Source organism: Ornithodoros turicata, unplaced genomic scaffold, assembly GCF_037126465.1.
Source record: "Ornithodoros turicata isolate Travis unplaced genomic scaffold, ASM3712646v1 Chromosome137, whole genome shotgun sequence".
NCBI lineage: Eukaryota > Metazoa > Arthropoda > Arachnida > Ixodida > Argasidae > Ornithodoros > Ornithodoros turicata.
Window position 1 is genome coordinate 182948 of NW_026999313.1, and position 144179 is coordinate 327126.

The following is a 144179-nucleotide window of genomic DNA, read 5'->3' on the forward strand; positions in this document are numbered from 1 at the left end:
CATATAAAAAAATCTCGGGGTTCTTTTTTTTTTTTTCGTATTCAACAGATTTTGTGTGTGTGTGTGTGTGTGTGGGAGGGGTGCTATATTTGTTTCTTGCGCTCCTGTTTTAATTATTTTTATTTCCAATTTTATCTGGTCTGGTTGGGCTTCAATGTGCAAGCAATATGCTGTTGCACAGACTTTTGCAAGGTTGCCACAGTCTTTTCGTCTGTAGCATAACAGGCGTATTGCAACGCTGGGTGGTTAAGTTTATGGCATTGTTTGCGGTGTGCACTGTGCCGGAGACGGAAATTGGGGATTAGCGCATCGTAGGGTTCTTCACCTGTTCATGGACTTCCTGAATTGCTCCAGACGCTTTAGTTCTTTCTTGTATTTTCATCCTTCCTTCATCATCTTCACATAATGTTCCACGTGCAATGGGGTAGGGAACCACATCACCGCGATGAAACACCCCATCCCATCATCATCATTTATTGTTGTTGTTGGGGATTAGCCATGTAGGATCTAGGATTTTCCCGAGGGGGGGGGGGGTCTGGTATGGACAAGTGCCACGTGCATGCTGGGATTTGTCCACTGAACCCAAAGTTCAAGCCTAGAATTGAGAGTTACATCCCATTTCGCCTAATCCGGATTATCGGATTAAAGAGGCGGGAGGGGTGACAGGCGTTAGGCGGAATGGAACTGCCATGCAATCTCATTAGGCGAAATGGGACTGCCGGCAAGTGGGCGTTACTTACACGCCCCGCCCCGATGACAACGTCTGCAAGAAATGAATGAGCTCGTCCGACAACAAACTTACGTTGTCCTAAACAAGGACACTTTACATTTGCAAATGAAGGTGTGTGCGATACCACTAATAATAAAATGATTTATATTGAGTAAAACTTTTTCGTTGATTCATTAATGAATGGATGAGTGGATACGTTCCCCTGCAGACTGGACACGGAAATGCACTCCTAAAACTGAAGTTCACCGCATAGCACACTCTCAGCCAACCATCATCTCGAATGATATCGTTATCTGCCCTGATTTGTTGAAAACGGGAGGCGTACGCCTTTTGTGACACTTATGCTGTTCATAATTGTCACAGAAAAGGCGTACGCGTCCCATTTTCAACAAATCAGGGTTGATAACGATATCATTCGAGATGATGGTTGGCTAGGAGCTTGCTATGCGGTGAAGTTCATTTTTAAGAGTGTGGACCCGCTACTACTATATGCAAGATCCCTAGCGCGGTCGCAGGTCTTTCGTGCAACTCAGGGAATTGGACTTGGAATGGAAAAGAGAGCAGACTTCTGCTCACTTGAAAAAAAGAAAGAGAAAGAAAGCTCCACTCGTGAAAAGAATGGAGGGAACACGAAGGCATGGCGAAGGGCAACCCAGGAAGGCGGACGACGAACGATACAGAATGGTATGGCACCACAGAATGAACGCGATTGCCCAACGCAGCCATATGCATTTGTATAAAATGGCTCAACTTCTTCGGAAGGACCAGCAGATAAATGAGAACAGCAGGCAATGCTTACATTCCTGCCACATCCCTCCACGTAGGAGGAGGGCCTACTGCGTCATCAATGAAAATCTGCAGATGTTTGAACTACAACTTCAGAATGGCTAACGGTACATCATGTCATACCTCAATGCAGTGGGACATCTAATGCATATTGAATACAGCTGCAGATTTTGAAAAAAAAAAATTGAAGTGCTGAAAAGAAAGCTGCTTTTTAATTTTTAGAAAAATTGCAAATAAAAACGATATTTTCACTCTTGCACGGGTTATATTTTTGAGCAAACACATTAGGGAGCAAATCGGGGTGAGTATAAATTATTAATACATACCTCATTGCTTTGGCACACAGATACGAAATATAACAGGTTTAGCTGGTTTACGTCAACCCCACGATTAACACGACCTTGAATAGAACTAGCAAAGGGATAAAGTTCTTATGCGTAATTAACTTTGATTTCCCCTTATAGAATAACGAATTTCTCACATTGGCTTTTCAGTCTCGAACTCGAAAAATGCATCAATTCAAGGCCATGCTTCAATAAAACCAACAAGGTTGTAAAGTTACGTGAAAATGCGAATATGACCCCAGCAAACCAGATACATCCAGCAAATATCCGTAAGATATCTCGCAGGGGACGTTTGGATATCCAGTGGAGTTTGCCACAGATCCGTTTTACATCCATGCGATATCCCTGCGACTAGCATTTCTGCCATGTTTGTAGATCCACTGAAAGTCCCTGCGACGTCTGTCACGTATATTTGGATATATACGGGAGATTACGAATATCGTACATATTTTGCTTTTAACAACTTTGTGCATCAGATATTTAGTGTTTGTAGAGTTCGTAGAGACCACTGCAACTGTGTTCCAGCAAATAATATTTATTGTGTGTTTTAACCCATTTGATACTATTTGGAACAAAAACATTACCTTAGCGTAACAGGATTCATCACAGTACAGCAACACCCTGGAACACGCCAGCATAAGTGCCGAACCCTGCCCGCCTCACATGGACCACTTGGAAAAACCCGCAGTAACCTCTATTTGCGAGCTGGATGGAACATATACTGAAATACAAATCGTTACACCCACGTTCGTTAGGGGTAGCGTGGCGTAAACCATTTGTAACGGTGACGAGGATGTATCTTCGCAATTCCTGTGTTTCTGCATCAACCCGCAGTATACCCAACAACATTTCTGACATCCCTTCCTATCAACTACTGTGTTTTTAATTCAGGTTACCGTCTCTATAAGGACAAACAAATATTTCCTGGATCTCCCATAGACATCCCTAGGATCTCTAGGTTGCTTCTCATGGGACATTCAAACATCCAGAGCGCGATATCCTTCCAACATACCAGGGACATCTGTTGTGTACTAGAGTAAGCCCAAAACGCAATGAAATTGTGCGATATCCCATAGATATCCTATGGATGTCGAGATATTCAGGACGTTCGCGACCTTGTAGGGATGTCCCATGGATATTAATGGTTTGCTGGGACGCCTTTGGCAGCACGCCGGGGGCCGCCTTCTTTCCTCACGTGACACGCATCAGTATTCAGTAGGCGAAATGGGATTGTCTGCAGCATACATTAGGCCAAATGGGATCCCCTGCAGTTCGAGGTCGGTGTACCTGCTAAGGGATGGTGAGATAATCCGCTAAAAGGCATTAGACAAAATGGGAATAGGCGAAGTGGGAAGACATGGAATTGAGAGGGGGGTCCGGACCCCTGGACCCCCCACCCCCACCCCCTGGATCCGTACCTGTAATTAGCGGTGATGGCCAAGTCTAGGTAATACTTTTTGTCGTGCGAGCTCAAGCCCTGCGCGGATGAGCTTTTTGACATCCGCATCCTACCCGCAAAATCCGCGTCTCCCACGGCACGCAGCGATAGTTCAGTTTCTGGGCTCGATATATCTAGCGAATTTTCAGAACAGCACAGAAAGAAATCTAACAAAAACAGCTGTCACCGAACTTCATCCACAAGGGCGACTTCCTCTCTCTTGTTCTGACAATGAAAACACCGGAGTGGCATAGCGAGCGAGGGCAGGTCCCGAGTGTCCATGATGCCACCAAAGAATACACGACAGCAAGCACAGATTTAGCTGCCACGAAAGAATACACGGCACTAAGTACAGCAACACATTTTGTATCAAATGGAATAGGTAGACTTTGTTGCAAGTGGAACCATGGGCGTTCCCAGGATGTTTTCCAACCCCCCACCCCTTTTACCACCTCTTTTTTCGGGAGGCGGACGTTGGGGACTGTGCGGGTGCTTAGAGGTTCCTATTATGACAACTGAGAATTATCATGACGACCTATGACTAAATTCCGCACTTTTTCACAAGCGACCTTGGAGCTTCGGGAGGGCACGCCCCCCCCCCCTGCCCCCTCTTTGTACGCCCATGAGCGGAACGGAAGACGGGCGCCGAAAGCGCACCTAGATCCAGGACGCCAGATATCTCTCCCAGACGCGCAAGTGGCTTGCGTTCACATTGTGCTCTGTGTTCGGTACGTAGTGTGAAGAAAATTGATGGCGCAATCTCGCGGTTTATCCGCACCCGATCCGCTCCTGATCAGGCGCCATCTGCGTCCGATCTGCAGATCACAACAAGCGTCCATATTTCATTCGAACCCACCCGCCAGTTTCTTGCGGATATCCGCGGAAATGCGCTTCCATCCGCGGATAGTGCAGGGGTTTAGCTGTGAGTCTCACTGGAACCTACTACAGCATGGACGAGGGACCACCACCACAAGATTCCGTCGCTTCCAGTAGTTCCGCCATGTAAAGGACGTTCTCGTATGTTCGTCTTTTCCTGCTACGTTATAATTTATTAGTCTTTTCGTGGTTAATATTCTTGCTGAATTGTTCAGCATTTAAATGTGTCAATTAAAGGGAAATTTGATCAACTCAACATCTATTTACGAGCCAAATATTCATACTTGTGAATTTGAAACTCCACAGCGCTCAACTGGAGCCATGTTCCTTTGGTACGGATGATACTAGAAAAATCGGAAATAGAATGAATTGAAACAGGAGCCCAAGAAACATATACACAGTGCCTTACCGAATACGTGCAACGTGGGTCACTGTGGCCGTAATGACCCCTACTACAAAAAGATTATTTTCTCTTTTATACGGAAAAACACCGTCGAGATTCTTTCTATAAAACTGCATTGTTTTGAGTCAGACATCTCTTCCGGCCTCTTCATTACGTGTTTTACGCTCGATTGTAGCAAATTTTGGAAAAAGCGCGTACTTCCCCTATTTTTCCTGCAATGACTACGAAAGTGACGTGTCTTGCGATTTTTCCTGTTGAAGTATTCCATGAGAACTTGGAAGGAAAAAATATTCATTAAAATTTAATGGCTTGATTTTCAAAAAAAGGAAAAAAAAAACAATCGCTGAATAGGGTAAAATTGCGAAATTTTCGGCCTGTGTGTACCAACACCGATTACAGCATGACAGCCGATCTGCGACGCTGTCTAGGGCATGGTTTCCTCAATACGCAAAAGAAAACCGCACACTTCTAGGTGCATTCTATTAGCCGCAGGTGCCGTTCACACCAGGCACGGTTTTGGCCAGCCCTGCGAGCTTTGCTCATGTCTAGCACTTGCCACATTGATATCTGGGAAGAAACGTTTCGTGGTATGTCGTTTTGCACTATTAGGGACTGCTAAAAAATTATTTTTCGAAAAAATTCGCGATAGTTCTTTTAGGGCCGAGCAGGTCCGCAGGATTGTTTCGCGTGGAATCGCCCAGAGAGATACAGGCGGGCACCTGCTCACGTGACATATGACGTTCGCCGTGAGGCGGAGCCCGTGTGACTCTAACTACAGCCGAAAAGAGTCTCCCTGTAGCTTCGGCCCCAGACATGACGCTCAAAAATGGAAGAACAGCAACCACGAGGGGCCTTCACAAGCACCACGGAAAATCTGGGAGGATAAAATGTGCGTGCGTGTGTGTCATCTCCTGTGCATACCCCATCATTATGGCCGCTACAAGCGTTGACTGGAAAACATGTTCACAAATGTTTTGGAAATGCATACGATATAGTTACCTTTGAAAAATTATATTTATTTAATATGGCAACTTGACGGCATTATTAAATATGGCAACTTCATTTTCTTCTGTGTTACGAATACAGAGCGGCGTTTTTGAAAAATAATGTATATTTTGATTGAATTGGACGGTTTTGCTGTGAAACGTAACTAGCCTTGTAGATTGGTAATCTTTCATGTGTAAATGAGCACTCCGTAGACTGGGGTAGACGTTAGAGTCATTAAATAGATCCTGAGTAACTGAAAAGTGATATTATTTATCAAAATGACTCGGAAAAGTGCCATATGTCTGATAGAGGCGGAGAGTTTCGGTTTCGCTATGCCGATTCATATACCCTCCAAAATGGTACTGCTCGCACTAAAAATACCTTCACGTTATAGCATATCCCTCCTTACTAACCCACAGGGTTTTGGCAAGATCCCTGTAAATACCAAGAAAGAGTGGGAAAATCGGGTGATAGGCTTGACTCAGGTGCCTTGCAGGAAACCTGGCAGTCGTTTTTATCGTTTCACTCGGGTGCCTTGGCCAGGAAAATGTTTCCACGGGAAAAATACTGCTTCTTCTTCTGACAATAAGTGTGGAAAAGTTATTATAGGTGACCTAGTGTTATGTAAAAAATAATAATAATAATAACAGCTCGATAACACCGTGACAAAAGCCTGCCCCACGGGTTGGGTCGTTTCGGTATATAATTGATGGATGAACAACTTTACTAACCGGCGCCACTTCCGCCAGGATTCTCCGGATAATGGTGGATAACTAAAATGAAATAAAATAAAATAAAGAGAGAAGCAACAACAATAAGTATCGTCGTATGCATGTGATTAAGTGTCCCGTAAAACAATATTTGTAAATTCCAATACGTATTTTACTTATAGGATGACGTTAGGTTACCTCTGGTATTGCCGAGTTGCATGACAAGTTTTTATCACGTGTGCCAGGTTCAAAGACCGCTATCATTGAAAATGCACAAGATTGTCCTGTCTGAAAATGGTTGTTTGTGAACGTACTCCGTTCAACTAATGCAGTTGTTTAGCAAGGATGATCTACTTTCCGTCACAAGTATAATAATTGTCAACTGTCAACTGTATATATGTTCCTGTACCACTTTCATATTTTTGTAACCTGAAGAAGTGCAGTCTCGTGCACGAAAGACTTGTTACCATGTGTAAATAAATAAGTTGCTCCTGCCGTTTAATATCACTCTTTGCATAATAATTGCATAAAATAGACATTGTTGTTCGAGGTTGAAGAACCTGTCTTGGAAGGGGGAAATGTTCTGTTTCAGTAAATACTCATTGCGGGAAGCTGCAGACATTTGCAGGCGTGCAAAAAAGAAAAAGAGGCTCGTGTGGGTACGAATGGGTTTACATATTCATATTCGGTACCACCGCAACGCGAAAATCATCCTGTATTCCGATGCTTGTTCTGCTGGTTTGTGTTCCAAAGAAAGGGATATGTAAGTATATATATATAAGTATATATATGTAAGTAAGAAAGGATATGCCAGCGGATAAAATCAGGGTGTGGGAGCGAACCGAAAACCAGAACCGAAAACCGAAAAAGAAACGCTATTTTGGTGCAAACCGGAACGGAATCGAATCCGTATAAGTACGTTTTTTTTTTTTCGCTCAGGAGAGAAGCCGAAAAATTTATTTAAGGCTCTCGGTCCAAGCAAAAACTTCGCCGGTTTGGTCTACGAATATGCGAATGAAACTGACGTCGTGTGTTCTGAAGTCATGTCATGGATACTTTACGAAGGTTACGGTTGCGGTGGAATGTATGTCGGTATACTATGACCCTTAGGCTCCCTTTGTAACGTTTTATCGTTCGTGCACAAAGACGTAGAGGTACATGTGGCCGGTTGTGACTCTCTACAAATGCGCCGTAGTGTTTGTTTTAATTTCATCCGCCCAAACTCTCCTAAAATAAACAGCACCCAAGGGGGCTGCATAACGGTTTCTCTATCGTAATGTCGCGTAACTCGTCCCTTGTTTGAGAACTGCGAAGTTGAATACATTTACATATCCGCGAGGGCAAGCGCGTGCGAAGTGACGCCTCTTTTGTGGACAGGACACGAAGCATAAAAACGGAGCCGTCGAGCGCGTTTGTGAGTGAAGGTGTTCCTCGATTTGCGTCGTATTCGTGAGGTGGTGCCTGCTGTCTCGGAAGCAGCAACAGACATTCGGATGGGACGCGATCGCACCAATCCAGCAAGACTTTACGTATGACATCACGACAAACAAGTCCGTCTGTGTCATGCGCTTCGAGAACGGAGAAAGCCTATTCGAACAGACCTACAGGAGCCAGGAGCTACCAATTTCACAGCTGCCTATTCATATTAAATACCACGTATGCGGAAGAAACGGGTTTACAGTTTGCAACATTGATTTATTTGGGGGGGGGGGAATGAACATGCCCACCAGGAGCGGAACTGGTTAAAACTGGTATGAACCGTTATTCTTTTGCTCCGGAGCAAAACCGGTACCGGACCGTTTATGATAGAACCGGAACGAAAACCGGAAAGAAAAACGTTTAGATTCGACACCCTGGATAAAATCGCGCAAAAACTGAAGTGCCCTCGGCGGCTTGACCGCGAGATGTCCGTTTGGTGCGGGTTTTGTTGGCGTTTGACGTGCGATGTGTTTGCCTGATTCTTTCAGAGAATGGCGTTCATGTTACTTTCTACGACCTTCTTCGAGTTCGCGCGGTGACACGAGGAATCTTGGCTTTGAGAGGCTTTCAGACAGTGTTAGTGGTACGTGTCGTTGTCTGCTTGCTACGAGATTCAGTTGTATTTCTGCGGCCAGTACTCCCAATGGAAAGATGTCCTCTGTTGCGAATCACGACCAAAGGTAACGGCCACATCCACTCACGTTAAGACATTATTTTTTGTTCACTGCATCTCTTCTGTCACCAAAGAATACGTCTTAGTACGGATAAAATAATGGCATTATTTGAGAACTGATTCGCATGAACTTATATTGCCTCAGGAATATTGTGGTTTCATTTGGGTTTAATGCTAATAGACGGCTTTTCTTTGCTTTGAGGTATCATGTCCTTGTGTGAGTGAATCAATCAATGGCGTAGCCACGGGGGCTCGGGCGCCCCCTACTTGCCGCGGACCGACCCACGCAAATCGTTGCAGATCCGAGACATGCGTCTAGCCGCAGATTTATTCCGCTCTCCAATTGGATGCCAATGCGCAGGCGCACTATGCGTCATCGAGCAGACGATTCTCTCCTCTCCCGGTCTCTTTTCCTCCCTTCTACGTTGAAGAGGCCCATGCCTCCACGCGTGTTTCTGGTGTATTTTACCTGACGGTGCCCTAACGACAATTCCTGATGAGAGTTACTCATAACGCTATCGACTGATAACCGGTGAAATGATATAGCCGAAATGTATCGGGGTTAACCATATGATAGAGTGTGATCTGTTGATTTTGTTTGCTGGTAAGAAGCCATGAGGGTTGATAATGAGCGATAAAGGAAATCTTTTTACCCTGTAACGGCTGACAAGATCATTGGTGCAAAAGATGTGCCGATCGTGACTGTCAACCTGTGTGCGCAAAGTGAGGGAGGACAATATATCTGCTCTGCGTACCGCACAACCATTCTTACTTTTCGGCACACAGCCTAAATGTGGTCCTCCACGCAGGTCCTCGCATTGCGCCACACGGAGTGCCGAAATGTGCTCCCCCGCGCTGAAGGAAAGGAACGAGTAACGTCAGTAACGAGTTACCAATTTTTGTAACTGATTCCGTTACTGCTACCATTTCTTAAAAAGTAACTGAATCGTTACTTCGTTACCAAAAAAAGTAACCGTTACCAAGTAACGAGTTACTTGTAACGAGTTAGGCACAACTCTGCCCGAAAACCAGAAAGAAAGACCAACAGTGTAGTTTTTCGACCGTATTTTTCTGTGTATAAGCGCCGTTATACATTGAAAGAAGTTCTCTGAAGAAGTCCGTCTCTAATGTCATCATATGCGCGTCATCATCCTGCGCAGGACTTCTTCAGAGAACTTTTTTTTATATATAACGGAGCTTGTACACAGAAAAATGCGGTACTTTTATCAGTGCGAGTTATATGCGAGAAATATTTTTCTGTAAAATCGCTTTTCAGGTGTAACTGCGCAGGAGTTCCACACTTTGCCGAGAATCGCTACGGCTTGGTATTTTGCTCGGGACTGAGATTTATTATGTTCATCAAGCAGTGCCCATTTTGGACAATTGCACTCGGTCACTCAGTGGAATATGCTCCTTCTGCAGCGCGCATCTCAGGTGAACACAAACAACGCGCTTCTTCCGCCTTGTGAAATGTAGTCTCCAAAGAGTTCAGTTACAGAATCAATTCGAAGCTGTCCGCCTATTTGATAGAGCACCATTTGGTCGAACGGCCCCGAAAAAATGGCCCCGGAAAATTTGGTGACGGAACAAATGGTCTCGGAAAAAATTGCGCCGATGGGTTAGAGCGGAAAAAACGGTCCCATGCGGCGTGGTTTGCGACGTTCAGACCCCTCCCGAAATCGTACCTTTGGTAGCGCATCTGGAAGAGAGAAACGAGTAGTAAACCCTTCTTTCCTATGCAAATTTCTTCCTGAACCCCTCCAGAAATTTTTCTGGCTACGCTACTGCCGTGCCCGGTTTGAATACCTTCGCAGAAAAAGCGCTACATATGGTGCGTCATAGCAGTATTCAAGCGAGAGTTGAAAAGCTTTTAATGCGGCAAACGAATCAGTTGTTCAATAAATATATTAGGCACAGAGCTTACCAATCTGTACCGAGCGAAATATTGAACACCGTAAGGATTCAATATTTATTTGTATTTTACTTTTTGTCACATTTATATCTTATTTGCTTGAAAATTTGTTTCTTCATTTCAGTACTTTTATTAATATTTTTAGTTCAGTTACCTTTTTCTCCTCTGTCGCATTCAGCATTTAATTAATATTGCGCATATGTGCAAAGAAAATACAGTATCTAGGTCACTACTAGTCTTCCCTCCTGGTTTTTGGGCCATATGAATATTTTGGCCTCCTGGACGGTAGCACCCCGATTCGTCCAAATGTTTATTTCGTCCAAGTATTCACAACGTCCAAGTACTTAGCACGTCCGAAAAAAATTGGACATAGTGGGCATTGGACGAACTGAACAAAAGGGGGGAAAACTTGACCAACCCGTCCAAATAACCGTACCGTCCAAACGCTTGTTTCGTCCGAAAAGGGAGGGGGATCTCCGAATGCGAGTGAACAATTGCTTCGTTTACGATTGAAGGTAGGATTTAACCATTCACACCGAAAGATGCCATGCCGTACACCAAGTAAAACGAAAAACAAATGCTCAGCCTGCTCTGTTTATTTATTTTTATTTTTTTTATTTTTTCATTCCAACAACTGACGTATTAGTTGAAGGTAAGATTTAAGCATTCCCACTGAAAGATGTTATACACCGGGGGGGGGGGGGGGATATAGGTTTATTGCGAAACAAAACAAACAAAAAACCATGTAAAGGAGAGGGGAATGGTTAGCCTGGCTCCAGCAGCCGACTTGCTATTCCCGCTTCGAAAAAGGAAAAATAAAAAGAAGAAAAAGAAAGACAAAACGAAAAGAACGAAAGAAAAGGCGCAGTCACAGGCCCAGCGCGAGCCCTGTGTCAGTAAGGAAGCGTATGAGTTCCCTTCCGACGCGCCACTGAATGGGGCGTCGCAGAGGGCCCAGTAGCGTTGCCAGCGTGACCTCCCTCAGCCCTAGAGCAGCTAGCCGCTGCATCAGAGTGGCACGGGGAGCGGCGAACAGGCGACAGTGGAGGAGTAGGTGGGAAGTGTTGCCCTCGGTAGAGCAGGCTGCACATGTAGGGGTGTCAAGCGTGCTGAGTTGGAAGAGCCGTGCTGGCGTTCGAGCCACGCTTAACCGCAGACGGTGGATAACGGACGCCTCCCTCCTCGTGATGTTTGGGGGAGGGACAGTGGCGTATCTAGGGTGTGGCAGCTGTGGACAGGTGCCATGGGCGCCAGGTGAACAGGGGCGCCATTATGTGGTCGGGTGTGAATGTGCCAGATCTGCACTCAACCTGGCACATTCATAAATGATCTAAAGCACCCGCCGTTTGAGAGGTTGTAGTGTGAAACCTAGTGCGGACCACACGAAAACGCAACCCCAAGGACATCATGTTAACCACCAGATAGCTAAACTGGGCGCGTGACGTACTTGACGGGAACGGGGCACCGTGAGCAAACCGAATCAGTGAGCTCAGTGAGCGACTGTCACGGCCGAGACCAAAGCAGCCTAAACAAAAGGGAGATACCAGTACCATGTACGGTTACTCGAGACGCGACAGCAGCATTTGAGGATATTTAGGTAGCAAGCCGATCGCAGCAGTGGGACTTTGAGAGAGATATCTCAGCAAGAAAATCGAAACGACGAAAAGAGGAGTTCGTATCGAGTGGACCAACAAGAGGGTCGACCTGAACCCGTGTGTCGGGGTGGGGCAGGTGTAAAGTGACGTGACTTCCTGGAGATGAGAATGTCTTCCCGAACCTTCGGGTTGCGGTCCAGATAATGCTTACAATCACGGTTTCAATTGCCAGCTGTGAGCGGTCATTTAGCAAGCTAAAGCTGATACTTTCGTATTTAAGAGCATCAATGGGCCAGGACAGGCTTTCCGACCTTGCTGTCCTAAGTGTTGAACGAGAAGAACCGGAAAAATCGGTTTCAGTGACATTATCGAGAAATTTGCAGCAGCAAAAACCAGAAAGGCTATCATGTGACGTTAGTGGGCCATCTGCATAATTCTGTGGATTTCATTAAAGTATTTACAAGACATGACCAACTGTGTCCTCGATATGTGCCTGAACAGCGGCGCAGACTCACTGGTTGCCATGGGCGCAGGTAGCTCTAGATACGCCACTGGGGAGGGACGTATTGCATTTTTGGGTCGATGGAGTGCAGAAATGTATTGGGCGAGATGCCACGTCCTATGAAATCTTGGACACAGCGAGAGCGCAAGCGACGTATTTGGAGCAGGCAGGCAGACATTGAAAGCGGGATGCTGAGACTCAAGGCAGCCGGGGTATGGGCACGTTTCGCAGCAATGTCAGCACGGGTATTTCCGGGCAACCCGACGTGACTGGGGACCCACTGGAGCCGTACGCTGTGGCCGGAAGCCAGGAGCTCGTTGTATCTGGCGATTGCAAGCGTGCGGAGATCGCAAATAGCACTGCTCCGGTACGATGCCAAGGTCTCCAATGCTGACTTGCTGTCCGTGAAGATGGACCACGAGTCGGCCTGTGAACCGGATATGGCATTGAGCGCTTCATAGATGGCTGTCAGTTCCGCTTCGGTGGATGAAGTTTCATGCGGCAGCTTGAAAGTCTGCGTAGTGTCGCTGTGAGGTATGTAGAAAGCTGCAGACGACGCGCCGTACACAACCGAGCCATCTGTGAAAATTGCTTTACGCTGACCGTGGACCGAGTTCAAATTGTCAAGAGCAAACTGGGGGCGCTGCGAGGACAGGAGTGTCGTTTTTGCGGGACATGTCGGGAATATGCAGGTCCGTCGGAGGCAGCTCGAGGGTCCACAAAGGTGGAGCGTATAGCACGCGACGGAGGGGGCGGAAGAGACTGTGCCAGTCTGCAAACAGCAGCCCCGAAAGCTGAGCTTTCATACAGTTGGTGAATGTCCCGTAGGTAGTGGGCAGCATGTCGTGTGCGGTACCGCGCACAAGAGCGCAGGGTCTCCATGTCGCGTAGGACTCGGGCTGGCGTCTCCTTCGCCTCAGCCAAGACCAGGAAGGTGTCGGTCGTCTTGGGGACACCAAGGCACACTCGAAGGCTTCGCGCCTGGTTGTTCAAAAGTTCGCGCTCTGTTGTTGAACTTAGACCGTGCAATACCGGTAAGCTGTAACGCAGGAGCCCTAGGGCGAGTGAGGTATGCACCTGGCGAAGGTCAGAGTATGATGGGCCCCAGGACGAACCACAGATGCGGCGGAGGACGTTCACGATGGTAGTCGCCGCGGTAGACAGGGCCTTGACGTGCTTGGACCAAGTCAGCTCCCTGTCAATGGTTATGCCCAGGTATTTGTGATGACGTACGAAGGCGAGCTGTTGGCCGTCAACGCGGAGGGGGAGTTTGTGGAAGGATCGGCGGGTGAATGCCATGGCAACAGTCTTGGTAGGTGAGATAGAAAGACCACGGTCGGAGAGGTAAGACACGATAGTGTCTAAAGCACCTTGCAACCGACGCTGGATTACATCCCGACGGGTGGAGGAGGCCCAGATGCAGAGGTCGTCGGCGTATATTGTGACGTTGACATGTTCACTTAATTGGGCAGGTAAAGTGGCCATGATGACGTTGAACAGCAGTGGGCTCAACACACTCCCTTGCGGGACACCTCGCAGAACTCTGTAGTGTGCGGTGTCCCTTTCAGAGGTACGCACAAACAAGGTGCGATCAACGAGGAAGTCCCGAATCCATGCGAGTGAGCGGCCCCCAATACCAGCCTCTTGGAGCGTCGCAATGACAGTGCTGTGCACCACGCTGTCATATGCTTCCCAGTAAACCACCGATGTCCCATGGACGTCCTGAAAAGATCCCGAAGTCCTGATCCGCGAAAAATGTCCCAATGATGTAAATAATACGTCATTCGAAACGTCCTAGCGTTGTCTAGCCAGGATGCATTTTAATGATATCGCTGGGACTTCGAAATGGCGTCCCGATCGGATGTTGATTTAGAAGTAGAATACAAACATACTTTCGATGCTCATTATATTTTTGTATCCTTATGATAACGTTCAACAGCGTGCAGCAAGAAACTAAAACAGTGACACTATTTTTTATCCGTGTTACCGAAGTGGCAACACACAAAAATTATTCATCTGAATTTACAAAGAAACTCCCGACATGGTCCGAGCTTAGCAGATGTACCACAGTATCTAGCTTCTGTTTCCTTTTACTGTAGTGCTAATAAAGGTAGTTGGGAAGGCCGAGAAGACCTCGATATCTCTTGCAATATCTCCATGTAGAACGGAACACACACAACTACATCTCCAGATGTGCTTCCCTGCCGGAACGAGAAGACATAACATCATTGAATTGTCGCTACAATTCCAACGAGATCCAAAGACAAATCAGACAGTCAATTCGTTATTTATGTAGCCGTCAGGTACAAGTTCCTCACTGACAGAATCAGGGTTTTTGAAGAGAAGCTATACCTTCGCGACATCATGTTCCACTATGTTGTGTGGCGAAGACCGTACCCACGGAATAAAGAAGCAATTCAATGAATTGGCTTAATGGATATAAATGCTAAACGCTGATCTCCACTTGATTTAATGTAATCCAACATGTTTTGTACACACTGCACCAGTTCAAAGAATGCGAAACCAATTGAAGGAGTTGGCCTAGAGTATCAATAAAACAACAACTTTATTTCTAAGGTTAATAATGAGGAGTTTCGTCGCTAGTGTGGATACCCGAGCCCACTGGCATAAAATGCGATGAAATGTGCCCCTTCACCATAAGGATCGAAGTCCTGACGTGTCTAAAAAGACCAAAAAACCTCTCATCACAGAGTGTTGATGGGCTGGATTTCACCAGGGGCCAAGCAATTTTCATAGAGATAGAAAGGGTGAAATTCCAACTGACTAAGGATCTGAGAGAGCGCGGTTCGGGAAGGTTGGTAACATGGACAAATAAGAAGAATGTGCCCAGGTCCCCTACGGCACCGTAGTGACATCATCGCTCAGAATAGATCAGATATGCATTGAGATTCCAACTGAGCACTGCACATGCCACTTGAGGTGGCGGTTGATACCGGGGCGTCTTTTAGCCATCCAGTGATGGTTTAACCCCATCAGAGTGACATCGCGGTGTTTCGCGATGGGTTCCCGCGTCTAATATCGTGGCCTGCAGCGGCGATATCGGGATGCTGTTTCTTGTTACGAATTTCGCTTCCATCCCCCTACGCGTGCACCTTGCGGCTTGTGAGAAATGCTGGCGGTTGTCCAGATATTTGAAAATTCTAGACAACCGTCGGTGCTTCTGACACCTTCAAAGTCTTGTAAGTCCCGCCCGGACTGTTGGATCGAGACCAAAATTCAGGTCCGAACGGGCCTGGATTAGCTGTGTGATCGCGCAAATCACACAGGAACTGATCTGTAGTGGTTTCGAACACGTAGGCGGAGACGCGTTAGTAAAATTCGTTTTTCCGAACTTCAGTGCCCTTGTTGGAAAGAAGTTCGCCTCGGACATGGTTCATACTTGGAGAATCCACTGTTCTCGACGCGGAGCACGTGATAAAATTCACCGCGTCTCTCTAAATTTAGCAGTTCTCGAGTTAGAGGATTCCGCGTTCACACTCCTCCCAATACATGGGACCAGCGGCTTCCCCGCCCCCCCAAAAAAAAGCCTTCCCGTTGCTGCCACATGGTCATGTTTGCCTTCGTTAGGAAGGTCTCAATGTGCTCTTTCCAACAGCGTTTGTCCCGCAGGCGCGCGATGTTCCGTTCTCCCGATATCGGCTTAAGAGCATGAGGAGCTGCGAGGCTGGCTAGAGCCACCCTGAAACGCTTCCCACTTTTCGGTGTCGTAAGTCGATTACCCAATGTCCGATTTAGTCGAAATTTTGTGTGCGCGTGCTCTGATCCCTGCTCTACAACTTTCCAATTGAGACCAGCCGTCGATTTCCAGTGGTTAAGACATCATTCTCGAAATTCCTGACACCGACCACCGTTCACCGATTTTTGTCCCTGTCTTCAGGCATGAAGCCCACGGCGGATCCGACTGTCTTCAGGCTTGAAGCCCACGGCGGATCCGACTTCCTTTTAATGGGCACACGCACTCGACATGGGAAACGCGTAGAAACTTGCCGCATCTTTCTATCCCTCTCGGTTCTCGAGTTAGAACACCGTGGCAACGGCGGTTCTCTGATACATGGGCCTGTGGCATTTTTTTCGATATCGGGTTCTTGCTGGCGTAGGAAGGTGATGTGTTTTTGAAGAGGAAAACGTCCTCTTTCCGATAGCGTTGATCCCGTCTTCGCGCGACTTTCCGTTCCCTTGCTACATCCCGAGGAGCGCCTGGCGCTGGGGCATGGCCTGGCGGGCAGGTGGCCTTCCTGCCGTTTCTGCGCTGCGGGCGGCGTCCATTTCGCTTGCAAGCTTCGTTGCGTTCGCATGCCTTTTTCTGGCTCCCGTTGTCTCGCGTTCCGTCGTTGCTCTGGTGCCCTGGACTGCTGTGAATGTGTTTTTATGCCCTACTAGTGTTGCCTGGGGGTGCTTTTATGTGTGCACCCTGGAAGATAGGTCCAGAAGCCTTGCGATTTCTTAGATTAAAGGTTAGTTCTATGTTTGTACGATTCGTGCAACTTTTGTTTGGTATCATTCCTAGCGTGTGGGTTCTATTACTTTATGCTAGCAGTGTGATTATTACCCTTTTGATTCCTATTACCCTATGCTTTATCTTTCAGCTAAGTGTACTCGTGACCCTACCAGCACTTTTCAAGGTGAAGATGCAACATCGTCAGTGGCCCCGTTACTGATGTCTAATCTATGAATTTCAGATACTTTCGACGTATTCATTGCGGTGAACAACGCGGTTGGGACAGCACACTCACGACGTGGGAAGGTCACAGAAATATTGAAAGACATCAGGTAAGTTACGCTAAAGTGCGTTTCAGAGCTCTTCAGTGACTTGTATTTACTGCGAAACAGATTGGGCATACGCTTCACCCGTGCAACTTCGTCATGTGCTCCACGGCAGCACAAGCCTTTACGGCTGTGCCACTGTATGTAAAAAATGCTGAGTGATTTTAATAAAGAATTTGCAGGGAAGTACAATGTGTCGCACCTTGTTGACTCTTTTACAGATGTGTGGAAACGTCGTAGCGGATGAATGTGAATTATGGATCTCCAAGTGGCGTCCCCCGCGTCATTTTCAAGATTTTACCCGTTTTGAAGGGATGTAGTGAATGTGCGAGGCATTCACGTTCCTACTACGTGGTTATCCATCGGACGGTCGCCGATGACGGACTTTGCCGTTTTTTCATGGCAATAGGGCTGTTGATAGGGAGAGTGCTAGGCTACTGCAGACTGCAACCATAGGCGCTGTGTCTAAAGGTATGCGTATACGTCGATGCGTACTTCACAGTGACATTTTGCTGTAGCAGTGTTTTTGAAATTACATTTCTTGCAGGTTAAGCTCACATGACGCGGCAGGGAAGGGAGTCCGTGGCGAAAAGTGAATATAGCCGAAGTTGGATAGCGTTAATTTTTGCGCACGAAAGGCAAGCTGGACACATCGCAAATCTCCAATTGTACGAAACACAGTGCAGCATGGTCGTCGGTTATGCCAGTGCTTCAACATATGTTTCAGCGTCGCACTTCGGACATTGCGGGCATATACCTTTAAGTTTTTCCCCTTGTGGACCGATGCTGTGTGTGTTCATGGACATCATGTTTTCAAAGACATGTAAGTTCTCAATAATAATGCGAAAAAAATGCTGGTCATGTTACGCTGTGATATAATACCTGGTGAGGTAATACGATGCTATGACGCTCAGTTTCATACGAAATAAAGTGTTTGATCTAATGTTGCTTGTTTGTGCCACTGATACGCACTGCTGTGCGGTGTTGATGTAAGGTTCAGAGAACGCCAGTAAGCCTGGCTAAGGCACGGGAAAAAGGTCCACTAGAGGTCCGTAAAAGGTCGTCATTGACGTACTATGGACTTCCTTGGGACGTGCGCGGATGTTATTTTGGCAGTTCTGAGTACGTCCCAAGTATGTCAAAATTATGTTTCAGGATGTCCTCAGGATGTCTTCATCGTCCTGAGGGTAACATCATGTAGACGTCCTTGGGACATCGGTGGTTTACTGGGTTTTTTGACGTCGAGGAAGACCGCTGCTGTGAGCTTCCCTTCCGATCGCGCTTGTTGTACACTAGAGACAATGTCGATGACGTTGTCTATCGCCGACCTGCCTTGACGGAAGCCGGCCATGACTTCAGGGAAGAAGTTCGAGGCTTCGAGAAACCAGTTCAGGCGAGATTGGACCATCCGCTCCATGACTTTCCCTGCGCAGCTTGTAAGTGCGATTGGCCGAAAAGAGTCGGTATTGTGAGGGGACTGGCCAGGTTTAAGGATAGGCACGATCCTCGCGGACTTCAAGTGCGGGGGGATGGAACTGGCCTTCCAAATTTCGTTGAAGAGGTCCAGAAGGAGCTGGCGGCCACAGAGCGGGAGATACCGCACTGCTTTGTAGGTGACTCCGTCAGGACCCGGCGACGTGTGCACAGGCGAGAGCCCTATAGCAGATTCGAGCTCGGTAAGCGAAAATGGGACATCCAATGACGGATCTGCGGAGGACTCAAGGGCTACAGGGATGTCAAGGGAAGACGCGAGAGGAGCGGCAGGTGTCGATGTCAGGCAGGCACAGTACTGCTCTGCAACCTCGACTTCAGAGCACCCAGTGGCAAGCGATAGTGAGCGGAAAGGATGCCTTTGGAAAACGGGAGTGGTGAGCCCTTTGAGCACCGACCAAATTCGAGACATGGGTGTTCTTGGAGACAGTGATGTCGCGAAGCTCCTCCAACGGTCGCGTGTCAGCTTGCACAGATGCCTATGAATCACCTTCTGTAGCCGCCTCGCTTCACTTTTGTCGAGTGGGAGATGTGTGCGTCGGGCGCGTCGCTCGGCGCGGTGGCGGATAGCGCGCAGCCTCTCATACTCCGCGTCGACGGACGTGAACTTGGCGGGTATGCGGTGCACCTGGGTCGCAGCGCGTGCCGCATTAGCAACCACATCGCAGAAGTCAGGGGCATTTTGGGGCCTCCAGTCTAAAAGAGAAGATTCGAGCATGCATCTGTAGGACTGCCAATCCGTTCTTTTAGCAGTGTGGTTATACACCGGGTAAAACGAGAAACAAATGCTCAGCCTTCTCCGTTTAGTTTTTTTTTTTTTTTTCATTTGAACAACGAACTTATTAGTTAGCATGGCCCAGCAAGTGGGACATGCGCTGCAGGTATGCCTTGATGACATGAGTAAACTGCTCTGTTACGTCTGTGAAGGGTGCTTCGTTTCCCAGCATCATTTCCCCTGAGCTGTATTTTCCGTACGCCCATGAAAAGGAAGAGCGAGCCTCTTGTATCGTCGCGTTGTTCGCCACGAAATTGCCTCGTCTCCTGCTTGGCGAAGCCCCGTTCAACAGAAGCCGAATGCGTACCTGCAAATGACGGTAAGAAGCATGAATACAAAGAGAGCAAGCGAGGAAGTATATATGCTATATTCTATTAATTATCATGATGATGTTCCCTGATTATGCGAATTTGTTGCTTACCTGGTTGTGCTTTACATTGTGTATGGTTGACTCAAATTCGACGAGGAACTTCGAAAACGTCATGTGGAGTTGGCTCTTGAATTTCATGCGCAGCTAATTATGCCACCCTTCGGCGTGATTGTTTGTGCGGAGATCGCCCTCATCCGCAAACTAATTCCAGAGATGAACGTTGGTAAGCCACTGCCGCCCGAAGTAGTCTACGTAAAGGCAAAGGGCCACAAGTTTCCTTCCAGATCCCTAGATGTTTCCAAGAAAGATCACTGACATTGGGAAACGCGGTACTTATCGAGAACACAGTTATAGAAAACAACACATCGTCAACTGGACGGTCACTGTAGGTCAGCGGTCCTGTGAGTCGGTTTGCGTTTTCTGTGATTCCCCGTTTGATCGATAATCCATTTGCATTCATGAATACAGTCACCTGCCATTCGCCCAGTGTCAAAATGGCCTGTGCTTTCATGAATGCAGCCAGGCAGTCGCCTGCCGAAAGGAGCAGAGCCTTTGGGAATTCCCCCATTTGGACGAAATGGGCTATTGGACGATACGGGTATTGGACGCGCTGGGCAAGTTTCTCCTCGCCTGTTCATTTCGTCCAAGTGTCCAGTACGTCAGATTTTTTTCGGACGAATTAAATATTTGAACGATGTGAGTACTTGGACGAAATAAACGCTTCTCATTTGACCCAAATGCTCAAAAGGCCCAAATTTTTTTTCGGGTCTTATGAACATTTGGACATTCTGATCACTTTGGCCTTATGCACACTTGGGCCATATGAGGTGATACCGTACTGCATAGAGGGTTTTTCAGTAACTGTGTGAAATGAAAAAAAGAGATGAAAGTACGCTACGGAAAAGCATGCGTTTTTCTGCGTTTTTTGTTTGTTTTTGTTTTGGTAAGCAAGTATGTTTCAAAACAACTAGTATTGATACGGGCAGCACAGCGTGGCGATGGCAATGATTTAATGGACAGAATGAGAATGCGCGTGACATGAGTCGTCGTCGTCACAATACCCCCCTCCCCTGAAGTCGTGACCTCCTGGACACGATGGTCAATGTAGATGAGCGAGGATGTCAGGTCGTGGACGTGGATGTCAGTGGACGAAAGATGAGGTGACGCTGTGCTGCCCACAGTAGCCCGGTGCATCCGGTGCGCTTGCCATGCTTGCCCTGCCATGCTACTGTCCTGGACGTCGTTCATCTACGGGTCTGGGGATCGTCTGGTCAGGTCCGTCGTCGTCGTCTAGTCTATCGCGTCGTCTGGGGAGGGCTGGGGCGTCGACGACCATCACAGCAACGTTGGGGTCAGAGCAATAGTACAGGAAGGGGGTCACCGGTGATGTGCGATAGATGTTCTTGTGGAGGATGTTTGAGGAGAAGCGAGCCAGCACCTCCACCAAATGATACAGGCAGCACAGCGTGGCGATGGCAATAATTTAATGGATAGAACGAGAATGCGCGTGACATTAGTCGTCGTCGTCAAAGTATGTTTCAACCAACAGCCCCTTTGTGTTTTATGTATGCTATGCGATCAACGACATTTATTCGTAGAGAGCTTTTGTCATATACTACAAGTGATTTTATCAAATTTTACTGTTTTTTTATTTTTCTTGACTGGAACTACGAAATTTGCCAAGACGGTGTGACGTAGCATGTCAGAAAGACATGTCAGATTTACCCCATTCCATTACGAAGTACATTCCCTGCTACAATGGTATTGAAGTTGGTAATACAATAATAGCTACAATGGTAATTTGCCTGTCCGGTTACGAAATCCGCGAGTCTCCTTTTCTGTCTGGCGATTTCGTTCAGCGATTACCATTGTATCAGGGTATAGTCGGGAATGTATCTTCTAATAGAATGAGATAAATGTGAGATGCGCCTTCGGTCTATGAAAAAAAAACAAAAAAAACGTTACATTCACTTACAGACTTCTGAGTTAATTTGACGCAGTTGAATTAATTAGACAAATTCGATAAAACAAATTCTATGTAGCGAACGTTCCCTACAGATACATATTTTGCCTGCATACTTTCCCCAGCGTTCCATCTGTTTCTGACATGATTACTAAGACATCCTGTAAATTGGCTTTTATAGTTCCCCTTTGTTGCGAAATGTTCATCAGCTGCAGCCAACTGCCGTGCTTGCGTAGCAAAGCCGTGTCTTGGACCTTGGATAGCCGAAGTAAAAGTTTTCAAACGTGCCGGTTCAGCCTCGACGGTATCCACGTTGAAGTTGCGTACCTCACATCGTGAGAACGCGCGTCAACACAAGAACCACGCGTACAAATAAGAGGTCTTATTCGTGCTTCTTTCCCGCTCCCAGTCTCGTTTTTCCCTCTCTGGTTGTATGATATCAATTCGGTGCTTTCTAGGCATTCTACCTCTTATAAGTATAGTTTAGCACCTACAGAGAAAACAAAGTGAAATGGACACCGCTATGAGGTCCACATATACCGTATTTTCACGCGTATTAGCCGCACCGCAGATAAGCCGCAGGACTCGTTTTTAGATACATTTTGAAAATGTTTTTGCAGATAAGCAGCACTCGCAGATAAGCCGCGGGTAATACGACGCGACTGCTTTGTGCCCTAAACCAGTGATGCACAAACAAAATCAATAGAGACGCTCAACGCTCGTCGACGCCGTACTCCCTGCCAGCTGCCCTATTCCCGTACTGGTCCGCGACGTCGACGACTTTTAGTTTGAAGCCGCTGTCGTAGATGTGCTTCCGCGTTGGAGCCATGCCTCACCTCTTAACTGCCGTGCCCGTGTCCACGAATGCTGCTGCTCTGGTCAAATGAGAACTCACGCTTAGCTGACCACGTTTCATCTCGATGTCAGGTGTATTGAACACGACCTACTCTATAGAAACATACTCTATAGAAACACTCTTATAGAGTAGGTCGTGGTATTGAACCCTTCCTGTGGGTCTGCCGACAAAGGAGACCCCAGGGAAGGCCATAAACCCTGTGGTCCACATTCCGGTGTCGGCATAATGTATAACAAATGAGGTCAGTTCTAGCGTTCTACTAAGATCGGATTGTGCCCTTGTTGTGTGTTTTTCGTGGATTGAGGAGTTAGTGGTATTCCAGGAGACATTATTAATCACTAGCTGTCACCCCTTTTGTTAAAGCTGCGTGGGGGAATGTATTCGGAAGGTCAGTCCACTCGAATATGGACCCGCCCGTTCGTGCACTGGCAGGGCGGTCCTGCTCCTAAAAACATGGGGCAATGTCGGCCCTTTCGTTTAATCCGGGGTATGGGGAAAATACCAGGAAAAAATAGCCATCAGATAAGCCGCACCCGCGGATAAGCCGCAGAGCGTCCGCGGAGAAAAAAAATCACGCATAAGCCGCGGCTAATACGCGTGAAAATACGGTATTTTGGGTATTTGGGAAAACATGTCATTTTCGAAAAGTGCGGCAGCAGTGCACGCGGCTGCCGCCGGCCAAAAATGGGCCAAATGCCGCCGCTGACACAGACTGCATCGGCGCCATGACCGGCGCTTACCTCTATGCAAGAGTGCAAACGGAATGAACGCAGCCTGTAAGTTTTCATTTTCTAAAAAAAATTGTGGGTTACTTCTGGATTACGTCGGCGTAAAAGTTTGCCCTTTAGCCACGCGACTTCTGAAAATTTCACAGCTGTGAAAGCAGACATATATTGCATAAAGATATGTATGTGGTCATTCTCTGACGTTCCTTAAAATGCAGAAGAAACGACTCAAATTAATCTTAATTTATTTTATTTATTTCAGCCGTTTCTAATTTATAGCAGCCATTAAATCATCTGGCGGCGGGCGGCGGCACAGCGTGGCTTCCGTGTTTTATGGCCGCAGCATGGCACACATCTATCCAATCCAAGCCGTGTTCTTGGAACTTTGTGATTGTGCGGGAACGTTCGTTGTTGTCTACTTGTGCAAAAAAAGGTGTAGTATGTGTCATTCTTGATGCACGTCGTGTCATTAACTAAAATCCACAGCTTAGATATGTTCAGAATCTAATCTGACTGTACCCAAAGCCAAGACAACCTTGTTTGTGTGACTTTGACGTAGCGCCTGTTGTTTCATTGGCGTGGTTCTTGTCAAGAACAATCTTGTGGGGCAAAAGCTAGTTTAGCCCAATGCTATAGCCACTAATTTACGGGTAGTGTTACTTTGAAGAAATGTTCGTTCTGTCGCCTGGACAGAATCACTAAAATAACGTTTTCGTGTCGTTTCAGTTGCGTTCTTCCGCTCTCGTGTTGTGCACCGAAGTCTAGTTCTTTTATTCCTGATTCTGCGGAAAGTGGACATGTGGCACCACGTTTTCGGGGTCTATTTATACGATGCAACTTTGGATGCAGCTTCGTTCCAGCAGTGGTTGCGCGAAATTGATGTTTCATAGAGTAGGCACCATTCACACGGTGAGCAACTTGCCGCATCCTAGTGTTCAGCGAACTCTTGGATTGGCGAGAGAAAAATGTCATTATCCGATCATCATGTTTTGTGTAGCGAAAAGGCTGCTGTTATGACTTATAATGCATACAACGGTGGAGGGCCCCCACGCACATATACAGGGCACGGAAGTGAAGGACGTTCGGACATACAGATATCAGGTTGTGTGGTTTGCGAACGAACAAAATGATGTGAGGGAACACGAAGACGGGGTTACGAGGAAAGTAAGGAGGAACGCGTTGGTTATGAAAAGCAGAGCGCTCTGGATTTAGTCTGGGCAAGACGTAATGCGAATGGTATGGAAGGCAGTAATCGTACCAGGCACGACCTTTGGGAATGCAGTCTTAAGCATAAATGTGGGCATCTTACATTAATTTTTGACTCGACAAAGGGGTGTAGGGTGAATAGCACTTGGAGTGCACGGGACAACACCCAATGAGGGGGTCGCTGGCGATGTGGGCTGGTCGACGTTTGAAAGCAGAGGAGCAGTAAGTGAAATACAATATGAAAATCGAGTTTGAACATTAAAGGGGCACTAAAATGCGAAAACAACTTGTTCTCAAATGAAAGTCCATGTTTCAGTTAGTACAAATCAAACAAAATTAGTTCACACAACGCTACCATTTAGAAGAAAAATGCAATGAAAACAGAGCCGTCTTTGGTGGCAATGAATGGGATCCCAAGGAGGCAAAGATTGTCATCGTCCAATGAGACAGAAGGAGAGGCACACCTATCGTGCGTGTGTGGATTGGGAATGGGTCCAACTGTAGTGTGCCTTATATGTGCGGCATGATGCCCACTGCTGCATTTTTTGATAATGATTCACTGAATTGTATAGAACAACAGTTCTCGCAAATGTTCCAATGACAACACTTATCTTCACGTCCTTCAGACAGAGACGCCAGTCCGCTTTGCAACGCACACTGTTTTCCAACCAGACTGCTCCATGGCGTGACGCACATGTTTGACTAGAAACACTGTTGCACGAGCTGAAGCGTCATGCACTGCTTAGTGCTTGCAAGCAAGAAAGAGACCGGTATAATGAATATTGTAGCTTCAAAATGGAATCAAAGTTTTGAATTATGATGACTACTACGAAATTAACATGTGTGTTACATAATTTGAAGTAATTTGTTTTTGCATTTTAGTGTCCCTGTAAAGTGCCACTATGGACTAAATCGTGTTTCTTCAGAAACCTACACAGGTTATGTTACTGAAATCTTCTTGTCTCGCTTTACATTCCTGCAAAATATTTTGGCTCTATTTGACGCGAAAGCCAGAAAAAATTTTTGTTTTTGAGGACAGTGACGTCATGTTAGGCTTTGACGGAGTGCCTGGCTCTCACCTGGCAACGTTGTTGCCCTTCGCGTCCTCCGGGGGCTCACTTTTTTAACTCCATTAGCGGAGCCCCACGTGACACGTCATCTGACTGCTCCGACCTTGGAGAAAACACAAAGAAATCAGAAGACATCTCTCCAATCTTCCCCTCTTTCTATCAGTGTCACGTGACTTCTCCACCATGTGACCCTCCCTGTACGCCGGCGTCATTGCTAGGAGACGAATACCCTCTCCAGAACATGACATCATTGCAATTTGTGGGCTTATGATTACGTCACCCACTCCACGCGTCATCGAAACTTGTGGGGGCTCAGCAGGTCTTCAAAACTTGACAGAAATGCACAGGGTTCGTAAACAGGATTGAAATTTTGCGTATAGAGTCCTTAAAGCACCTTCTTTTCATGGACTAAATAATATAACGCTGTTTTCCGAGTCTGGAGTGGCAAGGTATAACAACTGGCGCAAGGAAGGGACTGTCATATATATGCCTCCAAAATATTCACACCTGGTTGTGGAAGAGACCCAGAATGCTTACAGCAAGCGACCTCACATGTACCAAAGTAGAAAGAAAGAAGGGTACGAACGAAAACCAGTTAGCGAAGTTGAGACGAGAAGATGGCGGGAAGACACATGCAGGGGAAGCCAGTAGCGAAAATGCAGACTGAGAGAAATACGGAGATCGCCAGAACGGAGCTGTTTGACAGTTCGTACAGGAGCACTCTATTGTTCGATGCGAGAATGCGTATGTTAAAGACCAAAACCTATTACGCAAAATTCCAACGGGTATGTTGACACGTTATGTAGTTGGTGCACGGAGGGGTAGGGGAGGCGGCGGATCATGTCATATTGCGATGTAGGCCGTCCGGCGCCAAAAGTGAGCGTCAACCTTTAGGTAGAATTTGATACCTAAGCTAGTGGGCCTACTTTTACAATTTCATGTGCACAACATAGTAATGTAGATATGAGAATTGGCCAGAGCACACAAGCGGCTGCGTAGTAGTCGTACAGATGTTCGAACTAAACAACTGATCTGTAAATAGCAAATATCTTATCGTGTTTTTTATCCAAATATTTTTGGATGTCGCACTGACCACTTGTCTCCTTCAGTGTTCAACTAGGTGCAGTTCAAACGTACGTGGTGTGGAGCATCACTGAAAATTGTTCGGCTGGAACAATTCAGCACAGCATTGGTCTGTCATCTGCATGCTGTGCAGCTTCTGCATCTGAAGAGGTTTGCGAGGAAGAAGTTAATCATGAAGCTATCAGGTAAGTGGAAAGGCATGCCTCGTGTTCTCTTTCTACAAGCATTATTGTAAAGTGCTGGCTCCCTCAGCAAGCTCAACGTATTTAGGAAAGGTTTGGCTACTCTGCAAGATAGCAAACTGCTGTATGACAGCAGTTACTGCATGGGGTATGATCATAATGCGAATAGTTGTCTTTTCATGCTGTATGGACTACATTATGTTCCCCGATGAAAATATATTTTTTTCTTTGCAGTAATTATGCATTTGTATCTCTGACATAGTTTTGTCAACAAAAAGTCCGCAACTGCAGCATTCTCATCAAAACCCATATACTTTAGGATACAGTGGGCAGCTATAACATGTCGCTCCAGCTTCGAGCGGACACGAAGCAGAGGTGCAAGTTGCATTTTGTGCACACGACCTTTGTGAGTGATTGACACTCTTGACACCGAAGCTTTTTGGTGTCGTAGCTGGGCCAGTGCACGACAGCGTCGTTCGCAACATGAATGTTGGTCATCTTGACTGGTTAAAGCACGGAACTTCCTTTTGGTTTCTTTGCTCGGCCTTCCGCGCTTGCAAATTTTCGAGTTGACGAACGACAGCGCTTCAACGATTGACATTTTGAACTCGTAAAGTGAACGTACATCCTTCTCGAGCACATGCCAGTCTTGTGCTGGTACAGGAGCCATGAGACAATGCATACAAAGTCGAGCATGTGGAAGAAGACCCTGAGGTACTACTTCTTAGAACGTATTCGCATCCTGTACAGTGTGACCAGCGAGTCCAAAAGGTCCACTACCCCCTCCCATGAACTTGTATGTGGACACTGACGCAGGACAGGTGACAAGGATTTTCTTATTTGTTTTCTTCTTCTTGTCCCATTTTTCAACAAGTGAGTTTGGAAAGGCATCAACAAAGGGGCTGAGCAGGTGCACAGACCTGTTATCCATCCACTTCATGAGCTTGAGTTCCACATTGCCAGCATATGGAGTTTTTTCCTGTAGCATTCCTCGACCTTTCCTTTTAATTTCTTTGTCAGTGCTCAATGTGACTCCAGGTACTCTGTTTGAACGTCGAGCAGCTCGTGCTTTAGAGCAGTTTCGGGGGTTCTAACTCTTGCCCAGCAAAGTTCTCAGACCTGTTTCTTCTGCATTGTAGTTTCTCTCCACTGTGGCTTGTTTGACAGCGTAGACTGCACCACTTCAGAGCCTGCATAATCATCTGACTCATCTGCACTCCATTGCTCGTGTGAGGGCTGAATTGCTGAAAATACAACGTAAATAATGATCACAATGATAATGATATTGCAGTTATATTCCACCAAGAAAGTGGGCATCAAGTTTAAACTGAACAAAGGTCTCACTTGTACTCGCGAATAATCAACTTCAGGAGTACTCACCTGACTGACGACGTCCTTTGCCTTCTTCATCATTACTGGATCCTTGCAGCATCTCGTCATCGCTTTCCGAAGGCAGAACGATGACGTGAGCTGTGTTTTTCTTGTAGAAGAAACTGGAGTGCATCTACAGAAGTTACCAAAGAAAAAGGACATATCTCACTCGAAGCCCTGGGATCCCACTGTATACTGAGGGATACACGTGAAAATTGCCGCCTGACCAAAGCCCAGATGCACAATACGCACAACTCGTGTTACACTCACTTAGAATTTCCAAGCATGGAAAAAAAAAGAGGTCAACTCAGGGGAGAAAATGCAATGCTTACCGTCATACAATCTGTGTTGTCATTAGCAAGAAGAGGAGGCCCCACACTGGGTAACGTGCTCCTACTGTGTGCAGATGAGGTGGTAGCGTCCTCTTTTGATATGATCGTGAAGCGCTATCCCCAGTGAGCAAATTTTTGCTAAATACGAACAAATAGAAGGCTGAAATACTTTGGAAAGCAATTTTATTTTCCATGTATCTTTCAGGATACGGTTGGCCATAGAAGGTTAACATTTTTCTCTGTGCTCCCCCATTACATGTATGAGTGCAACCAATGGTCTACCAGGCAAAGTGATGTCAAACACACATCCTAGAAACATACCCCTACTGTAATCTCCGCTGTACCCCTGGTCTCAGTGGTTTATGTAGAATCACAAGCAAGTGGGTCACTATTACAGCTGTGTCACGACAGCTTAAAATATTGTTACTCACATGTCATTGCAGCTGAAATAGGAAGGGCCATGGTGTAGCGAAAGTTCCCTACAGATACATATTTTGCCTGCATATTTCCCCCAGCGTTCCATCCGTTTCTGACGTGATTACTAAGACATCCTGTAAATTGGCTTTTATAGTTCCCTTTTTGTTGCGAAATGTTCATCAGCAGCAGCCAACTGCCGTGCTTGCGTAGCAAAGCCGTGTCTTGGACCTTGGATAGCCGAAGCAAAAGTTTTCAAACGTGCCGGTTTAGTCTCGACGGTATCCACGTTGAGGTTGCGTACCTCACATCGTGAGAACGCGCGTCAACACAAGAACCACGCGCACAAATAAGATGTCTTATTCGTGCTTCTTTCCCGCTCCTAGTCTCGTTTTTTTCCTCTCTGGTTGTATGATTCGGTGCTTTCTAGGCATTCTACCAGTTATAAGTATAGTTTAGCACCTACAGAGAAAAGAAAGTGAAACGGACACCGCTATGATGTCCACAGATATTTTGGGTATTTGGGAAAACATGTCATTTTCGAAAAGCGCGGCAGCAGTGCACGCGGCTGCCGCCGGCCAAAAATGGGCCAAACGCCGCCGCTGACACAGACAGCATCGGCGTCATGATCGGCGCACACCTCTATGTAAAGTGCAAACGGAAAGAACGCAGCCTGAAGGTTTTAATTTTCTAAAGGATATTGTCCGTTACTTCTGGATTACGTCGGCGTAAAAATTTGCCGTTTAGCCACGCGACTTCTGAAAATTTCACAGCTGTGAAAGCAGACATATATTGCATAAAGATATGTATGTGGTCATTCTCTGACATTCCTTAAAATGCAGAATCAACGATTCAAATAAATCTGAATTTATTTTATTTATTTCAGCCGTTTCTAATTTATAGCGCCGTTAAATCATCTGGCGGCGGCACAGCGTAGTTTCCGTGTTTTATGGCTGGCAGCGTGGCACACATCTATCCATTCCAAGCTGTGTTCTTGGAAGTTTTTGTGATTGTGCGGGTACGTTCGTTGCTGTCTGCTTGTGCAAAAAAAGGTGTAGTATGTGTCATTCTTGATGCACGTGGTGTTATTAACTAATATCCTCGACTTAGATATGTTCAAAATCTAATCTGGCTGTACCCAAAGACAAGACAACCTTGTTTGTGTGACTTTGACGCAGCGCCTGTTGTTTCATTGGTTGTGTCATTTCAGTCCTTGTCAAGAACAATCTTGTGGGGAAAAGCTAGTTTAGCCCAAAGCTATAGCCACTAATTTACGGGTAGTGTTACTCTGAAGAAATGTTCGTTCTGTCGCCTGCACAGAATCGCTAAATTACGTTTTCGTGTCGTTTCAGTTGCTTTTTTCCGCTCTCGTGTTCTGCACCGAGGTCTAGTTCTTTTATTCCTGATTCTGCGGCAAGTGGACATGTGTCACCAAGTTTGCGGGGTCTATGTATACGATGCAACTTTGGATGCAGCTTCGTTCCAGCAGTGGTTGCGCGAAACTGATGTTTCAGAGAGTAGGCACCATTCACACGGTGAGCAACTCGCCTCATCCTAGTGTTGAGCGAACTCTTGAGATGGCGAAAGAAAAATGTCATTATCCGATCATCATGTTTTGTGTAGCGAAAAGGCTGCTGTTATGACTTCTAATGCATACAGCGGTGGAGGGCCCCCACGCACACATACAGGACATGGAAGTGAAGGATATCATACAGATATCAGGGTGTGTGGTTTGCGAATGAACAAAATGATGTGAGGGAACACGAAGACGAGGTTGCGCGGAAAGTAAGGAGGAACACGTTAGTTATGAAAAGCAGAGCGTTCTGGATTATTAGTCTGGGCAAGACGCAATACGAATGGTATGGAAGGCAGTAATGGTACCAGGCACGACCTTTGGGAGTGCAGTCTTAAGCATAAATGTGGGCATATAACATTAAATTTAGACTCAACAAAGGGGTGTAGGGCAAATAGAACTTGGAGTGCACGGGGCAACACCCAATGAGGCTTGCGATATGGGCTGGTCGACGTTTGAAAGCAGAGGAGCAGTAAGTGAAATACAATATGAAAATCGAGTTTGGACATTAAAGGGGCACTAAAATGCGAAAACAACTTGTTCTCAAATGAAAGTTCATGTTTCAGTTAGTACAAATCAAACAAAATTAGTTCACACAACGCTACCATTTAGAAGAAAAACGCAATGAAAACAGAGCCGTCTTTGGTGGCAATGAATGGGATCCCAAGGAGGCAAAGATTGTCATCGTCCAATGAGACAGAAAGAGAGGCACACCTATCGTGCGTGTGTGGATTTGGAATGGGTCCAACTGTAGTGTGCCTTATATGTGCGGCATGATGCCCACTGCTGCATTTTTTGATAACGATTCACTGAATTGTATAGCACAATAGTTCTCGCAAATGTTCCGCAGACAACACTTATTTTCACGCCCTTCAGACAGAGGCGCCAGTCCGCTTTGCAACGCCCACTATGTTTTTCACCCAGACTGCTGCATGGCGTGGCGCACATGTTTGACTAAAAACACTGTTGCACGAGCTGAAGTGTCCTGCACTGCTTAGTGCTTGCAAGCAAGAAAGAGACCGGTATAATTATTATTGTAGCTTCAAAACGGAATCAAAGTTTTGATTTATGATAACTACTACGAAATTAACATAGTGTGTTACATAATTTGAAGTACAGTAAAACCTCCAAAGTCGGACACCTCCCTACTGTGGACAAGATTTCATTGCACGGGCAGGCTCCCATTGAAACTACATGGGGACGAAATTCTCTATGTCGGACACCTCCCTATCCCGGAAGTAGGACAGGGTTTTCCCTGCTAAGTCGGACAAAACCCTGGCCAAATTACCTCAATCTCGGCCCATCTTTGCACCAAAAAGACCCAAAATGAGCCAGTGGCCTTGACTTTTGCTCCTTTTTTTCCCCTATACTGGTCTCAGCATTTTGTTGCTTTAGTTTTTAGAGTCCAAAAACAAGTGCTGTCAGTCTACATTGTAATTCTTTGTGTGAGCACTTATCTTCGGTTTGTCTATAGCCTTTGAATGCGCACTGCACGAAAGCAATGAAAAGCGGGCTGACGCTTCAGAGACAAGTCCTCGCTACTCGAAAAGCTTCAGAGGTAATGCCATTGAGTGGAATCTGAACGGAATTGAATCTGCTAAAATCAGTAATAATTATCAGTGAAGAGTGGGTAGAGGTACCACTACCACCAGGTACCACTAAGCACCATAAATTGAAGAAGGGGGACATTTCTGGCAACACAGCTGTGACCTTTTCCATTTTTTGTTTCCGTCATATTCTGTAACTCGGACACCTCTATAAGTAGGACACGCTTCGGCTGCACCGCGGGTGTCCAACATAGGAAAGTTTCACTGTAATTTGTTTTTGCATTTTAGTGTCCCTGTAAAGTGCCACTATGGACTAAATCTTGTTTCTTCAGAAACCTACAGAGGTTATGTTACTGAAATCTTCTTGTATCACTTTACATTCCTGCAAAATGTTTTGGCTCTACGTGACGCGAAAGCCAGAAAAACTTAATTTTTATTTTTGAGGACTGTGACGTCATGTTAGGCTTTGACAGAGTGCCCAGCTCTCGCCTGGCAACGTTGTTGCCCTTCGCGTCCTCTGGGGGGCTCACTTTTTGAACTCCATTAGTGGAGCCCCACGTGACACGTCATCTGATTGCTCCTACCTTGGAGAAAACACGAAGGATTGAGAAGACATCTCTCCCAAATTCCCCTCTTTCTGTCAGTGTCACGTGACTTCTCCACCATGTGACCGTCCCCGGACGCTGGCGCCGTTGCTAGGAGACGAATGCCCTCTCCGGAACATGACATCATTGCAATTTGTGGGCTTATGATTACGTCACCCGCTCCACGCGTCATTGAAACTTGTGGAGGCTCAGCAGGTCTTCAAAACTTGACAGAAATGCACGGTGTTCATAAACAGGACTGAAATTTCGCGTATAGAGTCCTTGAAGCACCTCCTTTTCATGGACTAAATAATATAACGCTGTTTTCCGAGTCTAGAGTGGCACGTTAAGGTATAACAACTAGGCAAGGAAAAGATTGTCATATATATGCCTCCGAAATATTGACACCTGGTTGTGGAAGAGACCAAGAATGCTTACAGCAAGAGACCTCACATGTACCAAAGTAGAAAGAAAGAAGGGTACGAACGAAAACCAGTTAGCAAAGTTGAGACGAGAAGATGGCGAGAACACATGGGCAAGGAAAGCCAGTAGTGAAAATGCAGACGGAGAGAAAGAATGAATGGTTTGATGCAAGAATACGTATGTTGAAGACCAAAACCTATTACGCAAAATTCCAACGGGGATGTTGACTCGTTATGTAGTTGGTGCACGGAGGGGTAGGGGAGGTGGCGGATCATGTCATATTGCGATGTAGGCCGTCCGGCGCCAAAAGTGAGCGTCAACTTTTAGGTAGAATTTGATACCTAAGCTAGTAGGCCTACTTTTACAATTTCATGTGCACAACAGAGTAATGTAGATATGAGAATTGGCCAGAGCACACCAGCGACCGCATAGTAGTCGTACCTCGACAGGTGTTTGAACTAAACAACTGATCTGTAAATAGCAGATATCTTATCTTGTTTTTTATCCAAATATTTTCGGATGATGCACTGACCACTTTTCTCCTTCAGTGTTCAACTGGGTGCAGTTCAAACGTACTTGGTGTGGAGCATCACTGAAAATTGTTCAGCTGGAACAGTTCAGCACAGCATTGGTCTGTCATCTGCGTGTTGTGCAACTTCTACATCTGAAGAGGTTTGCGAGGAAGAAGTTAATCAAGAAGCTATCAGGTAAGTGGAAAGGCATGCCTCGTGTTCTCTTTCTACAACCATTATTGTAAAGTGTTGCATCCCTCAGCAAGCTCAACGTATTTAGGAAAGGTTTGGCTTCTCTGCAAGATAGCAACCTGCTGTATGACAGCAGTTACTGCATGGGGTATGATCAAAATGCGAATAGTTGTCTTTTCATGCTCTATGGACTACATTATGTCCCCAGATGAAAATATATTTTTTTTCTTTGCAGTAACTATGCATTTGTATCTCTGACATAGTTTTGTCAAAAATCTGCAACTGCAGCATTCTCATCAAAACCCATATACTTTAGGATACAGTGGGCAGCTATAACATGTCGCACCAGCTTCGATCAGACACGAAGCAGAGGTGCAAGTTGCGTTTTGTGCACACAACCTTTGTGAGTGAATGGCGTAGCTGGGCCAGTGCGCGACACCGTCGTTCGCAACATCAATGTTGGTCATCCTAACTGGTTGAAGCACGGAACTTTCTTTTGGTTTCTTTGCTCGGCCTTCCGCGCTTGCAATTTTTCGAGTTGACGAACGACAGCGCTTCAACGATTGAGATTTTGAACTCGTAAAGTGAAAGTACGTCCTTCTCGAGCACATGGCAGTCTTGTGCTGGTATAGGAGCCATGAGACAATGCATACAAAGTCGAGCATGTGGAAGAAGACCCTGAGGTACTACTACTTAGAACGTATTCGCATCCTGTGCAGTGCGACTAGCCAGTCCAAAAGGTCCACTCCCCTCCTCCCATGAACTTGTATGTGGACACTGCCGCAGGACAGGTAACAAGGATTTTCTGATCTGCTTTCTTGTCCCATTTTTCAACAAGTGAGTTTGGAAACGCATCAACAAAGGTGCTGAGCTGTTATCCATCTACTTCATGAGCTTGAGCTCCACATTGCCAGCGTATCGAGTTTTTTCCTGTAGCATTCCTCGACGTTTCTTTTTAATTCCTTTGTCAGTGCTCAATGTGACTCCAGGTACTCTGTTTGAATGTAGAGCAGCTTGTGCTTTAGAGCAGTTTCGAGGGGTTCTAACTCTTGCCCAGCAAAGTTCTCGGACCTGTTTCTTCTGCGTTGTAGTTTCTCTCCACTGTGGCTTGTTTGACAGCGTAGACTGCACCACTTCAGAGCCTGCATATTCATCTGACTCATCTGTACTCCACTGCTCGTCTGAGGGCTGAATTGCTGAAAATACGACTTAAATAATGATGACAATGATGATGATATTGCAGTTATATTCCACCAAGAAAGTGGGCATCAGGTTTAAACTCCTTTGACCGTGATATCCGTGCCTGTAATTCACGGAGGTACGGTTTCATGAAGTGAAGACTGCTGGTCGTTGTGATTTGTGATTACATTTGACATTTGTGATTACATTTACTTTGACCGTGATATCCGCGCGTGTATTTTACGGAAGCACGCGTTCATGAAATCAAGCGTTTGACGACTTTTTTGCGCTGTTCATAGTTGCACAAAGAGATGCGATGTCGTTGCGGAACTTGTGCTATTTGCTCGCGCGAAAGTGTAGCAGAGTGCAGTGCAGTAAGAATAACTATGCAGGCAAGGACAAAGAAACAGGCTGGAAGCGTATAAAACGGTTTATTGGGAGTCAAATACGGAGATTCCGTAAAGTTTGTGTCATCTCTCAAAACATCTTTACTTATAGTCCAGATACAAAGGACCACAATCACATGGCATCCTTTGCTCTTGATATGTATAGTGAGACAGCCAAAAACAGATGAGCACTGTTGTACGATGACCGCCTGCTGAGTGCTCCTGGAACACTTTTATTTATAAACCCCTCAATACCTCCAGTCTTTCAACCTAGTACCTGCATATACTTGTTGAGGAAGATATCATAGGTATTATTCCAGGCATCCTCGCACTCACCCTTCAATGAGCTCGATATTTCTCATTGTAGCTCTTGTTGTATTAAGTATGCTGTTAAACACCAGCATCATCATCAAAACTACAACAGGATATGCCTCATCCATCAGCTGCGTTCCAACTGGACATAACAAAGTACGATTTCTACGCAACATCAAACTTTAGCAGATAGTAGTCAGTCTCAAAAGTGAATTTGTTTCAGAAGCCTGTGCAGGCAACATCCTGCAGCCCCCAGCATCCTCTCTAATATGATTAAGCTCTTATTTGGTTTATTCACATGACATCACTCGCATAGGAGTGCACAGAGTCGCTATTGCATTTGTTGTTATAATAGGTCCTCGATGTGAAGACCTACACGTTTAAGTAATTTTCGTGACACCCATGTTGGGTGTTTTCCAAATATCATATGGCAGCAAACAAAAAGCCAAACCTCAAGGAACCTACACCACTTCACCTTTTTGTAGCTAGCACCCTCTTGGGGGTGAAGTCAGGGAAAGAACCTTAATCAAAACTGAGGACTACTTCAGGATGCTTCTGCCAACTTTCAAAGCAGTAGACTGTTTTCATGGCTAAATTTTGAAAACAGATAAAATCTGGCCCAGTTTGCATAAACTATTATGTACATTAAATTTATTATTTTTGTATGGCCTATATGTCACACCTGGAACATGCATGATTTCATACTTAGGCTCTTTCCTGTTGCGAGAGGAGCATTAATGCCTACAGATTAAAGCTTGTGTCATCACTAACTCAGTTACTTGGCTCTGATGGATGCTACGTGGTTGCAAACATTAATTTTCGCCAGCGATCATCACGCAGGTGACCTTCACCATAAAAAATTACCCGTTAGACTGATGACCACCAAACCTGTGATGCGGATGGGACCCCCTTGCTTGATCTGACATGAATTTGGCCAGCAACTTTTTAGGATTATTCATGTACAGTGAACTCCCCTTAACACGAACTTGAGGGGACCTGAGAAATCTGTTCGGCTTATCAGAAGTTCGGCTTAAGAGAAGTGTCCAATATATCATGCCTATAATGCTTAAATTGCTAATAGTTAATATCAAAAGACTTACATTAACAGACAAGAGAAAACCAGCGATTTATTTCAATGGCACAACCTTAAAAAGACTGAGATGTTTTTGTCCATCAGTTGTTGGCTAGCTAAACCATTCCGTAAGTTTTCGCCGCCTCTGTCCAGCAAGATGTTGTCCAGTGACAAAAGATGACATCTGTCCAATCTGGCTCAAATATCGCTCAGACCCCTCACGCTCCTGGAAAAACTGGAGCAGCACACTGAGAGCACTCTCAGCTGCATCGCAAGTCACTGGTGCAACTTCAACATCACAGTCTTCATCCTCATCAACTTCAGTGTTTGAGGGTTCATCAGTGTGTAGCACCTCTTCAATGATGGCATCCATAGTGTCATGCCTGCAGGTAGCAACATCTTCGTCCAGAGTGATGTAGGATTCGATGTCCACAGAGACACCTGCATTGCGGAGGTTAGAAAGCAGGCCGCTATCCTCTTGCATTCCTTCAGTCTTCAACAAGATTCTGCGCAGGCATGCCGTGCTCAAGAAACCCTGCATGACGGAATGAGTTCGCAATGGTGGTTTCTGTCACCATATCCCAGGCACGTGCCAGAAGATGGAGCGCACTTAGCAGGTTGACTTGATAGTCTTTCTCAGTCTCCATGCACAACAGCATGCGTTGGAGGAGCGATCGCCGATAATGTCGCTTCAGGCTGCTAATTACGCCCTGATCCATCGGCTGAAGCTTTGCTGTCGTGTTTGGCGGCAAAAACTCGAGCCGGATGGCCGAGAGTCCAGCGACATCACCATGGCCCGGGCAATTGTCCACAAGAAAAAGAACTTTCCTCTTCTCTCGCACAAAGCGACGATCCATGCCCCGCAACCACTGCTCAAACAGTGCCTGAGTCATCCATGACTTGGAATTCGCCGTATAGTCCACAGGCAGTGTCTTCACGTGTTTAAAGCAGCGTGGAGACTTGGCCTTGCCTATCACCAACAACTTCAGTTTGTCAGTCCCACTCATGTTCGCACCAACAAGCACTGTAATGCGCACCTTGCTGTGCTTACCTCCTGTGCACGTATCTCCGACAAAAGTCAGCGTCTTGTCAGGAAGCAGTTGATAGTACAGCTCGAAGCAGAGTTAACTGGAACGCCGCTTCGACCGGCGGAGCAAGAGGGGAGCCACCCTGGCGGCCTTTAGCAGAAATAAAGGGAGAGGGCGTTTCGACATTTCCATTCCAGTTGGAGGGGCGTTCGCTGTGGTGTGCCGAACAGTGCCCAATCAAGCTGGCGTTATCAGCGCTGCGCCTATTTGTGTTTTGGGCGATTGTGTCTGAGATAATGCGAAGAATCGATGTCATGGCAGGCGCCTAGAAACAGGTTGGCGCATGGGCACGCGTCATCCGAAACGCTCATTGTGTGATCGAATGAAATGAATAACTTCTCTCTTTCGGAAAAATTACTGTACTCAGAATAGAGGATGCGAAGAGGCTGGAAATAATTAACGATGGTAATCGCGAAACCATCGTAATGAGTTTTTAAATAATACAAAAAATGCTTTCATGGTATAGCATCTCGCGTTTCTCGGGAGTTTCTCGGAAGAACAGCCAATTAGTGCACTCAAATATTTGTCTGCATGCTGGCACACAGTTCATGGAGTCACCGTGAAGGTTTTCTATTATTGGTGTAGTGAATGACAGAGCTAGACAAATTCACCATGACCTTTGTCCTTACTTCAGTTTTCGTCGGCAGAGGTTCGTTCCTACCTCGACTGCACGTTCCCCAAATTTGCCTCTCCCACCTTTCGTAAATATCATTTAGATTTTTTTTCCCAATATCAATCCTTTTTCTGAAAAATTTCCTCATCTGGATCACTTCACCTGAATTTTAATTTTGGAAGTTTAGGAGAAGTGAGAGACGACTGGTTCGCACGTGCTAACCTGGCGCGCGCCATCGGGATATCGTCGATTCTTCGCAATCCCTCAGACACGGTCGCCCAAAACAAACGAGCGCAGCGTTGATAACGCCAGCCTGCTTGCGCAATCTTCGGCACGCCACAGCGAACACCCCTCCGACTAGAATGGAAATGTCGAGACCTCCTCGCCCTTTATTTCTACTAGACGCCACCAGGGTGGCTCCCCCCTTGCTCCGCTGGTCGAAGCGGCGTTCCAGTTAACTCTGCTTCGAGCTGTACAACGCGGTTTCGTCCGCGTTGTACACGTCTGCGGGGTCGTACTCTTCAAGCAACTGTCGCAACCTAGAAGACCGCCAGTCCTGGCAAACAGAACCCCAACAACGGAACGGAAAACCAGACCGTGACGCTTTCGGAAGCGGTCCATCCATCCATCGCTGCACGAGAACTCGATGTCCAAACGCGTGGCGATTTCCTCAGCTTTGGCACGTAGTACAGGTCCGTTGACAGGCAAATTTGCACTGCGTGCACGCTGGATCCACGTGACGAGGACGTCTTCTAGGTCCCTGTGTGCAGCTGTCCGCATCCTTTTTCGCTTCGGTCCGAAGCCTCCGTTGTTGAAAGACTCCAATATCCGAGTTTTGTCTTTCACAATTCCCGAAAGCGTGCTCTTGGGAATGCCAAACTTTTTCGCAATCTCTGTCTTCGAGAGCTTACCAGAATTCACCTCCGACAGTATTGCCACCTTCGTTTCAAGAGGAATCGACTGGCACGCCCGTTTCGACATTGCTGCGCTAGCGTGGCGAAGAAAACGTCGATGCCCCACGCAAAGAGAGACGCACGTGCAACAGGTTCGCTTGTCAACATGGACGGCGAGAAGAGAAAGCAGAGAAAGTCGTGGTCGGAGCATTCGGGATGTCGTGCTGTGATTGGCCGGCGCCCCTCGAGCTGCATGGAGAATCCACCAATTGTGCTTTCCTTACTCTCTCCCGCTCCTCATCCGGGGGTCAAAGGGGTGAGTGCGCTTAGAACAGCGCTGACGCCGGGCGGAATGCAGAAGCTTTTCGGAGCTGACGCGGCCTAGGGTTCGCGCTAACCGAAGCGGCAGACTGAAGCGGTTCGTCTTAAGCGAATTTTTTTTACATGGGTGTCTATGGGGAATCAACCAAATACTTCCGTTTTGTTCCGCATATACGGAAATTCGGCTTAAGCGGGTTCAGCTTAACGAGAGTCCACTGTACTACCTATGAAGTGTACCCGAATTCGCTGGAATAGTGAAAGAGTTTCTTCCAGCATGCATTGCATGCATCACTCTAAATCTACATAGGCATGCATAATGTAAAACCCCGAGAGTAGGGAACACGAAAGGACAGACACAAACATGAAGTCTCAAACACAGCTGAAAATTTTACTTCACATACAAGAATTATATACAACCAGAGGGAAGGGAACAACCAGTTGAGGACAAAAAGGGTCAGTTCGGGGGAACAAGAAGTCTGCTCAAGGCCGGACCGAGGATTACGGATGGGTTGCTGACACAGTTCCCACAAGAGGTTTTGCATAGGGTCTCTCTCAAAAGTCTTCTGTGGGGGTCCAATTCAGAAGCCTTTACAATTGTTTCATCCCATAGAGGAAAGCAATCTGAGCATTCTTCCAAATGCTTGACAATTTCGCAGTTTGAGACTTTATTTTTTACTTTTAATGAATGCTCTCTCAAACGATCATTTAAGCAACGCTTTGTCTGGCCAGTATAACAGAAACCACAAGCTAGGGGGATCTGATAAACAACATTTGAACAACAGGGGACGAATTTGTTCCGGTGATTCTTACAGGTAACTTCAGGTTTCGCGAAAGGCGTTAGGCGATCAAGACGGAAGTTGCTCTTGAAAACAAGGCTGACTTGAAATTTCTTCGCGACGGCCAACAAGTTGTGAGACACTTTGTGGAAGTAAGGTAATACAACACGTTTGGAAACGGAAGGCTTAGTTTCAGGCGAACGAGGAAGCAAGGTAGTATTTAACAAAACATTTAAAGAACCAAGTAACATGTGTTGGGGGTAACCAGCATCATTCAAACGGAGAAGCTGACTCTCCGCAGAGAGAAGAATCTGATGACAACAAGATTTTTTTACCGCATTCGATAGAATACCTGTGATCAAACCCCGTTTACAGTTTTGGAGTGGCAACTTGAAGCGGGCAAAATGGGTTTAGCTTGAGATTTGCCGTAAGCCCAGCAAAGAACGGGTTGTAACAAAAGTCTAATATCAAGAAACTGAAGCACACCAACAGTGGGGAACTCAATAGTGAACACAAGCTCTGGGGCCGCGGACAAAATTACATTCTTACATCGAGCAATAACACTTTCATTAGTAGAAACGAAAACCAGGTCATCTACGAACCTTCTTACAACGACGTCATTTGAAGACAGAGAGGATATAAAGGATAATACAACATTGTCAATTACACTCAAGTAAATCTCTGAAAGAACAGGCGCGATATATCCTCCTTTATCCTCTATATCCTCTCTGTCTTCAAATGGCGTCGTTGTAAGAAGGTTTGTAGATGACCTGGTTTTCGTTTCTACTAATGAATGTGTTATTGCTCAATGTAAGAATGTAATTTTGTCCGCGGCCCCAGAGCTTTTAACATTTAACCAATTTAAATGCATCAAGCAGAGAAATAGTCAGTCACCCGCCACACGTGTACTGTCACAGGCACTCGGTAGTATACAGCAGTCATAGTGAATCTACAGACACAAATTTTTTGGACTATGAACATCATCCTGTGACCCTTCTAGGCTACCCTTGCTTTCATAACACAACCAGATGACTTGCAAAATGTAAGCGCCATATGTAGGCCAAATATGCGTGCCTCCGATAGTCATGACCTTTTTCGAAGTAAACATCCAAAATGTAAAAGGAGAATGCAATTCATCTTATGTGTAAATCTACTCCATATTATCTAAAATGTAAAAGCCTATAAGTGCACCTGTTGAGCTGTCTTGAACACGCATTAGGGCATTATGATTTTTGGAAACTGACGACTTGTTATCTAGCAAACTTGTGCATTTTGATAGAACATAGTCTCCAAGCATAGATCGTCTACAAATGTTCCTGTGGAGGTTGTTCCTGCAGCAAGTTTTCAAACACAATCTTCTACCAGTTGTGCAAGGCACTCTTGTCACCAGAGCATTGTTGTACCACATTGCCCCCTCGATGGATGCCACATTGTAATGTCTTGGAAATTGTAGCAGGCTTCGCGTATATGCACAAACTGTGCCAGGCTGGAGCGCAGTCAACAGAAGGTAGCCTGTTGCAACCTTTGGACTGAGTCTGGCCAACAGAAAATATAGGCAGATGCCCTCAGTGCTGTGTGTGGCACTATTTAGGAGTACAATGTTGACAGTATCAAGATGTACTGTTTACCTACAAGCCCCACTGTCTGTAGGCGTAGCGTAATGGGTTAGCTCCCATGTGACGCCAATTCTTGTATGCGCCATTTTGTAGCTGCACAAGTAGCATTTCCAGAGTAATTGGAGTCTATTCCTCAATAAGGTCTACTGAAAAAGCCGTAGATCTCAACATGGTGGCCTTCTACATCAGCATGTTGTTGCTGCCAAATGCTGTATGCCTCAGTGGCAGTGAGATATGGTAAACTTTAGCAAAGCACTGACTGTTTGCAACTCGCTACAGCAATAACCAATCCAGGAACATATGTGGAATATAACTCAGAACAGACATGTCCATGCTCAGACCATAGCTCCTTTATAGGTAGCCCCTGAATTCAGAAACCGATAGACAGTATTCAAGTACTGCAAACAGTTGTCAGCATCCTCATGCACCTATAGACCAGGGTATCCACTTTGTAGTAATTAGAGATGGAAGCATCACACTTCAATCAAAACTAAGACACACAAATGATGTGTTGCTAATGGTACATTTAGCTGTACATCATCACTAATAATCAACACCACCCCAATTTTTTGCAAAAGCTCCCTGTGCTTGGGACTTTATATAAACCACTGCCCATAATGCATTAAACTTCAATAGAAATTAACTACAATTTGTTCCACAGGTGTTAGCTTTGAAACAAACACTACTTAAGTTAGACAAATGGAAATCTTGCTAAGTTTTACAGCAACAAGAGCATAATAGGTGTGCAGGTGAACTGGCTTCATGGCTTGTGAAGCTTGTCCTGCTCGAGCATTACTGCAACAACGTGCCCAACCAGTGAGGTAGCTGGTGGTGCAGTCATATGATTTTGAGACCTAACAGGAATATAGGAAGCTCTCACTTCTGACGTTACATTGGACATAAAGGTTTTTCACAGGCTTCTGCCTTGCTATCATATTGCACGTTGAAAGCAAATACCATGTGTTTTGGAGAGATACATCCAGATCGCGAGATTTTTGCAAGCCATCCATTGCATTTTCCATGCAAGCAGACACAAAGCAAAAAGGAAGAAGAGAAGACAAAACGAAAACATACTTAAAATGGAAATCAGTTTATAATCCAGATGCTATTGCCAAAAAATTTTTTTTTTGCGGGAATTTGCCAAAAAGTCACTGAAATCAGTGCAAATTGCAGACAAGTGTTGTGACAACGTGCATCGAATAAGGGGTGTCGAGCAGTGGTTAAGTGTTAAGTGCCGCAGCAGCGTTGCTGAGAGTTGCAAGTTCGCCAATATGGCAAGCTCAGGAGCCGAAGAAAGACAGTCAGCCTCCACTCAATAATGATCTGTTCTATGAGGGGTCTGTATGAAAACGTAGCAGGAGGCACCTCATTTCCTTTTGTTTTGGTCAAGGAATTTGCTTAAAATAGTCAGCGAACACCCGGAAAAATCTGAGAATTTGAAGGCTGCAATTTGGTTGACACCCTGTGAGTTATCTTGTAGAACAACCTTAAGTGATGGCATGGAGGGAATTGCCTCAGGACGAGAGCCGCCGATATTTCGAATAGAGACTGTTCTTCTTTTGGGCACAGTCTCTGTCCGAAATATCGGCAGCTCTCGTCCTGAGGCAATTGCCTCCATACTTGCTGCACACTGTCGAGAAGCACGGGGTTTTCGCTGTACAAGCGCAGTTAATTTCAGGCTGCACCACTCGCTCTTCCCGTGGTGTCTGCGGTCCCAAAAAATCGTGGTTGTGTCATGGACAGCCTTCAAACACTCCGTTTCGGACTCCCTACTGGTTCGCTGGATTTCTACCCGCTTAAATGATGGCAGTGAGCTAGCAAATATCCCTACTGGAAGGGGAACCTTGAGCTTGAGGAAGACAGAAAGGACGACACACCCAGAATGCTCAAAGTATGCGCTCAAAGCCTTCATGTTGTGTTGGCTTTCGTTTGTTCCTCAAGCTCAAGGTTCCCCTCTTGGACTGAGGTTTATGGCTTAAAATGAAAAACAAACTGATTTCTACTTTAAGAATGTGACAGCCGTACTACTGAACCACTGTTCCACAACAGCTGCTGTTGTGGAACCAGTGGTGGTACAAGAATAGGATGCTGCACAGTCAGTGCTGGTGGATTAGCCTGCAGCTGCCAGGGCGGAAGCATGATGACTTGTGGCTGCACCAATGGCACTGTACTGGGCAGTATTCCATTCCCTGTAGCACTGACATACCCTGTATTTGTGAGCAGCAAGTGTGTCAATACAGGTGCCACACCCACAACTGGGTCAGTGACACATGACGTTGACACCCTTGCTGCTGGCTGCACAGCGATGGTAGTTGCTTGGGTCCCACCTGTCGTTCTTGTCGCCAAAGGGGCAGAGGTAGGTGACAACGCCTGTTGCCTCTGCTCAACCTGTGTAGACGAGCGAGTCAGAGGTGCTCGGGCCCTGGCTTCTGCACGAGCTGTGCGAGCAGCACGCACCCTTGGGATGGGTCCTACACCAGGCAGCGTCCCCTGGCGTGGGATGGTGGGTGTTCCAGGTTGATCCTGTCCAGTTGACGCTGCTGGTGCTGCAGGCCGTGCTGTTCCCTGCTGTGGTGTGGGGGGAGGTGGTGCAGCAGCAGTGGCAGTATCTGTTTGTTGAGCTGTGTGAGCTCGCACTGCAGAGGGCTGTGCTGGAACTCTGGCTCGTGTGCTGGCAGCACTGGCCCCTGAGATGCGTCCTGGCAGGGCCTCATGAGGTGGGACGCGGGGTGTTCCAGGTTGTCCTTGGTGTGGCAGCACCTGTCGTGTCAGTGGCACTGTCAGCGGCACAGTCAGTGGCACACCCCAATGAATTCGATGAATATTTTTCATAATTTCCAGCAATAAATAAAAGTATGGATATAGGAGAACACCAAAAAAACAAAATATATCACCTTGATTTAATGATATGCTAATTACACCAACCACACATTCATGTTGGTTGGGCGTAATCACGAGCAAATAACTTATTTATTGGTATGAAAAATCTTAAAGCAGTTCCTTTCTTTTGACAAACAGAGGTACACATTGCATTTCTCACACCTTGTACGAGTTCTTCCCTTGCAAACTTCCAGTCTGCAGAACCGTGCACTCGGTATGTCATCGGCCACAGGTCAGTGGTCAAATCCGTCCAAGCGCTTGTCTACGCATGGTACTTTTGCAGGCTTGTAAGGGCTTGGGACGTTTTCATTGTCCTGCAAGTGCAGCCTTTTTTTCTTGGGAACAGCTGTCAGGGCTTCTCCGATGCTCAGCTTGAAATTGAGGAGGCTCAAGAACTTCATGCTGTTTTGCCTGCTGTCATTTCTGTACGTCAGCCAGGCACTGACAATAGCCAAGTCTAACAGGTGCAGGGCAACCTTCAGTGTCCATTTTCTTGTTTTGAGTGAAATTCTGTAGTACTCAATTAGTTGATCACATATATCCACTCCACCCATGCAACTATTGTAGCTGCGCACAACAGCAGGTGATGGAACATCAATGTACTTTTTTTCAATCTTGCTCCATCGCTGAACATTATCGGTGGGCTGGCCTCCAATACATGTTGAAGCAAGTGTCACGCACTTGCTATCCCTCCATTTTACAATCGCAATCTTTCCATCAGAGCTACAATATTCTTCAAATTCGCCCTGTTTGTACTGATTGTCGCTCCTGAACTTTGCATTTTTTATCCTGTTCGTCATGATCGTCCCTGTGCCTTCCAATCCTATTTCTGTGAATTTTTCAAGGAGTGGCAGTGTGGTGAAGTACCTATCGAAAAAACAAAGGAGCCACGGGGAATAGAGTTGACAAGTCTCAAAACGACGTTTGGGCCGAGCCCAAGTGATGTGTCGGCCATGGAGTCGTCTTGCCCTGGTAAATCTCAAAATCCATCACCAAACCGTCTGAAGTAGTAATCACAAAGTTCTTAAGGCCAACAGGACGTGGCTTTCCACGAACATATTGACGAAGGCTAGTCCTTCCTGTAAATGGAATCATTTGCTCGTCCACTGAGTAGCAGGATGCTGACCGCTCTAATCTGAGGCACTGGCTTCTCACAGCATCAATCATTGGTTGAACCTTCCACAGCTTGTTAGTATTAGACTCTGGAGGACCTTGTACTGTATCCACAAAGTGTAGGTTCGTCCTCAAAACTTTGAACTCTTCACGTGGCATTACATTACTGATTATTTCAAAATGCAACCCATTCTGCCAATACATGTGGATCTGGGGGAACGGGATACAACCTGTTTAACCTTTGCAGGGGTTACATTTAGTATTTTTCCATTTTTTGCATGGCTGTACATCGCTGTTTTTTCTGCGGCATTTTCGAAAAATTGTTCATCAAAGTAGTCCATTAGGTACTGCAGCGGAGTCCTCACTGGTGGAACATAGTCAGTTCTATTGAAGTTGGGCACATCCTTTGCTTGAAAGGAGGATCTCTTCCAGATTGATGGACGTCTGGCAGGAGTTCCCTCCGGTTGACACAACGTTGGCGTCACGGACTGACCAGGTGTAGACGCCGAGGGATTGCTAGAGTTTCCTGACTTGTTGAGATTGTCATCATCTTCCTCAGTTTCACTATCGCTCCTCACAGAAGGCTTCGTGGATGGATCTTCTGGCTGGTAGTCACTATCATGATCACTTATGTCGCACTCAGAATCAGAGCCATCCAAAATCTTCAGTATTTCTTCCATGTCGGCATCGTTTTCAGGGTCAAAGTGTCCTGAAAACAGGAAATAAAAAAGGCAGTAAATAGAGGTGAAAAACTACACAGTGTACCGAGAAAAAATATACTACTGGTAACAAATCATCAGTGAATATTACAGTTCTCATTTCCGCAACTTTCTGTGCAAAAAACATTTGGAAGACCAAAGCTAGAAGATAAACTGGAAAGCACACTGCAGCCGTTCTCAAGCCTAATGAACACAATTGTGTTGGTAGTTATTTGACAACCGCTCAAATGTTTTTGTCACGTCACAGATACCGGGATTGTATCTCAAAATATTGCAATAGTATTCAGATACACGTATTTGGACTTTTTCGGGAAATTACACAACATATATTCCATCAAAATTACTACTTACGTTTTCCGAGTCGGCCGCATTCAGTAATCTCTGGAAAGCGCCATTTTCGAAGAACACTTGGGAGGCTCTGGTGGTCAAAATGTGAAGAAAACGAGAAGCATTTTGCAAGAAAATATCTAAAGATTGTTTTGTTTTCGTTTTCGTTTTCGTTTTCGTTGTTCGGAAATGATCGCGCGCGTACAGGCACGCGAAGTTTGAACCCACACTATTGTGTTGGTATGGCTTCAAAGGGGTCGAGGAAGGTGGTCCGGCTGCCACAACAGCACCTGCATGTGGAGCTCTAGCAGCTCGTGAAGCAGGAAGATGTCCTCGGCCATGTACTTTCGGCTTGTCAAAGACTGCTCCACCCGCTTCACTAAGCAACTCCAGCAGGTCCTCAAAAGGATCTCGTTGGCTTCTGCGTAGGTCCCTGCGCCAGAGCTGCTCAGCAAGATAGCCATTAAGGTAGTCTCGGCGAACACCACCAGTATGGAGGGCACGCTTGAGACCATGCCACGTGGACTCGATCGTCTGTGTGTGCACCTGTCTGTTGTTAGGCGTGACGAAGTTGTGCCTATGGTTCACAACATGATGCGCATATAGGGCTGCCTACCTCTGGCCCTCCACAGCTGAGGGCTTTCACCCAGAGATGGAAGCCTGGCATACGCTGCCCAGCCATCAGTTATAATGGTTGTGCCGCGTTGCACATGCCGCTGGATGATTGGGATAAGGGTGGCACGGTCACGCTTGTTCCTAGGGCAAACCACAAGACGGAGTCTTCCACCACGTGGTTTGCCTCCAGGCCCAATCTCACGTTCAACCATCCCGAGCACCCAGCGACCTTTTGTGACACGGCCAACATTATATTGCCTCCGGCCAACCAGCGTCTCATCGATTTCTACAATTTTGCCCGGTCCGCCAATTTTCCCTTCTGCAGCCAACCTTGTTTGCACGGCGAGAAAAACGCCCCTACGCAGCTGTCTGAGCCACCTAGACACAGTACGGCCAGGTGTCCGAACACTGTCTCTAGATGATTCAGACGCCAACACATGGATTCTCGTAACATTGCGTGCGAAAAGATACATAATGGTCAGGGCCCGGTCCAGCGCCAACTGGGCGCCACTAAAGATAGTACCAGTTGTCAACCGTTCGGACCAATAATGCCCGTTGTTTCTACATACCCGAAACGAAGGAACACCGCCTCTCATCCTAAGTCGTGTCGGTCCTCCGCACATGTCACAACGTTTCCCCTGCCGGATCAAGCCTACCTCCTGAGGCCATGTGACAGACAGGACAAGTGAAAGGGACAGCATGAGTCATTATTTTGTAAGGCCTGCATCACTGGATATCGAAACCGATACTTCAGCCATTGCGCTCCCCTGACCCATCGCCACTGCTATCAGGCTGCTCACGTATTCGATGGGACCTGTTTCCGCCGGGTGGAGTCTGTCGCTTTTCAGTGTGTGTATGAAATATGCGCCAAGATTTATATTCGCAACGGTACAAAGGGGTAGAAAGCGTATCGCTTTAAGCCACAAAATTGTTTCCACAAAGTATCAACCACATATGGCTGCTTCCAGTCATCATGCCCTGTTTTGCACTGAGTCTGTCGCTTTTCAGTGTGTGTATCTAAGGTGTGCCAAGATTTATATTCGCAACGGCACACCGTGGTAGACAGCGTATCGCGTTCACTAAAAGCCACAAAATTGTTTCAACAAAGTCTCAACCACATATATGGCTGCTTCCAATCATCATGTCCTGTTTTGCACTGAGTCTGTCACTTTTCAATGTGTTTATCAGATGCGTGCCAAGATTTATCGCAACGGCATACAGCGGTAGAAAACGTATTGGTATCGCTTACACCCACAAGGCAGGGTTTTACGCAGGAGCAGAGTGTATATACATACACACGGAAATGAGTAGAATGAAATGAAAGATGACTCCTGATTGGCACTCAACACGATTCATTCATGATTTCCAACAGTGCTTTTGGTTTATTTACCTGTAGGCAGTTTTGGTTATTGTTGCTATATACAGTGTCGACTTATTGTGCTTGCATTATCTGCCTTGCCATCAATCATGTTACCTGTACATAAAGCAAAAACCCACAATCACTGACACTTCGTTCCTGCCTACTTATTGTCGAGCGGTCAGAGAGCTCATGAATATTACAATACAAACAAGGCGAAAAAGTCGCCACAACACGTCATACGCTTTCTGTGAAAGCGTTCACCCGTAAAGTAAATTACACGCGCCGATATCGTGGTTAAAAAAAAAAGAGAGAAATCACAACGACCAGCAGTCTTCACTTCATGAAACTGTACTTCCGTGAATTACAGGCACGGATATCACGGTCAAAGGGGAAAAGTCATCACAAGTCACAGCAGTTTTCACATCAGCAGTCATCGCAATGACATCGCATCTCTTTGTGTAACTATGAACAACGCGAAAAAGTCGTCAAACGCTTGATTTCATGAACGCGTGCTTCCGTAAAATACACGCGCGGATATCACGGTCAAAGAAAAAAAAAATGTAATCACAAATCACAACGACCAGCAGTTTTCACTTCGTGAAACCGTACCCTCGTGAATTACGGGTACGGATATCACGGTCAAAGGGGAAAAGTCACCACAAGTCACAGCAGTCCGTAAATTAGTAAATTACGCGCACGGTCAAAACGATCCAGATAAACAATCGATCTCTCCGATGGCGACACCAAGCAGGCGCACGCGATCTTAACAGGTAAATCAACCACGATCCTTCGTTCAACACCACGCTCGCCTACAGCGCCACCGCGACTTCTCTTGGCATTGCATATCATCCCCCAGCGCCACCACACTTCCGGAAGTGAAGTGTCCAAAGCCCCGCGCGACACTTCGCCCACTACATCGTATTCCTCCTCTAGCCGCCGCCGGAACGCCCGCTCCCCATGTCGCGCTCTCATTGGCTCATTTTGGAGCTATGCTCCCGCATACATGTATGAATGCAACCAATGGTCTACCAGGCAATGTGATGTCAAACACACATCCTAGAAACATACCCCTAGTTTAATCTCCACTGTACCCCTGGTCCCAGTGGTTTATGTAGAATCACAAGCAAGTGGGTCACTATTACAGCTGTGTCACGTCAGCTTAACATATTGTTACTGACATGTCATTACAGCTGAAATAGGAAGAGCCATGATGTACAGGTAAAAAATGAGGCTGTGCGAGAACTTGAAATTTCGAGTTCGAATCGAGCCGATCTCATACTCGACTCTAACTGGACTCAATAAATGATGACTTGTGAACTTTCGAGTACTCGATATCGTTTCACGCTCGTGTTAGACCCACAATCAAATCCATCACATATAACCTGTCACAATGATTACACCATTTGGAAATATACATTCGGCACAGCCGTGAACGCTGTCATCATGGCTGCCATAATTCTGCCACCTTGTTTTCACTATTAGCTTCAGCTTACCTCGACTTGGCTACAGTCTGAGTAGTGGCTATGAATGGCAAATCAGCTTCAACTGGCTATAGAGGCACCGCGCGCGTGAAAGCGTGTCTGATTTGGGGAGGAGAGCATTTCGTAGTTTCGTTTCTTCGGCAGAAACGGAGGCGTCTTTTAAGGTTCTACTAGTGTGTAAAACTCAGAGATGTCTGGCAAGAGTGAAGAATGTGCATCTGCACAACAACCGAAGAGGGTTAGAAGCCTTGTGTAGGACCACTTCACGAAAATTTCCGGTATGAAGGCTTCCTGCAACGTGACCACCAGCAACACTTCAAAGACGCCGACAAGTTCAACAATGACCCTTGTGCGGCATTTATATGCCAACCCATTAGCAATAGCAGAATATAGGATGAAAGAGGACAGCATCCTCAGTCCTCTTCGGGAAATAGTGTGACCACAAGAAGATAATGTCTTAGCACTTTCCTTACTGTGCCCATAGAGTGTCGATCATCTGTCATTGATTTGGATGAGTGGTCACACTTGTTGGATACTACATACACTACAGAATTACAGAATGAGCTTCGTTTTTACTTTTATCTTTTCTTTGTGTTAGTGATTTATGAAGAAGGGTGAATGTTTTTTCCTGTTGGTACATAGTAATGGAAAAGGTAACCAGAGGTAGAAAACAGGACGAGAGTAGTAGAAGCAGATGCACAGACGCTGGACTAGCAACACGTTTAATGACGAACAGTAAAGGAACACCGAAGCGCCACGCCTGCACAGTGTGGTACAGCCACGTGAATGATGAGACACGTGATAATTCAGCACTCCTGGTAACGTATCTCAAGGAACAGCACTCCGAAATCTCTTTTTCCGTAAGCGATAAAGACGGGACACTGACACAGCAGTCAAGACCATGTTTTTTTCATCTGAAAGGCTTCCAGCAGTTCACGTTCACATTCAGAAGCTCCCCTACCAATAATCGTCACACCATCAAATGACGAATAGCAACCGCACGCCCTACAATGCATAGGCAAGCTGGCGCCAGCACCAGACCTGATCGAATATTCGTGTTCCTGGAGTCTTATGTTTATTCAGCATCCGATCTGACCAATATACACCTCACCACATGGCAAGGGTATGCTGTAGAAGACATTCGAAGCACATTCTATGAATCTAACTGAGCGTTTGATGTTACAAGAACCATTCAATTCTGCACTCCACATTATTTATGAAGCTGGCTCTGTGCCAAGGAGTCAGTGTGGAGATTTTATCTTGGTTGCGGCCTCACGCGATGTTATTGTATGGGGTTGTTCAAAGCAACAATCACCGAAGGTTGTGACAAGGTGCTAGCCTAACAGGATCTGGAATTGCAACACTTGTTGGGCCTCCGGCACTGCTCCGAGCTCCCCTCTAGGCACCAAGCCTGAGCAAGGAACTCTGAAATTTCCTGTGGGTGCAAGGCGGCAGACTCCTCCGGTTGCGGTAGGAGGGATGTCCTTCCTGGTTGTTCCCGAGGGTCTTCCACCGCCACTGGGCCACCCCCTCGTTGGATGCCAGGGGATGCGTCTCTGGTAGGTCTGGGGAGCCCTGCAGATCGGAAGGGGACTCCTCCAGGCTATCAAAAATTACCTCCTATTGACCTGCTATGAATTGCTGCAGCAGATTGGATATGCTCAGCAGCTCCTGGTTAACATGTACCGGACCCTCCTCCGTTGCAGACATACGTGCTTTGGTGTCCCTGGTGGGCGAAGCCATCACTGATACCGCTTATTAAAGGAGCAGTGTGAGACTGAAACACTGAAAACACCTTCTTAAAAAACAATAATATCATCCGTAGAAGCTAGTAGCCCGGAATAGAATTCCAATGCTTTCGTGCGCAAGCCTCGGACATTTTGATAGTAGAAAGACAAATCACCCAACTTGTGGGAGTCTTGTTTCAGCCTTTTGAGGTCACTTCATCGTTGATCACAGGAGTAGGTTTATTGTTGGTGGGATCATGGAGTATGGAACTATTATTCAGCCTGTGTCGAAACTCATGAAAAATACAGCCATCTGGCCATAATTTTTCGTCATTGATAAGATGGAACTGAGCAGCGGGAATTTTGTGGTAGAAAGACGAATATGAAGGATACTTTAATTTCAGTTTCAAGCGTGTATAGTTGACACCCAGTTCTGTATCTTCAAGCAAAGCTCTGATATCACCAGCAGTTGTTTCAGGTGCTAGCCTTGACACAAACAATGCTTTTGAATCATCATAAAAACGTGGAGCAGAGGACACAGCACAGTTCTTTGCTTTCCCCGTTGAGCACAGCGTGGTACACAGGGATACACACACATGATGCACAGCGATATATACATTATTTACATTTTCTGCACACTCATGTGGTTATCCGCCAGCCCGTCCGCGGCTGCCTTGGCTGCCTGAACGTGTGCTGGTCCTGTCTCGTGCACTCTCCGAAACACAACGAAACCGCCACACGTCGGACACACTGGTAGGCACTCCCTTTCAGTAGTGTCCATGTCCCTGCCCTCCTTAGCCCAGTCTATTAGGAGGATGCCCTTAATTACGGGTTCTGGCACCCCTCCCTCAGCTGCCACGGGCTGGGAGGTCCAGGGCACATTCCATGAGAGCACTACCACCTTGTCATTGTTTACTGGGATGGCCAATGTGGCCACATCCCGCTGGTGTATCCTTCTTTGGCGCTTGGGTACTGGGAGACTTTGGCTAGGGTGCCATCTCTTGTTTCTTCTCTGCGCCTTCCACGCCTGGCCTCTGGATTGGGACGCCATCTGAAAAAGCCGAACGTTTAGTGGGTCACGAAAAAATTCAACACATCCCAATGACACACCAGAAGAAAAACACAATTAAGAAATTCAAAGTAATGCAAACAATTCTGCATTATTGTTTCACTTATATATAAATGAAACATGTGTGCAAAGTTTTTATCATCAAACATCTTGTGTAACTATACAGCTTGTATATATGGGTAAGATCATGAGGCCACTCACCCCATTTCGGACATCATACACCACACTGTCTTTAACCTGGGAGGCACACTTTCCTTTCACAAAACTTTTGCCGCCGATTAGATAGGCAGGCATCACTTTGTTTCCACCCACGCTACCACCACCACTGCTTGCTTGCTTCGGGCAGTTCGTCGTTAACCTCTCTAGTGTCAACATGTTAGGTCGAGGAAAGGGTGTCAAGGCCTAGGGAAAGAGCAAGACCTGGTCCAGTAGAGCAGGGCTCCCGTTCCCTGTCGATCGTATTCATCGTCTCCTGTGCAAGGGATTCTTGTTCGAAATCTTCTAAACTCCAAACACATGGCTGACTAAGTCTGACCCCTTGAGTGTCCCTTGAATAATTATCAGTACTGACTCATAACAGGGAACAAATCCTGCTGTGTGATGTGATGTGATGTGATGTGAAGTGTGTCTTGTCCCCGTGATTTTTGCGACACCTGAACCTGCAGTTTGTTTTATGTTACCTATATCGTGAGGACGCTACCACAAAGGGGGAATTTCCTTGTCATCGGCAATTTCGTGCTCGTGAAGCCAGTGCATGGAGCTCTCCTTGGTTTGCGAAAGCACATCCAACTTCATCAGGTTCGTGATGGTTGCAGAAAATGGAGAAACATGTTTGTGACATCTGCGTTCTTTTGGGTATTCGCACTATTTTTGTGTGTCATGTGATATTGTGCTCTCTACACTAAGAGGGCGCTGTCGCACTTCCGGAAGTGCAGTTCCAGTGTTTCTGCTTCCTCGACTAACATTGCTGATTTGTCTTCAGGAAATCGGGAATAAAAATTAATTTTCATACGTTTCACAGGATGTTATGCTTTTATTTTCATTGTATTCTTCTCCTTATTTTTTGTTCTTTCAGGTAAAAGCATTTGTTTTTGTTGGTTTTGGTTTGGTTGCTGGTTTGATTGTTTGGTTGCACATCTTCTTTTAACTATACAGCTTGTAGATGCAAATATGTTCCAAAAGCTAGGATTTGTCACGATAAAAAATACACAACAGAAGAACAGGTTTCCTTAGACGTTTTGCCCTTCATGCAGAAGATGTCATCATTAAGGAACAGAGTGAGGAAGAACGGCAAAGAGGGACTATTTAGGTACGTCCGTGTAAAGGTGGCTGTGGTCGGCATTGCAGTCCGAAGAATCGCTGCATATGCACCAGGATTCCATAGCATGTATATGCATCTCTCAGTGGAATCTCTATAACCCGAACTCGAAGGGACAAGCTGAATTTGTTCCGTTTACCAGGTGTTCCATTTACTGAGAGAGTGTTTTGGTGCTACTAGGTGCTTCCTCTCACTGCTGTTATATGCAGGGGTGGAAGTGCTGCGCCATTTGCGCCATTCTGCGCCCCGCTGCTTTTCATGCGCCAACTTGAGACGCAACATCAAAGTTGCGCCAAACTGCCCCCGAGGTCCGTACCACTCTGGTAACACTGACAAAAGCCAAAAGGCATCCATATCCGCCCCACAATCAACCCGTCCACGAAGCTCTCTTCATATCCAACAAAATCTAAAGCCAGCCAATCAGAGACAATTTGGTTTGACTTCAGGTCGGTTAGGCCGCCGATCAGGCTCGTTAGGCTTATCCTTGATGGGGTGCGCGGCAGCGGCACTTGCCGCTTTTGCGGTTCCTTTTGCCTTTGTCATCTTTTAGGTGGTGCAGGCACGCTGTGCAATGGTGAGCAAAAATAACGATAGGCAGAAGTCACTGCTGACTTGTTTTTTTCTTCTTCTTGTCTTTTGTTAGAATCACGGGACGGGGGCCCATGTACTTTTCAGAAAGAAACACGAAATTCAACGATGACATCTTCAAACGGACTGACTCAAATGGTGACCTCATTTCGTTGTGGTGCCAGCCTAGTGTAAACCGATGTTTACTGCACTTCATGCACTGTGGCCATATCGTGCACGCTGGTGGTTCAGCTGTCACGCGTTATGCAGCATCAAAGAAACACGTGGACAGAGCAAAGAATCACAGACACGAGAGTGGTGTTCTTCAAGTGCCGAAACAAGGAGCTGAACGCTTTTGAGGCCAGAGCTAACGTACAGGAAAGTTACTTTAAAAGCAGACAGTATTTTCGTACTTTAGGTGATTGCGAACTCCGCCCCTTACACATGGGGAGACGTCGCAACGGAGATTTTCCCAGCCAGGTTTCCCCATTCAGTGCGGAAGGAAGAAACTTTCGTACGTTGTTTCCCAAACTACTACAAGGCGTACAAAGAACGCCTGGAACGAGGAGAAAGAGAAACATAACAGAGAACGCGGACTGCTGAGGCTGTCCAAAATGTCCATTGAATGTCCAGTCACTGGTCAGCCAAGGTGGCAAGTCAAAGGACATGGTGAAGGTGGAGAGTGCAAGCGTTCTACTGAAGGACGCAAACGCACTACCAAACGCAAACCAAAGTTTCTCCAACGCATTCAAGAGATTGAGAGTAACCCGCGGAACAAGAAAAGGAGGGGATTAGACGAACGTTATCCTCTCAGCGCTGCACAAGGAACATGATGAAACTATGGATAATTGTACCAATGTAAGCACTGCACATGGCACTCCTCAGTCAACACTAAAAGTACAATGTTCGTCTGATTGTGTATTTTGTCTGCATTCCTGCAGTGCTGAAAGTTTCATTCTGTACTAGTTCTCACCAGGTGTTTGGGTACGTTTCAACTAATCAAGCCGGCTGGTCAACAAAATATGCACTAGTTTTCATCAGTATGTGTATGTTTTAACTAGTCGTGCTAGCTAGTCTATAAAATTTTGTACACTGATATTTTTATGTTTACATTAAGAAAATAGTTCACTTCTCATGATTCATGGTATATCTGGCAGTATATGACAATGTGCGGATCTGAAATCTTCAAGGAATCAATCTGCGTACCAGACGTTTCTGCTCCAATTTCCGGCATATGTGCTCCAAAATGTGATTTTTCCTGCTCCATATCTGCTCCAGAAGCAGATTTTTGCTGCTCCAATTGTAGCTCCAAAAGTTCTGACACCACTTCCACCCCTGTATATGTCCAAAAGCTGTGAATATTGTTACAGAACTGTCCAGCGACAAATGAACTGTGAAAAGCTATTATTGCTATTATATTATTAAGTTATTGACAAAAACGAAATTATACTCTCCCAGTACATCTATGTGCATACAATATTTATTGGAACATAAATTATCTAGCAGGAAAAAAAAACATGTCCAGCCTAGCTTGTGACATTTGTTTGAGATGCTTTCTCTGGATGGCCTTGTCCATGTGCGAAAGGTCGTGCCGAAATCCTTCAGAGCCTTGTCGTTAGCCACAAAAGTATGCAGAGTTGCTGCCGCTTGTGGTGGGTAACCACTTGCTGAGGAGTCTGCTCAAAGGAAGATTCTCACTTCGGGCTCTTCGATTCCACGACACCAGACACTTTTGCATTTCTTCATGGTTTGCCAGTCGTAGCCTCTTCTGCTGCGACACAAATCTTGAGTTGCTGAATGCGTCACACAGCTTTTGTTCGTCATTGATCTTCCGAGCGAGTGTACTTTTTGGGACCACGTATTTCATTGCCAATGCAATCTTCGTGTATCTCCCACTGTTGAAGTAATTGATGATGTCAACTTTCTTCGCAAGTCACAAAGTGTTGTGAGCACGTTTAGGTGTCACCATCATGAATGCCAGCGAACCCTACAAACCATGCACCATATGCATTCAGATCGGAACCGGAAGCCGATAGTGCGCATGGCAGCTGCACTGGAAAAATTGGAGAGCACTCACGAAGCTGTTCCAGTTCCGTTTATCCGAAGTTCCACAAATTTTTGTTCCGATTAACGGGAAAATTTTTACACTGCATAAATAGGAAAACAGCCACATCAAACACTTTTGTTACATTTAAGTGGCAATTTTGTTTGGCTGATTTCCGTTTATCGAAATTCTACTGTATGGGTAATATAATGTGGCCACTCACCTCAATTTGGATATCATTCACCACACTGTCTTTAAACTGGGAGTCACACCTTGCTTTCAGAAAAGTCTTGCCTCTGATTAGGCAAACAGACATCACTCGGTTTCCACCCATGTTACCACCACCACCACCACCGCCACCACTCTTTGCTTGCTTCGGACAGTTTGTCGTTAACCTCTCTAGTGTCAGCATGCTAGGTCGAGGTAAGGGTGTCAAGGCCAAGGGAGAGAGCAAGACCCTGTCCAGCAGAGCAGGACTCCAGCATCCTGTCCATCTGATTCATCGTATCCTGCGCGAGGGAATCCTGTCCGAAATTTCTAGACTACAAACTCATGGCCGACTATAGTCTGATTCTTAGAAAGATTTCATTCCCTGAGGAAATCGTCCAGGGAATCCAATTTGTCGAAGCTATAAAACACCCGATACTTCATCCTATTGTCTAATGTCTGGCACCCGGAGTTGCCAGTGTTTCATTTTTCTACACCATTGGGCGCAGGCGACCACAGATCGCAACACTGCCTGGCCGAGAGCCATGAGCTACGGCTAGCTACGGCTAGCTAAGAGATATAAATCACACATACGTAGCATAAATGACTCCTGTAAGTAATCATAAAACTTGAAGAAGGAGGAACCAGAGACACGGAGGAGATTAAGACGGACACAACAATTCTCAAACACAGCAAAGATTTTATTGACAACAACCCACTATATATTCAAAAACCTCCGCAGGGGAGGAAGAGGAATGAGAGAGGGTTGTCTAACACAATTGCCTCGTGGTGCTATCTCTACAGATTCACAAAGCATTCTTCGCCAGGTCAGTCTTTCCTTACGCAAAACAGAGGTTTCCGCGAAGAGGGCTTCACAGCCATCATAAAACACATAACTCTCGTGCAGCACAGCAGTCCTTCCTGTTCCCTCATAATAGATGACATTCACTAAGAAGACTGGCATCCAGTGTCAAAGACATCAATTATTTTCATGTCATTGAGTGGGTGAAAGGGTTGTCCCTTGCAGAAAGGTTCTTTTGACTCTCACTATTGTTGCACTATTGTCTCATGTTGCTGATTATTTTTATTTGATGCAGATTTTTTTATTAAAAATCTAAAAGTGCTACTTAGATGCAGATTTCACAGGTGGGTTATACCACCTGGCACAATTTTTGCAAGATATTTCATAACTCTAATTTGTGTACTCGGTTAACATCAATTAATTAACTTCTTAGTTAGTGTTTTTCTGGGAAAACAGCAGTCCTGTATTTATGACATAATTCCATTCCATAATTCAGAACCCTTGGATCAGGCATGTGCTTTGAATTCCTCTACTCCCAACTTTCACTGCGAATGGTACCGAAACATAAAGGAGAATCAGCTCTCAAAGAGTGCTGAAGGTGCACCAACCACCTACATTTGGCCCCAGGAAACCAACCACAACACACAGCTGTTCTCTGGCAAAGGATTGATCTCTGCCATTGGCTATAGATAAATGTCTCAGTGGCAGCATAGCAAGATGTTCGACAGACAAGCAACTCTAGACCAGAGGCTATGACTATGAGGATGGATGTGTCCATCCTTGTCGTCTTCCAGAGCCGTTCCTTCTCTGGTTTCAGTGTTACTTCTGTGATTTGAGGGAGTAAAAATTTGAAGCACGTGACAGTTTTAAAATTTTTAAGACATGGAGTGGGTTAAAGGGAATTGTGTACAATTCTGCTAATTCAGTTTTTTCAAAAACCCTTGCTGAAAAAATTCATTAACTGATTTCACTCAGTTATTCGAATTAGAATCACTGAATATTTCACACAAAATATCTGCCATACCATACAACCCTCTTGTAAAACCCACATCTAGGTAGCTCATATAACCTTTATAAAAAAATCTGTCTAATAAAAGAAATGCACCCTGTATACCACAGGAATGAGTAGCTACATAAACATAATAGTAACACAGAAAGAAATGCAGAGGGAAGTTGTCAACTGAACGGGCATGTACGTCCTTTACATAGATCACATGAACGGGCATGTACATCATTTACATCACAGTGCCGTAAGAGTGACCATTATCGGTTATGCTGTTTGGCTGTTCACTGTCACGGTCCAACAACAGCTGTTCCAGGGCATGCTGTTGGTGCGCTGTTGGCCTCTTGTATGAAGCCATGGCTGTTATCTGTGATTTTGTTGAGAAGAAACCCCTGCTGAATATTCTTGACTCTGCCTGCTGCTGCTTGTTATGTGGTAAAATAACATGGCCAAAAGACATGTCATATCGTGCTGTAATTCTGTCCAGGCTATCAATTAAGGTCCGCATTTTCTTTGCATCCTCAGAATTCATGGCTCCCACTACAGATATTGCACGGTGAAAACTGGTCCTTAATTTGAGTTTCAAGTTGTGTACATCATCATCGTTCTGTTCGTTATTTGCACTTTGTCGAGACTGAATGCACTCTAGAAGACGTTGTGGATCATCGATAGTTGTGGGCCCCTCTGTAGTAGATGGGCTGCTCATGGTAGGTGAACCGCAAGGGGGACATGATTCTGTTCCTATTTCAGCTGATGCTCCTTGCAGCTTCATTACAGCATGGATGTGCTTGCACACTGTAACATTAACTTTGTTATCTCTGCAGTTGCAGCCGCATGCATGAACACATGCCCGGCCTTTCAATAAATATATATTCCCCCCCCTCCCCCATGCCCGGCACTCCCTACAGCGCTGTTCACAGCTCTCACAAACGGGTGTTCCGAACAGTATAGTACGGCCCTGAAATTGACTGGGACTTTACTTTCCATGACCCTGGTCCAAGATCTGCTTCACTGTCTTCTGGTATTGTGTCTGCCTCAAGGTGCCTCTTGTGGATAACTGAATTACGGTGGTCAGTTCTCCCCCAGTGGGGTGCTGTGTAGCGATCATATAGCTGGTCTTTTGGGAGGTCTTCCAGCATGCTGAGAAGCTTGTCAACTCCCTTGTTTGCTCGGCCATGGAAGTACTTTGACTTAAGCAAGCCATGTATTCTATTCGCATGTTGATGTTGATTCCGAGCTGGTTACGATAGCACTCTGCCGACATTTCTGCTCTTCCAGCATATTGCGATGAAAAGTACCTGACAAAATCTTCCAGTCCTGGTTCTCGCACTAATCGTTCCATCAAGCAGTTGAGCAAGAGATGGAACTTTTCTTTTTCACAGGCTGCAAGTACAGTTTGAAGCAAGTCATATACATGTCTTCTCTTTTTTAGATCTCTGATCTTCTGCAGATGTTTTCTCAAATTTTCCTTGACGTGCCAGATGCAGAGAAGGTCGTTAGGCACTGGTCCCATCACTGCAGTTCAGGCATTGAAACATGTTGGTGCATCATCCTTCATAAAAGTTGTACACTAGACTGAACCAGCCCTTTCCTTAAACTGAGTGAAGAATTGCCGCATTGTATGAGGGTCCTGCTAGTTCGATACAAGGTATGCACATGGGACACCTTTTCCTTGTTCATCCACATTCATTACACACAACTGTGGTGACATAGAAGTCAAACCCTGTGAGCCCATGTGTAGAATCAATGCAGATTATGTTGCTCCCAAATTTCGTAAGCATATCTTCTTGTGGGGTGACATGTAGGATAGGAAGAAGTCTTTTATATCTCCACTAACTTCTGTACTGTCTTTGCCTTGTTGTTCGAAAGCAACGATGGGGACCTTGGCTGCCCTCAGAGTTGCTTGACCCACATTTCCGCACTGAAAAAGGTCGTCGTCGTGCTGCCTTTCACTATGGTTAATCTTAAATTTGTCACAGATATTTTGGAGGTCCTTCAATGACGTTAGCTTCAACCTCGATTCCCCTACAGTTGCATTCCGAACCTTTTTTAGTATCACAACTTTTGGAATGCCCTGCGCTGGCTGTCCCGCCAGTGCTTCTTTCTCAGTGGCACTTAGCTGAAGGCGACCAAGCTCCGGCTCATTCCCATAATATTCACTTTGGTAGACTACATCCACTTCACTTCCCTTTGCTGTAGCTTCCATGTAGGCAGGGCAGAAATGGATGCTTTTCCAGGATCGCTTCGCTTTGCTGTTGCTCGACTCGTGTGCATACTTGAATGATGACATTTGAAGTATGTTTTAACAGTGCTGTTCTTCATATTTTGTATATTACACCGCAGTACAAATCTGGACTTGCTTTGTCGCTCCTCTTCCTCTTTCCACGTTGTGAACTCCGTCCCGCCAAGAATTGCAGTTATTGTGGTTTGATTTATGTTTGAGTGAGTGGCACTAAAAGAACAATTTATACAATCATCACAATTAAGGAAGCATTTCATTTACATTGAATTGTTATAATTAAGTCTGGGACCCTATTCTCGTCAAAGTAAGGGACTTCTCCGTCTCTCTTACTTTCAACTTTCAACATGGCCCAGGATTGGTGTCAAAGTAAGTGAGCGCTCTTATTTTTTTACAAGAATAGGGGCCCTGCTCAGTTTTTAGTGGTACTGTGCTCTTTCATGGTACTTAATTAGGGTTGCCACCTTTTGTAGCGAAAAATACCGGCTGAGGGAGAGGAGGTGGAATAGGAGGAAAGGTTCACGGGAAAGAGATGGGGTGAGGGGTGGGAGAGCACACACAGAAAACGAGAGAGAGAGAGCTCAAGGCAATACGAGGAAATGTGTTCCTGTGGGTAGTAGTAATAATAATAATGAGTAACTAAGGAAACAACTGGTGACTGCGCAGGGTTGGGCCGATGCTCCAGATTTATTCAAGCTGTAGTGCGGAATGTTGAAGGAAAAAGCACGGAAAAGCCCTTATGAAGGGTCATGAGCCACAAATACTGGCAAAAGGCTGCCGGTATCACCCTCCTACTGGCAACCGGCCGTGCCGGTATAATACCGGCCTGGTAACAACCCTATACTTAATAGACATCCTCGAGGCTGGCAGTGCCTACATGGAAGGTGTCATGCTTTCTGTCTGTGCAGCAAATTTCTAGCTTGACAACAACACAAAATGCTACTTCTTGCTGCGTTACACTGAGTTTGTAATCAGATGTGTATGTGCAGGTTTGTGATGCAGGATTTACTCAAACAGGTTGCCTACATTTCTCTAGCACATGCCTAATCCTATCCTTTGTAAGTAACGCATCATGTTGCCCTGACCTTTAAGACAAGGATATGAAAAATGTTGTGAACATCTTGACTAGCTTCCAATCTCAAGTACACCTGACAGACAAGAAATATTATATATATATATATATATATATTTATATATTGTATATACTACTAGATAAAATAAAGAGGCAGACACAAAGTTGCAGGAAGTCGGAGAAGGGGGCAGCTGTTTATTTACAGGTGAAAAGTTAAGGGGATAGTTGACATTGCAGCCGACGCTCCGTCTTTGTCAGCACTGAAGGATAACAAAATTTGTAAACAAGATTTGTTATGCCTCAATCCTGACGAAGGCGGCGCTTCTGCCGCAACGTCGACTATCCCCTTAACTTTTCACCTGTAAATAAACAGCTGCCCCCTTTTCCGACTTCCTGCAACTTTGTGTCTGCGTCTTTATTTTATCTAGTAGTATTTAATTTTGTGGCTGCCTGACTCTCTTTTTCCAGCATATATATTGTATATACATATTATCCTCCTGCGACCCATGCTCCATATTCCTGAATAGTTTATGTGAGATACATTTTTTCGCATCAGAAGAACTGCATTTGTCACAAAAATGGCACCCTTTTTTTTTCGTAACCTCCACTGCGGGATATCACATGTACAGTATACTGTACATCGGGTCTTGAACTGAAGAATCATGGGGAAAGAACAACAGAAAAGGAGGATTTATTTCAGTGTTGAATGGGTGAAAAGGTGAAGAAAATGTTACTATCAATGAGTGGAAGTCAAGAAAGCAATTTCTTCCGATGACAAGGCACAGGAACACACCACAAGTGCGACAGTGAACCGTGCAGCTAGCACTACAACCCGGCTTCCTGCAGCGGGCAAAAGAACCGGCACTGATATCAGCCACCTCTGGCATGTGCCCAGCATTCCTACGCCTTTCTGCCATCGGGGGAAGAGCACCAGCTTGTTTCTTTGCTGGTGGCTCAGCAGCATCTTAAGGAGGGCTTTGCTTTTCCCATAGTGTGTCCCCTGTGAGAAGGGCCCTACCGACGTTCATCTTGTAGTCAAAAGATTGTAGGATGTCTTTCTGTGGTGCATTACCAGCAACCTTCTCCTCCCGGTACTGGAACCCTGAGTTGGCCAACGCTAAGTCAACCAGGTGAAAGGTGAAGCACACAGTCCACTTTGACGTCCGCGACCTCAGAGGGAAGTAACTAAGGAGACGGTCTGAAAGGTCGGCTCCCCTCATGTTGGTGTTGTACCTGGCAATGATGGCTGGACGTTGTGGGAACCTTCGTTCACCACGACCGGAACCCCAGACTCGCTCGCATCAACCGCGCATGGGAAGAACCACAAAAAGGAGGTTTACTCACAACAGACCTGATTTATTCCCTGCCATGTTGCAGGCCACGCTCCCAAAGAACACACACCTCTCCAGCATCAAACCCACCCCCTTAAATACCGGCGTACCAGTACAGCCAGCGCCCCTACTGGGGCTACAATGTCGGGTAACCACTAGTGCCCCCCACATCTCCCCCTCCTCAAGTTCGTTACACAAAAGTTCAGAGGTCCTCGTCGGAGGGAAATTCCATGAGCAATTCTTCCTCGAAGATCGGAGGCGGGGCCCCGGGTGGTTCAGGTGGCTGGCGAAGCGTCTCACGCAGGAGCTCGCGGAGCGCCTCGGGCCGCATGCGACGAAGAACGCTTATAGCCGCCTCTGGGTTGATAGCGCTAGAGGAGGACTCCGCCGCCCGTGTTCGATGCAGATGTCCCCGCTGGTGAGTGGCCCGGTGAATTTCAGGAACACGGCAAAGCGGGCACAGCACTTGTTGTTCTTCGGCCGAGAGGGGCAGAAGTGGGTCCGAGGGATGCCTCTCAGTCATGGTCAGTCCACGGAACGGCGGCAGAGCAGTGGCCGGGTCTGATGTCCGAAGGGGGCGATGCTGAGAAGACCACCTGGAGTGGCTAGCCCACGAGACGGGATAACCATTATGGACGACAGTCCATGTCGAAGCCGATCTCATCCGGGGTCGAGGAACCGCAGCGGGAGGAACCGGGGACCGGGAGCGGGAATATCCAGGCGGCCTTGGTGGACGAACCGTCCTCCCTGGTCCTCGTCGACTAGAGACTGGAAGAAACGAAAATAGGCAGTAGTGAAAGGGAAGCCCCCCACCACGAGCGCTGGGTCAGCACTCTCTCCTACGTACGAGCGAAGGACCGCGTAACGGAAGTTCGAAAAAAATCACACTGGACCATGAGCACCTGGATGTGGTGACCGAAACCCAGTACTGACAGATACATACCGGTTGAAACCCGGATGGTCCACATCAGCAGGTTGGGGCCTGCAGTACCCTCCCTACAATGACTAACCTTTGCGCAAAACAATGGTGTCGGATACTCGGGGAAACGGCGACATCCAGGAACCGAGACATTGCCTTAAACCAGTTGAAAGCCGGCTTCTTCCCAAGCGTACCAGGGCGTCACATGAAACCGTAACACGTCTGGGCTATCTCTTGTAAATCCTAAGAGATAAGCGTACTCCAGGTTGCGGGCGGTGTCAAATTCGTCCGAGATACCGTTGCGCCGGGTAGAGCGCAACGTCACCTTATCAGCCTGATATCCGCGTAATCCAAGAATGCGGTATATCAGGAAACAACAGCGTGCAAGATCATGTCTAGAGCGGCGAACCGCCTAACATCAAGACGCGCTGTCCCTAGCGTGCCATGCATGGTTACACCGCTATCGGGTTAGAATTGTCAGGCTACGGCCTGCAGGTTCCAGAGTGTGACAATTATGCGGATGAGGGCACTGCCAAAGTACCTCAAACCTCGTCAACGGCCCTGCAAGGTCCGGATGGCTGTCCGCTGGTGTCCGCGGACGGGGAGCGAGCAGAGTGCGTCGGGTACCGAACACATCAAAGATTGCAACAGTAGGTCTACAAACAATTCAAACCTAACAATTTCCAAAAACAAGCCAAATCCTAATTAGGTAAAAAGCCGGAAGAAATTCAACATACCGTGGCTCCCATGCTGGTGACCGAACGAGAGGGCTCCGGAATACTGGGCGTAACCCGTACATTCTGCCAACACGAGTAACGAGGCTAGTGAAAACACTAGAATTTAGATAAGATAACGGGGCGACTCCGCTGCACCAAGCAGGATGAGCCAACTGCCCCCCCCCCCCGAGACAACAGCACGAGGCTGCTTCCGTCTCGAAAAGACTGAAAATACAAAAAAGCAATGGAAAATACGACCAGCGGTGACTCTAGTGCACCGTGCAAAATTAGCACACCGCTACGGAAGCAAGAGCGCGAAGCTCCTTCCCGCTTCCAAAAAAAAGAGCTAAATCACAAAATTACAAACAGGCATTCATACTCGTATTAGCAGAAAACGGGGAAGGCCCCTACGTTGGGCGCCAAATTGTGGGAACCTTCGTTCACCACGACCGGAACCCCAGACTCGCTCGCATCAACCGCGCATGGGAAGAACCACAAAAAGGAGGTTTACTCACAACAGACCTGATTTATTCCCTGCCATGTTGCAGGCCACGCTCCCAAAGAACACACACCTCTCCAGCATCAAACCCACCCCCTTAAATACCGGCGTACCAGTACAGCCAGCGCCCCTACTGGGGCTACAATGTCGGGTAACCACTAGCGCCCCCCACAACGTGACCCTTCAATGTGTTTGTTGTCCTTCTTTGACCATCGTTGACAGGTATCACTTGGGCTGGTGGAGTCCACAGTGGATACCATATTTACAGCCCTGTTATCTATCCACTTTATGAGGCACATGGGTGTGTCACTACTAACCACCTGAACGTGAGTCCCACTGCCTTCCTCATTCAGTTTCTTGTCGGTGGGCAGCTTCGTCTTCAGTGCTCCAGGCACACGGTTCCTCATCACTGTGCCTGTGCCACCAAAACCTCTTTCAAGTAGCGCTTTGAGAAGTGAAAGCGTTGTGAAGTGCCGGGCAAAGTACAGCACGTGTCCTGGAGCGAGGTTCTTTGTCAGCCTCAGGACGGCTTGTCCTCCAATGCCAACGCCCATGTTTTCTTCTGCTTCCGAGGCGTACGTCGTCTTGCCCTGATACACGTGAAAATCTATCATTTTCCGAGACGGTGTGGCCAAAACGAAAAGTTTGATCCCAACAGGGTTTGGCGCGTATTGCCGGAACGCAACCCTGCCTGCAAAGGGGACCATCTGTTCATCGATGCTCAGGAACCTCGTTCTTGGCTGCTTCAGAAAGAAAAAAAGAAGCCATGAAAGAAACAAGTACAGTCGACCCCCGTTTATCCGGACTTCATTTATCCGGATCCCGCGGTAACCGGACGAAAGGCACGGGAACGGATTTTCCTCCATGTATTTTGTTCTCGTTTATCCGGACTTCAGCTTCCGGACTCGGACAAGAATTCCAGGGAACGAAAGTCGAAAATTCTTGTAATCCAGCTTCAGTTATCCAGACTACTGTAAGTAAGAGGAGACGCTGACCCCGCTTCGTCACCCTTTTCGCTGTTTTCGGGTTATTCCCGTCACACGTCAGGGACCTACATTCCTCCGTAGGGGACACAATCGTGCACGATGACCCCCTTTTCTATTTGTGTGCTTTGGGTTACATTTGACCAGTTGAGTCATTTGGAAATATGTCGAGCAACTGTCCGGTTCTAGAGGGGAAAACTCCAACCCGAGGGCCTGCTGCTTACGGCCCGTTGGCCGATGAAGACATTCCCCTAGCTGAGCTGCGATCCCTGATGCAGAGGCTCACTGCTACTGCCGTAGATGATGCTGCGGTTTCTGACTACGTTGACGTTGATAAGGATGATGACGCGTGTCCAGCTATGACTGTTGACGGTGTGATTGCTGCTGTTGCCTCCGATCATGTGCAGCAAGACGGTGCCAATGACGCCAGTGAGAAACAAGACTCGGACATTGACACTTTGCGACCGCACTGACATTCTTAGAGCAGCGCAACAGCGTGGCTCAACTCTATGAAATTAGCAAAAGTCTGCAGCAATCGAGTGCCTACACTACTATGTAACAGCTGTCATTGACGAGGTTTCTGTGTTTTAATTAAACCTTGCTCTGTAGAACGTTTCTATTCGGTCGTTTCATTTATCCGGATGCCCCGGTATCCGGACGATTTCGCCGGGAACGGCACCGTCCGGATAAACGGGGGTCGACTGTACTTGTTTCTTTAATGGCTTTTTTTCCCCCTTCATTATAATTCACTGGCTTGCACTGTGGCATTGAGTAGTGCTCAGTCACCCTCCCAGGTGTATATCGCTCGCTGCGCGACCCCTGGTTTGCCAATTCGAAACGATGCGCAGCTACGCAGAGCTGACGAGCCGCAAACACGGTGAAACACGTGTCCTCTGGTGCTGTCGCATCGTTCCATGAATATATATATATATATAAGTTCAAAAAAAGACACGGAAACAGATTTTAGGGAAGTTACAAACACTAGTTTATTACATAGGGAGACCTTAAAAAGTAAAATGGGCAAGGGGTCGACGTTTTGACAGTGCCCCTGTCCTTTTACCTCGACTTATATAATAAAAGTAAAATAATAAGACGTGGACTACACATTACAGGATCATGACGACACCAGGATATGTATAGCTAAACAAATAAATATGGTCAAGTTGACAACCATAATCAGCAAAACTGCTTAGGATGCTGTGATTCGTGAGCAAGAGACTGACTATGAACCTAAGTAACTTTTTATCAGTGGAAGTGTGAACGTGCTTTGTGGTAGCTGCGGGGAAGAAATATGGGAAAAACAAATATTTTGATGTCACCAAACTAGTGTAAGTGCTGTATGGAAAACATAGCAGTCATGTCTGATGCCTTACATTTACATGCGCTATCATGCATTATCATCTTCTCCAGAGTAGCAGACACCTAAACATTAAATTGACTGACCTAACCATGTCAAGACCACAGTCAAGGTAGACTGTACCGGAGTTATAGGAACGATTTTGTTTTCTCTTTTACGCGCAGAAATACATTTGCAATATACAAAGCAATGCTTATGGATCCCAGTACTATGAAGAGAGAACAAGAGTGAAAGCATTCAGAGCAACCACTAAACGTGAACAGATTGAAGTACTCACCTTCTTTTGACTGGAAGTGAAGGTGCTTTTCCTGCGGCTGAAGCCCATGTGTTCAAGAATTTGCGCTTTTACGCTGAAGCTGGTGTCTGGACACCTGTCGCATGCGCAAACGTGACGGCTCGTTTCAGATTTTAGCCGGAAGTCTCGGTATAGCCAGAAAACGACATTTATGTGAAACATCCGTGGAGTTGGCTGACAAGCACGAAAACCAGGTCCACTATTTTGGGGGACGTGGGGATCACCACAAACTTTTATATTTTTCACGTGGATATTGATAAAAATTCGTACGGATGGTGGTTGTGCCTTCAGAACACGACCATGACACTCGCTGATCCCCCTATGAGGCCGCTGTCCGTGGCCCGATGTGGGGAAAAACAGTTTTGCGCTCAACATCCCCGCTAGGGGTGCCACGTGCGCACCCCACGAGCGAACAGGAGACGGCTGCTGTAATCTCGGCAATGTTTATTAGCATCGTTTTGTGCGTACATTTACGCATTCTTTTCGTGTATCCTGATGCGAAAGACGTGTTGCGTGCTTAACACAAGTTAGTTTTACCTTACGCAAAATACATGAATTCTTGTGCCTAGAGCCGCCTGGCTTGGGACAGTGCTTGTACAGGATGTGCGGCATCCCAGCAGCCCTAGTTGATGAACATCGTTGTTAAAACATTCATCGCTTAACACTGTGCTTCAACCGATGATACTGCGAAGTCTACCTCAAGGTCAATGATTGATGCGATTGTGTGTTTTGTGGTGCAAAAGCATCGCAGCCATAAAGCGCCACAACCGAGGTAGTAATTGATGTACACAGCTCTATTGTCATGCGTGATCATGCTTGTCTGTGCACATTGGTATGGCAGCGAGCCTCCAACATGTATGCGTGGGCCCGTAGTTACTTGACTTTGCGAATGAGTATATTAGCTGTCATTTGACTGTCACTGGTGCACAGCATGCATTGTTAGTAGGTTTTAATTCAAAGTTTTACAAAGAACCCAGCGCACACAACCGAACAGGCGCTTCTTTTTATGCTATTTAATTTTGTCTGCTGGCTATCTGGCAGCAGTCTCACCACATCTGCTTTGCTTCTTCATTACAATCACATTGTGCATACACTCGACACCTTCAGGACCCTTCGCGATAATGGTCTCTTCTTAATGACGCGTCGTGGGGCTTGCTGCTTGCTATTTTCTTTGCACTCATGTGAGATGCATGGCCTCATGAACTTGGTCACAATCAACGTTGCCAGCTGTGTGGCGTGGCTGCTGTCCTTTACGCAGTGGAACAGAGGATGTGATGTGACATGCAGAAGCACAAGTCTGGAAACAGAAGGGGCAGGCATTGTACATGACATTTCAGACAAACAGTGTATATTGTAGTGTAACAGTGTATATTGTACCCTCAAGAAGTTCTTCAGTGGGTGTGGATGGTGCATTAGATGGGGAAGCAGCTTCTGAACAGCCTGCTGCATGGGTCACAACGAAGGCAACAAACACACCTGTTGGATAACTTAGGCCACCACGGCCAACATTAAAAATGAGTCCGGTCATCAAAGACAGTCAGCGTTCACTTGGTAGACCTTGCAGGCGTCCATAGCATGCTATCTTTTCTTTTACCACCCTAACTAGGTTACCCACAGAGAAGGGCTAGGGTAGCAGTTTTGAGATTCTGCTTTGGTGTCACTGGAAAATAAATCGGGCTTAGTACATAGTGTTCGTAATATCCAAACAGTAATGCATACCATAACTTTCTAAAGGCAGCAGATACTGTTTGTAGTTGTTGGGCACTGCCACATTGATAGCTGCTTCAGAAGGTGTAATCTGTCCCTGTTGAATAACAATTTCAGATCAGATATCTTTACCCTGTTGCAGGCATTAGGTTCAGAAATGAGCGCAGGGATGACTAAGGTTCTGCCCTGTCTCCCTCTTCCTTTTGGAGAACATTGGCCATCACTGGTGAAGAATGCCTTTCCCCCCTTAAGATTACTTATGGCCTTCGTTGCTTATGCGCCAAGAAAAACTGAATCATCATCAACCTTAAGATTACCATTTGGGTAACCCTGAATTATCCCCGTTGCCAGCACTATGCGCAACACAGCCACAGATGGCCTTGCATCCGTTCGATTGTTACCACTGTTCAATTGATGTAGTGTTGAGAACTGTGACTCAACAGCATCACTAGAGAATTTGCAAGTCAGTACATACTGGAATCGTCCATCAAGAAAGTGGCGTGTGCACATCACGGTTGACATTGTAGTAACTCTAAGGTCCTCATTGGTATTGTCCCAGAGGAAGGCAAGCTTTGCTGGTGCTGCTGCTTTCGCTGTGAGAAAGTATTCCAGGAAGTCTTCCTCCAGCCATTTCAGTCTATGAATGAGGTTACATATCTGTTAACAGCTACATGCTCCTAATATCTGTACTATAATGACTTGTAAAAGCTCACCTTTCATCATCAGCTGAGTAGAAGGGCATTCGTGCAGAATCCCGTGTGCAGACGTACCTTGTGCAGTTCTTGATGCTATCAAGATTTTTTTTTCTCTTTCTTTTTTTTTGATTGCGTGTTAGCGCCGTGAAGCAACTGTGGCTATGAGCGGCATACAGATGTGGACGGACGAAGAGAGGACATCAGGAAGGGGTGGGGGACAGGGGGATTAGTATGCGACCTGGGCCGACTTCAGGGGGAACTGTGCCGACATTCGTCTGGAAAGTCTTCGGAAAACCCAGGGAAAACCTCAGACAGCACAGCCGGTGGTAGGATTCGAACCCACCACCTCCCAGTCTTCAGCACGACCTTGGTTACCACCAACGAGCGGACGCCTTAGCCCACTCGGCCATGCCGATCAAGAAGTGTAAGCCAAGTGTATATCATCTCCATGAACTGGATAGTGGGAGACAGTCATCAAATCCATGAATCCCCAACTCCTTCCCATGGCCTTTAAAATAATAACTTGCTTCGACATGCATAGTGGTTTGGTGCACTACACCAGCACAAACCACTCAATGGATGATGTGCGACTAACCAGGATTTCACACGGCAGCAACACGCACCCAAGTCAGAAATGAAAACTACCATATCAACACGTGGAGTGGCGTCTGCTGTGGGGGTTACTTGTGGCACTGCGACCTTGCTGCGGCCAGTAAGAGAAACATTTTCCCCGGTGCTGGAGAGAGGCGCAAGTGTCGTGGTTGTCTTCTTATAGAGTAGGTCGTGCTTCAGAATCAACCCTGCAAAATATCAATGATATCTTAAAACTTTCCTCTTGATGCACTTTCCTCGGTGCAAACCAGGATATGGCACATTCATTATAGACCAAAAGTCAGCCAATGTAGTAGACCCTTGTTGAATGCTTTTGATGGCTTGGATAGCCCTGAGGTTCACTCCAAATGCTCTGCTTTCTTGTTTCCATGGTTATGACTACTGATCTATCATTGTGCTGCATTTCTCCCAGTTCAGGGTTATCTTCACAGCTAATCCAAGCATGGTTCCTGGAACTTGGGACATTCCTGGTTTCGAACATTTTGTACACCACATCTTAATGTGTACCGAGTCAAAAGTTGCGACTGCACAAAGCAGGTACTCGTCAGGTTCTACTATTCCTGAAGGTTGAGCTCTTAGCCGGTTAACATCATTTTATGTCAGTGGCAGACACGGAAGTCGACAAGACTTGCGCTACTGCGGTGCACGTGCACTCGTGTTTAGCATCTGGCGACACAAAAGATGGCTCCAACTGTACTTTGGGCTGTACGACCTGTAGTTGTGGATGACACATACAGTAGCACAGGAACGTAATCCAAGGTACTTGACCTACACCTCAACTCAGACTCCGCTGTAGATATCTTGTTTTGAAGAGACTCGACTTAATGAAGGGTGTGCTCATCACGGTTATTTTTGCTTCGTGTCATATGCCCCCCATATTTCTGTGATGGCTTATTGTTTAAAAACCCATTCAATAGATATTATGACTCACAGCAACACACGTGACAACGTACCGACGGGTTGCCAAAAGAATGCCACAGTGCATTAACGAACAATGTTTGGGTGTTCAGGCACCTGCTGGTTTGACCAACATTAACACTGCCCCCGTGGAGGGGATCTTGTACACAACTCCTTTGCTGCATTCCAGAAATATTTGCTTGCATCTCGACCCTAGGACGAACATTTAAAATGTGAACTAATTAATTTTAGTCTGATTAATTAACCTCTCAAAATTAAAAAAAAAAAAGATCAGGAGATTAGAACACTCGATTCAGCGCACTATTCTGCAGTTTTCATTTGCCAATGACACACCACGGTTGTTTAGACCCTGGTGCATGTTAACCTGGACATCCTGGGTATGAAGGATTGAGACATACACTGGCATAACGTAACATAAGAACAAGTTGACAGTGGCGTTTCGACGCCCATGCAGGCCTCATCATCAGACGAAGAGCAAACAGTAAGCTATCCGGAACTTGTTTTTATATCTTCATTATTCCCTCGTAACACTCAGGAAGAGGCCCCTTGTGGCTGTTCCACAGCCTTGTTATCCTCAGCATTAATGTGCCAAGGTTCGAGGAGTTTCCTCATCCCCCATCTGTGCTTGTGTATAAATGTTGTTGAGTTGTGGAAGTTGAAGGTGCCTGTTTTTGGTACACACTCCACTTGTTCTCTTTGGCAGCTATCACCTGGTGGCTTTGGTATCTGTTGTTGGTGCTCCTTGAGTAGGGGTGCCTTCTTTCTTCTTTCCTTGTTCTTTGTCTAATGATGATGCCTGCATGGGCATCGAAACGTCATAGTAAACTTGTTCTTATGTTATGTTAAGCCAGTGTATATGTCAGTCCTTCATCATGTCCCCTGGCTTTTGCTCGATCTTCACATCCTGTATGTAGCAGTATAACAGTAATGGATTACTACCCATTTAGGGTAATCTAACTCCTGTGATTGCAACTGTTGGTTTTTTATGGTGACTCATCACATGGTCAAATCCATAGTAGAGCCCAAGTAAAAGCAGCTTTACCATTTAAGGTGTTGCTTATGGATTTGAAGCATGTGATGCACTCCAGCTACTTTGAAGCTGTTGTACATACCAGCATAGATTGAGAAGTTACCCGTGAAAAAGTTACGGGTAAAAGTTAGTAAGAGGCGATAGTGTGCTCTTTCCCCCTTTCACAGTGGGGATGAAGGAAATACGCGTCTCCGAAGATGCGCAATGAACAAAATAAAGAAAAAAAACTGTGTTCCTTCACGCATTTTATGCAGACGATCTAGTGAACTGATTTTTGTTCTGAAGACAGCTGCAATATCAGGTGACCGAAAGGAACAGATGTTCTCATTGGGACAACTTTATAGCTGTTATAATTAAAAAGTTATTTATTGAAAGTTAATTAAGACATTCTCTTAGGAGTTTGCTAATGCCGTCCTAAAGAGTGCCCTTCAGCATATGCAATAGTGCAATTGACTTCATCTCGGAAAAAGTGATATCTACATATTTTAAAAATATGTTCACACTTTGCTTGGACACCCTGTATTCCTCATACCAGCACCTTGCAGGCGCATTTCTTGAACAGCGTTGTGGAAAATGAAACAAAACAAACTGTTTTGCCTGGCTCAACTTGAGAAGAAGCCTATAAATTCTCTACGTGATTTGCTTTTTGCAATGTGACGGCCTGCAATTGGCAGTTACAGATTTACTCGTATAATAAAAATAGTTATAATAAGACACCTACAGGTTGTTCTTGAGGCCAATAGGCTGGCGCACGACTGCCATTCGAGCCAAGCGTCACAATTTGGACATGCTAAGTGTTGTCTTGTGTGAATAGATCTTCAATATTCTCCCAGGGACAATAAAAAAAAAAGACCGAAAATGACGAGGCTGCTTTTTCATAGGTTTGCCCTGAAATATTATTGTATTCAAAGAAAAAACCTGCAAACTTTTTGCCACCGCCACCATCCATGAAGGAGGCACACAAAATTGGCAGTGTAAGAGTAACAACGTATTGTAATAAGCGGTTAGTCTGGTTTTTTTTTGGCTTTTCTCAGGAAACAACAGAAAAGGAGAGCACGTTTTTCCTGTATATTTGTTGTGTGTAGGTGTCATCCCGTGTCAGCAACACTAGTGAAGCTAATGAAGATCACTTCCGTACATTCCAACATGCTCACTGTTTAGTCGTACATCTTCTTTATTTTGTACTTAAGGATTTTTCCCTTTGTTTTCATTTTTTTAAAATTTCTGAGCAATGCACACACAACATGCACACAATGTATGCTCGTGTATTGTGTCCACAATGAAATTCACCTTTCACATTCGTCTGCTGTGCTGTAATTCTGATCTTCATTGATGATTCTGGTCACTCGAAAAAGAAAAAAGAAGCAAAGAGCACCCCCCCCCCCCATCCCCCCCCAAAAAAGAAGATTGTAAATGGCATGCATTTTTACCTGAAGGGGGTCCTGATTCAGCGTTCCTGTGAGGACATATTTGTACCCCAGGCACCAAAGTGCTGTCACTAGTGCTACGACGCTGCGAAGTGTCACTCTCAAGGCGGTGCAAGTCTGTCTGCTCAAAAAGCTTGCCTGCTGCTGTGGAGGGAGACTCTTCCAGCCATGTGATACTTTCTTTTATGACCTGAAAGATATTTTATCAGGAAAAGCTTATTATTTGCACACACAGAAAAAGGATGATTTGGCAGCAGCCTTCTTTGCACATTGGTTGAGGACTTGAGGACAAGTTGTTGTCTTTCGGGCAGCAGCTTTGCTTTGGGTTGAGCCTCACACAGCACGTGAGATGTGTGACAGTCCGCAAGTTTTTGTGCCAGTCGTCGTTGAAGATTTCGAAGGGCATTCTATGTTTGCCAAAGCTTGACTTTTAGCAGTTACAGCTCTGTGCTTGAACAGATTTGTACGTCTATTTGGCACGACTTGTCGTTGAAGTACGTGCGTTTGTCGTCCTCTTCAGTCTGAGGTGGATCTGGTGGATCAAGAGAACGTGCAGGGTCCTCGTTTTCTTTCAAGCTGAGTGCGAGGACCTTACGCGGTGGCTCCACCGACGCTGTAGGAGACAGTGTTCGTCTTCATTTGGTAACTGCACCTCTGTGACGTTCCACAACTTTTGGGACCTGGGGGTCCAGTGCGCGTGTCTTCCGTGCACGACTCCGAGGTTTTGGCGTGGTCAGATACGCCAGACAGAGCGGGAAAATGCGTGGCGCAGCCCCAGCGCGTAACTTCAGAACAGCGCAGTCGTGACACAAAAGTAATTTTCGCACACACCCCTCTGTGGAGAATCGAACTTGAAGCGCTCTGTCTCTTCATGTGGCATCGCTGTCTTCCACCGTTCACGCTGCACCAGATCCGTTGGGAAACGAAAAAGAGATGCCTTAATTTTGCTCGTGGGTTTCCCCACATCGCATCTAGGGATGCAATACATCTTAGGCATGCTGGTGTGTCACCCCGTATGATATTTTCAGCCGAGACGGCATTGATGTGGTCAGAGGGTGCCCCGTGCACATGCCGGGTGAGATGCAATTACAACTGTTAAAAACATCCATATTTTATTCTACTCAGCAAGGGAACAGTGCAAGCAGCACCATCCATGCACCAGCAAGCATCCATGGGTTGTGGTCCATCCTTTCAAATGGATTTTGGGCAGACGTTTTGTCAGATGCTCTCTCTGGTTAATTCCTCTGGTTTATTCTGGTTTATTCCTGCTGTTTGCAAATTGGTCTCTTTCAGTACGCATTTTAGTTTATAAAAGAAAGCCATACACAACATAATCCAGCTTAACTTTTCACACACTTCACTGCAAGAAATGAATTGCACAACTGTCACTTTATTCGCTGCTTGTATATTGATTACAACCCAACAACAATGCAACCTGTACATCCTAGCTAATATGCCCGCTACCATACCTGCAGATTTTGGTTATAAAGTAAATCGTCATACAAATGAGCCTACATAATTATGATGACTTTTTTCCACACTGCATTTCCACAACGTTCTTGATCAGTCAGCAGCGCTTTCTGCTTCTAAATATCTTCAAGTGTCACATGTCCTTCATGCTGGCATACATTACAGACACCTGGTACTTTCCATTGTCAGGGTACTGCACCTTCACTTGTCATGAAGTATGCTACAATTGTATTTCTAAGTGCTACTGCAGCTCTGCTGGTGATTCAGGCATGTGACGACTCTCACAGCATACAACATAAGTCATACACTTGACCCTGCCCTCACACAAGAATTGCTCCGCGTTCATGAATGTAGTGCGCCGCGGCCAAGTGAAAACTCGCGGGAGAGAGAGAGCAGGCACTGCATCGCGAAGCAGGGGTGTTGTACAAAAGCTGTTAGCCAATGGCAGGAGCCTTCCACGGATGAGTGGGCGGTCCCAGTTGTAGGACTTAAGTCATCACTGACTATAGTCCAAACATACTGGAGGTATGCTTCATCATTTCCCGACATCTGCCTTCACTGAGCTTCCCAGTTCTGTCTTCTGTATCTAGAAGCTCAGAAGGGCAGTAAACAGAACTCGTTCCGACGTGTGTGTGCAAGAAATTGTGGAGAACATATGCTGCCTTCACAACATTATCGACACTGTCAGGATCCGGTTTTAGTGGACCACAGAAAATCCTCCAGTGTGCCACCAAGATGCCGAAGGCATTCTCCACACAGCGTTTGCAATTGCAAAATCAGTCCAAGCTTGTAACACATTCACTGTGCCACACAGTAAATTCCTTGGTAAATACATTGTGCGCACCTTGCTCGACTGAGTCGGTAGTTGAATATGGTGGCATTTGTGCTTGCGACTTTCCCAGGAAAGGGCCGCAGGATGTCTGTACGCAGTTGAAAAGCCTCATCTCCGATGAAAACATGCTGTGTACTTGTTGTCGTTCCGGGCAGGCTTGTTGGTTTTGGCAAATCCAGGGTGTTGCCTTCAAGCCTTTGCCCAATGGTAGAGTTGTTGAGGACGCCTGAATGAACTTGTAGTTACTGCCAACCACAGCCATTAGAACTACAGAGAAAGTTTTCTGAAACAAAAGAAATGCATAACCAGGTATAAACATAACACAGGTAATCCAATCCACCTGAATCCGCATCTGCTGAGCACACTCTAAATGTGGCTAAAAGAATAGCTCAGAAATATTGCTTTAGAAATGGGAGTGTAATCCAGTACTGACAGCAGCATGAAACACAAAACAGAAACAAGAAGTTCACTTTTCCATGTATGAGAATCGAGCATTATTCTTTTTGGTACAAATGTTTTGATATATAGAAGCAACCCCTTGCCATACAGTGGAGTGTTGTTCACGGCTAAACCGTGGCCATTGTAGTAATCACTTCATAGTTAAAGAAGAGGCTGTCAATGTGCTTTGGCACTCAATCTGGATATGTTTCCCATATACTGCACCTACACATGCGGGAAATTGCCATCGCTGCCAGAAACCATCTGCAATGTCTTTCCAGTCACTCTCGGCAGGGGGCTGGAAAACAAATGGTATGATTCAGGGAGAGTACCCCACACAATAACACAGCATTTGCAACGTTTATTTATTGACACACTAGTGATAGCACAAAGGACACAACGCTCCAAATGGCATGGATTATTGACGTTCAAAGAGTTGTAACTCTTGTTTTTTACCTTTGTATTTAATGGGGAAAGGGTATCACAAATCACTTTGCAAGTGAGATGCATAGCCTGCTGTGCAGTTTTGACACCAACCGTGAAGCTCAGGGCTATGTCCTGTGCGGGGTCCCCAGAAGAAAGGTACGTGCAAGTTACCAGGCATTTGATTGCAAACTTGAAATGGCAATATCATTCCCAAACTCAAGTGTTTCGGAAATAACAGGATGGTCAGGAAGGAAGCAGACTAGCAGTACCTCAAGCTCATTGCAAGGCGGTTGCCGGACAAGATTGGCTCTCTTGCGCAATGCTTCGTGAGGTTGCTTCGTGAGGTGCAGTTGAACCATCTCATGGAGCTGGTCGAACAGTTCGTGTGTATTCCATAGAATGTGAAGAACAGTTGTGGATTGCACTCCGTCATGGTTTTCATCTTTTGTTAATGACAAGGGATAGATAGAACAGGAAAGCAGAGTGAGTTTCTCTAGCATGGTTGACAACGCCGAAAAAATGCAACAGAAAGAGCCCGACAACATACCTCACTGAAATATTGACTCGCACATTTCCTCTTCGCCCATACGGCGTGCACCCATGTCGAGCAAGAAGAACGCTGCGCTACCCTCAGTAAGAGCAGGCGGCGTCATCTTTCCATGCTTTTGAGACTGCGCAGCAAAGCACACAGCAAGGAAAATGACGCAGTAAGAAAAGCGGAAGAAAAACTGATAAAATATTCGCACACAGGAACAAACGCAAGAGCAGGTAGGAGTAACAAACACCGGAGAGAGCGAGGCCAGGGCTTGCTTTAGCCTGAAAGAGCTCAGGCAGGAACTGTTACATTACAAGTTTAGGGGTAATATTGTTTTACTTTTGATTGTTGCATTAGATTTATGGAAATAATTCAGGGTGGAGAATTTATGTATTTCTTGTAGTCTATGAACAATATGTTAAATAAATTACGTATAAAGGGAGACTCGGGAACAATCCGAAACTACTATGATGGCTGTGTAAATAAGTTTGATACATTCTTCAGAAATGTGAAACAAAGGTGGTTTGGAAGTCGGGAATTCGTCAGTTGCCAAAAAGACTGGGAAGCTCAAACGAAACCGAAACTTGTGATTGATCCTTCACCTACCCGTACCCTGCGTGACGACACCGGTGGTCTCGTGTGGGCCACTGGCTGTTTTTCGAGAGTTCATGCTTTGTGCCACATGGATGACAAGTCTTCTTTCTTCCTCAATTTCGTTCTAAAATATTCGCTTGTGGTAAAAGCAAAGGCTACCGAAAGCCGAGGAGGAGCTGAGGAATTCCGGTGAGGTGAAGCCCAGTATTGCTGGACTGCTTTTCTGTGGAGGAGGGCCTAATCACTCAGTGGAAAGTATTCCTTTTCAAATTATCTCTGCCACTTGGGGATGAGAAATTGTATCTTAAAGTGACACTCTGGACTCGAAAAACAGCGTTTATCTTATTTAGTTCATGAAAAGAAGGCATCTCAAGGATTCTATACACGAAATTTCAATCCTGTTTACGAACGCTGTGCATTTGTGTCAATTTTTTAACCCAGTAGTTCCCAGTAGTACAACCTTTAATCGGAACTGGGTTTGCACCTCAATGACTGTTCGCATGGCTCACAGGAACACTCCAGGCCAAATTGCAAGTGAATGTATGTTAAGGAAGTAAATATATGCAGTGAAGTAAGGATATGCGACGTTGCAGATATGCAACAGTGGCAATGCGGGCATATGTTCAGAAACTGTGCGGTAGGCATATCAGGTATTTTATTGACATGGATTATGCAACAAATATGAGACATTGGGCACTCTACACATGAAATTGTTGGAAGCAGTTGCGATCCTTATTCAGGCACAGGCTCACTTCATATTTAGAGCACATTATATAGGTGTAGCCCCCGTGCAAGCCTTACACCGGCTGCGCCGTTGGCTCCAGACAGGCCAGTGCTCTGTTGCATCTTTCCAGGGCATGGCTGCAAAAGCTTGTCTCTTAGTAAGCGGGAGGTTTTCTTGGGATGGTCTCCCAGCTGGACACTTTTTGTACAGGACGAGGCTAGTTGCCAGCTTGGCTAAGAACTCTCTCAGGGACATGGATTTGAGTCCATGAAATTGATCAGCACGACGTCTCAAGGGCCAAGCGTTGACAGCAGCTATCTTGAGTGTGTGCCAGAAAAGGTAGAGGTACCACTGCCGTGATCGTATCGCGAACCTGTAACTATAACACAGTTTATCCAGGAGGTCAACTCCTCCCATTGACCTGTTATAGGCTGAAACAATGACTGGGTAGTCAATAATAACGTGGTCTTTAGTTTTCTTGTCCCACCTCTTGATTCGCACGGTGGGTACGGTTTTCGGTTCGAGTTGGGTTCAACGCCCTGGTTTACAGGCATCATCTCTGCAGACGTGTAAAGGCTCGAGAATGGTAGTGTGCCCAATGACCCCATGGGACTATACATATTTGCCCAAACTTGACCATTGCCTGTACCTGCATGCTGCAACGACTGCAAAGTCGCAGTTCACAATGATCGATTGATAGGAGGTCGCTTGATCAGCTTGAAACAATTTGCTTTAATTGAAGGGTAACAACACTCTCTAATTTGCACGGTCCTCCTTCACATGAAGTCGTCCTCGAAATAATCGAGGACAGGCAAAATTTTGCTGGGCATAACTTCTGAGGTATGCATCAAATGCTTAAGGAACGTCACCTTCCAGAACAAGGGCTAAAGCTGCAATCATTCGCACCTTCAGCGCAACATTAGGATCGGTACTGTTCAATTCCTGTTGTTCAATACCCTGCATTCTCTAAACACTCACTAGGACAGGTGCAAAAAGCACCTACGTGCCACAACTTCCGGAAACACGCTCTGGAAAGCACTGATCGCAGCCTGTTTGAAGTCCTGCGGGACAATTTTTAGCTGATCTTCCGGTCCACACTCATTGTGTCCACCTGCACATACTGATGCCGACTCTTGCCTTAAGCTGCAGGGATGACAGATCCGTTTATCCGTTTACCTTGCAGTGGATGGAATAAAGCTGGTAGAAGAGCCGTGGCAGACAACGAAATGTTCCGTCAGCCAGTGAGATGATCGTAGGACTGACAACATTTTCGCACTCATAAATATCATTAGTCTGGGCTGGTACAGCAAGAATCGTGACCCATCTGCTTTGTTTGCCCACTCTGGGGGAATCCTCATTTCATTGACAGTTCTTGGGAGGACATATGTTACACACACATTTCCGAACTGGATACTATATACAAGGTGTTTCAGTTAACATAAACAATGATGTTAAAAGACGCGAGTCATGCGATGCAAAGGAAGTCTATGCCATTACCAACGACCTCAGAAAGTGACGTAATTCTCAGCCAGCCTAAATGATTTATTATTTGATAGTCATTATGTAGTTCAGTGTGCTGTTGGGATTGAACATTAATGAGGCAACTTCAGTTAGAGACCCCATTCATCTGAAGAAAATACGATGCCTTGAGCTTCCTAATGCATGCATGACAGAAGTTGTCTGTATTGCATATACAAAGTTGTATGCACGTTGCCCCACACTCCCACAATTACCTGACCAGCATTTTTTGTGTCGTAACTCTAGGATGGGACAAAGGACGTCTCCGATATAACGAAGAAGAATGAAAGAGCCTGGGAAATTCAGAGTGTGTCGCCGTTTCACTAGAAGCAGTGTGCTTGTTGGGAAAAACGTAACCTCTTCATTCTGTCTCTGGATAACCTCATTCATCACAGTGCTGATGATGCTTTGGTTCGTTTCTTCTGTGGTATGAGACCTCCCTTTTTGCAAGCCATAGGCCAGGACTGTTGTCGGCTGTGTACATGTGCTCATTGACTCTACACACCACGTTGTCGTCTGATCGTGTGCACCCTGGCTTGACACTGTCCTTTCAGGCTACCTTGCCAGTTTGTCTAAAATAACACACATAAATTTGCGCGAGTTGTCTAGATACTGTGGCAGCATTTATTCAAAAGCACAAACACAATAAGTCCATTTACTCATGAAGTTAAACCTCATTATAACGAAGCCAGTAAACACAAAGCGAAACTTCACTAGGGAGAACTTCACTATATCCCTTTCAATATGGCTATCCTTTTCAAATGTTAATCGGCGTTGGTGAAACTGGGCCTGCTACAAGTTTCTACCGTACATACTTTCTCGGCTCCACAATGTCCCGAAGAAAAGACATCTGGTCATAACGTGGCCACGTACTGACCACCTCCTTCGCCGGGTCGTCACTTTTGCCTTTTGCGTCCCTTGCGATGCAGGAGTAAGAATCGCGCAGGCTGCACCATCGTGCTTGTACTTGCTTTTCTGCAACAACATGGTACCTTAGAATGCTATCAATTGGAAGGACGTGCAGTACGCCAAAAGTTATTTACTGGTTGCATCCAGTAATTCGGCCACCGTTCGCCAGTCCTTGCTTTTCACGTGGAGGTTCTTATAGACTTTATGTCACATGTCCCAGAGCGAGGGACGCTCCTCCACCAAAGATATCAGCTTCTCGTTAAATTCAACGCGCGTCGCTTCAACCATCTTTTTGCAAAGAGCGAGCGAGGAGTTCCCGGCTTCTCAAGAGAGGTACACAACAAGTAGGCTCATCATTGGTGATTTAGCTCGTGGCATCACTGTCCTCAGAACAATACCACGACAAGAGCCAAAATATCCAAGCGGGACTGTCGTGCTGGGACAGGTCGGAGAGGGCTGCTACGATGACCCATTTCGCAAAAATTGGTCCCAGAATGCTTTGCACTCCGACATGTCGTGTCGCGCGCTTGGTCGTACATGTGTCTGGCCCTTTAACAACGTGTCATTAAAATAAGACACCAGGGCACAATGGCTGTGACTGTGGGACAGTGTATCGGACGAATGCAGTGACTCCGTCCGACTTTATGAAACCGTGAAAAAGCGATTAGTTGTGAAAAAGCAACAGTACTGCGTCAATATACAAAGGGAAAAGTCTAGGCTGCTTTAACATGAAATGCTTTGTAGAAGTTTCTGCCTTTGCAAAGACAAAGGTGCACCTTGCACTTTTTGCATACATTGCGTGTCTTCTGGTGACAGCCCCCCAAGACACAGCACTGCTCCCTGCTCTTGCTTTGGGAAGGCCAGTGTCCTGTTTGGTCATACCTGACGTCATCGAGAGGGCGTGGGGCCAAACAACGTAGCTTTTTCGATGGCTGTGGCGGCGAGAGAGATGGTCTTCCGCCCTTCTATGGCTTTGCAGCAGATCCGACCTTTCCCAGGGCTTCAGCCACACATGTCATGAATTCGAGGAGGTCCAGTTGGTCTTTGGTTTGCACGTGTCTTGCCGCTTCATCACGCTTGTATTTCAGCCACGCGTTAGCCACCGACATGTTTACGAAAAGAAAGATTACCCGAAGAGTCCACTTTTTAGATAGATTGTTGTCCTGTACAGAGCGACAAGAAAGTCAATTTTGTCAACCCTGCCCATACTTCGGTAATATTCGCATACAAAAGCTGGGTGGTTCACCTCGAGGTAACTTCTTTTGGACTTGCTCCATCGACGAGCAGTGTCTTCCTCTTCTCCAGAAAGGTAGTTTGAAGCCCTGCCACCTTGAGTGCTTGTAGCTTCTTGTATTTGTGGATGGCCAAGCATTCGCTTTCATAAAGCATCATCTTCTTCTTCTAGTAAAGGCATGGTTTGTCACAGTAACTGAACCTCTGGCATGACTGCATTATGTTCAAGAACTGACCTTTTCGACTGAACTTTTGACTTTTTTGGACACCATAGGGCTTCAATTCTTATTGTGAAAGGGCTCATTGAAGCTCTCATTGAAGAGCTCAATGGAGCACATTTAAACAGGGATGCATGGACCTGAAAGAAAACATAAAATCAGCATTCGTCACATTGCTTACCCAACCGGATGACTTTTCAGATCATTGCAGCAGTAGCAGCAATGATCTGAAAGAGAACCTAATATTAAGAACAACATCCAAACTCTTATTCACTAATACATACACTGCATAAGGGGGGCCTGGGTAATCTGAAAACAGAGACATCTATTAATACCATCTACAGGGTTATTCTAGCAAACGTTACACACTTCGATTCCACCGTAAAAATAGAAGACTAGGTTTGGCCCATCCCAAACTTTGCAGACTGATAGCCATTTATCTGAAGTTTCATTCGAATTTTTTGTAAGCGCTGTAGTGATGTAGAAAGAAAATTAAAAATAAAGCAAAATCTCACCCTATGCATTTTCAATGGCCTATCCCACACAAACACCGTCATTTTTTTCTGCATCTGCTCCACGTTCACATCACTTCACACAGGTAGCGCTGCCAACAACGATCTGACAGGCCGATTCTGACGTTATGCACCAATCCTCATGTTCCAGTCTTGTGCTGTATGCTGGTGCCACCTGTGTGTGGTGAAATGAAAATGAAGCGCACACAGCAGAAAATGTCGGCTTTTGAGTGGGATAGGTCAGAGAAAATGCATAGAGTGAAATTTTGCTTGATTTTTAATTTTTCTTCTACAGGACCATAATGCTCACAAAAAAATTCCAACAAAACTTCAGACAAATGGCTACGAGTCTGCAAAGTTTGGTGTTTGATAAACCCAGTCTTCTATTTTTACGATGCGATCAAAATGTGTAACGTTTGCTAGACTAACCTTCTATATAAAATAATATCTAAAATGACATGTCATTGGACCTCTATATCCTGAAAGAGAACATAATATTAATACAAACATTCACTAACACATACACAGAGACGGTGAGTGCTGAGTCTGAAAAAAGATATGTGATATTAATATCAAACATGGTAACAGGACCTATAACTATACTCACTTTGCAGTGGTGGTACCCACTGATAATTTGAAAGATATTCGCAATTAATATCAGCTAATCAGTCATATGCCGGTACATACTTTCATTACTTCCCACACAGACGGAATTGTTCGAAGGGAAACTCATATATTCACATCAAATCAACGAAATGTCGCTAATACATACAGCTTGGGGGTGGTGATTCAGGCGCTGAAAAGAAAGGACCTTTAGATACTTCTAACTTTTCATATTTGCCATTTCCTTGCCATCTTCAGAGTGGAATACTGGACTCTAGGTGAATACTGAGAAAGACAACATTCTTAAGAAAACTAACTTGAGGAGAAAAACCACAAAAACTCATCACTATCATCATCATCTTCAATCGTAACGGTAGAGGAACTCGAGAAATCTGAGAAAGACAACTTTCGTAAGAAACCTAACTTTAAGATAAAAAAAACACCAAAACTTATGACTATCGTTGGGCATGTTGCTTTGAAGTGATGCTCTAGGAACCAAATCTTGGTTTTTTAAAGCTGACACATCCTCATTATCGTAGCACATCCTCTCCTCCCGCATTGTATGAATGACTATTACTAACAAGGTGGAGGACTCAGCTGGGGGAAATATTCCCTTAACATACCATACTCTCCTTCTCACGCCCAGACATGCAAGCAATAGACATACACATTTCTACAAGCGAAACTATATTATTAATGTCAATTAAAGCCAATGGTACTGGGGATTGCCAATTACCCCAGGTATGTTGCAAATTGTGTTGCCAATCTGCATGAATGTGAAAACCCCAGCGAAAAAACCTTCACACCTGAAACAGAAGAAACATACAAGACAGTACATATTTCTGTAATAGAAAATACTTTTAGTGCATATGTAGCAAATGTAATAGTGATTGTGTCAGACATTCAAGAATCAAACCCCTAAGGGCGTCCGGATCTCAAAGAAAAGATCAAATCAGCCTTCGTCACATTGCTTACCCAACCAGATAACTCACTACAGCAGTAGCAGCAATGATGTGAAAGAGAACCTAATATTTAGAACGGTAACATCTCATTACGGCCAAAGTCTCAATACAGCCAAAAGTCTCAATACAGCCAAAAGTCTCAATATGGCCAAAAGTCTCAATATGGCCAAAAGTCTCATTAAGGCTGAAAATACTTTATTCCCCAAATGTCTCATTACGGCCAATATCTCATTTTGACTGAAGATGTTTCATTACAACCAAAAAGAAAAAAGAAGCATCCACCATATTAGCAATCGCTGTGTTTTATGCTTCCCCAAGTGTGTCCGAGGCGGTGTGCCCCCACGACTTGTGTCACACACAATTGTTCATGCACACAATACTGCGGCACAGTTGCAGGCATCCCTCGTGAAAATGTTTTTATTCCCATATGTATCTGTTATGCCGTTTTCTCTCAGCATTCGAGCAACATCCTACTCATTGGTTGTGCGAGCAGACTGTTTGTGTGTGTTCTGAAGGGGTTACTCCACAAGGGCATGCACCAGGAGTTACATAACCTATGACCATGATCTTTTCCCCCACAAGCTGCCTCCTGCCATGTACGTCCCCCTGAGGTAAAAAAAAAGTACATAAGGTGCTGAACAAAACGACACATGCTCTTATTTGATCATGACCATAAGACGTATGTTGTTAACCAGACATTTTTTTCATATATTCAAAACATATTCAAGAAACTACTGTAAACAATGACAATTACGTTGTCATGATGCAGTTGCATAGTCAGAAAAATATTTCAGAAGGTGTTTTATGAGGTTTTACATGTGGTGGAAGAGTACCCCTCGTTCATCTTTGAGGCGCACTTCATAAGTGCTTATGCCACTGCACTGATGTCACAATGTTGTAAGCGTGTGTCACCCCTGGTATTCGGAATTACTCTTAAGATAGAATATGTAAATTCAGGACTAGTATATCAGAAGGGTAAGGAGCAAATGTTACCTCCGGGTTTCATGCTAAAATGCGTGTGCGCAAAACACTTCCGCCATGCTGGGAGACGTCGTTAGTTTAATCATACATGCAGTACAATTGCGGGCACATGGAGCAGCAACCTGAACTATACATTTTCTCGTGGTACAGGAGTATTCAAAAATGTACCTTCCCATATGTTTGGTTTTGTCGTTTGTAGGAAGCTGTTAAGACGTCAGTAGGCCGATGTCGTTAAACACACTCTTTAATTGAAGATTAAATTAGATTACAATGAGAAGCCACAACACATACGACACGCCATGTCGTGATTTTTCTGATGATCCTCTCGATGGGCTTCCTCCTGCCTCTCCAGCTCGTGTTTTTGGTTTGGGACTCTTGACAGTCGGGAATATTAACACGTCCCACCGGTCAGTTTGCGTCCTCACAACTGTCAGTGATATATTCGGACATCCAGCAGGGCGGGCGGCAGGTCCTTGTTGGCCGTGCAGCGCCATTATCTTTTCTATGTCGTTTTCGTTATCCATTGGGCATTGGTCAGTTGAAGGCTTGAGCTGTGTGGCAGTTGCCATCGTCCTTCGTTTCGGCTCTTCGGATGACACTGCTTCTATTTCGTAGGTGCCTCTGTCTATCTTAATGATTCTGTACGGTCCATCATACGCAGGTGCGAATTTTCCTTTGCGAATGTGTGTACGGTATAATACAAGGTTCCCAACTGAAAAGGGTAGTGTGCGGTGCTTGTTGTCAACACCCTTCCTCATTTCAGTAAGGTACTGTGTGAGTAGGGTTGCCACCAGGCCGGTATTATACCGGCACGGCCGGTTATTTGCTCTCTCTGCCGGTAGGAAGGTGATACCGGCAGCCTTTTGCCGGTATTTGTGGCTCAACACCTTTCATAGGGGCTTTTACGGGGTTTTCCTTTCAATACTCCACTGCAGCTTGAATAAATCTGGAGCACAGATCCAACTCCGTAGTCACCAGTCGTTTTCTTAGTTATTCATTATTATTATCATTGTTGTCTTGAGCCACTACGCCCGTTCTTTCTCTCTCTCTCTCTGTATACTGTCCACCCCTCACTTATTTTTCCTTTGCCGTGAACATTTCCTCCTTTCCCTCTATTCCACCTCCTCTCCCTTTTTTTTCCCCCGGTATTTTTCACTACGAAAGGTGGCAACCCTATGTGTGAGACATGAACGTGCGGCTTCTCTTGTTTCATCGATTTTCTCACCACGGCTTTCACAGTCGACCTCCAGCTTGTTCGCAGGGATTCCCCCCCCCCCCCCCTGCATTTTTCCAACACCCCCCCTGAAATTTCTCAGGTGACCCCACCCAGCTCGGCCACCAACACGTCATGGTAGTGAGTCCAGTGCAGCGAATTACATCCGGTACGGTCAAACTTATGCTGTAGGACCACGGTCATGCAGATGATTGTACCATGCATTTGTCCAAAATCATTTGAAAGTGACTGTTCAATGCATATATTGCGCGCATATACGAGCAAAAATGCGTGCGGGCACGCAAACTCAGTGTGGGTCATCAAGAACCATTTGCGCCCAACTCAATCAAGCGAGGTATTCTGTTTTTTTCGTCTAAGGTTTTCACCTTAGGTTGCTAGGTATTTATTGAGCTTTGTGAGACAAGGTGCTAGTCTTTTTTTCTTTGTCGGTCGTGCGATTATGCATATTAATGTTCAAATGCCGTTCATAATAAATCTATATTCTAATGAACAGTGTTCTAACGTAATACCATGTAAACCTAAAACTGGAAAGCTGCGCAGATATGTCACCATTGTGTCACGATTCTTTCCGTGTCTAAGAAAAATTCCGTAAGTGGAACCTTCACCAAGCGTACCCCCTCTCGCCCCTTGGAAGCTCGGCACCCCCCCAGCACTGAATTTCTGGGGAAATCACTGGTCTATCAGGTGTCTGGGAGCAAAGTTGTAAAGGAGCTCAAAGGGAGTTGCTTTCAAGCCTGCGTGCGGCTGGTTATTCACTTGGAATGTTTTTCTTTTTAGATGGTCACTCCAGTTAGTTATGTCTCTGTTCACATTTTTGCGCATGACGTGCAGTATCTCGCGATTTGCGCTCTCAAAAGTCCGTTTGTTTCTGGAACCTAGGCCATACGATATTGTTAGTAGTCGTTGAATATGGCAGTTCGAAGTATATTCGGTAGCTGCTCTTGATATTAGGACTTTGTCGTTGTCACTAATGATAGCTTGTGGTGTACTGAAGGTTAGCGCGATGTCTTCGTCAATGAATCTTAGTAAACGTTGCGTTGATTTGTCCTTGATGGCCCTTGTGACATTGAAACTTGTGGCGCGATCTACGGCGTGACAAAGTACTTGTTTTCGTCGTCCGAGTTGATAGGTCCGACGTGGCCAATCGCAGTCACTTGAAATGGGGTGTTCGGGGGTTCTCTTGGCACAAGTTCACGAGCTTGTACTCCAGTTGGAGTATTGCACCTTTGGCAAAAGTGGCATCCCTTAACATAAGTAGTGATTTCTTGTGCCATGCCTGTCCAGAAGTTTCGACGTTTTATTCAGGAGATGGTTATGTTGTGCTTCGCAGTGACCGCCATTGTCATGGTAGCTTCTCAGGACTGCCTCTTTTAATGATGACGGGAATACCGTTGAGACCTCTTTCCCGTTACGTGACGAAACGTACACCAGGGTTCCATTAACGAGTTTGTAGTCTTCGTAGGACCCATGGTCCTCCTCTAGTCTAACTATTATCTCCTTTAAGTGCTTGTCGTTGTCTTGCGCTAGGTTGAGGTGTTGTGCTCGGCGCGGATGATGCATAGTGGTTTGATTTCCGCAGGTACTCATGAAAGAGCGTCGGCAATCACATTGGCTTTTCCAAACATGTGTTGCAGGGTGAAATTGTAGGCAGGGAGATCCAGCATGATGCGGGAAAATCTTCCGTTGGGGTCCCTTTTCGACATAATGTGACTGAGGCCCAGGTGTCAGTGTAAAGGTGAAGCTGGGTAGGCCTTGGAGGTAACAGTAGAAACAGTCAGTGACTGCCCAATGAACTGCTATGGCCTCCAGTTCCGTGGAGTGTTCGTGCTGGTCAGCAATAGGAACTTCCTTGCTTGCATGTTCTACGACTCGTTCGTGCGTGCCATGGAGCTAAGTCAGGACTGCTCCAAATGTGGTTTGGGAGGCATCGATGTAAACATTTGTTGACAGGTCTTGCGTGAAATTTACTAGGTTGAGGCCCCAGTCAACATTTTCTTGAGGGTGTCCATGGCGGTCCGGCACTCTGTCGTCCAAGTCAGGGGAGTGTAGGTTCTTGTTATGCCTGTCAGTCGCTTTGCAATTTTGGCATATCGTTGGATGTATTTTCTGTAGTGAGAAACAAACCCAAGAAATGAACTTAGGCCCTTCTTTGTTTGTGGCTCTTCGTAATTGAGTACGGTTGCCGTTCGGGACGGGTCAATTGCTGTGCCCTCTTCTGATAGGATGAGTCCTAGAAATGGGATGTTCAGTGCCATGAAAATGCATTTCTTGAAATCAATTTGCAATCCAAGACTGCGTATGATGTCGAGAGTACGGTCAAGTAGTTGCAAGTGGTCGTCAATGTCAGTGTCAAGATGCATACAAGTGGCACACGCTTGTCACTTCCATCCACATGCGTGCAAAAGACAACAGTAATTTTGGGTTTGCTCCATTTTCCTCCATGACAAGCTTCACCCTTAAGAGCAAGCGTCCTCTTCGGTAGCATTTGGAAAGAGACCACTCTCATAGGCATTGTAAATGTTGGCAGGATCAAAACTGCTTAGCACATGGGGGAGGTGCTCCTCTTTCAAGATGCAGCGCCGGCCACATCTGCAGACTGAAGACAGTTCTGGAGCCATCCGTTACTGACTTGAAGCCATTGCATCCTAACATACACTCAAAATCTTTGGCTTTCTGGATGAGCGTGGCACCGCTCACTGGCACGTTTGTAGCCCTCAGGTCCATGAACCAGGCGAAGAGGGCCTTTTCTATTTCTTCGTACGTCGGTCTCTTCACCTTTTTCCGTTGCAAGCTCGAACCACGCTCCGCATTTGACATAATCTTCTCCTTTTCTTTCAAAATCGTGGGCAGTGAACTCTGCACGATCCCAAACCAACATGTTTTTTCTCACCTCTAGAAACTGCAGCAATGGTAGCAGCCTTGTCATCCAAACATAGCACTTTCCGCTTCCTCGAATTCTGGCTTTAATTCATCCTCACTGTCTTTGCTGCACGTACAAGACACATGGTCGAGTGGGAGGTCTGCGTGGTCATGTCGAAGCACAATGGGAGAATTGAGTTGAGAAAGACACAGGAAAGGAAGAGAGATGGCTGAGAGAGAGAGGTTGTGAGAGAGGGGTGAGGGAGCGTGTTTCGTCTCGTAGTGTGGAATTTTCTGTGGCCTTCCACATCGGTTGCTGAAATAACTTCTCGCCGAAGCCGGCGTTCATGGACTCGTGAGCTTCACGATGTCGAGGTCTCATACCAAGTGGAAATTCGCTATACCGAGGTAAAGAATACATGGTTTTCAATGTACAAGACGCAAGAGGCAGGAAAAAACTTTGTTATGTCGAGGAATTCGCTAAATCGGGGTTCATTATATTAATTATATTGAGGATTAACTGTATTACTTTACTGTAGCAACTACAATAGTGAATGCAAATGGATCTCCAATGTATTGTGTTGTATTTTCTTTCAGTTTACTGGAGTATAATTTGAGTAGTCTCTTGAGCTGTTCCGGGATAACAAAGAGACGTGGGACCAGTAATGTATAGATATTGTTTTGGAATAGTATCTTCATGGATTTCATATCTTTTAACGAAGTGATTTTGTGTGACACTGATAGAGCGGCCTGGCGTGAATATGGGCCATATTGTGTAATGATAGTCACCTCTTCCTTTAAAAGCATCCTTGTGATAGCTTCCTCTCGCAGGTACGTGTTCTGACGCGATACTTTAGCACCTACAACTTGCAAGCCTTCTATAGTGGACAACCAAATGGCTTGTTGGAGATCTTTGTCAAAAAACTTAATAGATTGAATTATTTGAGGTAGCTGGAATGTGTATCTTCCATGAACATAACCAACTGGGACGTTGTATTCTTTAAACAAATCCTGCAGCGCATATTCCAAGGTCGATATCACAACAACTTCCTTATGCAGCTGAATAATACTTTTGGAGCTAAGCTGTATAGTATAGCACCTTTAGTGCATGGAACGTTGTGGGATACATTAGAGATGAAAAGTTCATGCAGGCCGACTTCATGTTGTTCATTCAGTTGCAGTGGTGCACTCAGACAAATTGTAAAGTCATTGAGGCAATTGTTTGGATACATATCGATACAATAACTGGATAGGAGATACATGTATAAATCGTAGCTTCGCGACATCATAGACGGAAACCCAGGAATTAAATGAGTCATCATAACCTAGCCATTTCACTTTATAATGCGTGACACCGTTTATTTTCTTTTGACTTACTGTGCATTCATTTGGGTATGTGTTGTTTGCCCCTTTCACTACATGTTCAGTTCATTGGCGTAGTAAGTTGCACCATCTTTGATTCTGTCCAGACCAGCTATGTACAACACAGGTCTACCCGAGTTCTTGTATCATGTGATCGTGTAGACTACTAAGGACCAGTGCCCAATGTACCCCTTGTCAAAAATGGATCTATTCATGAGAACACGCACCTGATCATCAAGTCGTCAATGATCTTTGAGAGAACCGCAATGTACTTGTGATGACCTTTACTCGCAAAATAACAATATAGTCTACCTTTAATAGATCTAATAGATCGTTCAACCAAAGCACATTTAAAAATAGAGTGTGAGCTGAATATGTATTTTCTGGACTATAGGTCGCACCTTTGTATAAGTCGCATCCCCCAAAAATCACAATTTAGCACAGAAAATCGTGTATAAGTCGCACCTTTGTATAAGACGCACGCATGTTTTATTATATACAAGAACTACTAGCTAAAAGCTGTCAAAGGATTCGTCCTCCGAGTCGCTAATCAGCATTTGGGCAATCTCGGGTGGAAGCTCACACGGCACATCCGCATCATCAGAGTCCGACTCACTTGAGCAGCTGTTGGCCAAGTCGTCATCACAAGTGATAAGTCCCGCCTTTCTAAATCCAGCCGTAATTGTATTTACGGAAACTTCGTTCCACGCCTCGCTCACCCACTTTGCTACGTCGCCAAACGACGCGTGTCTCATGCGTCCCGTCTTCGTGAAACTGTGTTCACCTTCAGTCATCCACGACTCCTACAAACGTCGCAGAACGGCTTCAAAATTCCAATTGACAGATATGTCCAAGGGCTGTAGCATTTTTGTCATCCCTCCAGGGATGACAAAAACGGGAACACAGTTACGGGAACACAGTTCTTGGACTTGATTTTTCTTTTCACTGCTTCGGTGATGTGAGCCCTCATGCTGTCCATCACGAGGAGCTCCTTCACACAGAAAAATCCATCTGGACGCTGGGAAAAGCATTTATTGAGCCACACGCTCATGTCCTCATCCATCCATCCTTTGACGTTCGTCTGGACGACGACCGTGGGTGGAAAGGGATCAGTAGGCATGGTCTTCCTTTTGAATATCAACCTTGGCGGTAGTTTCGTGCCATCAGCACAACATGCGAGCACAACCGTGAAATGATTTTTTTCGTGTCCTGTCGTCTTCACTGTTACGGTCTTTTCACCTCTGTCCGCAATGGTTCGTCCCATCGGAATGTCAAACGTTAGCAGCACCTAGTCCATGTTGACGATGTGGATTGCGCCGACGCCATTTCTGTCAATCTCGTGCCTCACAAATGTCCTGAAGTTTTTGAGCTCTTCCTTGAAGTTCTCTGGCAATTTCTGGCATACTGTCGTGCGGGCTCTGATTGCCAGCTTGTGCCGCTTCATAAACTGAAAGCACCACGATGGACCACCAACGAAGCCTTGCACACCCATCTGCATCGCCAGCGTTTTTGCCTTCAGGCGCACTTGTACTGTGGAAAGTCCCCTACCATCTGCTCGTTGCTCCACTATCCACTTTCGCAGTTCCTCCTTCAACTGTGGCCAACGTGCCTTCTTGCCACGGTCAGCTTTCTTGGTCGACTTCATTAAACGCAGTGCGGTCGCAGCCTTCCGCCAGTCTCGAACCAACTTTTCACTAATGACGAAGTGCCTCCCGGCAGCCTGGTTGCCATGCTCGACTGCGTAGTCAACAACCGATAACTTAAACTACGCATCATAACTCCTCCGGATACCAGCTGGCGCCATGTCTGGAACCTGACTCCGACTGAAGTGAAGGGTGGCGTTTGTTGTTCCCACGTGGTGAACGAGGATGCCGGAAGTGGAAGCCGCTATTACGCGGCGGTAGCACGGTGGGAGATAGCGCACGCTGTCAATGGCGATGCGAATTCCGGCTTCTAAAAAAAAAAAGTCTCATATAAGTCGCACCGCTGTATAAGTTGCACTGCCAAAAACTTAAGAAAAAAGATGCGACTTATACACCGGAAAATATGGTAGGTTGATAGAGTGACGTTTACACCATGTCTTCACACGTTTGTTGTAGAACTCTTTTTCACGATCCACTTGAAGGTGATTCGGAGTGTTCTGGTGCCTCTACAACTTCAAGCCTTTCTTCACATCTTCACTATGCTTGGTCTTAATGGGTGGAGCCATGAGCCGTCTTGATAAACAATCTACTGCAGTGCAGTGAGGTGGTCTTTCTTCTCTTTAATCTACGTCTTCCTTCGTTGTAAAGTGTGTAGACGTCATCTCACTGTAGTTCTTCGATTGCCTGTTTGTTAGGGATATTTCGTCCTCTACAGTATCGGGCAACCCCTCCCAAACCAGCGTTTGGATCCCTAGAATTCATTCTTCTTCTGTGATGTATTCATCTTATGATGATGAAAGCAACTTTGTACATTGGGGTGATTTGTATGTTTCCCAGAGTATACGTTTCCTTGCTTTCCTCTTCTGACATATTTTGTGTGGCTGCAAAAACTTTGCCACTTTTCGATACCAAGCAGCCTCCTCTCTGTTGTGTCCGGACAGATGCAACACCAATTCTTTTATATTAGAACCAGCGGTTTGGTTGTTTTGAATGATTTCTCTCTTATCATTCCAATTCAAGCTCCTAGATAGCACTTTTTACTTTTTTAATGTTTGCATTAGTAGGAAGAGAATTGTAATCAAATGATCGTCCCGTTGGAAGTGACTCACTGTATTTTTCTTCTTGTACTGGTGTATTGGGTGTTGGCTCTGTTTCACTAGATGGTTTCTGATGATCTTTTACGATGTAGTACAGCTTGGGACAAAAGTTTACTGAACATGGCACTGGCACATTTCTTCATCGGAGCGGCCCCCTGTTAGATATTAGGAAGAGATCGAACAAGAAACGGGTGACCGGCTATTCTGTTAACCTTTCAGTATGTGTGTCTGCTCCTTTGGGCTGCTAGGGTGTCGTCCCAACAGCGAAATGCGACACCCCGGTGTTCCGTAAACTTTTGTCCCAAGCTGTACATGGCCGTTAACATTCATTTCACTTTAATATCGTCACTTTTGTTAGATTCCAGAATTGATTCGATAGGAGTCAATACCTCGACCTTTGTAGCCATTTTTTTAAAGACACCTGCTGTTTTCACTAGAGCACGACCTGCGTCGCCGCCGAGCACGCTGGTTAATCCTGTGAGCAGCAAAGGGAGCAGAGGCACTAGCCCTTCCCTCTGACGATAGGGGAAGGATCTCAGTCTTTTCGGTGATTTGTGTAGCATTTTATATGCAACGTATCGAATGGTGTGTTTATACTAGGGTTGTGCCAACCGAATCCACGAATCCTCGAATCCTAGGCAGGGATTCCAGATTCGGGAATCCGAATCGAATCTTTTGAATCCACGAACCACGTTTTTTGTTTGTTTGTTTTTTTTTCAAATTGTCGTAGGAAGTATCTGCCGACAGCGCCATTGGCCGACAGGAGTTTTCCTGTTTGTTTGTTTACAGTGCTCTGGATTGAAAGAGTTCATGCAGGAACTGTTATATTACAAGTTTAAAAGTAACCTGGTTTTGCTTCTGATTGTTGCTTAGTTTTATGGAAATAATTCACGCTCGAGAATTTATGCATTTCTTGTAGTCGACGAACAACATGTTAAATAAATTGCGTTCACGAAGAACTATATTTTCTGGGTGTATTTTCTCCTGAAACTGAAGCATTATTTAATTTTTTTTTTTCATTAAACAAAAAAATCATATTCTGCTTCAAAACATTTTCACTGGAAACGTTTTGTTTTTAAACTCTTTTAGGAGAAAGTATTCGAAAGATTCGAGATTCGTAAGAATCATGGATTCGTAGAACCTTTCTTGGATTCGGATTCGAAAAATTTTGGATTCGTCCCATCTCTGGTTTATACCAGGGTGTCGAACCGAAATGTTTTTCGTTCCGGTTTTCGTTCCTGTTACATCATAAACGATCCGGTACCGGTTCTGCTCCGGAGCAAAAAAATAACGGTTCATACCGGTTTTTAAACGGTTTCGCTTCTGCTGCGAATATTTATCCCCACAAAAAAAAAATCAATGTTACAAAATGTAAACCCGTTTATTCCGCATACATGGTATTTAATATTAATAGACAGCTGTAAAATTGGTAGCTCCTGGTTCCTGTAGGTTAGTGTCTGTTCAAATAGGCTTTCTCCTTTCTGGAAGCACATGCTACAAACGGACTTGTTTGTCGTGATGTCATACGTAAAGTACTTTCTTGCTGGGTTGGAGCGATCGCGTCCCATCCGAATGTCTGTTGCTACTGTCTAGCCAGCAAGCACCGCCGCACGAGTACGACGTAAATCGAGGAACACCTTGACTCACAAACGCGCTCGACGGCTCCGTTTTATTATCTTTGTGTCCTGTCCACAAAACAGCCGCTTCGCCACTTTGCACGGGCTTGCCCTCGCATGTATTCAACTTAGCTGCTCTCAAACAAGGGACGCGTTGCGCGACATTACCGATAAAGAAGCCGCTATGCAGCCCGTTATGCAGGGTCGCTGTTTAGTTGAGAGTTTGCGGGGATCAAATTAGAACGAACAGTATGGCACATTGCTAGAGAGTCACATGTACCTCTAAGTCTGTGTGCGTGCGCGAACGATAGTATACCGACATACATTCCACCGCAACCGTAACCCTCGTATGGTACAAATGACACATGACTTCAGGGCACACGACGTCTGTTTCATTTGCCTATCCGTAGCCCAAACCGGCGAAGTTTTTTTTTTTTTTTTTTTGGACCGAAAATTGTTAAATATATTTTTCGGTTTCCCTCCTGAGCGAAAAAAACGTATACGGTTTCGATTCCGTTCCGGTTCGCACAGAAATAGCGTTTTTTTTTTTTCGGTTTTCGGTTCCGGTTTTCGGTTCGCTCCGACACCCTGGTTTATACTTTTCCAGCTCTTTGAACAATCTGGGTGCTAACTTAAAGGGACCATGAAACGATATTTGACAAGCCCAAGATCATTTTTAATTAGTTCCCTTGTACTAAAGCATTTACTCTGTGAAATATGAAGTTGAAAATCGTACAAATATCGAAAATATTCGATATTTACCACAGGCGTGAACACCAGCTGCTACGGCCCGCCTCCGAGGCGAACTGGCCATGACATCATACACAGAACATGTTGCCGATTCGCGGACGGGCTTTTGTGAGCAAAGTGCGAAATTTTCAAACAAGCTTGTATACTTCGTCATGAAATATGTTTTAACTTGACTTGGAGACAAGATTATAACTAACCGTTTACACAGAATCCAACGAGATATGTAATATAGCCGTTGACTGTCAGCATGGTTACTGGAGCACGTTTTCCCCTTTTAACTTCATCTTCGTCAACATACCTTCGTCGGTGACATTTTATGAGCTGCTGCGCACCAAACGATCCATATACGCCGTGTGTGTCGCATTGCTGATAATTTGCCTTTCGCCATATTTCAAGTGATTTCGACGGGAGATATACAACGTCGTTGTTGTCCAAACCGAAACCATGAACCCACGTGGTCCGGCGGGGTGTGTCCTCCTCGTCGTTCACAGTTGGCTGAGAGGATTGGATGGCGATGACGTAAGCCCACTTCGAAGGCATATATCCAGCGGTTACGCCCTGCTATTTTCGTCTGTTAACTGCGCCCCCGTTGTACTGAATACGGCCAAAAGTCGATGTGTGTACGATAGTGATGGATCATGAGAACGGTTTCCTGCAGAGTACTCAGATTTCTCGAAAATCATTTCATGGTCCCTTTAATATTACCATTCAATATATTCTTACAGACTTTAAAATGAGCTTCTATGCTCTGAGGTGGCATCTCCTTTAAAATCTCATCGCGCTTTTTAGGAGTGCACATTGCATGGACTTATAGAAAAGTTAAATGATGTTAGATTTTTCATTTTGGCAAGAAAACAAACTGGCGCGTGTTTCCAGTAATGCCTGTTTGCAGCCGAAATTAAGATTGCGTCAGAGGGTGTAGGTCAATCACTATGTAGCCAAATGATTTTTCGGTTGCCTGCTCAAATGCACTGCTAAAGTATGGTAATTGAGCTTTGCCGAAGATCTGACGCCCTAAAAGTTCCAGTTGCGTGCATGTCCTTGACTTATTAAACAATATTATATATGTCCTATTGTTAGATAATGTTCCATAGTTGACATCATTGAAATAAGTACGAACAGAGAAAAATAATGGACGTGTTTTAATGATGTTATGCTCTCGTGTAGAGATGAACCATTTTTTGCATCACATTCTTCTCAGTCACGAGATCATCGACTATAATCCAAGTAGGCACGCTCTCATCCCATGTCTTTGATAGCTCTTTCTGGAATGTAACTTCATTTGCGAATTCATTTTGCCAGGTTGCATCATATTTAAAACGATGATTAAAACCGGAGACACAGAACAGAAAAAAGACAACACGACACGTTCTCAGACACAGCAACCCATTTAATGACAGCCTACACTCCCAATAACCTCCTGATGGGTGAAAAGGGGGAAAGAGAGGGAACACTAACGCAATTGCCTCGTGACTTAATCTCTTTGTACTCAGCTAAGAGTCGCCCAAACGGGTCACGCACCTTTTTCAATACAATGGTCTCTTGGAAAAGCGGGAAACAATTGTGACAATTTCTCAAGTGTTCGAACAATTCAGAATTTCCTGAAAGGCTGTCCGCATTCCTTTTATGCTCTAAGAGTCTAATGTTTAAGCATCTACCATACTGTCCTACGTAGCAAAAACCACATACAAAAGGAATATAATACACAACGCATACGGCGCACTCAACAAAGCGGGTCTTGTAAGAAATACGGCAAACTGGCTTATCAGAATGAAAGGGCGTTAGAGAGCTTAAACGCGCAACATTTGAAAAAACAACTTGAACATTGAACCTCTTTGCAGTGGCTAGGATGTTATGAGACACAACATGAAAATATGGAATGCAAACTTGTGCGGAAGGCTGCTCAGAACGACAAGGTTTTACATCACCTATGCCCAGAAAACACTCTAGTAACTTTGACTGCAACAAAGCTGGACCAAACCCCGCTTTTGTTAAGCGGTAAAGGTGATGGCGAAGACTATCTGAAACAAAATGGCAGCAAGACTTATTTAACGCGGAACGGATGAGTGAGGCCACAATGTCCGACTTTACAAGTTTGGAATGAGAGCTGTTTACGGGAAGTGACGGCTTGCCATCAGATTTACCATATGCCCAACAAAATAGGGGACACAACCTCAAAGAAAGATCAAGATACTGAAGCCTACCATCATCTACATGTTCCACAGAAAAAAACAGCTCAGGGGATGAACACTTCATTGCGTGCAGAGCTTAGGAAACAAGAGCGCCATCCGTTGAAATAACTAAGATGTCATCTACATAACGCGTAACAAGACAAGGAACAGAGCCCACAGAACTCAAGAATTGGTGTACAGCACTATCAAGAACATTAAGGTAGATTTCAGATAAGAAGCTACAGATGAACCAATACAAACCCCCTTAGACTGTACAAAGAGAGAATCATTATAAAAAACAGTGGTAGAACTGAGATACAATTCCAAAACCCGAAGAAACTCACTCAGTGACATGCCGGCAGCGGACTGAAATGATACAAGTTGGCTTTCAACAACACACCTAACACGACGGAGCAACTCATGTACATTCAAAGAATAATATAAGTCCTTTATGTCAAGAGAAACAGTTTCACATTTACTACCATGAAACTTAACTTAACTTAACTTAACTGGGGAATTAACTCATCTGAACTCTTTAGGGACAAACAGTTGGGAAGACGAAGGGAGGTCAAGGAATGCTTCAGGAAACAAGAAACCAGCTTATGCCACAAACTTGTTTCAATGACAACAACTCTGAATGGCATGTCCACCTTATGGTCTTTCAGGAGAAATTTGACAGCCAACGCGCAACACTTTGAATCTCTAATTTTCTTTGCCAGGGGGATCTCCGCTTGGGTAAAGATTTCGGTAATATTCTGTTTCAACGACATCAAATTGCCAGAGAAGGGTTTGAACAACCTGTTAAGGGCATCCTCCACCTTCATTTCGTACGGCGGCTGAGGCAACACAGCAAAGCGACCAGATTTGTGACACTCAACAAGGGCCAAAGCCATGTTTTTTAGTTCATGCTTTACAGTACCTAGAACACTGGAAAGTTTTGCAATCCCCAGACGACATAGCCGAAGAGGGTAGGCCCCCCACACATTGTTCAACAAATGTCATTTTCGCAGAGGGTTCGTGTATCCTAGAGGCTACAGTCTGAACAGCGGAAGCCACCTCGAGTTTAGACGGCTTAATTGGAACACAGAACTTGGGGGTTTTCGAGAGAACAGACGAAACTTGGGGTGAGAGCGACACATTGGCTAAATTCAGAAAACCGCCGTCATTGGCGCTGTACACAGCTTCACAGGTTTTGCTACGGAACCCGATGTGCGATTTAGAACGATCCCAGCCACGACCAAACTCACAACACATAAGTCGTGTCCACTGATGAAAGTATGCCGTCAATCTAAAATCGGGCCCAAGCACTAAGAACCATAAGTTATCCACAATGGCACGCAGGTCTTTCAGATGAGACCAACAGATTCTTCTGTACACGGAGGAGCTTATACGAGGAGTGCTGAGGCAAGAGGGTACAATCAAGCGGGATTAGTCCACGGGGAAGCAAGACTTGGTGGGGAACGGAGAGGCGACTCAAGATGCATGAAATGAAGCGGTGGGTCGTGAGTGTGCCGGAGGCCGTGGATAGTGCAGGTCGGTCCCTGGAAGCCGTGAAGCGATGGTCGCTGGGCGGACGCGATGGTCAGTGAGCGGTCGGGTTGTTGCGGGTCAAGCGGTGCAGGTCGGTCGGTCGTGGACAGAAGTGGTCGGCGTGTCGGGCGGGAGGCGAAGAGTGTTGAGGATGTGATCGTGATGAGCTGAGTAATGATGATGGCTTCCAGGTATAGTGTGCCGTGGTCAGAAATTTGGGATGGTGAAAGGCCTAATTGCGCCGAACATGGTGTTCTTCGATCGGGTCACCAAATGTAAAGGAGGTGGGGTCCCTCTACACGAGCCCTGACCGGCGATGATGGTATGCCACGGAGAAGCGATGACGGTGGCCTATCTCCACCCAGTCGAAAAAAAGGAATTGGTCCAATTGGACATTTTCCCATTCAAATCAATTTGAATTCCAGTTGTGTTTTTGTCACGCATTGGACCGAAACCAGTTGAAATCAATTGGTCCCCCATTACAAAGAACTGGCAAGCTCAGGCTTACCAATTGGTCCCATACTAGCTAACCAACTCAACCAAAATGGTTACACCAAATGGTCCATGTGGACTCAGTAGGGTCTCCAATCGGAAACAAGTAGCCCTGCCGGGTCTGCCACATAGGGCTACAGCTACGGTTTCATCAGAGAATATCACACACGAACATATGCAGGACGTAACAACTTGTTGTTTATTGTACGTTCGCACTAGTTTTGTTGACTAGAACTGCTCAGAACAAAGTACTGTACAATGGTCATTTCCAAACGAAAACAATAAAACAGGTTTTTATTAAAAAACTATAAGCTATCTGGCGCAAGGCGATGACACGTCATAAGGGAGGTTCAGAACATACATATCTATCGAGTTACTATCACCCACCTTAGTTCGGATTTGAGAGTTCAGGAAATTCACAACTGTCGTACACGGGCCGCTTGTCCTTTCTCATAACTCAGCTGGTGCACGGGTGCGAAGAGAAAATTCTACGCATAACACAGCAGCTCACGACACAGATACAGTTATGTTCGCGTTCTTACATGGTACGCGTTCTTACGCAACCGACGCGACCAGCGCCAACGGAAACTTGTTCAAACAGATTCTGGCGTGATGCCGATGCGCTGCGTCAGACATGACGATGAGAGTATCAAAGTTTCAGTTTCAAACTGAAGTGAAGACAGCGAAAGCTTTACTCGTGCGATGTAGAACCACAAACTTTCTTTGCCGCTATCATTTTATATTCTATCCAGCTGTGGCTATGAAACCTAATTTACGCATTTGCTGCTATTTATACCGAAAAATCTCTCTCTCCGGGGGACGAACTAATCCTGAAAATATAAAATACTGTTAATATAAATTACTGTTGCTTATTGATAGCATTAATAGTTTAGGTACATATGCACTGACTAATTGTATTGAAAATACTGAGTAACGTCACTTACTTTACAACTCTACATTGGGCCAACAGTTGCCAATTGGGCCAACAGTTGCTAATTATCTGCTAATTGGGCGGACCAGTTGGAGACCGAGAGACCAAATGGAACTGGAGTTCTCTATCAGAACGACCAATTGGACCCATGATGTCCAATTGGGTGTCCAGTTGGAGTGCATGAAACCAAATAGACCTTCCAATTGATGCTCAACTACCAACTGGACAGTCCAATTGGAACTGAACGATCCAACAGGTTTTGACATGGGACCTGTTGAGTCCCATTCGAACCAATTAGAAATTCCAACTGGACCATTTCCTTTTTTTCGGTTGGGCATGGCCGCACCGGTGGAACTGAGGCCGGTGCTCCAGGAGCATGGCCATCTTCGCCATTGTCCACGACCCGCTACACATGAAATATCCTCCAGTTTCAGCACATACACGCACTATCCTTGCATCCAATATCTTCCTATCCCTACTGATGGCATGTTAAATGTCATTTTTGTAACTGTCATTTAGGATAAAGGACCTTTGTGTCTGTGTTGCACATAAACGGAAAATGGCTGAGCAGTAAGTGGCATTTTCAGCTGATGGAACTCACTGTCCTCTTGAGCGCAATTACATAAACGGCATAGCCACGACAGCACAGTGCACGCCCATATCCTTACACCACCACATTTTTTTACGCTCTGGATTGTGAATGAACTGGATTTGTACCTTGCATCCGTTTTAGCTGGATGCATTGTTTCACATTTCACTGGGTATTGTCTTCCTATAGGTCGTTACATATTTGCTTGTTTACAAAGAATTGTGCTTCGTGAGATTGAAGTGAACAAGGTGTACGAAGTGTGCTATATGCGACAGTATGCTGACACCCTTATGCAAGACGAGAAGTATTGGATCACGTTCCAAGTATATTTTCTCTTAACATCAGACTTTCTGTTCATGTCAAGCGCTGTTTTTGTATTGTTAGGGTAGAATGCGACTTGTGTTCCACCCTGTATGCGAAAGCAGTACTTGATTTTCAGTACGATCATCAATGGCCAGGTAGTGCTGTGTGACAGGTGTCTAGCACTGATGGAAATCTTGCCTCACATGCCATTGCTCTAATTTTTACAGGAGTAAGTGCCTTCCTTGCAGTAGCTCCCTCCTTCACAAGCCTCCTGCATGCCTTTCCGGTGATACTTGGTTCTTGTAGTTGCTCAGTAGCCCAAAGGAGGCGGACCATTTTGATGCAGAATCTCGAATCTCCTCTAGCCCCCATGACCCATTAGAACTTGTCTTTCGGAACCGATACTCCTTCCTCTAGCACCATCCACAATAACAACGTAGTGTTGGTCTCCAACTAGTAAACCAGATATCAGACATAAAAGTCATAAACCGTATTATGAACTCAGTTTGACATTGGCCGTACTGGTGTACAGTCTGTACTGGTATACTGGTTACAGTCGAGCCCACTTATAACGAACTTCACTGTCGCGCGGTATTTGTTCGTTATATCCGAGCATTCGTACTAAGTGAACCATCCATAGTGAAGTGAGGAAACGTCAGAATTCACAACTATGCATGTTTATTTTGAGAAAAAGTCAGTGATACGGGCCTGCGCGCCGAAAGCCGAGCTTATCACGGCGCTCTCGAGCTTATTCAGTGCGGCCAAATGATCGTCGCCCAGTTCTTTGCTGCACACAAGCCGCTTCAGGGAAGCAATATACTCAATCGCTACCGACGAACTTACTGTCGCCGGGGGAGGCTCCGCGTTTTCGTCATTCTCGTCAGAATCCTGTGGGTCACATTCTGCCCTGACCTCACTCACGATGCCTTCATCGGTGAACGGCTCTGCGATGTCAGCGCCGTCGTCTGCGCCAACAAAGTCGTCCCAATCAATGCTGGGATCAGCCAGATCCGCATCTACGACGCGCTTCCACAACTCTTCGTGGAGCCCATCTTGTTGACAAGTATCCACAACCGCATCGTCTTCGTTGACAGCATCCATGAATCCCGCCTTGCGAAAGCAATGGAGAATGCACTGACTGCTGATTTCCATCCAAGACGCCTTGATCATTTCCACGGCACCAAACAAGGAGATGCGGAGCGGGATGTCAACAGTTGGACGATCGATGGCAATCAGGAGCCGCTGCACCAAACGCCGCCTATAGCACACTTTAAACGCATGGATGATGCCTAAGTCCAGCGGCTGAATCTTCGACGTGGCGTTCGGCGGCAAAAACAACACTGTGACCGCCGCCAGAGAAGGCTTCACGTGGTGCGCAGCACAGTTGTCCAGCACAAGCAGAACCTTCCTCTTTTGTCGTGCCATGTCGCGGTCGAACTCTACAAGCCACTCGGCAAACAAGTCGCGGGTCATCCAAGCTTTTTTGTTGTGGCGATAGCGCACTGGCACGTAGTGGCCGAAGCATCGCGGCTTCTGATACTTCCCGATTACGAACGGCAGGCGCCGGTCGCTGCCGTCCATGTTCGTACACAAGAGCACAGTTATGCGAAGCTTGCTGTTCTTGCCACCACTACACTTGTCCCCCTTCAGTGCATGCGTTTTTGCAGGAAGCATTTGATAAAATAATGCAGTTTCGTCGGCATTGTACACATCCTGCGCACTGTAGCTTACGATCGTAGCAATGTTTTCGTCCAGCCACGTGTTGACATCCTCCATGTTGACAGAAGCGGCTTCTCCGGCGACACCCTTGAAGACGATCCCATGGCGAACCTTAAACCGATGGAGCCATCCATTCCCGGGGCTAAAATCAGGAAAGTCCAAAAGGAATGCAAAGTCTTTTGCCTTTGATAGCATCAATGGCCCACTGATCGGTATGTTCCGAGACCGGGCGTCCACAAACCATTTCAAGAGGGCATCTTCGACGTCTGCGTAGGTCGCCTTGCGAATCCGCTTCCGTGTCGTGGGGTCGGCGTTGATGGTGGCGTGCAAAAACTTCTCTTTGTCCTTTGCAATTGTCGAGATCGTGGACCTGGACAAACCATACTTCCTAGCCAAATCCGAGTTCTTCTCGCCCCTCGCCAGGTCAGTAACGATTGCAACCTTTGTTGCAATGTCCACGGCTTTGCGTTTGGCACCGCATGTTGACGCCATGGTGTCTCCAATCTCCAACTCTTTCACCGTCGTGCACGGGACTGAAACAGACTTCGAGACACGGGTGACACGGGCTTGCCGGCGGTCTGAAGGGAAAGAGAGGCCAGCACGTGACCAAAGCCCGTGCGGCGCCTGACGCGCAGGATTGGAGGCGCGCCTCAGGAAGAGGTGGAGGAGGAAAGGGCGCAGAGAAGAGGGGAAAAGGGCAACAGGGAGCACTTTCCGCGGCTTTTCATAAAAGTTTATTGCACGTGTCAGTTCGCTGTAAGCGAGCTGCGGGCGCGTGATTGTTCGCTGTATCTGAGAAAAAATACCATAGGCTTAATGCATATTTTGACGGTCGCGTCATTGTAGTTCGTAATAAGCGAGCATTCGTTGTAGGTGTGACCTTTATAAGTGGGCTCGACTGTATACAGTTTGGACTTGTAGACTGGTGTCAAGTTTGGACTGGTAGATTGGTTTTCCGGGCGTCCGGTCCGGCCCGCCTGCTCGATTGCTTGTGTTAGTGTGGTGTTCATGTGTTCAGACATGTGCAACTTGTTAAATTGCATTTTTATTCTTATGTATCGATACATGCATTTATGTATTTTACCATTGCTTGACTAGGCCATCCCAAACATATCTTGTACAGCAGGAGCAGAACTTTCAGTTGCTCTGGTAGTAACATTGATCACATTTGCAACATCAAACATAGTAACAGCGACAGTTCAGTGGAAGCCGTTGAATCACTTAGCAAATTTATGTTGAAGTCACCACCCATGTACAGTGTATATTCACGTACTACTATGAAAGAGACGAACTTTCCCAACTATGTGATAAAAATAGGTATGTTTCCAGAGGGTTGCCGAAAAACAGTGGAAACACCGAGATTATCTCTGACACACAATAACTCGTACTCTTCACATGTACATGAAAACTGTTATCACTTCATGGTTACCACTGTGTAACAATTGTAGAGACATGCCTCCACCTCTAGATTATTTTCGTTCAAAGGGATAGTCAGGACCCCGACGGGCACTCAGATTCTGCTTTAAAAAGATTGTACCAAACACGGATATACCGTGTTCCGAACAACACGTCTGAGAAGTGAATAGTTTTTGAGAAAATGAATTTATTCGAACGGGCTAGCCATATCCGGTCTTTGCATCAGTTTCGATTTCAGACAAACAGTGACGTCACGGCAAGCGCACCTCACTACAGCGATTGGAGCAGACACCGGAAGGTGCGCGCTCTGACATAAACGTTTGCCATTACACGGTGCATAATGTAGTTGGCGGAGGGAAGGCCGCTGTCTTAAAAAATTGATTAAAAGTCAACGGTGTCAACTATTACACATCTGAGGGAAAACCAGGAAAAACCCCAGACGGCACAGCCGGCCCGCGGATTCGAACCGCGGACCTCCCAGTCTCCAAGCGCACGCGTTACCGCTGCGCCACCGGAGCTGGTTTTAGGGTGCCTCAGTGTTAGCTCAGCTAGTATTCAGGCACCCTAGTCTCCTTACTTATCCTTTGTGATCAGTCGGCGTAGGTGATGCGCTCTTGGGGCTCCCTTTTTCGGTTTCGGCCCATTTACATACCAAAACTCAGGGATATTCATTTCACGGCACGCACTCTCTTCTGGATTTTTAAAAGGTATAATGGCTTTCAACGAGGATTGTCTCTCGTTCTGCTATTTCGCTTTTGCCCCAAACTCCCGATTAAGGAGTTAATCAATGGATTTTAGGTAATTAGTCATCTTGTTGTTACTTATACTCTCCTACAGAGGGTGTCTGTCTGGCCGTATAACTCAATTGCAAAAATTACGTCTGTGCTGCTCTCATAGCTTTTTCCTAAAATTCTGTACAGCATAAAAATAAACACCCTGTATCTTCATTTCACTAGGTAATCCACAACATGGAACATGGGACAGATGAACAGGCTGAAACAGCAACTGCTGCAGACGAGGTAGACATGCCTGCCATTGCTGCGAGAAGCTCAGACGCAACAGTGGATATCGAGAGTGACATCAGTTCTGAGGAGGATTCAGACCCAGCTAGCAGCTCCAGTGGGTCAGACCAGGGTGTCGGAACGAACCGAAAACCGGAACCGAAAACCGAAAAAAAACGCTATTTTGGTGCGAACCGGAACGGAATCGAAACCGTATACGTTTTTTTCGCTCAGGAGGGAAACCGAAAAATATATTTAACGGTTTTCGGTCCAAGGAAAAACTTCCCCGGCTTGGACTACGGATAGGCGAATGAAACAGACGTCGTGTGCTCTGAAGTCATGTCATGGATACTATACGAGGGTTACGGTTACGGTGGAATGTATGTCGGTATACTATGACCCCTAGGCTCCCTTTGTAATGGTTTATCGTTCGCGCACGCACACAGACTTATAGGTACATGTGACTCTCTAGCAATGTGCCGTAGTGTTCGTTTTAATTTGATCTCCGCAAACTCTCCTCAACTAAACAGCGACCCAAAGGGGCTGCATAACGGCTTCTTTATCGGTAATGTCACGCAACGCGTCCCTTGTTTGAGAGCAGCTAAGTTGAATACATTTACGTATACGCGAGGGCAAGCCCGTGCGAAGTGGCAACTCTTTTGTGGACAGGACACGAAGAAAATAAAACGGAGCCGTCGAGCGCGTTTGTGAGTGAAGGTGTTCCTCGATTTGCGTCGTACTCGTGCGGTGGTGCTTGCTGGCTAGACAGTAGCAACAGACATTCGGATGGGACGCGATCGCTCCAATGCAGCAAGAAAGTACTTTACGTATGACATCACGACAAACAAGTCCGTTTGTAGCATGTGCTTCAAGAAAGGAGAAAGCCCATTTGAACAGACAGTAACCTACAGGAACCAGGAGCTGCCAATTTCACAGCTGTTTATTAATATTAAATACCATGTATGCGGAATAAACGGGTTTACATTTTGTAACATTGATTTTTTTTTTTTTTTTTGTGGAGATGAATATTCCCAGCAGAAGCGGAACCGGTTAAAAACCGGTATGAACCGTTATTTTTTTGCTCCGGAGCAGAACCGGTACCGGATCGTTTATGATGTAACCGGAACGAAAAACGTTTCGGTTCGACACCCTGGGTCAGACTCACCGGGGGAAACAAGTTCTGCGGGAAAGCGGAAGCGCAATGATCTGCTTAATGACATCTTGAAGGAACACAAATTGTTCCGGAAGCAGGCTCATGAATATAGAAAGAAAGAGTTTCAGCTCCGCCAGCGGCAACTTCAGCTCATGAAGAAATCAGACGAACGGCACAAGAAGCTTGTTGAATGTATCACACGATTCTTTGATAGAACGTAGTTTTCATTAAACTATATGCTATTTGCTTGTATACGCTTGCTTGAGTCCAATACACAAACAAGCACTTTTCTCAGAAGCTAATACACACATCCTAAATTATACAGGGTGTTGTTTCAGTCTGACGTAGTGTGACATAGACTCAAGTCTGAAGCCAAAATTCAAGGACTTTTCAAGGACCTTTCAAGAGTCGTCGACATTCTGCCCTAAATATCAGACATGGACTGAAGCTTTCCAAGCTTGTATTTCACAAAAATATTTAATAGGTGTATGTATTACAGCGAGAAGTATAGGGGCTGCATGACAGCGATTCACACTCGTTCATAACTCAATTCTACCTGAGGAAGTCTCAATGCAAAAAAGTACAGTATGGTAAAAATGACTGGATAAAACAAACAGATAGATGAATGACTATCACAGACACCAACATCAGCTACAAAACCCAGAAAATGTCATACTACCAGTGATCGTAAATGCAATCATTGGAAGGCGGGCTGTGCGAAATTTCCACCACTCAAAGCCAGATAATGAAGTTTACTTTTGATTTCCTTTTCCATCTGGAAAATTTCGTTCGCCTTTGCTTTAGCAGTCTTGCGAAAGCTGTTCGACTTTACAATAACCCAGTAAACCATAGACGTCTAGAAGATGTCCACCTGATATCCCAAATTGGACGTTTGGATATCCCATGGATCATTGCAGAGAGCCCGTAGACGTCACATGTATGTCCTGACGACTATGGTTTGTCCCACTTTTTCCTCATTCCACGGACGTCAACTTCGGGATATTTGGATATTCACAGGATGTTATCAAATCTGCACATATTGCTATAAATGTGTTCTTTCAGAAATGTGCTATATACTATGCAGTGGGGTGTCACACATTTTCATAAGATATGTAAAATATGTAGATATGTTTTATTTTAAGGCTTGATTATGGCTAGGTTTTTGGCACCGTAGGCGTATTGTAGTGTGGTAAATGGCAGCCCAGAGGCCTTTCGGCCCTAATCCAATACGAATGCAGACCGCGCGTTAATAAACGTGCTTTCGCCTTTCACCACATGAGACGCAGGCTCCCTTTTTGGCCCCTCCACCGCGTACGCGATTTCAAGAGATACCAAAACGAGCATATACTGAAATACAAATTGTTGGAGTACGTTCATCAAGTGTAGCGTGGCGTATGACGTTTACAACGGTGACAACGTCTTAGCAGTTCGCTTGTGAGTCTGCAAACGACGTCATCGAATACCTGTGAACTTTTCTGACACCCCATCCTGGCAAATATCGTGTTTTAACTCATGCTACCGTGTATAATGTGATTACTTGGTAAATAAGGTAGTAAACCCAATTAATTTCCCTTTTGCTTGTGTCATGCCACTAAGGATCACGTGCCCTTTCTCAGGTAGAGGTTTATACGTGCAGTTATCAGAGGGGGGATCTTGTGCACTACCAGTTGCGTCCGGAGTACCTCAGGGTTCCGTTTTAGGTCCGTTATTGTTTCTTCTTTATATTGATGACCTGACAAGTCTATGTGACAAAGGGATTCATATTAGACTTTATGCTGATGATGCAGTAATTTATACCGAGATAATGGACGTTGCAGATCAAATCAAACTTAACATTTGTATCGCGGATGTTGCTAAGTGGTGTGACGAATAGCAAATGTCTTTTAATATTGCAAAAAGTGTTGTGATGAGTGTCTGTCGTAGAAAGTGGAAGTCTATCTACGATTACTCTATTAATGGTGTCCTATTGAATCACGTCGGTAATTTTTGCTGGGCGATGAAAGTTTCATACCCTTTGAAAAGATCTATATGATTTTTAGAGATGCCGTGTTTTTAAAAGATCTGTGATTTTAATTACTAACCCAGCACTGAACACTGTTTTAGTAAATACATAATTTTTACCCAGCTAAAACTTACACTGGTATTTGGCGCATTATGGCCTTAGTAGCTAATGCGCCAGAAAAACCCAAATCAACCAAACGTCAGTAATTTCAAGTACCTCGGTGTCCATATTGAGTCAAATATGTCATATAATTTACATGTGGACATGGTAGCTGAAAAAGCATTCGAAAAGCTTTGTTTTCTTAAACGGTCGCAAGACAGAGACACGCTACATCGGGCACGAAACTTATTGCATACAAAATGTTAGTTTTACCCATTGTGGAGTACGTAAGCCCTGTCTGGCATCCCTACACTAAGTCCGCAATGCAGAAAATTGAAAAAATACAGAATAGAGCTGTGCGTTTCATCTACAATGTGTATCGTTCGACAGTGTCTGTTTCTGGATACCATGTCCCACTCCACCCAGCCCTTCTACTGGGTGACACTCCTCTTGTGCCGTTGGATAATGTCATCTAATTTTTGACCATGTGTGGGCTACCAAGTCAGATGTAGATGTTAAGCATTGCTCCGCTTTTATCCAATATCACCGAACTCCTCATGTAAATATCTCATCCTGGATCACCTTATCGCTCACACTTTTAGATAGTTTTTAATTGCCATACTCACTTGTTATCGTCATTCTCCTCTCTCTCTTATCCTGGTCCATCTCATCGCTCATACCTGTAGATAGCTTTTAACTACCACACACTCTCTCTCTCACATCATCTCTCCCATAATCATCTCCCACACACTCACCATAGTTTTGGCGCTCTATGGCCTTTGTTGCCTTTGTGCCATTAAACCCATAATATATCTCTCTCTCTGTTTCTGGATTACGTATGAGGGCTGGTATTCCAACTATGTCTAAACGGTTTGACATGAACCAACTGAAATTTCTCTATAAAATTTACAGTGATATGGTAAGTATCGACAGGTCAAAGTATCTGCAACCGCTGGTCGGTCGCCCACTTCGGCGAGCTCATGATAAACTTTTCACAGAGTTCAGTTTTCACTCTGCTTGCTTCCGTTATTCATTTTTCCCTCGTACCATTCGCGAGTGGAACCGGTTACCTTTATTTGTGATAAACTGTGCTAGCGTTGACACTTTCATCTCAGCATTAGATAGATTTTTTGAGAGGAAATTATATTGCATTGTATCTTCTTTCTCTCTTTTTTCGTTGTATCATTGTTCTGCTGCCACTCCTATTGTAGCCCTTGGACTGATAGTATGTTCTAAAAAAAAAAAAAGAAACAGGTTTTTCATAGTCTGGAGCTCTCAGTATTAGCTTACTAACTATTTCCATTTTAGGTTCCTGAAAAGCCTTTGCTCTTTCTTCGTTCCATCTGATGTCATTCGGCTCCCCTTTTCGCAAAGCGTCAGTAAGAGGACTGACGGTACCAGAGTAATTCTCGATGTAATGCTGGTAGTAACCAGCAAGCCCCAAGAATGTCGGCAATTCTGACTTTGTTTTGCGGTCTTTTGAACTCCTTCATTGCGGCTATTTTAACGTCCATGGGCCGTCTTTTACCTTGCCCTATAACGTCACCCAAATACTATATCTCAGCCATAGTTGACATTTCTCAGCTTTAACTGTAAGTCCAGGGGTCCTGCAGTTTTAATTTCAGAATGGTTGACATGGTCGAAAAGTGCGTATTATTGCGTGGAGAAAGCGTGGTGGATGATCCAGAAGTGCAAGATGAAGAGCATGACGAAGAGGATGTTGTACATGAATGGGAATGCAAAAGCACAGGGCGAAAACTGTTTGTTCTCGTCCTTTCTCCTCCTTTCCTTTCTCCTTTATCCGTTCTCGTCCTGTTGCGGTCGCATCCATGACAAACTTTCTAGATTTTTTTTTTTTTCACGTTTCTCCATGTGTCTAAAGGTATGTCCAGGGTTGCAGATAAGTGTGACGTTTTCGCTTTCTTCCAGTTGCTGCGCTATTGATAAGATTCAGTACGGTGACATATAGCAGCTGGTAGCGGGACGCCGGGCCATTTTTCGATGCGTCCGGGCCAGGTCGAGCCCGGAAAAGTCGGCCCGTGCAGGGCTGTAATAAGGGTTGCTAGTAGTAAGGTCTTGAGTATGGCCAGCAGGCTAACGGCATTGTCAAGGAGAAGGTGAAAGGAATAAAGCGTGCTAGTAGTAATGACTTGAGTACGACCAGCAGGCTAACAACATTGTCAGGTTACAGGCGACAGAAAACGAAGGCAGACATGCTGACCAACAAAGAGAGCAGCACCTAAGAGGACATGAATGTAAACTAATTAGCAGCAAAATGATATAATAACTGAAACTGTGCTGCAGCATGCCATGGAGTAAAGTTACATTGCCTTAAACTTGCAGGATTTTTCTTGATGTTGGCTTGTTCTGTATAATTTTTTTTCGTGATTGCCTGTGTGTCTGGTATCTGCATGTATTGTCTATAAAAGGTCTTAAAAATTTCAGCAAGATCAACTGCGCAACTCTTTTGCAGTGGAGAGGTTTCTCATTGTAAGAGGAGAGTGGATTCAACAATATTTCCGGCAGAGCAGCCCTATAAAAATAGGAACTTAGTGAGTTCATCCTTAAAAGAAGCATGCTGTTCAAGCGTCCCATATATAAACATCATAGCACACGCAAAGCTACCTGATGATACTCTGCAAAGGCCTATTCAGGGTTAGCAGTGTTGGTAGCGGTACCTTGGCTGTTTCTTCCAATGTGCACACAAATCCAAGGAAGTGGACAGTAGGGTAACTTAATCCTCCCCTGTCGATGTTATGTAGAAGTCCCAAGTTACGGGAAGCAGTCGATGGTCATTGTATTCCCCTGAGGCACCCATTGCAATCCGTCCTCTCTCTCACCACTTGGGCCAAGAATTCAACCACCATAGAAAGAGTAGCAGTCTTGATGCCACGAGGTGGAGTGACTGATGAAAGAAAGTCAGATAAATATATATGTGTGCTTATAAACTTGCAGTGAAATGGATATGGGGAAAAATATACATATGCTTGGTTCTGCCAAACGGCACTGAAACAGCATTACCCTCTGAAGTCAGTGCATGGATATGCTGTTGAGTAGTGGCCCACACTGCTGTCCAATAAGGTTTCTTGCTTCTGTCACATTAGAGTCACTGGGCCCCTGTGCCACACCAGTCGCAAGGACCTCATGGAGACCTGATAGGGCTGCTTTCGCATCTGTGTGGTCGTTACACCCATTTAGCTGGCGAATGCTTCAGAGCAGAGATTCCACAGCATCGTTTGAAAATTTGCCAGTGAGCACGTAGTGAAAGACACTGTCCAGTAAATGTTGCGTGCACAGTACAGTAGAATGGGTAATGACGACCAATGCCACGTAGGTAGCAGTTGTGAGGAAGCTAGACTTTGTGGATGAGCTCCTCCTCCAGATGTCGTAGTAGTGAAGAAAGCCTTCTTCCAGCCAACTGAGCCTTCAGAAGTAGGAAGCAACTTAACAAATCAAATAAGATAAAAATAAGAAAAATAAATAAATATATGAAATATTGCCACGAATCATCATCGCGAAGCTTCCAGGGCAGGCACGAGACGGTACATCTCATCCCGGCGCATGCTGAAGAAGAAGCAAGAAGCTTCCAGGCACATCGCCTGCTCTCTGGCAAACGCACGTGCTGTTTCTAGACTTTAAGGCGCGACGCTTAAATGCTTGTGCGCTCCAAGCTGGAGCATTCATTCTTTGGACTCAGTTGTGTTCAGAGAGCTACCACTCTTGTGTTTTGCTACCAAGTAGTCTAATAAACCGTTCGCTGTTTATTCGACGACTCGCCGACCCATTTCGCTTCGTGACATTTCTAGTGGAGGTGCGGGGCCTTTGTGCCATTAAACACATAATCAATCAATCAATCAGCGGAGCATTCCTTGTCCAACGGCCTGGAAGACCAACTGCGCCAAAGCAGAAGACAGCTTGGTCTGCCTGCAGAATTCGGTCCATTAGAACCCCCTAAACGCAAGGAGAAGATGACTGCGGAGACCAGTACCCAAGTGGCGCAACCTGTTGCCACGCCCATAGCCCCTGCACGGTCGCCGAAGACATTCAGCGGGGAGTATTACGACGACGTGGACGATTGGGTCGATCACTATGAGCGGATCGCCAAGTTCAACAACTGGAGTGACGACCAGAAGCTCGTCAACGTCTATTTCTCCCTGGAAGGCACCGCGAAGACATGGTTCGAGAACCGGGAGACTTCGCTCACGTCCTGGGACGTCTTCAAAAGCAAACTCCGCGAGGCGTTCGCTTTTCAACAACGAGCTGAACGCGCTGAACATCTGCTCCAGAGACGGATCCAGCTGCCAAACGAAAGTGTTACAGGCTTCGTCGAAGATGTGTTGCGGCTCTTCCGGCGAGCTGACCCAAAGCATCCGAGGAGAAGAAGGTTCAGCGACTCATGAGGGGCGTAAAAGAAGAAATTTTTCGTGCCCTGTCCCGGGATCCACCTGCCACGACCGACGCTTTTCTGGACGAAGCCGTCCGCATTGAGAGGACCCTGCTCTCTCGCGCCACCGTCAACGAACGACACCAGGGCTACGAGGCTTTCTCCACGACTGCTGGCCTCGACGTCGGATCGCTCAGACAGCTGATTCGAGAGGTGGTACGCGAAGAAGTAAGAGCTCTCCTCTGTCCTGAGAAGGCTCAAGACCCTTTGTCTTCGATCGGTGCGATCATCAAGGACGAGGTTCAGCAGGCAATCCAGACATCGTCAACCGCCAACCCCGACGCCGAAGTACCGAGACCAACCTACGCCGCCGCTGTGAGACAGGTGCCACCTACTCGTCCGTCGTACTACGGAAGCCGTTGGACGCCTCCTCGGCCTGTCCAACCTACTCCGAGCGTCCCGCCACACTCTCAGCCGTTTCGCAAAACGGACGTTTGACGGACTCCCGACTTCAGACCGCTCTGCTACCACTGCGGAGAGGCCAACCACGTCTATCGCCAATGTCCCTACCGACGACTTGGCCTTCCCGGTTTTTCACCCGACGCCCCCCGCCCTCAGCGCGGTAGTCGCCCCGCCGCAATTGAAGACTATCTACGGCAGCAGAATGCTTCTGCTGGCTCGCGACGCGACCTGTCCCCGAGCGTCCCCCACCGCAGCAGGTCGCCAGGAAGAGCACGTTCACCGTCACCGGCAAGACGACCTGTGTGGCGCAGCCCTAACCGGGAAAACTGAAGACTGCAGCTCCGGGAGGTGAAGCTGCGGACCGACGACAAGTTACAATTCCTCCAACTCGACGAACAGCAACACAGCACCAACACGACGCTCAAAAAATTACCAATAACCTGAAAATACTCATCGACGGCCATGAGATGATTGCGTTAATCGATACCGGAGCCGACGACTCTGTTATAAGTGGTAGGTTGGCTAAGAAGCTTCGCAAGGTGCAAACGAAGTGGGATGAGCCTAACATCGGCACTGCTGGTGGACACGTCGTAACACCGACTGGCCGATGCACGGCAGTCATACAAGTGCGTGACATCCAGTACGTCGTCAGCTTTGCCGTCTTGCCGAACTGCCCACGGGATGTAATACTCAGAATGGACTTTCTAGTCGAAAACGAAGCAATCATCGACTTCACAAATGGAGTTATCTCTTTTAAAGGTACTGTAAAGCAGCACCGATCAAATGTCATTTAGTGTGGCTATTCGATAGTCCAAGCCACCAGGACAAAAACTGTGCAAGTTTCATCCCAATCGACGGTGCAGTTAATTAGAAAATTACAATTAAAGATTACGGGCAACACTGTACTAGGTATTCGAAATGAACCCGTACTTCTGACACATACGGCGGCAACCACATTGCATGTGTATAACACTGGGCCCGACATAACAATCCACCACAATCCACTATAAAAATCCGCCCCTGCAATCCACACAACGATCCACATCTGAGGATAAACGGATAAGCGAACTGAAATGAAATGCTGAGCCGTTGAAAAAAATGTGTCAAACGTTCAAGAAGCCAGACAGCGTCGGGACTTGTTTGTTCACAGAGGTTCACAGAGAGAGATTGTTCGTTCGAAAGAGGCCGCGAACAAAAGGAGCGCGCAGGCGCAGCAGAGAAGTAGGGAGAGCCCCCATCGAACAGCGGTCAGCACTGGGATACTTCGCAAAAACAGGGGTTAACAGGTTAAACTGTTAACAGGGGTTTCAGAATGCATAGATAAACAGGAAAACTAATAATATGGTTACTAAAATAACGAAGTTCCGATGTCATGGTGTGTAATACCAATTTTCAGTGTTGCCCGCTGTAAAGGGGGTTGTTTGACACCAGGCGTCGCACCGCTCCACTACGCCGCATCTTTCATGGCAAATTAAAAATATTTATAGCGCGTTGTAGGTCGTATGGTTCCGCATATGGTATTTAGAAGCAATAAAGTCTGTAGTCACATCAGCGGCATATCATGCTTGTCTACTGCTTTACAGTACCTTTAAAACGCCGGAAACAGCAGAAGACAAGTGGTGGGCACGAATAACCCCGGAGAAACGCGCAAACACAGACGTAACCGCCGTGACAACTCAGCATGTCAACCTGCCTCCCTTGTCGTCAGTCCTTGTGACCGCTACGTGCAAGAGAGCACCGACTGCCTGTTTGTTGGCTGAAGGCAACACGCAACTTCTCCTCGAACGAGGAATTGGGATAGCAAGAGGAATTGTGCCCGTAAGAAACGGAATATTCGAACTCCTGGTCACAAATTTTCGCCCGGAGCCACAACACCTGGCGAACGGCATGAAGATAGCAGTCATCGTAGACCAATACTCCACTACGGATGTTTGCCTGATGGACACTGCTCGCATCGCGGTCACCACGGAGCACGAGGCCGAACCTTTCCACGTAAACCCTCAACTCAATACAACTCGAAAGCAAACTTTTCTCCAGATGCTCAACGATTTCAGTGACTGCTTCGCTGCATCGTCGAAAGTAAGACAAACGCCCATTGCGAAGCACCGCATCATCGTCGACGAAAAGGCCCGTCCAATTCACCGCATGCCGTACCGGGTCTCCTGCAAAGAGCGAGAAACGATCCGAACGCAAGTAGAAGAGATGCTAAGAGATGACATTATCCAGCCGTCGACCAGTCCGTGGGCATCGCCGGTGGTACTAGTGAAGAAGAAGGACGGAACACTCAGGTTCTGCGTCGACTACCGGAAACTCAATGAGATAACGAAGAAGGACGTCTACCCGTTACCGCGCATCGACGACACGCTCGATCGCCTGCAAAACGCAAAATTTTTCTCTTCCATGGACCTCAAGACAGGGTACTGGCAAATTGAAGTCGACGAACGGGACCGTGAGAAGACTGCCTTCGTCACTCCGGATGGTCTTTACGAATTCAAGGTTATGCCTTTCGGCCTTTGCACAGCACCAGCGACGTTCCAGCGTGTTATGGATACAGTTCTCGCCGGGTTGAAGTGGCAAACCTGCCTGGTGTACCTCGACGATGTTGTCGTCTTCGCAAGAACATTCGAAGAACATGTTGAACGGCTAAAGCAAGTCCTCGAGGCTATCAGAACTGCAGGGCTGACGTTGAAGCCTCAGAAGTGTCGATTCGGCTACGAGGAACTCAGATTTCTCGGCCATCTCGTGAGCAGCGACGGCGTACGCCCTGACCCCGATAAGACGGCGGCCATCGCAAATTACCGTGTTCCTTCTAACGTGAAAGACGTTCGAAGCTTTCTTGGCCTTTGCGCCTACTACCGACGGTTCATTCCGAACTTTTCAAGAATTGCGTCACCCCTGAATGCCCTCACGAAGGACGGATCCACGTTCATCTGGAGTGAAGCCCAGCAACAGGCGTTTGATGAATTGAAGACGCGTCTACAGACCGCACCCGTGCTTGCCCACTTTGATCTAAACGCCGAAACAGAAATACACACCGACGCAAGCAACGATGGTCTAGGAGCCGTACTCGTTCAACTTCACGACGGCGTCGAACGTGTCATCGCTTACGCAAGCAGAACGCTAACCAAGGCAGAGGAGAACTATTCGACGACGGAAAAACAGTGCCTTGCACTCATATGGGCCATCACAAAGTTGCGCCCCTACCTGTACGGACGTCCGTTCAAGGTGGTAACAGACCACCATTCTCTGTGCTGGCTGGCTGGTTTAAGGGACCCCTCAGGACACCTAGCGAGATGGAGCCTCCGATTACAGGAGCATGACGTAACCGTCACTTACAAGTCAGGAAGAAAACACAACGACGCCGACTGCCTGTCCCGAGCACCACTCCAGCGACAGGACAACAGTCTCGAGGACAATGCCACGAATCATCATCGCGAAACTTCCAGGGCAGGCACGAAACGGTACATCTCATCCCGGCGCATGCTGAAGAAGAAGCAAGAAGCTTCCAGGCACATCGCCTGCTCTCTGGCAAACGCACGTGCTGTTTCTAGACTTTTCGGCGCGACGCTTAAATGCTTGTGCGCTCCAAGCTGGAGCATTCATTCTTTGGACTCAGTTGTGTTCAGAGAGCTACCACTCTTGTGTTTTGCTACCAAGTAGTCTAATAAACCGTTCGCTGTTTATTCGACGACTCACCGACCCATTTCGCTTCGTGACAATATATAGAATATAAATATATATATATAAATAATGTGAAAGATATGAAGTATATAAATCAAAAGATACACAATATATACAGAAAATGTAAAAATAAAATGTTATATAGGATCTAGCCTTTCATCGGTGACATCGTAGAATAGCATCCTGTGTCCACTTCGTGCGATCACATGACTCATAGTGCTTTTAATGCTGTGTAGCACAAAGCAGTTCCATGAATTCTATAGTGGGAAACGAGTCCTCGAAACCATTATACCCGAGGCTTTTCCCATAACGCTGAAGGTACCAAAGAGCTGATGTCACGGCAGGTGCAAACACCTCAACTGCTCTGTACAATATGCAAAAGTGATTTTTTTTAAATATCATTTGTCCTGCAAATTATAAAATGAGGAGGTTTTGCTGTGACTGTGTGTTGAACACATCAAAGGGTAAAACTTGCACATTTTGAATTATTAGAGTATTGGTGCTAATGGTAGTAAAACTGTAGATTACGTATGATGTTTTCTGCCCAGGCAGCACAGCGCGACGACCCAACGTCGGTGCGCCGGCTGCGACCAACCCGACAGGGTCGGCTCCCAACCATGGTCCGGCATAGGGTTTGCAACACGGGGATGTTAACGGTCCGTTATCGGCAGCCTGTATCGTACACCAACGATTTCCCGAGGTGCAGCCAATGCACACTTCGGGTACCTCCTACCCCCCAAACAAGAGTTAATTTGCGCGATTTTTAAAAACAAAATCAATATGCCATTGTAGAAAACCCGTTATTGCATCATAGTCACAATACACATGGGTTCTTTAATGCATCACTTCACCAGCAATGAAAAAAATGAGTGTTACATTGAAAGTATATAACCACCAGTCCCGCATGTGTACTATTTACTTCACAAATATTTACTTAACACAGGTTATATGGAACAGAGATAGAAGTTGGAACTCGTTGCCAGTTAACTGTTGAAAGATGAAAGTCACTGAAAAGGTTAGCCATAATTGTAGGCCGGTTCCACGTTAGCTGGACTTAGTCCCATGGACCTCCTGAATTTTCATGATTGTTTATATATGTTTAGACGCTCATCGCAGATGATGATCAACATTGGTAAAATTAATCATTCGAATACTTTCCGTGCAAAAAAATGAGAAATCCAGCCCTGAATTCGATTCTTGCAATTTTGCCGTGTTTGCACGTGTATACATCCTGAGTTTTAAAAGATATCGTTGTGCAGTTTTTTTTTTTTTTGTGTGCTTTAGTATACCTACCTGCCAGCACTCCGAGCGCAAATTTAGGCGCACAGGTGCAACACTGTATCGTATAAAAAGCGGCGAACATGCTCTGGCGCGCAGTTTTGTTCAAACTTCGACGCTTCTTGCATGCTCTGGCTGTAGATATCTCCAACACGTTCGTACGCAGTGGGGCCGCGTTTTAACGCGCTAATCAGCAGTATACGCCTTTGGAGAAGAAGTTTTTATGTTAGATGAAAGGCCTAACATCGGGCCATATCCTGGCAAAATATATACGAAATCAAGTGGGACCTTTTTGAGAAATACACGCGCATAATCCATGTTTATTTCGAAATATGCCTAAACATTTGCCTATTTCAGCACATGCCGCTAGGAAGTATATGCAGGATAGATATATCAGATGAAAGAGCATTAAAAGCTGAGTGAGCTGGTATACCAAGTATTGCGATCAGGGACACCTATAGTCAGAGATATCAGGCGTCGAAATTGGGACAAAAGTGCGCGAGAGGGCATGTTCGCCATTTTTTTATAGCACACAGCACTGCACCTGCGCGCTAAAATTTGCTCTCTGACAGCTGGCCTGTAGGCATAATAAAGCAGCATCAAAAAATTGCACAACAATATCTCTTAACACTCGCTAGCAAACACGGCAAAACTGAAACATCCGAATTCAGGGCCGGATTTTCTCGATTTTTTGGCACGAAAGCAATTCGGCAAAAATGATTCATTTTACAGCTGTTGATCATAATATGCGATGAGCTTACAAATATAAAAAATACTGAAGACCCAGGAGGTCGATGGGACCTCCCTGCCTGAACTGACGTGAAACCGGCCCGTAACTAAATTTCAAACGCAGTTACACGTAATAAAACGTAATGAAAATTGACGTGAAGTTCCTAAGCTACTTTAAAATGTAACAGGTTACCTTCAAGTTATTTTCTACTCAATATATATACTTTTCAGCTCTTTCAGACCTTGTGTCACAATGGGCGATTCAAGACGTTTCAAAATAGTCTTGATATACAAAAATGATATCAGTTTCTGCTACGACAAAAGAAGCCTACATTTATAGGCTTCTTTAGGGAGGGATTTGATGATTTTGATCTCGTAATAACGCAACAACAACAACTTTTTTTTTTACTTTGGAGAGTGGGGAGTTTCATCGCCACAGGCGATACTCTACCCCATTACTGGTGGGAGTGTGGGGAATAAAATAACGAGCCCCTTCACAATAACGATCGAAGTCCGATGGTGTCCAGAAATGTCCGAAGAGCTTTGAGCGCTGAGCGTTGCTGGGCTGGATTGGGCGAGGGACCAAGCAATTAATTTCGATAGGGAGAAGGGGCGAGAGTCCACTGACGAAGAGACTCGGAGACTGTGGTTCGGAAACAGTAATAAGGCACATGAAAAAGGAGCACAAAGGAAGTTTATGCTCTATGAGCTGTCCCCTACACACGTATCGTAGAAACGTGTCAAGTTTTAACCCTGCTACTCAACGCTCTCTATCATTATCAATACACTGCTTATCGTTAAGATGCGCGATACCTGAGCTTGCTGAAACATAATTTTTAACATTCACCGTGTAAAAACGGGAGTTAGTCGCGCTTTCATCTCAAGTCTTTCTTTCTTTCAAGTCTCTCGAGTCTTTCTTTCAAGTCAATCTTTCATCTCAAGTCATGGGGGGAGGACTCAGCCTGCGATGTTTGTAGACCGGAATCGAACAAAAGGAACTTTGAACTTTCTTCAAGTGACTTTGACAAACTTAACCTCCCACCCCCAAAACTAAAGAAAAAGGGAAAGGAAAGAGCTCCTCAAGAAGTTAGTGGAACTCAAAAGCAAAGAGCTATGCAAAAAGTTACTGAAAATAGCTAAGCCGAGTAGCCTACTTACAGTATCGAGTTACTGGTAACGAGATACGCACAACAACATGGAACACGTGAACAACTTGAGAATCCGTACTACATGTGTCATGATCGTTCTATACCTTCTTTAGGAAAATAGAAGAAATATTTGCGCAACTTTGCTAATACGAGGGCAACATACACACAATTTGGGAGCCACAATCTAAGAGAAAAGGTGGTAACTTCCTTAGTTACCTCCTAAGTCAACATAGCGTCTGATAAGGGGTGTAAAAAGGTGGTAAAAGAAATTATCATCCATCCAAATTACAACAAAAAGGTGTAACCCTATTCGCGACTCCAGCAGCCGCCGGCTCTAAAGCGAAACGCACCGCCTCGAAAATATTGTCGCCACCGGCGTGCCAGCTCGGAAGATCTCTCATTGGCTGCGCATTATATGTATAAATATTTGGATGGTCATTGGTCTAAAAAACTGGCGTCAGTTTCCTTCGCGCTGATTGGGCGAGAGTCATTTGACTGAGGAGCGAGCATCCGAACTCGCGAACCGCCTCAACGGAAGCAGTCGAACGGAGGAGAAAGAAGAACGAGGCCAAAACTTTTGGCCGACCACTCTCATCTCATACAAAGAAAGAAAAAAGACATCGGCGTCTGTCCGGCCACGCGTGTTCTCTTGGACTGCAACCGTTGTGCACGCAAACTCTACGGGGTAGTTTGAGGGTTTTGAATGCTTTAGATTTAGATTGTTGTGGCGAACTGCTAATGTGAGAACGGAATGGCACATCCACCTCCATCATCCATCACAACAGCGGGAAGACGAACATGACATGGAACCCCTGCACTTCCAAAGGACGCAGAAATCGTCAGAGAGGAAGTCTGCACTCTTTCCGACGTACTGCAGGTGAACGGTATGACAAGTTTGATTAGCTTTTTGTGACTGAAGGAAGTAATGCAGGTTTATCACGTTAAGTGTATTACGTACAACATTTACGAGTCACTCGGTATGTTAGCGGCGTTTCATTGTGCAGTGCATTGCCGTAACTTGTACGTTTCTGATATGCCGTTAATCAAATTATGTGTGGTTATGCTAGTTGCCCCTCATGCGCGTCGCAGCGGTTCATTTACGATCTACGAATAGATCTACTAGATACGATATGATCTACGAACATTCGTGACAAATGCCTCGGTGTTCAAATACGAAATCAAGATAGATTGCCATGTTATAGCAGTGATTTTCGTGCAGAGTTACGGATCATCAATATATTTTTTGTTTTGTTTTAGTTCTCCCGCAGCCATCGGCAACAACGACGCGCATAGCTCAGCATTGGCTTTTGAACGGCCCTTGGATGTCGAAGCACCTAAAGCTCCAGTGAAGCCTGCTACAAGACGTAAAAAGATATGTACTGTAGCTTTTTCGCGGCAGTTCCCGAGGACAAATAAAGTTGATTTGTCATTCACCATCGCTTTTTGATTGTCTGCTTCGGGACAGCATGATTGTTGCTCTACAGCAAGACAGCAAGCGCCGAAGACAAACGGACGGGGCAGGGGGACTAGAGGAGAGACGAAAAACCCGAGCACAGAAGGGGAAGGAGGTTGGGAAAGAAGGTCGGTCTGCGCATGCGCACTGGGCCTGAGCTTTTTTCCCGCGCAGCAGCTCGGGGACGCTGTGAGTGGCTCTTCGAGATCACGTGGTTTGGGCGCCCGCCATTATCCCTGGACCATTACGTAAACGGCAGCTTGCGGCGGATGACTCCAGTGAACTATAGGTGGCGCCCCGAAATTCCAAGACGGCGGACGAGTGCAGGTCTCCGGAGCCAAGCGAGCGTAGGGACTGCAGTGTCGACCGAAGTATGTTCATCTGTTTCAGTTTTTCATATGCATAAATTGACGTGCTTCATGACAAAGGAATTAATTTTGTCTTCTAGTTATCTCATACTGTGCCAGTTCAACTCAGAGAAGTAGGAAAAAAGTTTCCGTCGTCGGAGTCTGTTTACAAACGAGAGTCGAACGAACGAAGGAGGCATTTTAGAATCTAAGAAGCCAAAGCAGGGATTAGTTTCTTAAGAAGCGTGACTTAGCAGGTATTTTGAAATGTGGATTAGTAGTCCGCAAGATAATGCCATTTTTTAGTTTCTCCTCCGATAGTCCCATAGTATGTGAGTGCTGCAAATGAACAACAGCTCGGTTCGAAGTGTAGTATCTCTAGGAATTAGATAGTTCTTTTACGAACTTTGATGCTCAAGTAATCGTAAAAAATTGTGATGAACAAGTTAACGTACACATGGGCATTTGCAAGAACTCAAGAGATCGCGTCTTTGTTTGGTTTAGTGATGACAAAACGTGCTCATATGACGTGACGTTTGCATAACTCTGGCTGCATGTCAAATGCATGCGTGAACGATGCATATTTTGAAGTCCCGTGGCACACACGCGTATTCGCGACTCCAGCAAAGCCGTAGCCACCTAGCGGTGGAAGTGGTACCCTCGAGTCCAGGTTCGGCGTGCGCCACCTATAGTTCGCTGGAGTCGCGAATATCTGACACTTTGTCTTCACTTAACACCATACATGTGCAATTATTTAACGTGCCATATGTTGCGCGGCGAAAATCTGAGCGCTGCAAACATGCTCTGGCACAGTGAAGTATTCTTTTTCTGCACTTGGTATTCACGTACAACTTGGTTGATACTTTTTTCTTTGCGTGTCATTCGTTGATACGTGTGAGACACCAGACAGAAGCGTTCTCTCGCAGAGAACACCCATAGTGGATGCTTGTCTACGCCGCATTAGTACGGTGACATTGTTTACATTGCATGAGGTTTGAAAATGCATACATGTCAGCAAGACAAAGACATGCCGGTTCCTTGTTCTGTATTCCGATGATTAATATTATGATGAAACCGAAGCGACACAGTCGATCACGAAAGCGTGCGATGGGTCAACACATATGAGAATTTCGTTCTTCTTGATTAGGAAATGATGAAAAGAAAGCGTGGCGTATTTCCAACATGCTGAGAAGAAATTCGGGCTGTAACATTCCTGTTTTCGATTTCGATACATTCTTTGTTGCCGGCTTTCTGTCCATAAGCAGGAGAAACGTGTTCCGCTGTACTGCTTCCCTGCCCTGACGCGATCTCGAACCTGCAGTCGCAGCTTTTCGAAATCTCCGCAAGGTGGCTACGGCTTCGCTGGAGTTGCGAATTATTCGTGGCAGAGAGTGAGGTAGGGGTTAGAACTTTGCAACCTTTTAGGCGCAACTTATGCGACAGCTATTACCTCCTAAAAGGTCTAATTGCTCCACCCTTTTTTCTGAGAGTGCAGTATGGCACATGTAGTGTAACTCGTACCCTTGTCTTTAGGATACTGTGAGAAATATTAATGTATCAAGAAGATGGCCTTTTCTTATACATTGGCTTTCTTGCTACGAAGGCCTCTTATTGTGGACACCTGAAGTCCTTTTAAAAGAAAAATAACACAGCGTACCAGATTGTATTCCTTTCAAGCGAGCATCACAGCGCGATAGGTTCATAGTGTTGTAACCGAAGTGCGGGGTGGATTCTGAAAGTGGACTGGACTGGCAAGCAACACTGGACACATCGCTCAGAGATATCCATACAGAGCGGATGCCTACTTTGGGGCACGAGAGTAATCATCCCTCAGAGTCTTCGACGGGAGATTCTCACGACTCTACATTCAGGACACGCTAGTATCGTCCGTACAAAGACACTAGCAAGAAGCTTTGTATGGTGGCCTGGTATTGACGCAGATATTGAGGCCACGGTGGGTCGATGTACAATATGTCTGATGACACGAAACATGCCACCAAAGGACGTGACCCATCCGTGGTACCACCACAAAAGCCATGGACAATACAATATGTCAGAATATACAATATGTCAGACCCGAAGCGCGAAGGAAATTATCTTTCTAATCGAAGCCGCCGTAGAAGTGCCCTTCAATGCTCTCTAAAGAAGCCACACCTTTGGCACTCTGGACAATACTGGACTGGCAAGCAACACTGGACACATCGCTCAGAGATATCCATACAGAGTCTTCGACGGGAGATTCTCACGACTCTACATTCAGGACACGCTGGTATCGTCCGTACAAAGACACTAGCAAGAAGCTTTGTATGGTGGCCTGGTATTGACGCGGATATTGAGGCCATGGTGGGTCGATGTACAATATGTCAGATGACACGAAACATGCCACCAAAGGACGTGACCCATCCGTGGATACCACCACAAAAGCCATGGACAATACAATATGTCAGAATATACAATATGTCAGACCCGAAGCGCGAAGGAAATTATCTTCCTAATCGAAGCCGCCGTAGAAGTGCCCTTCAATGCTCTCCAAAGAAGCCACACCTTTGGCACTCTGGACAATACTGGACTGGCAAGCAACACTGGACACATCGCTCAGAGATATCCATACAGAGTCTTCGACGGGAGATTCTCACGACTCTACATTCAGGACACGCTGGTATCGTCCGTACAAAGACACTAGCAAGAAGCTTTGTATGGTGGCCTGGTATTGACGCAGATATTGAGGCCATGGTGGGTCGATGTACAATATGTCAGATGACACGAAACATGCCACCAAAGGACGTGACCCATCCGTGGATACCACCACAAAAGCCATGGACAATACAATATGTCAGAATATACAATATGTCAGACCCGAAGCGCGAAGGAAATTATCTTCCTAATCGAAGCCGCCGTAGAAGTGCCCTTCAATGCTCTCCAAAGAAGCCACACCTTTGGCACTCTGGACAATACTGGACTGGCAAGCAACACTGGACACATCGCTCAGAGATATCCATACAGAGTCTTCGACGGGAGATTCTCACGACTCTACATTCAGGACACGCTGGTATCGTCCGTACAAAGACACTAGCAAGAAGCTTTGTATGGTGGCCTGGTATTGACGCGGATATTGAGGCCATGGTGGGTCGATGTACAATATGTCAGATGACACGAAACATGCCACCAAAGGACGTGACCCATCCGTGGATACCACCACAAAAGCCATGGACAATACAATATGTCAGAATATACAATATGTCAGACCCGAAGCGCGAAGGAAATTATCTTCCTAATCGAAGCCGCCGTAGAAGTGCCCTTCAATGCTCTCCAAAGAAGCCACACCTTTGGCACTCTGGACAATACTGGACTGGCAAGCAACACTGGACACATCGCTCAGAGATATCCATACAGAGTCTTCGACGGGAGATTCTCACGACTCTACATTCAGGACACGCTGGTATCGTCCGTACAAAGACACTAGCAAGAAGCTTTGTATGGTGGCCTGGTATTGACGCAGATATTGAGGCCATGGTGGGTCGATGTACAATATGTCAGATGACACGAAACATGCCACCAAAGGACGTGACCCATCCGTGGATACCACCACAAAAGCCATGGACAATACAATATGTCAGAATATACAATATGTCAGACCCGAAGCGCGAAGGAAATTATCTTCCTAATCGAAGCCGCCGTAGAAGTGCCCTTCAATGCTCTCCAAAGAAGCCACACCTTTGGCACTCTGGACAATACTGGACTGGCAAGCAACACTGGACACATCGCTCAGAGATATCCATACAGAGTCTTCGACGGGAGATTCTCACGACTCTACATTCAGGACACGCTGGTATCGTCCGTACAAAGACACTAGCAAGAAGCTTTGTATGGTGGCCTGGTATTGACGCAGATATTGAGGCCATGGTGGGCCAATGTACAATATGTCAGATGACACGAAACATGCCACCAAAGGACGTGACCCAAAGCAATACTGGACACATCGCTCAGAGATATCCATACAGAGCGGATGCATACTTTGGGGCACGAGAGTAATCATCCCTCAGAGTCTTCGACGGGAGATTCTCACGACTCTACATTCAGGACACGCTGGTATCGTCCGTACAAAGACACTAGCAAGAAGCTTTGTATGGTGGCCTGGTATTGACGCAGATATTGAGGCCTTGGTGGGCCGATGTACAATATGTCAGATGACACGAAACATGCCACCAAAGGACGTGACCCATACGTGGATACCACCAAAAAAGCCATGGGCAAGACTTCACATAGACTATGCGGGACCCTTCCAGGGCCAGACCCTCCTTGTCCAGGTGGACGCTTTTTCAAGATGGCCGGAGGTGGTACGAGTCACATCCATGAGCAATATGTCAGACCCAATATATCAGATCTTTCTTTTTCTTAATAAACATATCCCCCCCCCCCTAATATATCAGATCTATGTTCTAAGATCTATGTTCTTAACTATTTGTGTTGTTCGTCCTTTTATTTCTCCCAGCACTGTTTCTTAGCGATATTAAGTGTCATTTTATTCGAACCTCACGAAGTTTTGACGTTCTGTCCAAGAAGAGTGCTTGACAAGTGACCGGGTCACATCGCCTTATATTCTAGTGACTCGTATGCCTCTTGGCCGTCTCTTAGCGGTGAATGGCCCATCGCAGCATTATCACATGTATATGTATTCGTGGCAACAAGTCTATTTTGATGACGCCGTCTCATCATCAGTCATCTGGCATCTGGCCTATCACTGCATGGCAAATCTAGGCCCCAAGGCCACACGAGGCGTTTTGGAAATATTTAACTCTAATGGACTTCCATTATTCCACCACAGTGGAATGAGGCAACAGTCATCCCCATCCTCAAGCCACTGAAGCAGCAAGGCCTGAGAGAATCATATCACGCCTTATGCCTCAGCAGTTGTTTACGAAAAACTATGGAGCGTATCATTAATAACCGACTCAAATGTAACATTGGAGGAAACAAATGCTTAAAACAACAACTAGCTGGATTTAGTCGAGGGCGGTGCACAATGGGTTGCGTGACAGTCTGAGTCACATACGTTCAACCAGCAAAAGCCATTCAGCGTTTTGTAATACCCGTTTTATATAAGTAGGAGGGCGTTCGACACAGCCAGCCACGGGCACATACTCGCAGCCCTTGTGGAGCTGGGAGTCTATGGCAAAGCCATCCGATGGATTGAGGGCTACCTCACCGGGAGAACAATCTTGATAAGAACTAGGAATGGGCATAAATACATTTTTGAGTATTTGAAATACAAAATACTTCGTTGAAAGGGGTACTTAAATACTCTTCATAAATACTTTTCAACATGAGTATTTGAATACGGAATACAAATACAGTATTGAAATACTGTAACTACTACCATAAATACTGTGAACAAAATGCGAGCGAAGATAGATTGAGGTCAGGGTTACACTGAGAAAAGTACACCACACCACAAGATACACACGTTCTTGAATACCGACCAAATAGCTAAACTTAGTTTTCAGCATGACATGACAAGATCCGCTAGAAAAATCTTTACCACCATCACTGGCCCTGAGGCAGAGATCTGGTGGTGGGCACTTCGGTGATACCTTCATCAAGGCATTGATTCTTTAAGCACGCTCTGGTTGTGGTCCAGCATGACATTCTGAATGAAAGATCAGGATAGCTTTCATTCACTCACAACTTCAAACAAATTGACATATCATGCGTCGATGACATTACGCAAACGGATTGAAGCGGAATAATTTATTCCCTTCGGAGGTTCCTTCTTTTCTTTTCTTTTTATTTAGAATGACTACAAAAACGAACCTTGAGCTGAAAAAATGGCTAGGAAGCAAGCGAGCTGGTGAAGATGATGCATAATGTTAAAAAACCCCGAGACTAGGGAACACGTGTTTGTGTCTGTCCCTTCGTGTTCCCTAGTCTCGGAGTTTTTTACATTATGCTTGAGCTGAAGTCCTCCAGCATTCCAGTTTTGTACGCACGCAGGCGATGGAAAGCACAGCTGCAGCACGCAGTCGTCCTGGGAAATGGTTATATTTCGTTTGATGTCACATACACAATACATACGATTCCACACTTTACTGAACCATATTTTCACCAAAACGGAGTCCATTATCCTAAAAGCAAAGCATAAACCACAATGAAACACTGAAATCGAAACTATGCGATGCTGCGCAGCTAAGTTTCGAGAGAAGCCTTCTAGAACGGTGTATCACTCATGTTGAAAAGCATCTATGAGTAACGTTTATCCCCGGCGTCGGGAACTTGGCGCCCCCATCGCCCGGCAGCAGCCGCAGTAGCCCCCTCCTGCACTCACGGTTGGGTCGCCGCAGGAGGGAGACCCCCACGTATAGCTGTGTGTGGCTTTCCCGTGTCTGGGGAAAGGGGGATCCTGGCAGTTGAGTGGACTCGGAGGTTGGTTTGGACCCTTCGGGGCCCCTCTGGGAAAACAACACACTGCTTTGGCCCCTGCTTCCCATAGACGGGTGGTCCTGGAAGGCCCGGCCAGGACTATTCAGCTAGTCGCCATCTCACTTTTCATTGCTTTCTCTTTATCTTCTCCCCTCCTTGCTCCCCTCCTTTTTCCACCTTCTTTGGCGGCAAGGGTCAACCTTGGGCAGTTCTTTTCACTCTCCAGAAAGCTGCACTTGGGTATCATGCAGAGGTACCTGTTACTGCATGGTATGCAGTCCCTTGGTTGGGCTCCGTGGTGGGTGGCAGGACTTCTGCACCGAATGTCATTAGTTTTCTTATGGACAAAATCGACCCAAAAAAACCCGATCGGCGCCCGAAGAGGAGCCGCACCGAAGAACAAATGTTGAATTTCCTCGATCTAAGTCGTCCGGAACCTTGGTTTGCCAAGTTCCTGATACTTCACTCAGATGACGAAGCTAAACAACTATCCAAAGCATCTCCTTTTCTTGTTGCTAGGACACTTGAAAACGTAATAGGAAAGTCCTTTCAGGCCAAGAAACTCAGCTCAGGAGACATTCAGGTGGAGATCAACAACAAAGAACAAAGTATAGCACTGCAATCTCTAAAGAACATCGGGGAGATACCTGTCTCAGTTACAACACACCGAACACTGAACACCGTTAAGGGAGTCATTTCCGAAGAAGAGTTAATCGAGTGCAGCGAAACTGAAATCGAAGAGGGCTTGAAAGAGCAAGGTGTCGTCTCTGCCAAACGTATAATTATGCGAAGAGATGGCAAAGAGATCCCGACAAAGCATATCATCCTGTCATTTAAGCTGCACACACTTCCTTCTACTATTAAAGCCGGTTATGTCAATTGCCATGTCAGACCATTTATTCCAAACCCTCGTCGCTGTTTCAAATGCCAGCGCTTTGGGCACAGCTCCCAAGTCTGTCGAGGACAGTTGGTGTGTCCCAGATGTGCTGGCAAAGAACATACTCCTGAGTCGTGCACAAAAGACTTCCACTGTGCTAACTGTGATGGGGGGCACCCGGTCTATTCTCGGTCCTGCCCACGGTGGAAAGAAGAAAAAGAAATATTGAAAATAAAAACTGAACAGAACTTAAACTACAAAGCAGCACGAGCACAGCTCGAGTTCAGACAGAAAGGAAGTTTTTCCGACGTGGTGCGTAGGGGAGTGGCGCCACCGAGGAAGTCCGTGGAGACACAGACCTGTTTTTCGGGTTCTGAGTCTCCACTCTACACTCCCCAACCCGAGAAGGCTGGAGACACTCCGGTGTCTTCTGCCGTGACGGAGGCCAGCCGTTCAACTGGCCACAAAGAAACAGCCATGGCCTCCTCTAAGGTCGATGGCACACCGTCAGTTTGGGACGGGGTCGTAAAAGCCCCTTCCCAAAAAGGCACCCAAAGTATGGAGGTCGACGATGACGACTGCATGTCGCAGAAGTCATCGTCGAGCCTTCCCAGCATTCCTTCACAAGGGAAGGAAAAACGAGAAAAGGGACGAGGAAGGGGTTTCAAAGGGAATGATCAACAGAAACAACCCCCGCGAAGGGTCCAACCCCCCTAAATGGTACAAGTCTTTCATAGTCGGTGTCACCAAGTGCTGCGCCTTCTTTTCCTCCTTTTTAGTGTGACCGTTATGAACCACTTCCTCCAGTGGAACTGCCGTGGTTTACTGTCTAACTTAGACGACATTAACGATCTCTTCGACAAGTACAATGCAGCATGTTTCTGCCTTCAAGAAACATATTTAAACACACACACAACAAATCCAATTCGTAGACACAATGTATTTCGAAGAGATCGAACCAACGCCACTCGCGCATCTGGTGGTGTGGCTATCGTCACACGAGGAACTGTTCCGTCTAAAGAAGTCCACTTGGTTACAGACTTGGAAGCCGTAGCCGTGCAGATGTGTCTGGACAGAATTGTCACCATCTGCTCGGTCTATTTGCCACCATCAGGAAGTTTTGCACAGAGAGATATAGAACACTTAATCAGCCAACTTCCAACTCCATTTATACTCCTAGGCGACTTTAACGCCCACAATCTGCTTTGGGGCAGCGCAAGAACCGACAGCCGAGGGAAAATGTTGGAAAGGGTGTTGTTATCAACTTCCATCTGTCTGTTAAATACAGGAGCACCGACGTACGTCCACTGTTCAAATCAGTCGTTCTCGGTCTTAGATATATCACTGTGCAGTCCACCTCTATATCAAGATATAGAATGGAGCGTGGAAGAAAACCCACTTGGGAGTGATCACTTTCCAGCGGTCCTCAAATATATGTGTGCAGTCAATAGTCTGACAGCATGCCCCCCTAGATGGAAGCTCCAACATGCCGACTGGGACACATTCTCTAAAAGATGTGACCTGTCGTTAATCCCTGTGGAGAGGATGACGATTGAAGACGGCAACAATGTAGTTACCAACGTCATCCTCGATGCAGCAACACAATCCATTCCCCAGACTTCCGGTCGTCTACCGAAACGACCCAAGCCATGGTGGAACAGCGAGTGCAAGGAAACTCGTAAACTTCAAAATCGTGCGTGGGGTACATTTCGGAGGTACCCCACATCACAAAATCTTCTTTTGTTTAAAAAGGCGAGAGCCAAGGCCAGATGGACGCGGAAACAAGCAAAGCGGTCATCGTGGCATAACTTCGTGTCTTCCCTATCTCACAGTACCCCATCCAAAGTGGTGTGGGACAGACTTCGCAAAATCAGAGGAGAACACCACAGTTATACAATCCCTCTCTTAGAAGTCAACGGGCAAGTGTGCGGAAGCCTTCAAGAACAGGCGGATGCGCTCGGAGAACATTTTGAACGTATCTCTGATTCATCCCACTACAGTCACGAATTTCTCAGAATAAAAACAAACGCTGAGAAACGAAAAATTCCCATGAGTGGTGGTGATGAGTACGTATACAATCAGCCGTTCACGATGGTGGAGCTTCACCGATCTCTTTTCGCTGCTAAAGCCACTGCCCCGGGCCCAGACAGAGTAACCTACTCTATGCTGTGCCACTTGTCTGATGACTCAAAAAAATTGTTGCTCCTTTTCTTTAACCGCGTTTGGGCAGAGGGAACGTTACCATTATTGTGGAAGACTGCGACTGTCATTCCCCTTCTCAAGCCGAGAAAGGAAGCATCGAATCCAGCCAGTTACAGACCTATCGCCCTTACGAGTTGTATTGGGAAGACGTTTGAGCGAATGGTCAATAACCGGCTGGTTCATCATCTGGAAGAAAATAATTGCCTTTCTGAATTTCAATGTGGTTTTCGAACAGGGTGCTCCACTATGGATCACCTTGTTCGGCTAGAAACCACTATCCGTGAAGCCTTCGTCAGAAGACAACATTGCTTATCCGTTTTCTTTGATTTAGAGAAAGCGTATGACACCGCGTGGCGACACGGTATTCTGCAGGATCTTTACTCTTTTGGCGTGGAGGGCAGACTCCTTAGATGCATTTCAAACTTTCTCCAGCACAGATCCTTTAGAGTGCGTCTGGGAGCCACTCTATCCCGCCCCTTCGTACAGGAGAATGGTGTCCCGCAGGGATCCGTTCTCAGTGTTGTTTTATTTATTGTGAAAATCAACTCAGTGACCAATGTCATCCCACCCTCCATATCTTTCTCCTTGTACGTGGATGACATTCAAATATCTTGTTGCTCCACGAACCTGTCAATATGCGAACGACAGATGCAGGTGGCCATCAACAATATGGCCAAGTGGTCTTCATCAAATGGATTTCAATTTTCAGCTGAAAAAACTGTCTGTGTGCATTTCTCTAGGATTAGAGGACTGCTTTCACCACCTACGCTCCAGCTTAACCGACAAGATATCCTTGCTCAACCAGAAGCCAAATTTCTTGGCATTACTTTCGACTCGAAGCTGACCTTCAAGGCTCATATCCAAAACCTAAAGATAAAGTGTGTCAAGTCACTAAACATTTTAAAAATCATTTCTCACAGATCTTGGGGTGCAGACCAGGAAACACTTCACAAAGTGTACACTGCATGTATTCGTTCCAAAATGGATTATGGGTCCTTTGTCTACGGTTCTGCTCGCGAGTTCGTGTTGAAAGCCCTGGACCCTGTCCATCACCAGGGGCTCAGGCTCGTGCTTGGCGCCTTCCGAACGTCTCCAGTACAGAGTCTATATGTTGAATCCAAGGAATGCTCCTTGAAAAGACGGCGTTCTTATCTCGGTACGTCGTACGCACTTAGAATAAATAGTCAACCCCAAAATCCAGCCTCGACTTGCGTCAAGCACACACGCTTTAAACAGCTGTTCATCAACAAGCCCTCTGTCGTCCCTCCATTCTCTTTGCGAATTGCACCAGAGTTTGATTGCCACAGCTTCTCGTCCTGTGACCTACAAGTTGTAGAGTGTAGCAGAAAGCTCCCACCCTGGGAACCACCTCCAAGGTCTGACATCTCTTTGGCAAAATACAAGAAACAAGACAGTGCGTCATCAGTACTTCAACAAGAGTTTGCACACTTGAAAGACAGCTTTGATAACCATACTGAGATTTACACAGATGGCTCCAAGTCTAGTGCAGGAGTGACTTGTGCCATGATTTGTGGAGCGCACACAAGGTCTCATCGTATAAAAACATTTGCATCAATTTTTACTGCTGAGGTTTACGCCATTATCTTGGCTCTCAACTACATCCTTCAAGATTCCATAAAGTCTTCTGTTATATATACAGACTCCTTGAGTTCCATTAACGCAATTTGTAGTCAGCACACAACAAAGAACTTGCTTGTGCAGCGAGCAAGATCTGTAGCCAGTTTGATAAGAACAAAGGGGTACTCCCTCATCCTATGCTGGGTGCCCAGCCACGTAGGCATCAAAGGCAATGAGTTGGCAGATCAAGCAGCTGCAGCTGCTCTCCAAAATGACGTCACACCTTTTGAGATGTCCGTGCAAGACATGAGATCGGCACTCAAGAAATCACTGCACAGATTGTGGCAAGCCTTTTGGAACACACAGACAAATAATAAGCTCCACTTGGTTAAACCTCACATTCAGGATGCAGGAGACCGGCTGGAAAACCGCCTGTTGTGCACTTTACGAGCAAGGCTACGTATAGGCCATACTTACCTTACACACGGTTTCTTACTTCGGGGAGAGGAGCCACCTCAGTGTGCGCACTGTGGTCAGCTCCTGTCTGTCGTACACATACTCATCACATGCACACATCATGAAATACATCGCAAACATCACTTCAAGGTATTTTATAAATACTTCTTACCTCTTCACCCAACCCTATTGCTTGGTGAAGAGGCTCTCGTCCCTTTTACAAGCGTCTTTGATTTCCTGAGAGACGTTGGCGTTATTAGCCTTTTATAGTCGCAGAGTAATGTTTTACACGTATACACTCATCTTTTATTAGTCATCGTGTTTACTCTTAAATAACGATATCATCACCACTGTCTCAATCATACCTCAGTTTGTGGCGCATTATGATCTTCGTTGTCAATGCGCCATTAAACTCCAATCATCATCATCATCAGTAACGTTTATCCCAATGCGAGGAATACCACAAAAAGAAATAGCACTTACCACTCGATGAATCGCTTAAAAATGTCGGAATTCCTCGAAAGTTTCGGGAGCACGGCCGGATACATTAGTTGCTCGCAGAGGGAGCGACGGCGATTCGGAGGGCGCAAACACGGCTGGATGATCGAGGAACATCATTGGCCAGATTCGAAACTGTCGGTTACGTGATTGCATCACTCGGCGCCTGACAGCCTGGGAAGAGAAATCCGTTACTGCACCCCGGTCATGTGACTGATTATCGTGAAGTGATCAGATCAGCATCGGGGAGCGATCCTATATTTTGGTCACATGACCAAAAGGAGACCAGAGCGGGAAATGGTCAGGGCAGCGTCGGAATACTACCTTATCTTCTCTTATGTTCTACCTCCTTAGTTCCCACACCGCTGGGAACCAGTCGGACACTATCGCCCGTTCAGGAGCCGAAGCCCCCATTGCGTTCCCATTCTTTTCCCGAGGGTTTGTGCTGCCTGGGTGCATTAGCTTTTACTCCCGTTACCATGGTTCAAGCAAGTCACGTATGTGTCACGGAACACAAAATTGCTTACGCAAAGTGTTGTTGTAGTCCAATAATTAGTCACGTTTACGTTAATGTTCTCGAAATTTTTGTGGGTACAAGTGCTTCGTTTTGAGGGAGCGTACAGGCTTAAATGCCCCACCAAGATTGTCCTGTATGTCCAGCAGCTCCCTTACGCACTTGGGTTTGATATGCTGCCCATTATTGCACAGGTTTCGTTTACTTTCAAGAAACTAGAAAGACAAAATACGATAAAATTTTAAGCAGCGGCTGAGGAATACCACTAGAGTGCTGCACACGCCACTTCCTCATGTGCCTGGCCTGAACTTTTATTCACCAGCCCGGGCCCGGCCTCAAGAACCCGTGGATTTCCCAGCCTGAGCCTAGGAGAAATTCATAGGTTAGCCGGCCCTGTGTAGAAGACTATAAAAGCGCCTGTGGCAGTATAGCGGGCTGAAAAATGGCTCACACAGGCTCGTGCCAGATTTAGCCAGGTTTGCCAGAGATCGTGCCAGATATTGTGAAACCCAAGCCCGGCACAGGCATGCAAAAAGGCGGCTTTATCTGGCTCAGCCTGTCGTGATTCCGAGCGGGTTAAGCCATGCACGAGAGGACTGCTCCCGAGAATGACAGAACGTGAAGTGTTTATTCGGCCAACTCCGACAGGCCACCCGAGCACACACGCGCGCAACATACCTCTGTCAGACGGGCACACATACGGCCGTTAAGGTTACGGCATTAAGAAAAGGCCGTGGCTGAAATACGGCCTTAAAACCTGGGAGGCTGCAAGACGGTACACTGAAGGGGTTTTACCAATGATGTATACAACTATGAATGCTGATGAACAGATCCGCACGAGCGTTGAACGAGGTTTAGTGAAATCACATTTGTTCTTGTCATAGGTATGCAGAAACAATGTTTGGTTGGAACTTAGCTAATTTGAAAAAATACAGGGTGTGTGCAGAAAAACGTGACCCGCATTTTTACATTTAACTCGTTGTCTACTTAGCCGAGGAACCTCCGGTGGCGTACGATAGCGTATTTATGCGTGCGAAAGCTACAAAAAAATCCCTGAAGCCATACTCAGCGTAAAACAATAAACAGAGCGCTAAAACATGGGCTTCCGTGCATTAGAATAGGGCGGTCATCACAGTGCATGGTAGTGCATTTCGGTCTCAGGAGAGTTATGTGCAGGCACCGGTAGGGGTACTGCCGATGAGCATCCATGTGCGACATCGTTTCGATTTATGCACCGATAGCCCCCATAGCGGTACTTGAACACAACTCTCCTACGTCCACCATGTTGCCCTATTCTGATGCACGGAGGCCGACGTTTTCGTTGCTCCGTTTATTTTTTAAGCTGAGTATGGCTTCCACAATTTTTCTGCAGGTTTCGCACGCAGGTGCGCCGCCGGAAGTTCGTTAGTTAGGTAGACAACAAGCTATGTGCCTAAATGCGGGTCATGTTTTTCTCCACACACGCTGTACAGCAACAAACGAGAGTAGTAATTGGTCTGGCCGAGACAAAAGCGGGATTAGTACACGGCGCGTTTATTGACCCCTGGGCCGACTTTTTTCGCGACTTTTTCCCATGCGGCGCCAGTGCGGAGGGTTGTCCGCGCGCTTATCGGCGGGGGAGGGCTGCGCGTGCGCTCATCGTAGCGTATTTTTCAGCCTGGGCAGACTTCTTTGGCCATACATGGGCCGACTTCACATATTTTCCGATACAACAGGTGAGCGGTTTACATGCAGAGACATGCAAAGAAGGGTCATACACAAAAAGTACAAGTGAAAATATATTTATTAATGCCAATCAAGTTGCCAATTGTAAAGCCAGTGCTGGGAATTGTGATGCCAATCAGGTGAAGGAGAAAAACCCGACCGAAAAACCTTCACAACCTGTAATAGAAGAAACACAACACACATAATAAAGAACATACTTACTCATTACCAATTTCACAGATTCCATATGGATATGACTCAATGGCATTAAAGAGGTATCTCTTATCAAAGTGGGCCAACTTCTTTCCTCATTTTTCAATCTGCGCCGAATTTTTTCGCGACTTTTTCCCGTGCGCGACAGGCGACGCTCGGGTAGAGGGCTGCTGCGGTGGGCGGAGCGTGGCCGGAGGGCTGCGTGAGCGCTTACTTGCTCACATTTTTTCAGCCTGGGCCGACTTCTTTCATCATTTTTCAATCTGTGTCGACTTCAATCGCAATTTTTTTCCCGCTACAGCAGGTGTGCAGTAGGCGATTTACATGCAAAGGATAGCTATACACAAAAGTACGAGTGAAAATATATTTATTAAAGTCATTAGTGTCAGGAATTATATTATGACTCAGTGTGAAGGAGAAAAACTCAGTCAAAAAATCTGATGCAATAGCATTGAAGGGGTATTTTATTAGTGATAATCACGCAAGTTTTCAATTAAGCAGAAGGAGTAGCACATTTTTAATAAAAGAAGATATTTTTAATCAATACGATTACTATCAAATTAAAAGTTTTATTATAAAAAGTCTAACATGACAACCATAGCGGAGTTTTAATTAAATGTTCTGATATGTAACTTCATGCGCAACAGCTAGTATTCCATTATGACATATTTAATCAAAGAATATATTTTTAATCAATATGATTACAACCAAAATTAAAAGTTTTATTATAAAAAGTCTAACATGAGCAACCTAGCGGAGTTTTAATTACAAAGTTCTAACATGTAACTTCAAGAACAATAGATAATATTCCATTATGACACATTTAATCAAAGAAGATATTTTTAATCACTATGATTACAATCAAAATTAAAAGTTGTATTATAAAAAGTCTAACATTATTATATGTGAGCACCATAGCAGAGTTTTATTTACAAATTTCTAATAGGTATAGTTAATTGTGAACAGCTGAGAACCTGGAAGACCATGAGACACGAACACGAGAGGAAATAAAATCTATAACAATACATTGGTTAATCAAAAACAACAGAGGAGGAGACTATCATTTTTAACTATCATAAAATCATCATCGTGACTTCCCCATACAATTTTCATTCTAAGAGACACTTTGTTTTATGAATTCAACACAGAAAATATATTAAAAAATGAACTTCACCACATAGCACGCTCCTAGCCAACAATCAGCTCTAATAATATCTGCCCTGATTTGTTGAAGACGGGAGGCGTACACCTGACAGTTATGAACATTTTCGAGCGCAATAGGGAAGATTATTCCAACATTACACAATTAATCAATTTCTTATTAAGTAAACAGCATAGACATATGGAAATAATGAGAAAAACGATCAACAGCTAATAGAGAACCAAAACACATCACATAAACAACAGACACATGCAGGAAAATAAATGAAAAAGAATCTATCAAAACGATCAACATGCACGGATGAATAGCAGAGAAACAATCTAGACGGCGCATCTGCCAACGTGTAAACAACAGACAGGAAAATATTACTGAAACAGATAATAGAGAGCCAAAATCCAACACGTAAACAAGAGGTACACAAAGGATAAATAGTTGAAGAACAATCTAACAAAACAAGAAACATGCACGGATGAATAGCAGAGAAACACTCTAAACGGTGCATCTGCCAACATGTAAACAACACACCGGAAAATAATAATAGCAAACATTACAATTTGAAATAATATATCTTTTGAACTATCATAAAATCAACCTTGCGAGCTAACAATATCCTACTCAGGCACTTACCTTGACAGAGTTATTCAAACACGCACCACAGCTATACTTTCCACAGTACAACCAGACTCGAGACACGGTGGGGTCACTCTCTCCCTCTATGCAGACCGGTGGGGTCACTCTCTCCATCTATACAGCCCCAAAAGCGGGGAACCTGTTGTCAATCTGCGGGGTTGGGAAATCCTCTCTCTTTTTCAAATTCTTTCCTCCAAAAAGGAAATATTCTTAGGACCGGTGTACAGAGGCGAAATTTTTTATTGATCGCAAATAGACATTGGAATTATTCGACTCTCAAGAACACAATAAGAACCCTATAAAAATAAAAAAAAAATCTAAGAATAGACTTTCTAAGCAAACGAGAAAATATTATCGGTGCAAACAATACTCAACGAGAAACGTTGCACTTAATGTATTTCAGATCAGACACAACTATTAGGCAATCATTATTCTCAACTCACAAAATATCAATCGAGTGAAAGTCAAGTTTATTCAGTGATAGAAACAATACGAATTCGAAAACGAGAAACAAATTTAATTACATCGTTTTATGTTAACTTTGCAATACACGCAGAAGTCGCAAACAACTCATCTGAAATGCAAATTATTGTGTTTGCTACAGCGGAAATCAACGCACACAACATTCCCAACTAGTAGAATATTTTTATTAATATCAATCGAGTGATCACCTGAAACAAAGTCAAAAGCAGTAATTAATTTGGGCAAACATTTTTCATAATCACACAGCGCAAATATACATCACAGAAACACGTCTTTTTCATTCAGGACCCACTAGTGGAAACGAAGTGAGAGAGTTCCCGTACACATTCGTTAAGGTTACGCCAGCAGGGAGTAGGGGAATCCAAACAATGGTCTCGGTATACAAAGCCATAAAATCGCTCCTACAAGTCAAGTTAGGGAAGGAGGGTCTCTTGCGCTGTCTTGTACATAGAATCACTGAAGCAAACGTTTTTCCTTTACACATCACATCTTTTTTGTAAATTGACTTTCATAATTCTAACGTCAGGTGGAAGATTATGAACCTGATAATAAAATTTTAATAAATAAAATTAGCACCAATATGATTTAATTAAATGTCGAGGCGCACTACAAAACAGAACAGACAATTGCTATACATTGAAGAGATGGACGGATTTTGTACTCGTTACCATACGTCATGGGAGGACCTGATAAAAAGCTGCTTCGAAAAGGAGGAGCCGCGAAACGATTCATTTATCGCTGCATTTCAATACGTCCTAGACATGGTCGTATTCGGAGATATGGCACAAATTATGGAATTCAAGATGCGAGAACTTGTATGCCGAATCTACAATAGTTATAAAAATATTTGCACGTCATCATCGGAAGGACCACTTGGGTTGATGGTGGAGTTTTTGAGGTTTGCTAACGAAGAATTGAAATACACTAGACCAAATGTAATTGTAATCATTGCAATGGGTATTGCATTAATCAAGAAAGCAATCAGATCAAATTATCATATACAAGCAGTCTATATCGCACGATTCATTACGGATTTGTTGAAATTACACCTAACGGTTGAAATGGAAAGTACATAAAAAATCTTATCATGTGGTATATCCTACCCTAGAACCTCTACACATTTATTTTATTCTACCAGTCAAGGATGTCGAATGAACAGAAGTTCAATATTGTCGTGCAAGGTCTGATGTATCATCACTTATTGAAACTCAACAAACATATCAATTGTGGTGGGCCACCGGACGATTTTCATCTAATACTCTCTTGTACGCCATTCAAGAATCTTCATACAAAGAAAGGAAGCATCAATAAGAGACTGTGCAAATTCGTCGCAACAAAGTGCAAGTTGTTGAAGCAATACAAACACGGCGACAACATATCACCTGCGTTAATCAACGCTGGATTCAAGCGCCCAATAATCAGAATAAATTACTTGATGTCTTCGGAATTCATCAATCAAGACAACAAACGAAAACTTCGGAGTTTGGAATAGAACTGTAATTTATCGAAATAAACAAGTGTATAATTGAAATAATAATTGTATTCTTTGTCATCATTCTAATGTATTCTACACAGCGCAACGAAAACAGCTTATGACTAGATTGCTAAGGAGACACTACATACAAGGATCTTCGCATGGAATCAGCGCCGGCAATCAAAGAGATTTTTTTTACACGACCACACTCTATACAACACCGACACCCGAAGGAAAGAATTGTAGAAGAATCGATAATAGAAATTTAGAGGCATGTTACATCAATCTTTGTTTACAAAGAGGATCACTAATATTTTGCGAAAGCATATTTTACGAATTAAATTGCACAGTGTATATATTTTCTCAGACTATTGGGCAGTTGACAATACTATATTGAAAGGAATCTATTATCAAATGACGCGATGCAAGTGATGGACATGCATGACGCGCTAGCGGAGTCTACAATTCTAATCATCATAACATGCGGCACACAATTCCAATAAGATTTTGGGAGAATCGAATCACGCAACTGTCATCAGAAATACTTAACCAATGAAGATGTGCACTATCCATAAGATATGTAATTATAATAAGTAAATATTCCTTTTGCAAACTTAACCAAAGCAGCACCCATAAACAGAGCTCCAATTCACAGAATGTACCCAAGGTTTTTAATTAGCCATACTGAAAAACTATGAGTCTGTTCATTATGTCACGACATATGAGGCACTACAAATGGGAATGGCATACTTTAATTTTAGGAGATTTTAGCTCATAATGAAACAAAACGCAAACTGCAACACCAAAGGTTCTTGTTTAAATTTTCAAAGTCAAAACTGTATACTCTTTCTTACAATTTTTTAATATATAGATTAAAAAGCTGTCTATATAGTCACACATTGTATACAATATATTTGTTTGTACATTAATTGCTAAAATTTATCAGATCACATTCCGGAGCAGTGGTGACTATCGGTAAGTGTTTAATTTGAACTGCTGCCGCAATTTACGAACTGAGTTGTAGAAAGTGTAATTTCACGGCTTTGGCTGGCTCACTTTGATACGCGAAGGTTTTAAGAAATCTTTCACGACGACAAAGAATTTAATCGAGCGTATTGATATTTTCTATACACTCTATAATGTAATGTGAATTCTCCATGATGCGGATAGTAAAAGTTACGAATATTTTTTTTCGAACAAAATTTACTTAAAACTCGGAGAAAGGGTCATCCGCGTCGTCGAACCCGTTTCTGGAAGAACGCAACACACTAGCGTGCGGTACCGCATTAACGCGTCGGGCGCAGAATCGCGTTCGGTTTCGGGTACGGCATTCGGGAAAGGCGGCCCGGCGTGTTGCCGAAACGCATTCGACGACGCGGATGACCCTTTC

General features: G+C 45.6%; 2 protein-coding genes and 1 long non-coding RNA gene across 4 annotated transcripts; 2 read left to right on the plus strand and 1 right to left on the minus strand.

The window, feature by feature from the left end:
• The first annotated feature begins 16751 nt into the window (after positions 1 to 16751).
• LOC135372277 (uncharacterized) lies at positions 16752 to 17211 on the plus strand. Its single transcript, XR_010415930.1, has 3 exons — positions 16752 to 16910; positions 17043 to 17078; positions 17136 to 17211. It is a non-coding gene; the product is annotated as an uncharacterized LOC135372277 (long non-coding RNA).
• Positions 17212 to 26904: 9693 nt separating this feature from the next.
• Positions 26905 to 107986, plus strand: LOC135372279 (uncharacterized). 2 transcript variants are annotated; one of them, XM_064605929.1, is made up of 4 exons: positions 26905 to 26944; positions 30411 to 30593; positions 33734 to 33892; positions 107801 to 107986. In XM_064605929.1, the coding sequence occupies exons 1-4, from the start codon at positions 26932 to 26934 to the stop codon at positions 107830 to 107832; spliced, it is 387 nt and encodes a 128-aa protein (XP_064461999.1). In that variant the 5' UTR covers positions 26905 to 26931; the 3' UTR covers positions 107833 to 107986. The 2 variants fall into 2 exon arrangements, 1 of the variants encoding a protein (XP_064461999.1); XR_010415932.1 differs by lacking the exon at positions 26905 to 26944 and adding an exon at positions 28185 to 28198.
• On the minus strand, positions 104304 to 105920 carry LOC135372275 (tigger transposable element-derived protein 6-like). The gene has a single exon (XM_064605927.1). The coding sequence runs from the start codon at positions 105918 to 105920 to the stop codon at positions 104388 to 104390; it is 1533 nt and encodes a 510-aa protein (XP_064461997.1). The 3' UTR covers positions 104304 to 104387.
• Positions 107987 to 144179: the final 36193 nt, after the last annotated feature.

What these genes read in the sequence shown, in the direction of transcription:
- LOC135372279 (XM_064605929.1), top strand. An exon ending in GAGTAGGCACCATTCACACG is followed by an intron (nt 30,594 to 33,733) that starts GTGAGCAACTCG and finishes TTTCTCCTTCAG; the next exon opens with TGTTCAACTGGGTGCAGTTC. An exon ending in GTTAATCAAGAAGCTATCAG is followed by an intron (nt 33,893 to 107,800) that starts GTAAGTGGAAAG and finishes TCATTTCACTAG; the next exon opens with GTAATCCACAACATGGAACA.
- LOC135372275 (XM_064605927.1), bottom strand. Translation starts at nt 105,920, where the DNA reads ATGGCGTCAACATGCGGTGCCAAACGCAAAGCCGTGGACATTGCAACA.